Source organism: Hippocampus bargibanti, linkage group LG03, assembly GCF_051943395.1.
Source record: "Hippocampus bargibanti isolate YZ-2025 linkage group LG03, ASM5194339v1, whole genome shotgun sequence".
NCBI lineage: Eukaryota > Metazoa > Chordata > Actinopteri > Syngnathiformes > Syngnathidae > Hippocampus > Hippocampus bargibanti.
Window position 1 is genome coordinate 21,550,453 of NC_142736.1, and position 138,756 is coordinate 21,689,208.

Genomic DNA, 138,756 nt, shown 5'->3' on the forward strand with positions numbered 1-138,756 from the left:
GCAGTTTCATTCGTTCAGTGACCACGCTATAACTCAAGGCACTCTTGAGTTCAAATCACATTTCCCCATTGGAATGAATCGAAATGGCATTCATTTCTTCCAAAACACAAACATACACAGACACGCAGCATGTGATGGATTTTCATCATTTTTTCAGAATTTTAAAAATGAATACGAGTCAGGGCAGCATGGTGAGCGACTACTTAGGACGTACGCCTTACCTGGGAGAGGTGTAGGGTTCAATTCCAGCTCCAGGTGGGCCGTCTGGTGAGGAGTTTGCGTGTTCTCCCCATGCCTGACTGGGTTTTCTCTGGATACTCCGATTTCTTCGCACATTCCAAACGGAAGCATGGCAAGTTGAGGGAACACTGTGAATTGTCCCTTGATATGAGAGTGAGCGTAAATGGTTGTTTGTCTCTGCTTGCACTGTGATTGGCTGACAAACAGTTCCGGGTGTACCCCATCTACTGCCCAAAGACAGTTGGTATGGGCTGCAGCACACCCGTGACCTTTGTGAAGATAAGCACATTAGAAAATGGATGATTGGATGGATAAATACTAGTCAGTCTTTCCAATTGATAAATAATAATTATACATTACAATACATCTGTGCTGTATGTCATGCATATTAGCATGACAATAAAGCTGACTTTGACTTTGATTTAATTTTTAAGCGCCTTTCAAGACTCTCAAGGACACTTTACAGTCACTGGATATTTTTGTGTGTGGGTGAGCAGCAGCAGCCATGTACACAGGTATTGTTATCTCAATCATTCGTTACAAATACCTTTGTTTAAATGGGTTATAATACTCTGGCACTGACACTGTTTACTAGCCCATTGGTGCTGTTTTACAGTCTTTCTTAACACTGAGATAAACAGACCCAAGCAAAGCAATTGTGATACGGTATTTTGAATATAAAAGGTGAGCAAAAAACAATCATTTGTCAGTTGAGGAAAATGTTTGTTCCTCTTTTTATTGTTGAATAATGTGAGCTTTTATTTCAGGAGGGATTCATGTCTGCTTTGTCGTGAGAACACAGTTGTCCTTGAATGACCCAGGCCAATGAAACCAGGAAACAGTGCCGATAGGGTGGGTGAGTGACAGATGAGCTCACGGGGACTGCATTGAATGTGGCTTTCACAAAGAACTCAACAGTACTTTAAAGCATTTTATCGTGCCATTTATTCTGTTGTCATCCCTCAAATACGCATCAAATTGTTTCCAATAACAAGGTTAGAAAACAAAAAAACTTGGGGATTTATCCATTTAAACCCCACATTGGGTTCGTCTGTGTAAGCTCTCAGTCGTACAGGAGTGGTCCATCGATGAGAAGGTTTCTTCAGCCGTCATCTGTACAAATTTGAAGGTTTCGGACGTTTCGCCTCCTATCCAAGAGGCTTCGTCAGCGAACTAAAGTCTGACTGGTCGTATCGGCCCTATTTATATATCCCTAATGTCCAGCCATGGCGGCGCCGGACACTGCTATGATAGGTCCCACATTGGGTTATTTTGCACAGAGATCCCTCTTTTAACACTATTTTGGAGAGTTATTCATTTGATATATTTTTTTTTCATTAAACGATAAAGCCAAAAGGTTTATCTATTACCTTTTAGAGCCATATTTTGTGATTTATTTTACCCAGCAGTGTTTGTTATTAGCTAAGCGATTCAGTCGCCATCTATTTTACATTAAATGTACTTAAACTTCAGTTATGCAACTTGCGGCCATCTTCACTTCTACAGCCCACCAAAAGCAAACCTACAATCTAATTTGCCGAGTCAAGGAAAGCAACCAAGCATCTTCTGGACCTGTATGCAGTTTTTAAGTCTCACTTGTGTGACAATATTAAACTCTTATAAATATTTCCAAGGCTTGTATTATGGTGACAGTTTGAGCCGGTAATGAGTCATTCGTTTTTGGCATTATTATCTCTTTTGGGAAATTTGCTTTGGCATGAAAACAACTTGGATGTCAACCAATATTGTTCTGAACTTTGGAAGTTTTGCTGTGGAGTAAATGCCAAGAGAGAATCTTTGCCGAGAGAGCCTAGAGATAAGACATGTTTGGAAGCAATCCATCTTGCTTATTATCGGGTTGCAAAAAAATGGGTGTTTTCAGATATTAAGCAGGAATCAAATGTGTCTAACTACATACAAGATATAAAAGAACATGTGGTGACCTTTCAAGCAAACATGATAATTGTCCCTCTGGACCTTACCAGATGTTTTATTGCGTGGCTCCCATTATGCTTAGAAGAAAGGAGTAAACTTGAACCTCTTTGGCACATATCAGAGCTTCACACACGCAAAGCACACAGTGGCTTGTAGCCAGAAATAACATTTAAAAATGACTGTAATGTGTATAGGGACAAATGAAAAGTAGTTTTAAGAAGGATTTACATGATTTGCTTAATGTTTGCATTAAGAAAATAAAACTTAATTTGTTATGTTGACAGCTTCTATGAGCTTGATTGTGCAAGAGCACACCAGAAATTTGAGCAAATCTGATTTGGGGCCCACTGATCATCTGGATCCTTTCTCTGGAGCATTTAGTTTTTGTCATTTTGTATTCATGAATAAAGCAGCTCAACGCCCACCTGTAAAAATAAAAAAGGAAACTATGTATTACATTTAGTCCAGACACAAATAGTATCCAAATATGCTTATTAAACTCACAACTGGTACCTTGACCTAGAAGTTAAACTTTCTCCATGACTACCCTCATAACTTAATCAAGCACACAGTGTGTGTTATGCCTATAATGGTGTGGCGTCCCGGGAGACTTCTTTGTAGTTTTCTGTTTCTCTCCCATGCATGGCTGCGGAGGAGGATTCAACAAACCAGCAAGGGTTCCGTTGATGCAACACATATTCCCTGTCTTGCAGTCACATTGAGGGCTAATTTAAAGCAAAAGTAATTCCCCCCCTCCCAATAAAAATTCCATCAACCTATTTGTCAAGACATGCTCACTTTTGAATTGTAATTTATTTTAAAGAAATGTTTGAAATAGCTATGCCTTGAACAGGATTAATAATTCCAGACTGCCACCTGTTGGACAAACTCAAATCAATCAGCCACAAACAAAAGTTTTAGCATACTGTACTGCGCCTCCTCTGTACTGCGGCTTGGGGACCTCTACTGTACTGTAATATCTATCTGGCTGTGTGAACTTTACAAAGAGTAAACAACCCATCGACATCAATATGCGCTTTCACTCAGTAACAATTAAAGCACCCCGCTATTAGTTACAGTAAGTATATGCCTGACAAGATCAGCATATGGGAGGGACACTTGTTGGACACCTCTGTTATAGCTGCATTGCAGTGCTACCTCAGCAGTTAGAACTACATCAGATTTTACAAAACTTTAAATGGTTCTCATTCAAATGTGTTGTTTCAAACCCAAGTGTTGCCACATGCCGCTTACAGACAAAATGTAAATAAATGTCAATGTAAAGTCTGTAATTATTCAGTTCATGTTCTATCACAACAGTATTGAAAATATTTAGGGGGGGAAATTGGATATATGTGTGAAATTAATGGAATCCATTATGTTTTCACCATATATTACTGTGGCCGAAGCCTACTTGAAGAACCTGAATGCAAAAGCATAGACGAAGAAGAGGGTTTGGAAGACAAGCAGACAAACATGATGCAGACAGCGTCCTGCGACTGACTGGCAACAAATATAGGGTGTAGTTGGGCTTCCGCCCAAAGTAGGCTGGGATAGGCTACAGACCTCCAGCATTGGCAATGTCACAAATGTCATTTAAACATTCGTTCAGATGGTCTCTTCTTATTTTCCCTTTGGTTTTTCCCTTGAGGGTCGCCCCAGTGAATCAGCGTCCTCCATCTAACCCTGTCTTCCTCTTCTCACATGAATCCTCTTGTCTCTAGTTTTGATTTATAAACTAACAAATAGAATATTGAAAAAAAAAATGAAAACACCTGTGCCTTTTATAACACTTGTCTTGTTCATGTAATAAAGATTACTGTTAATCCAAAAACAATGGATGGACGGATGGATGGATGCACCAACTACAAGGTACAGTGAGACTTCAGCTTACGAACACCTTACCTTATGAACTTTTCGGTTTACGAACGTCAAATTTATGAAAATTAAACCTTGAAATACGCACTACTTTTCGCGATACACACCCACCACGGCTGGCGGAGTGATCTTCGGATCTTCGGCGGAAGCACACGACCGAACAATGCTCCAGCCGGCGCACCTTTCCACATCCCCTCTATCTGAATTCACACGTCGATTGCCTCCGATGAGCTTTTTGCAGATAATTTTACATTTAGGAAATGAATGCAAGATGGTCACCGTCGAGGAGAAGAAGAAGATCATTGAGAAACACGAACAAGGTGTGCGTTTGTGGCGTCACATGTGCACACCGCGGCTGTCATGTGAATCTCATACTGACACATCTCTCACGCTGTGTGTCACTTCTCTGAGAGTAACTTTCTCCGACCATTCTACAAATAAAGAGCCTGGTATCGTTCACCATTGATCCATCCTTCGCCTAAAAGCTTTACACAAAGGCGTTATTTAGTCGATGCTTTCACGTGACTAGTGACACTGAAATTGTCACATGCGAGTTGACAGCTGGGGCGAGGCCGCCGCTCGCGACCTCCGCCAGCCGAAGAAGACACTTCAATTTCATTTCAACGAGTCGCTGTCACTTCACCAGTGACATGATTACGACGCTTGTGCTGGCAAGTCCAACAGTTTGCTTTGCCGGAGGTGATTGTTACCCGCGATCGCGTAAGTTTGGTGCTTTCCGGGATCGCGAATGTGCGTGGTATGCGTGTTGATCCCCCTCATCACCGATACTGGGACATTTCAACGAGTCGCTGTCACTTCACCAGTGACATGATTACGACGCTTGTGCTGGCAAGTCCAACAGTTTGCTTTGCCGGAGGTGATTGTTACCCGCGATCGCGTAAGTTTGGTGCTTTCCGGGATCGCGAATGTGCGTGGTATGCGTGTTGATCCCCCTCATCACCGATACTGGGACATTTCAACGCGTCGCTGTCACCTCACTAGTGACATGATTACGACGCCTCGCGCCTCGCTGTCTTGTGCTGGCAAGTTCAAGAGTTTGCTGGCAAGTTCAAGAGTTTGCTTAATTAGCGCCCTTGCGTCAGTGATTGTTAGCAGCGATGGAGTAAGTTTGGTGCTTTCCGGGATCGCAAATGTGCTGAACGGATCGCCCCGCCCACCTTCATTTGTCGTGTTTTATTCCGTGTCCGTGGAATCATCGGACTCGCGCCTTTTGTTGTAATAAAATCTCTGCCAGCACCTACGGGACTCGAAGTAGATGCAGATGACATCAAGGAACTTGTTGCTGACCATAATGAGGTTCTCAACACAGAGGATTTGATTTGCCTTCAAGAGGACAAGCAGAAGAAGGCCACCCAGGAGTTGATGTGCAGGCTTTTATTGAACAGTTCCATCCAGAAAAGGCTATGAGAATCATCAACATGATGAATGATAACGTGATGCCTCAGTTTCGTAAGACCTTACACGTCAGAAAGCAACAGGTGTCAATTAAGAGCCATCAACGACCATTACAAATGTAAATAAAGTGACTTTATTATACCGTGCAGTGTATTTCTTTCATTACAATACAGTAGCACATTTATTATACATAGAATAAGGTATGTTGTGTGTAGTTTTAAGGCTTTTTTAGTTGAAAATTATATTTTATGGAGACCTGGGAACGGATTATTCTCATTTTAATGGTTTCCTATGGGAATTTTTTGGGGAGGTACACACTTTTCGCCTTACACACTCAGTTCGTAAGCCAAGGTCTCACTGTACTTAATTCCCGTTGCTGCACAAGAGTAGGACAATGTTGGCATCGGGTGTATGCCAACATTGTCCTCCTCCCAACATGTATTTGTGCTACAACTAGGTACAGTAGTTGTAGGACAAATACATGTTGCAGTGAGGCATATTTACAATGTACTCGTGGGCATTTTGGACTCCTCGTAGGTTACAAGAGGCTACTAGTGAGTGTATGACACATTCATAACACTGTAGTAACTACAGTACGGTATTAGGAACTACAGTGTAGTTGGATTTTGTTTTTATAGAGTAGGCCACAATTAAGGTTCAAATACGTACTAATAGACCGAAGGTGGTACTATTATTGGGGGGAAACGTTACTCCATTATATCATGCCAAATTTGTCTAAATAGGGGGGGGGGGACAAAAAGCGTCGGGGTACAATAAAATGACAGTCATGAAAAGCTCATACGGATTTCCATTTGTGGTTTGCGCAGTGCTTTTTCTGCGTTCAGGGGGCGCTAGTACATCTGGTGTTACTGACTTAGTTGAAGTGGAAATCGCCATGATTGGTCCAGATCCGCAACGAGTGTTTCCGTCGCGCTCGACTCAGACTGTGGACCATTTCCATCGCTGGTGTTGTGTGGGCTAAGCGCAGTATTTACAACCATACGTCCACATCCCACCACCACTGCGACTTGGTGATTAAGACAAACTAGTATAGAGGTAAGCAAAAACCTCACAGAAAACGTCCTCCACGCGACCCAGTTTATCCCAACCTCAACATTTCAGACAATGACAACAAGCTAATGCTAGCAAACGATTCTTGTCCCGCGACAAGCGGCAGGAGACGAACCAAGCAACGCGAGATGGATTATTGATTTAATGCAACCAAGTCGCTTAAGTGTCACGAATAACTGTTTCAAATTTGGCTGGCCAAAAGCGACAATGCAAAAACAAAACACGAACGAGCTAGTAAGTTAGCATTACTTGCTGCTGTGCAACTGGATGCTAATACTGTACTTTATAAACATGTTCGCCTGACGACGTTTTTTTTATTTTTGTTGTATTTTAAATGATCTTTTGACAAAATGTGCATTCAATCATCTGTATTTTAAATTAAGTAAACCCCACGCCGCGTGTTGTCTTGAAATACAAAATATGTGTTTACATTATCAAGGTATGTCGTGTGATTTCTATGTCGCAATGTCACACGTTTAATATCAATACAGACTTGCAAGCAACTGCTGGTCATTTGGCTTAATTTTTGGAACAATTTGCTTGGGGTGTGAATAGAAACGAGATGAGCATTTGCACAGTTTTTCGTCAATACGTCCGCCATCTTGGATGGAAGCTTGGTGAGAGTATCATAAGAATACACAACGGTATAATGTCACTGTTATTGTTTTCTCAACTGTTCTACCGACGTGGATTGTCATAGCATGATTTGCAGTAAACCTGCTCATAAATCTATCAGCTGTGACAGACTAGGGAGTTATTTTGGATATCATTAAATTAGGAAGGGCACCATCGTGGTCAAATGATTAGCTGGCCTCACTGTGCGGATTTGCAAGGTTTGATTCTAGCTCTGACCTTCCTGTGTGGAGTTCTCATGTTCTCCCATTTTTTTCTGGGTACTCCCGTTTGCGCCAACATTCCAAAAACATGCATTGTAGGTCAATGGAGCATTCTAAATCACCCCCGTGTGATTGTGATTGTGAATGGTTGTTCTTCTTTGTGTGCCCAGCAATTTGTTGTAACCAGTTCAGAGTGTACCCTACCTACTACCCAGAAGCCGAAGACAGCTGGGATGGAGTCCAGCACACCTGTGACCCTTTCGTGTATAATTGCGTGAGAAAATAATAATAATAGTAGTACATTTCATTTATAAGCACCTTTCAAAACTCTCAAGGACTCTTTACAGTCACAGGATATTTTTTTCTGCTGGTGAGCAGCGGCAGCCACATGCGCCAGCGTTCACTCAACCCGGAAGTAACAAAGTGAAAAAAAAACAAAAATAATAATAAATAATATGACAACACAAAGACGCAGAGAGTCATTCATTCTTCAGCACTTTCTGTACCCTCTTTGTGACATGAAGCAGTTCTAGATGAAAAAGGAGAGGTTGGTTTGAGTCTCGCGAGTCCAAACTCGGACTCTCCCCATCCGCTTTTCGGCTGAGGATCCAGAGGTGTTGCCGGGCCACCTTTTACATATAACATCCTCAGGGATAAACGGGAATTTTAACTACAACTTTAGAAGTTGGCGCCTCACTGACTTTGCTAGTTCAAACTAGCTTTTGATGTTTTTAAAACCCATTGTGTTCGTACTACTGAGCAACAATTTACTATGAACAATGGAACCCTTCTATTTTCATTAATTCATTATCCAAATTGCTTTTTCTTCACTTGGGTCGCGGGGTGTGCTGGAGTCTATCCCAGCAGTCCTCTGACCCCACTTTTAACCCCAGCAGGGGTCACCCTGAACCGGTTGCCAGCATGGCATACAGAAATAAACAACCATCCACGTTCACACTCACACATCAAGACAATTTGGTGTGTTCAATCAGCTTGCCTTGCATGTTTTTGGAATGTAGGAGGAAACCCATGCAGGCCCTGAGAGAACATGCAAACTCCACACAGGCAAAGGAAGTAAATCCGGTACCTCTGCACTGTAAAGTCAACATGCTAACCATTCAACTACCGGGCTTCCCTTCTAATTGTAAATGTTAATTCATCAATATAATGAATATGACACAAATCCCTCCAAAGTGATTATAAAAACTTTTGATTGATTGATAGTATGTATTTATATTGATATATATAAAGTCTCGTTATATCGATATCGGATATATCGATAGTCCCGGTTATATCGATACTATTTCTATGCACGCACGGAGAAAATTACATGCAAACAGGGTCGGATATATCGATAGTCCCGGTTATATCGATATTTTTCGGACTCCCGAGAATATCGATATAACGAGACTTTACTGTATATATATATATATATATATACAGTAAAGTATATATGTAACGAGACTTTACTGTATATATATATATATATATATATACAGTAAAGTCTCGTTATATCGATATTCTCGGGAGTCCGAAAAATATCGATATAACCGGGACTATCGATATATCCGACCCTGTGCGCATGTAATTTTTTCCTTGCGGTCATAGAAATAGTATCGTAATGAGCAGTACTATCGATATAACCGATATCGATATAACGAGACTTTACTGTATTTATATATATTTTTCTATTTTAGATCCAAAATGTCTGAACTTTTTATGGAATGTGAGGAAGAGGAGCTCGAGCCATGGCAGAAAGGAGCACCACACATATTAATTGAGGACGATGACGACGAGCCCATATTTGTTGGAGTAGTATGTATGTACACTTTTAATGAAAATTACTGTTTCGGTATATTTTCATTACAATGACACCATATGTGTAGCAAGCCGACACTTGGCTGTTTATTGGCCGTGAAGAGATTTGCCGTGTTATCTCAATTTATTTGTTCCAAAGTATTATTTTGGATGTTGAACCTAATATCAGGTATCCATTTGTGATGTCTTTTTTTTCTAGCAAAAAATGAAAAAGAGGTGCCGCCTGTCTCTCCCCCTCTCACAAAGACCAACGTGGAGAAGCAAGTGGCTACTGCTCCTGCGCTGACATTAGCCTCCTCTTCTACAATGTTACCTTTGAAAATAGCTGGAAATGCCATCAGCACCTCTTCATCCGGTTTCACAACACTGGCTCCACAGCCTGTTATTGTCAATGATCAGGTATTGTAATTTAAACCATTATATTTTTTTCCCTTCTATGTGATTTGAGTAAGTAATATTCTATATGTCGATGTGTTTTTACCCAAGGGCTTAATCTTAACCCAACAGCTAACCAGCAACAACAACCTAATCGCCACTCTTGGGAATCAATATCCTCCTGGGACCAAATTTACCCTTGTATCAGGTGATGTTCAGTCGCTGATGCCATTGGAAGCAGGCTCCGCTAGCTGTCATGTGTCATCTATCGTGTTTCTCATGTTTCCACTTAACTACAGGTAGATTTTTGACTGACAAAAATTCGCTTCATGCCTTGAGTGACTAGATCATGTCCATTGTGGGACTATTAAAGGCTTTCTTATTTTTATTATTCTTATCTGTCGACATGGGGCTCTCTTGCTCCGCTATGATGCACATGTGCAACAACTACAGTCTTCGAACCCAGGGGTCGGGAACCTTTTTGACTAAGAGAGCCATCAAAGTAAAATATTTAGAAATGTCGTTCAGTGAGAGTGACGTGCGCGCGCGCACACACACACGCGCATGCAAACACGCACGCACACAAACATGCAAACAGGCATGGACGCAGCCACTTTTCAACAAAATGTCAGAATGTATTATTTAAAGGACAGCCGACGTCTCCGGACAAGTTGTGTCCATCATTTGTCAAATGGCTTCTACTGAGCATATTTTAATAAGATTCCACCGCATATAACTATATTTTACGTTTTAAGACTCGCGCTGAATGTTCAGAAAGTCTTGTTTTTGAGTTGGCGACGAGTCCGTACGTGACGTCACGAAAGGAACGCCCCTGACCGAAAAAAAGACGCATTGTAGTGGTCCTTCCATCACGTCAATGTATTTTTCTGTACTTGTTTGGTCTGGGGACCTCGTGTTGCACCCAAAAGCCGCCAGAAGAGGGTGTCCAACCTCCATATAAGGAATTTATCAGCCTGTGGAAACGGAGGTGGCCACAGGAGGTCGCCATTTTGTGCCTCTTTTTCGTTGAGACATCTCCCCTCAATGTTGCCGCATAATGGCACAGAATACATTCTTTAATCGATTGCAAACATGTATGCTTCAGGATGTGTAACAAGAAAGCATATTCTCCAAATCTGAAGCCATTGTTTTGATTCTGCAGCAATGCAACATGTTTTGGCGTGACGTCACGAACTGGGGGCGGGACTTTCTGAAAATGCCCAATTCGCAGCTCATTTTTTTGCAGATTTTGGACACTTTAAGTCATTTTTATTGGTGTTTTGCATTTGAATAAAAATATCGTACTGCGTGTTTTGGGTATTTTAGATGCTATAAAACGTTTTTCTGATGTCAGTTAAGAAACAAAAAAGTGACGTCGGTTGTCCTTTAAAATAACTTTGTGCTAGTACTCACCGTTAACATGAATGGTATTCCGTTCCTCGTGATTGGTAAATATCCAGCCAAACGATCGGGTCCATAGGCGAAGTTACTGCAAGCTAGCCTGCACACGGCTCATAAGCTTCCACACTTGCTATCTGCAATATACTTCTCGCAGAATTATATTGATGCTAACGTTAACATGGGGCTTGTTAAAATCTCACTGACATTCGACTGTTTCATTGCAAATTAGAATCAGAACATTTTCTCTCCTCAAAGGCGAATGCTCTGGTGCATTCAAGCTGAAGTGTACTCGTCGGCCTCTTTTAAAAGGGCGTTTACCTGTTTCAACATGACGGCCAGTATCATCCAATCAAAATTGCGCTCTCCGCCAACCTAGGTCAGTGTCATCCAATCAAATTTGCGCTTTCTGCCAACTGCAGCCCCAACAGGAAATGAACGTCGAAAAAACGAGATATATGGCTCGCGAGCCATAGGTTCCTGATCCCTGTTCTAACCTATATACTGTACTAAGAGACAGGTCTCTGCATTCATTCCATTGTTTACCGGGCATTTAAAATCCAAATATAGCTGGCGGTTTTATTTATTTCTGGTTTTGAGTGCGCTTTTAAGACTATGGATGTTGTGTATTGCAGCCGGTCAGCCGCAACAGGTCATCCAGCGGCTCACACCAGTAACAACTGCTGTGCCCGGTGTTGTCCACCGTCCTCATGTGCAGCAGATCCGAAACAATGTTGTGACGTTGGCTAATGTGCAGAACCCTACTGTATATACAGCCAAACCCCATCTGCTCCAAGTCGGCCAGACCACTTCTCTGCAGACCATTGCCTTGCCTGGTCAGGCTAACCGTTTAAACAGAGGTGTGCCCTTGAAGTTGTCATGCTAATTTGAGAGCACGTTACTCAATATGCTTATTTCGTGTAATTTTGTATGCCCCACAGAGACGGTGAAGCGGGTGTTGCCAGCTCAGCAAATAGACATTGCTCCAAAAAGATTCATTGGTGATGTCGTTACGGTTTTACTGTTTACAACTTTTATTGACAGATACAATTAACTGAAGTGCATTTTTCCCCAGCAATTTGTTTTCAAGGCCTTTTACAGAATACATTTGAATTTAGAGTCATGCACCAGTCGTGTAGTACAATATTGTGCTGTTACTTGCCAGGAAGCACTAAAATCTAAATGCGATGCAGCATCAGAACAAGTAGAAGAGACAGAGGTCTCCAATTATTGTAAGCTTTGTAAAAGTAATTGTTTCCACAGAGCAAATGGAATGTATGCCTCACAGTATTGTTGAATACTGTTTACAATCTGTTGCTCCATGTGTCCCAAAGTAGTACATCTATGAAGGTTTGCCGGTGCTTGTTTCTGTTAACCAGTCATTTTCTTTTCACATGATGTTTGCTTTAAACTAGTGAACTGCCGCCACCTCACTCATACTCAATTCGGATTCAATTAAATAGTACAAATGCTCTTGTTATTAAATCTTTTCCATACAATACATTAAATGAAACTAGAAATTCAATTTAAACACAAAAAATACTTGGTGTCTCTTTTTGTACCGTTAGGCCAAGGAAATGTGACTGAACTAGTGGAAAATGGTGACACTAAGAAAATTTGCCCAAAGTGTCAAGAAGAATTCCTTCAGCGGGAGGCGTTGGATTATCATATGACTGTATGTTTGTTCAGCAATGTTTTCATTTAAATATTTTATTGATTCTTTCTGGATTATAATGTATCAATCTGTTTCAGATCTGTCAGGGTAAAGTGGAAGGCAACGCTCTGCTTGCCAATAACATTGTCACGTCCAAACGCATCATGCTGGTGTCAGAATTCTACTATGGCAGATTTGAGGGTAATCCTCTCAAGGCACCTCTGCAGAGTAGCAGCGTCACTTTCAAGTGTCAAAGCTGCTGCAAAGTTCTCAAATGCAACATCAAGTATGTTCAACGCAAAATCTTTGCATAAGAAAAATTTTATTCAAGTGACACCGATAAACAGAGCTGCCGAGATGCGCTATGGCTAGGTGACGTTACATACTAACCACGTTACAATGTAACTGTATTTGAAGCTAACCGCTACAGAAACAGAAGTCTAATTACCAGATTATGATGCAGGGATGCATCTGGGCCGCGCCCTTGCGTCATTTACGCATTTTGACAGCAACTGCCGCAACTTTGTAATTCCACTGTGCCAGGACCAGGGCACATCTATTACGATTGCCGCATATTGCTACATGATCCACGCCACATATGACATATTTCTGTTAAAATCGCGAAAGAAAAAAATTACCAGTAGTTTAACAGCAATTGAAAACTGTTTGTTTTTACTTTCGTCGTGATCCGCCGGAAACTGCCGAAAGAGATAATCGAGTATTCATTTAGCCATGGTGCATTGCAGTATTTACATCGAACGGCATCGACATAGTTGGTTGCAATATGGAGTGAGAGAACAGGAGTAAAACTGTAAAATACATTAAAAACAATCAGCAAACAAACATATTTTCGTTTTTTTTAAGAAACAACAGAGGGTAGTGACAATTCGTTTAAGCAAACTGACGTTAATGATTCAAATTTAGTGGCTAATGGCAGAGCTGGTGCAACATGTTGGTAATCTTAAAAGCAAATACATTTGTTAAAGTAGACACTAGTAAGAAATATTGTGCTAAGTCTGTTCTCTGTCTTTTCTGTAACACCGTAGAATATCAAAATAGCACGGGATTGATGTTGTAGTAATTAAAGAAAATAGAGTTTTTTTAGGTATGAATAAATTATTTGACTTGAATTAAAATTGTTTATATATTAGAAAAAATATTTTAGCCAAATAATGTTTTTTAAATCAATTTAGAAATATGCTCTAAAGAATTTATTTTAGTTTATTTCAATCAGTTTTGTATATTTCGGCAATCTAGTTAAGTCGGGCCCATCAATTTGAGAATTTGGCCCCTGTTCAGACACAATAGGGCCAACTGGCCCCCTTTTTAATTTTCCCAGATGCATCCCTGATGATGTCCATTGTAAGAATATCGTTGCCAAGAAAGACATACTGAACATCTCAGATGAATGATTCAGCAGACTATTTACCCTTGTGGGCCAAAAGCTGAAAAATTAGAACTCGTTTAGTTGGTGTATGTGCTATTCCTTTGATTAACTGCTGTAGAAATGCTTAAAAAGAGCATCTGTAAGCGGATTTTAATGGGGACACACATCTGTACCTCAATTGGCCTCGCTGTGGTGGTCAAAGGTCAACACACGAGAGTTTCTATTAAGGGAGCTGAGGTAGCAGAAAAGCACAGACTGATGAATGTGTCTCGGTTCATTGGGCATCCCCGGTACGTTGCCGTGGATGTGTTTCTTGCCAGTGCATCATTAGACAAAACAAAACCCATTGTCATTAAATACCAGCATATAAGGTAAGGTGAACGCAGAGGACTTAATTTATTCTTTGTGCAGCTTTGGGACCCGCTCCTTGCTAACTGCATAGAGGTACCATCGGTCATCCTGCCCCCTGAAAAAGTTGCAGCTTTTCAAATAGGGAAAATAAAGGGATCAAAGTGATTGAGAGCTGAAGGAATTTTGGGACTTGACCATCAATCCAAGCCCCATTCTGTGAACATTGCTTAAAGCTGGAAGCACAGGAAAATAGATTTGATTATCTCACAACTTCTTGGAGGGTCAAACAATTCCATCATTCTTGAGCGATAATGTGACTAGTGTGTCTACTTACGTTCCAGGTTCATGAACCACATGAAGCACCACCTAGAGCTGGAGAAGCAGAACAATGAGTCTTGGGAAAGCCACATAACTTGCCAGCATTGCTACCGCCAGTACAAAACTCCATTCGATCTGCAGTGCCACATCGAAAGCGCGCACAGCCCGATTGAATCTTCCAGTATGTCACATGAAGACCTTCTCAGTTCACATTCCTGTCCCGTGCATCGTCCTAAGTGTCTGTTTATTCTTTGTGATTCCTTCTATTTAGCGAATTGCAAGATATGTGAGCTTGCGTTTGAGTCTGAGCAAGTGCTTCTGGAGCATATGAAAGACAACCACAAACCCGGGGAGATGCCCTACGTCTGTCAGGTCCGTTGCCTTGAAATGTTTTCAACCATATGCAAATCATGAAAGAGATCATTCATGGCTGTCTCCTGCGCACAGGTGTGTAATTACAGATCTTCCTTTTTCTCGGATGTGGAGACACATTTCCGAAGCGTCCATGTAAATACAAAAAACCTGCTGTGCCCTTTTTGCCTCAAAATTCTGAGAAATAGTCAGAGTTACATGCGTCATTTCATGAAACATCAGGTAAGATTCTGCCTTCCAATGATCCTCTCAAATAAAGCAACAAGATATTTTAGAATGTGATGGAGTACAAGATTTCAGGGTAGCATTTCTTAAACTTTATTATCTGAAAGCACATATTATCTATCAATATACAGTGATTCCTCTGCTTACGAACGCTTTAGCTCACGAACTTTTCACCTTACGAACGTTAAAATCACAATAATATAATCTTGGCATACAAACTATTTTTCGGGAAACACGGAGCGCCACAATGAGTGACGCGTCGTTCGCGAACGAGCCGGTTCTTGGAGCTCCTAACTAGGAGCTGAAAATGGCAGCCGACTTTTTTTCCCATCTATTCCCCACCCCCAATATTCGGTTAAAGCTGCATGTGATTGGTCAACATCCGTGGTAGAGAAGGGAGGAGACACAGGCAGCAGGACATGCAGCAGTGAGCGGGGGGAGTTGTCACAGAAACACAAACACACGACAGGGAGACGACAGAGCTTGAAACAAAAACAAAAGTGGGGAAAAAAAACAAAAGTGAAAAGGTGAGAACATGGATAGAAAACACAGTGAAGTTTGGACTCGTTTAAACTTTATTGATAGTTCAAAGGCAGAGTGTAGACTGCAAGGCTAAAATATCCCATCAATCAGGCTCCACAAATAATCTGCACAAGCCATCTGTAGAATTTGAAGAGAACATACAAGCAAGGGAACCAGCTATTAATGAAGTTTCCAGTGTGTCTGCCTGCATCTGTTGCTGTTGCAATATCACAACTTCTAAGATGCCCCCAGAGCTCATTGAGACACTTTATGCAAAAAGCTATCCATGTCATCAAGCCATCAACGACCATCACAAAGGTAAATAAAATGACTTTATTATACTGTACAGTTTATTTCTTTAATTACAGTACGTCTGTGTAAGCTCTCAGTCGTACAGGAGTGGTCCATCGATGAGAAGGTTTCTTCAGCCGTCAGCGCTGACGAAGCCTCTTGGATAGGAGGCGAAATGTCCGACACCTTCAAAAAAGTACAGATGACGTCTGAAGAGACCTTCTCATCGATTTAATTACAGTACCATGGCACATTTTTAATACATAAAATAAGGTATATCGTGTGTAGTTTTAAGGCTTATTTAGTTGAAAATTATGTTTTATGGGTACCTGGGAACAGATTATTCTCGTTTTAATTGTTTCCTATGGGGAATTATTGTTTGGAATACACACTTTTCGCCTTACACACAATTTCTGGGATACAATGAAGTTTGTAAGCCAAGGTATCACTGTAGTTCTGCTTGACTAATGCTGTGGTCACACCTAACACGAGCTGAGGGGTCACTTTACAACATTTAGCCTTCAAAACATTGATTCCACTAACTGCGCAACCACCTCTTAACTTTGCACTATTACCAACTCAAGTTTTCCCACAAACTGCACATTCCCAAACGTCTGACAGTTCGACAGTAGGGAGGGCTCTAATACAGTGAAATCATTAACTACAGTATTTCAAAGAATAAAGTTGACCACACATTATTCAATGTTTTAAATAATGTGCAATTTATTTTGTGTTTCAGAAAAAAGGTATCCATCGCTGTGGAAAATGTCGACTGAATTTCCTCACCCAGAAAGACAGAATGGAACACAGGGCTCAAGTCCACAAGACTTTTAGAAAGCCTTCAATACTGGAGGGCCTACCGGCGGGGACAAAGGTTTGGTTCATCTCATCGCCATCATCCCTATTCTGGTGAATAATAATATTAATAATAATAATATTTCGTAACAATAATGTTCTCTTTTGCTTCCGCAGGTGACTATTCGAGCTTCCCTCAATGCCAAGACGGTTGCCATGTCGAGTTCAGTGGCTCGATCTGCTGTCATCTTAACTCCTGAAACGCTCGGCAATAGTGCAAAAATCAACCCCGGCGGTTTGATCAAATCCAAACGTTCTCCCTCCGAAGTAGTCAAACCCAGGATAATTCTGAAGCATAAAGGGAATTCTGATACCAATTACAACCTGTCACTCAAAAGCATGAGGTTTGTTACCCAAAATATTTGCTTTGCCAAAATTCCATCTGCAAACATTTCTCCCACATGCGATTTTTTTTTCAGGATTCACTGTTATGGAGTTTCCGAATATTCATGCGAGACCAATAGAAGCTTAATAGATGTTATTGGAGCACTGAGATCTGCAAAGTAGCTCATTATGGGTGTAATAGTTTTTTTTTTTCCAGACACCCCTTATTCTGGTTAAAAAGATGAGTTAAGTTTGTAAACGAATGAGTGTGATAAGGAGTAATTGACCTCAGTCATCAACAATGGCTGCTCGATTCAATTGTACAACGCAGGTCCTTGTAGATGGCCGAGTCGATATTTCTTTGACTGTGTGCTCGTTTCCAAAATTCAGTTTGAATGGAGGTTGCTTCACCTGCATTGAGTGCAACACCAAAATCGATGACTTCTCTTCCCACTTCCTGCTATCTTCTGTTTGTGGCGCCTGCAATTATCGGACAAGTTGCAAAGTTGCCATTGGAAATCACATGATAAGGTATTTTTTTTCAAACCAGAGTTTAAGATGCTGGTTTCAATGTATATCTTAGTAAGAGGTGAGGGTGGTATTTTATTTGATGGTTATAGTTTTTTTTTTTGTCCTTTGAACAGATTTCACAGCACAGTCAACAAGAGCAGGTTTTCCAAACTGGATCAGAGGAAACACTTGTCTGCAATGAAGTAGGATTTCAAATTTCAAAAAAAAAATCGCCGTAGCTTGCTCTTATTTACTCAGTCACTACAGTGGATCTTTATAATTAACTACATTTTCAACCAAATATTAGCAGCAAAGTCACTGTTCTGTTTTGTTCCTCTTGATTCAACTACTGATGACTAAAGAATGTCACAGAAAGAATAAAATAATCGAGAAATATCAGTCAAAATCCTCAAAAATGGTTTGCAATATGGGGGAACTCTGCCATGAAAACTGCTGTCGGTGTATGAATTTAGTTTCACATGGGATAAATAGATGTTTTCTTCTAGAGCAACACTGGTGTGCCTCAACTGTGACCTGGTGGATGCGTTAGGCGGTGACGTGATGAGTAAACATTTAAATGACAGTCCAAATCACTTCTGCAAAGTCATTGACGATAAAGGTATGAGTTTGTAAGCTTCTGACATCATGTTATGTGTTGTTCCGCTGCTCTTTAAAGGCATCTTCTGTTTTAAATCCAACAGGTGTCAAAGCCGAAACCGGAGTGTGAGTACAAAACGCGACTTACACATTAAAATACGGCATTGCTGCCACAAACAAAAACATGACAGATATAGGAATTAGCCTCTTCAACCATTTCATGACGACATGTAGATAATTGTGTTAAATTATCTTGTATTCTGAATCAAGCCAGGACTATGGTGCGGCTGTCCGAATGAAAAGGAAGGGAACACCCGCCAAGATGAAGGAGGCTCAAGAATCGGGAGATAATGCCTTGCCGAGACATGACAAATTGATCATCTTCAATCAAACTGCACAGCAAAACAACACAGAAACATCTGTTGACTCCTCAACGGTATGCTTGATGTAATGCATTCACTATGGGCACGTGTTGAGATACATACAGTATATAAACTTGTGTGGTCTGAGGAGCAAATGTCATGACTTCTGTAATCTATTCTCATCCAACAACATTCTGAGCCATATCAGATTCTCACTGAGATGTATCTTTTAATGACGTAGAGGGTGCACTCAATTTGTTCAGAAGCTATGGACAAAATGATGCGGTATGTTCTCGACATTGTCAAAATACCTGTAATGCCGCATGTCTTGCGTCGATCATTTTCTCGTCAGTTCCTGAGCGTACTTGAAGCCGTTTAATGACAGACTAGTTGGAGTTTACTATAAACTAAACGCACAACAAAAACGATTACACACATTGTATTTTTCAATATGAGTCATACATGGTGCAAGCAGCCCAGATACATTTTTGGAACAGTGTCTGACAAATTGAAAAAAACTTTACATTTTTCAATTTTGGTCCTGTTATTCCTTCTGTTTTGATGAAGCTCAAAATAAAAACTCGGATCCTTATATATATTACCCACTAACCAGCATACCCTGAGGGGGTTTAATATATATTTATATGTATTTTTTGTAAATTCTATTAAGAATTACAAATTTGTTGTTAGTTTATTCTTTCCCAAAGTAGTAATATTATTTGCATTCACATACCTTATTTATTTTCCTTGATTTAAATTTAAATACTTGTGGTCACAAATCATACCTCCAAGTCGCATTCTTATTATATGCAGGATACTGCAGATGACTGACAATATACCTGAAGGTATCGTTGTTACCCTAAATATGGTCATATCGCCCTGATTTACCTTCAGCCACCCTCACCTTCAGTATTCGATGCCTTGAAAAAGGGTTTTATTGTCATTGACACTAAACTCAGAATGTTTTTTTTTTTTTTTTGTTTTTTAGTCACTCACAGTATTGAAGTCATCACCAACGGAAACCACCACCGAACCACTGCAAATGGAACACTTAGCTCATGCGAAGGTTGAACAACTTCAAACATTTCCCGTGTTGCCCGCAGCTCACGAAGATTCTGTCGATGAAAGCGCGACGGAAATTGTATCCTCAACTGTTGAAGATTATCCAAGCAAAAACGCGATGCAGTCTGGCACCTCCTCCTGCGCGTTGGATGGGGTCAAAGATGTTGAGCCAATTGGAGACTTGAACATCACGGTCAACTGTCAACCCAATCAAATCTCTGATTGAGCAGTAAATGGCGGGACTAACAGAACCAATAACAAACCTTTTTATACCATATTTATTCGAGTATAAAGCGCACAATTTTCTACCTAAAAAAAAGAACTCAAAGTTTGGGTGCGTGTTATAAACGAGGCCTGGGGAAAAAATTCTCATATACAGTGCCTTGCAAAAGTATATGGCCGCCTTGAACGTTGCAACCTTTCGCCACATTTCAGGCTTCAAACATAAAGATATGACATTTAATTTTGTTGTCAAGACTCAACAACAAGTGGGACACAATCGTGAAGTGAAATAAAATTTATTGTATAATTTAAACTTTTTTAACAAATAAAAAACAGAAAAATGGGGCATGCAATATTATTTGGCCCCTTTACTTTCAGTGCACCCCAGACGTTCAGTGAGGATCTCTGAATGAGCCAATGTTGTCCTAACTGACTGATGATGGATAAATAGAATCCACCTGTGTTTAATCAAGTCTCCGTATAAATGCACCTGCTCTGTGATAGTCTCAGGTTTCTGTTTGAAGTGCAGAGAGCATCATGAAAACCAAGGAACACAGCAGGCAGGTCCGCGATACTGGAAAGAGCTGAAGACTCCTGTCCACAAACACTCCCCATCCAACCTCACTGAGCTCGAGCTGTTTTGCAAGGAAGAATGGTTAAGAATGTCAGTCTCTCTGTGTGCAAAACTAATAGAAACATACCCCACGCGACTTGCCGCTGTAATTGGAGCAAAAGGTGGCGCTACAAAGTATTAACGCATGGGGGCCGAATAACATTGCGTGGCCAGGTTTTCTATTATTTATTTGTTAAAAAAACTTCAAATTATCCAATACATTTTGTTCCACTTCACGATTGTCCCACTTGTTCATTCTTGACAAAAAAAAATACAATTTCGTATCTTTGTGTTTCAAGCCTGAAATGTGGCGCAAGGTTGCAATGTTCAAGGGGGCCGAATACTTTTGCAAGGTATGGTATATTTAATGCTTTATCCCTGCCAGGAGGGGGTAGCATTTCCATGGCTATTCTCCATAGTCGTGCTTTGTTCCACCTTCAGCTGTTGTTAAGTGCCCTTCAGTTTCGATTCTTGGAAAGACCCGGATCACGCGCATTCCTTTTTTTATTGTTAATTACAATTTCTTCAGCTGCACTTCATTTCCTTTCCTCGCCTCGCCCACACTGAAACGTGAGTTAAGCATTGCTGTTTTGCACAATTACCAATATCCAGAGTTTCAATTCAGTGTTCTTCATATTTTAATTGATATATACTGTTACCCGTTAACTGGCAACTCAGGGTATCAAGAGAAAACGTTCTGCATATGACGCTTCATTCAAGCTCAAAGTTATTGATCATGCTGAAACTCATGGAAATCGAGCAGCTGGTCAAGAATTCACTGTACCAGAGTCGAATGTGAGAGAATGGAGAAGACAGAAAGTCATCCTGAAAGATATGAATAAAACCAAAAAAGCACGACGAGGAAGACACGCCATGTACCCAGACATGGAGAAGGAACTTTATGAATGGATCATTGACCAAAGAAATAGTGGGTACATCGTCACATCACTCCACATTAGACTTCAAGCTCAAAAGTTTTGCAAAGATTCAACCTTCAAAGCCTCTAAAGGATGGACACAAAAGTTTATGAAGAGGCATGGACTTGCAATATGCCATATATCACAGAGGCTGCCTAATGATTGAGAGAAGAGCACTTCATTCCATACCTTTTTTATCAACAAACCTCCCCCCGGCAACAGGACAATTGACAGCAAAGGGAAGCACACAGACCAGATTAAAACGTCAGGCCATGACAAAACTCATTTTACGGTTGTGTTATCCTGTATGGCAGACACTTTTAAACTTAAACCACTGGTGATTTTTAAAAGAAAGACTATTCCAAAAGGAGTTAAATTCCCACCAGGTGATCCATTGTCATGGATGGATGAGAAGGGCATCATTTTATGGTTGAATAGTTTGGAATACTAGACCAGGCGCACTACTGAAAAAAATCCATGTTTGTATGGGACCAGTTCCGCTCACACCTGACAGACACTGAAGGACAGACTCAAAAGCCTAAAAACATTTCAAGCTGTGATTCCAGGTGGACTAACCTCTATTCCTCAGCCACTGGATGTTGTTTTGAACAAACCCTTCAAAGACAGAGGGATGAAATCCGACGACAAAGAATTGACTGCAAAGGGAAACCTCAAGAAACCTGACCTATCTCTTGTGACATCGTGGATTAAAACATCATGGGAAGACATGCCAAAAGAAATGGTCATCAAGAGTTTTTTGAAGACGGGCATCAGCAATAAAATGGACGGCACAGAAGACTACCTGCTGTGGAATTCATACTCAGAAGAAAGCCAAGACGTTTCCATTGTCAATAAATGATTAACATGGATGCATGTGTTGTCACTTACAAAGTGAAACAAAATGTTATACCAATTTTTAATTGAAAATTAGGGGTGCGCGTTATACTCAAATAAATACGGTACTTCTAAAACCATTCAAGTGTTCCCCATAGAAAAATGGAAGAATTTGGAATTCATCCGACCACGAATCAGTCAAGACATCCCACCAAAGGCACATTGTATATAATGGATGCTGTTAACCTTATATCGGTACGTTGAGAAAACATTGGGGTCCCGCTGGTGAGCAATGCGATGCATTTGAACCTTCATCATCCATCTGACACACATTTTTTTGGGTCAGAACTGTTTTATTAAATATGTTAACATGTCTTTCACGCAGTTCTTTCGGTGTCATGTATCGAAATGAGTTGTTGGTTTTATTTGATGGTATTTGGCCTTAAATGCCTTGATAGAAGTGTCTTTAAATGGAGCACGATATTCAATATTGCACGGGAGGCAGGATCATTCATTAGTCTCCTGAAGCTCGCAACATTGGCACAATGGTTTTAGGCTTTTTCCCTGAACCAGAGCTGATGTAGAAAATGTCCATGGGGTGTGGTTCTTTTCCACATTCCGATCCTGACTTCAAAACAAATTTAAAGTTGAAATATTGATCTAAAATAGTTCACTTAAAATATGTATTTTAAGCTTAAGGAACAATCATGATGAACAAATATCTCAGAAAATGGGCTTACAATTTATAGTATTGTTTTCTTCCTTTGTTTTATGTCATTTGGAGCAGTCTGAAAGTGATCATGGCGGTTATTTCTACTTCTGGTATCTGTCGTACTGTACATTCATTTCTAGGTTACAGTATTTGTTTAAAAAATAAATATGGCGTTAATAGCCTGTTGGCAATCTTCACTGGACTTCTGGAATGTAATTGAAGTCATACATAATCCTTTGTAATGTTTTGGGTTGGAGAGTGGATATTGTCTCGACGCCATCAATCTTTTCTAAATTTGGGCCACTTTACTTTTAATGTGGCCCATAACCCATAATTCATCAATGTTTTAGAGGAAAAAAATCCATTTGCCCAGCCTTTTTTAAATAATAATAATATAATACATTTCATTTATAAGCGTCATTCAAAACTCTCAAGGACACTTTATAGTCACAGGATTTTTTTTTCTGCAGGTGAGCAGCGGCAGCCACACGCGCCAGTATTCACTCAACCCGGAAGTAACAAAGTTAAAAATAACAAATAATATGAGCATTGTCATCAAATGGTGAGTATAGTTTTGCTTTTTGTATTGTTGCTGTGCCGATGACCATTTTGTGTTTGGAGCCTTTTACTGAGCGAGTTGCTTGTTCTGTAGCCACAAGGGGACATAAGCCAGTGTCTTCTTGTGCCGGTCCCTAGCCCAGATAAATACAGAGGGTTGTGTCAGGAAGGGCATCCGACGTAAAAGCTTGGCCAAAACAAACATGTGAATCAAACCTCTGAAGATGAAGGACACTGATTCGCTGTGGCGACCCCTTGAAGGGAAAAGCCGAAAGGAAAAGAAGATGCCTACACAAAGACACAGAGAGTCATTCATTCAGCACTTTCTGTAACCTCTTTGTTACATAGAGTTCTAGATGAAAGAGGAGTGGTTGGTTTGAGTCTCGGGAGTCCAAACTTGGACTCTCCCCCGATCCGCTATTCGGCTGAGGATCCAGAGGTGTTGCCGGGCCACTTTTTACATGTAACATCCTCAGGGATAAACGGGAATTTTGGGTGTTCCTGGGACCTCCTGTTGGTGACGCAGGCAGATTTTCGTCAGAAATCAAAAATGGCTCGCACTGAACACTAGGAAAGAAAATCGCGAGCTCTAGAGCTCGCAATTTTATGCTAACGCTTCTTTTTGCTTGGAACTGGGCAGTTATGGAGAGAAATATATATTCTACCACTTCGATGTGTTATAAAAATACAATTACTCACTCTCTTTATAAACTGTAGTGTTAGCAAAAAGAGGGTAAACTTCAATCATTTTCCCCGTTTCTCGTCGTATTGGGAAATTTCAAGAACTAGCATGGAGGAAAACGTGTAATACGTCATGATCACCTGCATAGCTTGGAAAATCCCACGAAAAACGATTACGTACTTCACAAAAATGCAATGGTACGCGACTGCGAGTACTGAGTGCGCTCGGTTCACTGGACAGAAACAATCGCGGTGGAATATAGGTCACTGTGGCGTACCGACGTGATGTTCGCCCTCCTAGTAGCACTCTATCGCGTTCAGATAACCACTCAAATAAGGACTTTGAACTGGATACCGAATGTTCCATTTAACCAACAAAGAGCTTCGAGTGAAATTATGAATCATGGATTTAGCTTCATAAATGTCAATCTGGTACAACCTTTTGAAGTGGAATACAATAGTTCCCGGTCGTGACCTATCAGCGACCGGACCCGTCCTATTGGCTGAGGACTGGATGTGGTTCCCAGGGAGACGAATCCACAAACATCTGCCGAAACGTTGCCGAAACGCTTCAAACGACTTGAAAGCTTTGCCGTGACACTGTACTGGGAAAAGAAAGGCTACATAATATTAATCACTCTTGAAGCTCTTTTTCCTCATTAATTTTTTGTGTGTTTTTGTGCGTTCATTTTACAACTTGAAGCCAAGGCGTCACGTGCCAAGTCGGTTGAATTTAACACGACGTAAAAGACGACAAAGATGGTAAACCTTGCGTGGCAACTTATAATTGCCAATTGTGTTTTGTGTTTTGTGTGTGCACGTGTGCCTGCGCGCGTGCATTTTGTGAAACAAGCGTAGTATTCTATATTCAGTTCATAGTACATGTACTACCACGAGTACTGTATGCTAGCTCCAAAACTACCATTCTGGACAACTTTACTATACGGTCGTTACAATTTCAATAAATGTCCAAATGCAACCAACCAACAGTGCAAGTCCAGTCCAATATACGAGTACGCATTTTACTTCACTTTTTGAGGGGTACCTATTCACTGGTTGGCAACTATGTGCTTGATGTCCGTACTGTTGGCATTACAACATTCAACGACTTCACATTTTTGCCTCAGTTGCTTCATGCACTTTTTTGCACAAGAAAAGTATTATCCTTTGACTGTAAAATGTCCTTGAGAGTTTTGAAAGGCGCTTATAAATACAATGCAAATACAAGTAGCATTGTCCTAGTTTGTTGAAGTAGCTCTGCTGGTGTACAGGACTGCCTTTCTACCACGGGAAACAAGTTACAGGTAGTAAGACACTCATTATATTAGTGTGGCAAAATTTGCACAGAATGGTATAGTATTTTTTTCAATACTCCTAGTAACAACGTGGACATAGTTGCAAGTGGGCGTCACTTATAGTTCCCTGCATAAGACTCATCGCATCAACATGCCCAGTTGTAGTTTTGCCTCACTTGTAGGATGTAGTTGTGCCTCACTTGTAGGATGTAGTTGTGCCTCACTTGTAGGATGTAGTTGTGCCTCACTTGTAGGATGTAGTTGTGCCTCACTTGTAGGATGTAGTTGTGCCTCACTTGTAGGATGTAGTTGTGCTACTTGTATGCCAAAGCAGCCCTCATGCAAAAAAATGGAAAAACATTGCCAATCAGATAATAGTATGACAGATTGTCTTATATTTAACATTTTCCACTTCTAGAATCAAAATAATATAATACTAGTGCCACATTTGACCTTCAGTGTGTATTTAACCTACCTATCGTCAACCATTGTGCATGTCTCAAGGCACATTGTAGCCTCCTGGACCCAACTCGTAAAAGCCAGTATACGGTAGTAAAGTAAAAGGCCCACTACTTATGTTCCTTGATAAGTAACAGAGCACCTTTAGTGTGCTGATTGTTTTGCTTTATTTTTACTTGTGAGGACAATCAGCCATCAAACACCATAAAATGTGTCAACTAAATGCTCAAAACAACTTTCCAAAAGCATGTGCGTTGTCTTTCCTGCTGTGTCAAGAGCCGTAACCTGACTCGCAGTCAGGAGTACCGTCTGGTGGAGCAGCGTCGCGCCCATGAGGAGCACAAGCAGCTGGAGGCCGTGCGAGTGGACCGAGACCGGAAAATGGTGGCCGTCATGAAGGATGAGGACAATGTGGACAGAAAAAGGTTCTTAAGACAGGTGCAGGAGGAACAGAAAGAAAGAGAGATCGAGAGCGGCATGATAAAGGTGTGTTTACTTGCCACTACATCGCTCTTTTCAGCTGTCCTGTCCGGAAAGTGATTTTTTGTTTCCACATCCATTATTTTATTTGTTTTTACAATGGTCCCTCCATTACTTTGAAAGGGCTTTAGTTTTGTCAGTGATAATCCGGTGAAATTGTGATTTTCATTTAGTTAACTAGCCATACGTACACGCCAAAATATATATATTTCCCATGTACCGTCCATTGCCGTCATTGCTTCAGAGTGCCTCATGAATGACTTTGTGTGCACACATCATCCAGAGAAAGGTGAAAAAGCCAAGACCAGGAAAACCGCTTTCTTACAAAGAGTCTGTTGACATTTCCACAGAGAGATGGAAAAATAACAACTATTTTGACATGACAACACGCGTGTGGACATTGACCTTGCGCTTTTGAGGTCTTTGTTGTCATTTGTGAATATCCTCACCTCACTGTGAGGTGAACTGACAGCCTGTGTGCTAGCGTGGCAAGACCAGAGTGCCTCGTTTCATCACAGAAAAGCCATACAATGACCTGGCATGATATATTCTAGCCATTTTTATGCCTCACATGTGCTATGTGTACGCCAGATGAAATATGGATCCATTTTTTTCGGCATCTAATAATACACATTTGATTGACAGTTGATGGTTAAGCCAGTTGTGGTTTCAGCACGTTCGCCAAATGAAAGTGGAGAGAGGATTGATTCATCCGAATTTTGAAGTGGCGCTTTTTATAGCTGCGGATTTTATTATTATTATATATGTGATTGCTTGTCACTGCCACTCCTTAACCAACCTGCAGGCCCACACTGAGAAAATGTTGAGGGAGAAGAAGTTTGTCCAGGAAGAGAAGCTGGCTAAAGAGCTGTCCCGCATCAATCATGACAAGCAACGAGAAGGCAAGATTAGACAGTATATTAGAGAGAACAGGTACTGCACACGCTCATTGTACAATTTAAGTACTCACAAAACACAGCCATAAGCAGCAGTCATCTTTGGATCTAAAAGAATCTTTAATACAAATGCAGGTTTCTTTTTATGTTCTGTCTTTCTACAACGTATCTATGCATTCAATTGATTTCATAGTTTCTTGAGAGCACGGATAGGCCACTTCAATGCCAGCGAGTGCATCAATTTGCCTACTAAGCTTCAAAAATTTCCTGTTGGCCATGATAGCGGTACTTTGAGAGATCATTCTTTTTTAGGGGTGGTGCTTTGTGTGAAAATGTTAAAATAATCACAACTGGGTCAAACCTTGCTGGGAAGTCTGTGGTTGCTTCAAATGTTGTTGAAGTTGGCTGACAAAGTGCACTTTGGAACACAACGATCTTTATGTTTTTGTTTGCGTTTCTATTCCATTGAAAATATTTTTTAAGACGCTTACTCGGCTGTTTTATCTTTTTAAATCATTCACTGCCATTCCCGAATTTATCTGGGGATTGAAAATATGACATGGAGCGCCATTCCTGGATTTGTTCGGGTTTTGGTTTTTCTTGCGGTGGTGCCGATAAAGCGCTTGTCAGGCAATGTTTTTTCCCTTCCACATGGGCGAGTATTTGTCTTTTGTACAGCCGCCCCCGACTTGCACCTCGCATTACCCCAAACCCATATGCTTTAGGAATTAAGTATTTTTTCTGATGAAAGAATAGAGTATAAGGTTTCCTACGCTGCATTGAATGTTTATGTCATCCTAAAACCTAATATTCTGTGGGTCCTGCAATTTGAGAGAAAATGACAAAAACCCTGGCACTGGAGTGGACACATTTTTGCACGTCTGGCAGTGAATGGGTTAATCTTTTTTTATGTTTACTCAGCACTTTTTTATGAGATTATGAAAGTCACACGGCCATCGAATCAGAACAGAATATGAAGAGCCCATTCTAATTGGAGCAGAAAAAAATGATCACTTCTAAGATCAAACCCCAGTTTGGGAATTTTTCCGTTTAACTCCTTGTTATATTGAAACATTCACAAGGTTCCAGACACTCACGTTGAAATTAATCTTGAAATTTCACTAAAAAGTTGAATATCCATCTCTTTTTGAGACTAGTGTGTTTTTCTTCCTCTCTGCCTTGGTGTCTTTGTCGCTCATTTTGTAATGTTGTTTCTGCAAACAACTTCTCTCAGCGTTGAGCTTCGAGAATTAGAGTCCAAGTTGAAATTGGCCTACGTGAGCAAGGAGCAAGTGGCGCAGATGGCAGAGCATGAAGCTATCAAGTGTGAGACAATGGTGATCTCCTTCTAAGCGTTTTTACCTTTGAATGAATGGTATTCTCACCCCAAAAAAGACAAAAACAAAAAGCGAAAATGGGTTGTGGTGATCCCCTGTACTCTCCCTATCTCCTCTTTGGCGTCAGCGTGAAGAGGCGGAGCTATACAACAAGATGAAGAGCAATTTTGACCAGGCCACCATCGAAGAGGAGAAGATGGAGCAAAAGAAACAAGAGGAGCAACTCCAATACCAGCAAGATCTCAACATGCAGCTCGTCGAGCGAGAACAAAAGAGACAAGTGGCCTACGACGACTTTCTCAAGGAGAAGCTCATGGTGGATGACATCGTGCGCAAGATTTACGAAGAGGATCAAATGTGAGTCTTCATGGTCACGTTTACACTTCCATCAGAAATGGATTTCCTCTTAGCTGTTTTTCAAAGTCATCTCAATCAAAAAGAAAATGATGATCAAGGTTATTCCTTGGTGGTACTTATCGTCCCGTTTGATCGAACGGAATTCATGTTTATTACATTGTAGTGTCAAACAGCTCCAACAAGTTATTCCTCTATTGAAGGGAGCGACAGAAGAAACTGGAGAGGGTGCGCGCCACCAAGAAGCACATCAAGGACTTTCAGACGCAGCAGGCCGAGTGGCGGCGTTTGGAGAACGAGAGGATGGAGGAGGAGAACAGACGCATCAGGGAGTTCGCCAGTATGCAGCAGAAATCGCAGCAGGACAGGAAGGCCAAGATCAAAGCACGAGAAGACGCAATACAGAACCTCAGAGACACGGTTGATAGGACTTCCAAGATCCTTTTTTTGGGGGGCGGTGGGTGACGTGTCAAGGTGACACTTGGTAAACTGTTCCTGCTTTTTAATCCAGCTCGCGCAGAAAATGGCCAAGGAGAGGCAACGGCGTGACGAGATGGAGAGAATTCGCCAGGAGCTTTGTCTCGAGGAACAAGAAGAAGCATATAGGAAGAAAGATATTGTAAGAATATGTTCTTTGGTCTTGTCCAACAGACACGGTTTTATTCGCCGCAGTTTTGAATATTTTATTAGATTGGATTAGATTAGGTTAGATTACATTACAGCAGGGGTGTCAAAGTCATTTTTTGCCGCGGGCCACATTGTAGTTATGGTTTCCTCTCGAGGGCCGTTATGAATTTGGGGAACCCATTAGAATGTTTAAATCCACACAGCAAATTAATGAATAACTCGTTTTCAAATCTGAAGTCAAGAATAATGACTTTTATTGTGGTTGACATCCAAAAATATGAAATTTTGGCTCAGATTTTAGCAATCGTGGAATTTAACAAGTTTGATTTGCTTTCGCGGGCCAAAAATAATGATGTGGCGGGCCGGATTTGGCCCGCGGACCTTGACTTGACACCTGTGCATTACAGTATATTAGATTAGATTAGATTAGATTAGCCTTTATTAGTCTCATGGTAGAGAAATTTAAATTTCAAAGTGGAAAGGAAACAAGAAGTAGAAAAACAAAATACAGGAGCTGCTGTAAAGGCAGCCACTCTTGCGGCGCCATGTTGAAGTCAAAACGACAAAATAACAAATTTGACACAATACAAAAGTCACAGAGAGTCATTCAATTTTAAGCACTTTCTGCACCCTCTTTATTGCATGAAGCAGTTTTTGATGAAAGATGAGAAGACCAAAGCGTCTTTTTCACCAGTGGATCGGGACGTCAGGGTGAAATATGCGCGTCTGCAACAAGCTAAATGTTGAAAGAAAACACGAAGCTGTCGTATCGATTAACGAAAAGAGATTGTCTCACATGTCCTGTCGAACGTAAATCCGCTTCAATTCCAAACCGCGACAGTCCCACATATGCATCGCCGCTCTGCGCTGACGCTCTTTTTTTCATCATTGCGGGCTCCTCAAGCCATGCGTCCATCCAGCTGCAGACTGTCCAACCGCACCGACAATGATATGCAATGATATGTTCCATAACCGCGAGAGGGCACAGAGTTTTAGCATAAGACCTAATGTCAAAATGTGTCCGCGCCGTCCAGGAAGACATGGAGAGGAACATCAGACAGAGGCTGACATTGCAGCGGACCTGTCAGGAGCAGATGGCCATGAAGGAGATGCGTCGGCAGGCGGAGAGAGACGAAGAGGAGGCCTTCCGGAAAATGACCATGGACAAATTTGCTGAGGACGACCGCATCGAGCAGATGAACGCCCAAAGGCGGCGCATAAAGATGATGGAGCACAAACGTGAGGTGGAGAAGCTGATCGACGACAGACGACGGCAGCACCAAGCTGACATGGTACCCCACAGTCCTTCTTGTCACTAATGAGCATCACCGCCATCAAAGACCTTTTGGCCATTGATTCAATATTCTTGGAATGAATCTTAACCCTTTCAGGGTTACGCCAAAATTGTCCAACTCGTATGCAGACTAGCGGCACTGCCAAATGGCCTAGATAGCGGATTTTGGTCATCATTTAGATATTGTAAATACATACTTCCAAACCATCCATGGGCTCCCTTTCATAAACGGTACTAAAATGGAGTTCAACCTGCCACAGATACACTTCAATTGAGTGTGTGCATGTGATTTTTAACTTAAGACAATATTTGCCCAAAAATTGCCATCAAACTTGAACTGATTCATTACAACTCGGGCTCATGTGGTACAAAACTATTTCTGGTGATATCTTCTATTTTTATTTTAACTCATTCACTGCCAGACGTGTAAAATGTGTTCACTCCAGTGCCTGGGTTTTTGTCGTTTTCACTCAAATTCCAGGACCCACAGAATAATTGAGTTTTAGGATGACATAAACATTCAATGCAGCGTTAGAAACCTTCGATTCTCCTCTTTCATCAGAAAAAAAGCGTTAATTCCTAAATTATATGGGTCTGGACTAATATGATCTTGAAATGAGGGTGGTTGCCCAAAATACAATGCAATACATACAGTACATATTGGTTTATATAGCGCTTTAACAACAGCTGAAGCTGGAACGAAGTGGAAAAAACATGGAAAAAGTGAAATGCTACCCCCTTGTGGAAAAGAAAACACATAGCCAGGGGCCATGGCCAGCGCTTTATCGGCACCCAAGCATGAAAAAAAAACCCTTCACAAATTCGGGAATGGCGCTCCACGTTATATTTTCAATTCCCGAATACATTCGGTAATGGCAGTGAATTAGTGAAGCTGGTTGCTATATTTTTTTAAATATGTTTATCTTTATTATAATTATATCTAATTTATTATAATCTGGTTTTGGAGGTGTTTGATACACATTTGGCTGCCGTGTGCATGTCTGATGTTGCTCACAATAGTTCAAGTAATGCTCAAGGAGTTGTGTGTAATTTTGCTCAGTTGCAATGGAAAAATTCAGGGGAACATCATTAACTTCAGCGTCAATGTCAATGAAAAAATATTTTTTTTCTCTGACTTTGTCCCTTTGCTTTTTTTCTCCCTTGTAGGATATGAAGGCAAGAGAAGAGGCAATGGAGGAAGAGCGACAAGCGGTGTGCAGACAGATTATCGAAGAGGAGAGACTCCAGCTTCTCCAACGACATGCAACAAAACTTCTCGGACACTTGCCAAAGGTAACTCACTCGCATGATTTACACTGCACTGACTCCCAACTACTGTGTCACTACATAAATTATACCATTTTAATTACCATAATGTCTGCTTTACAAGGCCCGCCTAAAAAGATTCAATTTCCTCAAAAGCTGACAGTGCGCCGTATAATCCGATGTGCCTTAAAGGACAACTGACACCGCCCGACAAGTTACGTCCATAATTTGTAAAATCACTTCAAATGACTTCTACTGACCGCAATTTACAAAGATTCCACCGCAAGTAGCTATATTTTACTTTTTAAAAGTCACGCTGAATATTCATGAAGTCTTGTTTTCGAGTTAATGTCGATGCCTGAAGTGACGTCACATTCGGTACGCCCCTGACCGAGAAAGTGACACAGAGTGCATTTTGGGTACTTTTTTTCTTCTGAAAACACCATATTGATCGCGAAATTAGAAGGAAAACTAAATCAATCACGTGATAGTGAATCGTTGTGTGGCATCCAATTGCGGTAACACGCATAAAGAAGGTGTAAATTGACACAAATTCCCAGCGGACAAACAAGCCATTTCCAAGGGACCAGAGCAGTCGAGCACCAGCGGAGGCGAGCGAGGAAGCTAACCAGAGTTAGCGATTCGGCGCTAGGATAGCAGAAGTTTAATGCATGTTTACTCATTTAGTCACACTGCATGCTAACTGTGTGCTCACCTGGTGAAAGAGAGCAATCGCCATATTAGTGGAGCAAACCGATCGGACAAACATCCACTTTCCACCGTGTCATTTGTTACTCTGTAGCGCTGTCGAGCTCTCTCTCGTCTCAACATCTCTGATGTTCGTGTGCTCCTCAAATTGTGCTGCTGTCTCGAATCCTTCTCCTTTTGTGTGTGTGCGTAAAACCCACCCCTCTGTCTTCTACCACGGATTTTAACCAATCACGGGCGGTTTTCACCAAAGGTCGGCTCTTATAAGTGGCTCCATATACTGGACGAAACGCCGCTTGTGCGCCATCTTGTGCATTTTCTCAGCTGCTACATCGGAGTCCAGATCTCCTTCACCGGTTTCATCGCTTGCAGACGGCTGGAATTGATACGGAAGGACTTCTTTAATCGATCGCAAACATCTATGCTTTCCTCTTGAGAACTATTTGAATCATATTCATAACTGGATGAGTAACAAGAAAGCATCTTCTCCAAATCTGAACACTCTGTAGCCATTGTTTTGATTCTGGAGCAGGGCAGTTTAAAACGTTTTTCTGATGTCAGTTAGGAAACAAAAAAATGGTGTCGGTTGTCCTTTAAACAGTGTATGGATCAATATTCTGATTTCTTTGATGCAATATTTTAAATGATCTGCAAAGTACTTTGTTGCAGCTGCAGCGGTTGTGCGAGCTCAATGTCAATAAAGCTGTATTGTATTCTCATTAGCGTAACTATATGGAGTGGATACATAACGCAACCGCAGCCACAATTGTAGCACCTATACTATCCACCTTATAATTTGAAGATTTGTACTTGAAAACAGTTCTAAAATAAGCAATACATTGTAGTAAAGAAAATACGGTACTGAATTTATTTCAAATTGCCATTCTATAGCCACTTGTGATGATGGAATGTTGATATAGAGAGTTTAAAAAATATTTGGGCATTGCTTTATGTCTGAATTAGTTAGCTTTTCCATTTTAAAAGATACAGTCCTAATCGTTAGTTTGAACAAAGTTATATTGAAGTTGCCCTTGGCATTTGCCATTACTGCCCCATGCACAAGATAGCTCTGTTTCCTATTATTTTGTACACATATCTCATGTTGGGAAGCAAGTTCTGTACACGATGTCATTTGTTCTCATTGTAGGGTTTACTCCGTGAAGATGACCTGAAGCACTTTGATGAAGACTTCAGGAAAAATTTCCAGACACGTCCAACAGAGAACTCTGAAAACCACGGTGGAGATGATTGATTCATTTTCTAGTCTTTTTGGAATCCGTCCCATTTTTAAGGAGGAAGTCAACCCCAAAAGCATTATTTTCAATCATGAGTTCCATGCAGCCCAACTGGTCTAAGCACGGCATAGTGTTTGTGGAATATGCGTTAAGCATAATCCACCTGCTTTTCTCTCAGGGGACATCCCATGTCAACTGAAAATGATATGACAGCCACGATTGCTGGTTAGCGGAGCCCTGGGAAATTTTAGTGTTAATTTCCCCCCTTGAAATGATTAAAAATGGATGGGTTTTGCTGTTTAACTCAGATATCACAAATGCAAAATTAATCAGAATGCCATGTTAAGAGTCGTGATAGGACATTGTAATGAAATTGTTTGGGTTGACTTCCCTTTTCCTTGAAGGACCACTGCAAACAATCCTTTGACTGAATGTGATCATTATTTCAGGGCCTGTCTCCAGTAAACGGTCACACACTCTCGCGCAAATTACAATTCACATTTAACCCAGGAGGTGCTGTTGACAAGGTCAAAATATAACAGACATTGACTGGCATGGTGTTGAATTCGTAGTAAGGTTTATGGCGGTTTATTTTTTTAAATATCATTTTTGTGTTGGATGTTCAGCAGATTGAGTGAGAGTAGAATAATGTTGTGCTTTGTTCGTATATATTTCCATGATGAGTATTTTTCTAGCTGCCAAGCAACAGTTGTACTGTCAGTAAAATGATAAAATTTGTGTCCTATTTTGGCTTGATCATATACGAAGGTTGTGAAGGTTGGCACGCTTCAATGCTGGTGAGCCCTCTGGCAGCTTTCTCGTCCTTTCTGCTCACAGAGGTGATAATTTACTGCCTCAAAAAGATGCATACCCATGAAAATTTCAATTGTGGCTTTGATTAAAAAGCTATTCATTTCAAATTACAGCAACATATTGTTCAGTTTATGGAAGACAATTCACCAGAGTTTCAGCTATTTCTGTCAATTTTTAGTCAATTTATGGCTTTCCCAAGATGCGTTCCAAATGTTAACCATTTCGTTGCAAGCAAACCTGTACTCGTCTGACAAAGTCTTTCGGGAGAAAACATTGCTGCAGGGGGACTCAGTAGCACGCATATTTTTGGGTCACCCTCCCGAAAGAGGAGTGTGTAAAAGTGTAGTACAGGTAGGTTTGCTTGCAACTAAATGGTAGACATTTGGAACACATCTTGGGAAAGCCATGAATTGACTAATAACTGAAAGAAGTAGCTGAAACTCTGGTGAATGGTCTTCCATAAACTGAATCATGTGTGGTTGTAATTTGAAATAGTTTTTTAATCAAAGACACAATTGAAATTTTCATGGGTACACATCTTTTTGGCTCATCCTGTATTTAGAAATGACATGGCTCATAGCAGAATGCAACTGATGTTCACTATTTGGTCAAAATATACAGATTCAAGTTAGTTGTATACAGCTACAGAAAAACAGACAAGCATAACTTGCTATGAAGTTCTTTTTTAATTAGGTATCCTTCAATGTGTTGAGAAAGGACATCAAATACATTGACACAATCCAGCCAGGCTGTTCTCCGCCAGTTTCTTATTCACAGTATTTATGTTTTGCCCCAGTCGAGGGCCTTCATGAACTCGTCCTCCGTGAAAGACAGCAGCTTAGCAGCTTCAAGATGCATCTGCACAGAAAGACATTTGAACATGACCACAAACGGATTGTTTGCCAGTAAATGACGAGAAGGGCACCTTTTGTCTTTTGAGAACGTCGATCAGCTTGAGCTGCTTCTTTAACCCGACGATGAGCTCCCCTTTCTGCTTTCTTAGCAGTTTGTTTTCTGACAGTAGATTTTCCCGAGTCTGCTGTTCCTCATTAGACTTGTCCTTGTTTGATGGAAAACACACAAATGACTACTAGCAAGAGCACAAAAAAGGCTCAAGTATTTTCATTCACTTGCCTTGCTCATCTGTTTGGTTTTGCCGAGTTCTGTCTTTAAGCGTTCCACGTCATCCAGAGCTCTGGTCAGACGAAGCTCCACGGTGTTGTGCGCGACTGCTCCTTGCTTGCTGGATTTGTTCAGTCTCTCCATTTCCTGCAGGAGCAGTCGCGCATTATCATACCCAAGGCGGTCTATCAAGGGTAGGCCAACTTGTGAGGCATGTGCCTCAACTAGAGATTTTTTTTAATTTGTTGTTGACTAATAAAAACGGAATAAGAACTTTTTTTTGTGCGGGTGAGCAGCGGCAGGCATTTGCGCCAGCGTTCACTCTACCCGGAAGTAACACAGCAGCAAAGTTATGAAAGGTAGAGGAAAGGAAGGAAAGAAGTAGAAAAACAATTCAGGAGCTGCTGGAAAGGCTCGCGACGCCATCTTGAAGTTAAAAAGAAAACTAAACAAAAAAAACTAAAAAACAATGGAAGTAATAGTTTTTTAAAACTTCATCAATAGGATAGGAGGAAAAAAAACTTTTGCACTGTTATTTGACAATTTTCACAAGTAGAATATACTACATGATATTCCACTTTTCATTGGATTGAAAACATGTTTTTACATTTGGTGATTAAAAAACTAAAGTTACCATTCAGTTTTTGAAAATGTTGGATAATTTCATTCAATAAAATAAAGATAAAATAATCATAATACAACAATACCGATATTTAATTGAAAACACCCCATAGACCAGATCATTAATTTTCAAATCAAAGCAAGATGAAATGTGAAATACATATATTTATACATTTTGAACGTTACAAGCTATAACACTGATGCTAGCCATTTTTTTACTCACTAATGTCACAAAGCTCAATGTAAATATGTTTTGAATCTTCCCACTTCAATACATTTTACTACTTAGCACAATATTTTACACCATGCACCACCATCCTAATACACAGAAAAGTTAAATACAACAGAATTGTGATTGGGTAATCTTTCTTTCGCAGTTTATCATATGCTGGATTTGTTTTCGCATGTTTCACAAACACAAGAAAGTGGCCCTCTTCCATTTTGTCGTATGCGGAAAAGGTCAGATCTCCCTCGCTTACCTTTTGCAAAGCAGACACCTGCAGCTGAAGGCTGTCGCATTTAACTGTGGCTTCGCTTTCGGAAGCTCTGAGCTTGTCCATCTTTGTCTGCTGGATGTTGATGGTCCTCTGGAGTTTGATCCGATCCTCCTCCAGCTGCTTGACTTTGGTGTTCAGCTTGATATTTTCATCATCCTGACACAGCCGGAATGAAAATGAGGATCTCTGTCTCACCCTACTTGTGAAAGCTGGTCAATACATTTCCTTGTAACACCAGCGTCCCAGGTACGCTGCGTACCTTCTTTTTTCTTTGGCTCAGGAGCTGATCAATTTCCTCTTGCATCATCTTGATGTTCGCCATCAGGGCATGGATTTGTGCGCATGAAACGCCTGAAAACAAACAAATTAGTCAAATATTGACAGATTCACTTTCGAGTTTCGACCCTCAGGATCATTTCTTCAAGCCACTTTTTTGACAGGTCGGGAAAAATATGAAACGTAAATGTATCCTGCTACCGATGTAGACTGTGGTAAAATATTATTTCCTCAGTGTTATTCAAAGAGCACATATAATAAAATCCTCTTTTGGAGATTTTGTGTCAGATGGATGTCAAAAGCCACGAACCCGTCCCTTCATTGTCTCCGTCGCTGAATACGTTGTCATAAGGGACCGAACGGTTCATCCTATCCTCCACGTTTTGTATTGTCTTGGCTACGAAGGACTCGGCCGAATCTCCTGCCGCTCCTAAAGCATCCCCGCAAATACTAAAAGTCAAAACAAAACCAACATTACACAGCGAATGTGGCTGGCTAATGCATCATGACTGCTTTTCTGGTCATTTGCGTCCAATTTGAACTCACGCTGGGTTCGAATGGGTCTCTTCTGACTTTTGAGACTTTTTGTGCTCCACCTAAGAACAGATTGTGAAATGTGTTCTTGTTATGCAGTATATTTATTTTAGAAGAACTGTTAGAGATACATCCCCGAACTAAATAGTATTCAGTTTTAGTGCATATGAGCTGATCATGAGATCCAGTTTATGGTCCATATACTAGTACTGTCTTTGTCCTCTGTGTAGTTGCATGACTGTCATCATCTAGTACTTGTCTTCATTCTTCTACTCGTGCGCCAAATTCTCTACATTGCTCTTGACTTGGAGAGCAGTTTTAAGGCATTGTGAGAAAAACATCTACTTGTTGCGACTTGAGGTGTCACTAGTGATGCACAGTCAAGTACAAGTATAGTTGAAGGACAACCGACACCATTTTTTTGTTTCCTAACTGATATCAGAAAAACGTTTTATAGCGTGTAAAATACCCAAAACATGCAGGCTGATATTTTTAGTCAAGTGCAAAACACCAATAAAAATGAGTTGTTTCCCAAAACTACTTCAAAATGACCCCGGAAATTGTGAGTTTCAGAATCAGAAGGTCCCGCCCTCTTGTTCGTGACGTCACGCCAGGACGTCTTCGCCTTGCTCTAGAATAAAAACAATGGCTTCAGATTCGGTGAAGATGCTTTCTTGTTACTCATCCAGTTATATGATTCAAATAGTTCTGAAGAGGAAAGCATAAATGTTTGCAATCGATTAAAGAAGTACTTGCGTATCCATTCGAGCCATCAGGACTCCAATGTAGCGTCCCAGAAAATGGATGAAAAGGTTTCTTCAGCAGTAATCTGTACTTCTTTGAAGGTGTCTAACGTTTCGCTTCTTATCCAAGAAACTTTGTCTTGGGCCTAACTACCAGTAAGACTTTAGTTTGCTGACGAAGTTTCTAGGATAAGAAGCGAAACGTCCGACACCTTCAAAGAAGTACAGATGACGGCTGAAGAAACCTTTTCATCGATGGACCACTCCTGTACGACTGAGAGCTTACACAGACGTCCTAGAAAGTACAGAAGATGGCGCCCAAGTTCCATTGGAAATGGGCTGATTTGACTGCTGGGAATTTGTGTCAACTAGAATCAAATAGTAGTCTTGGTGTAACACACATCGATTCACCATCGCGTTATTTATGTGTTTTCCTTCTAATTTCGCCATCAACACGGATCAACACCAAGTTTTCAGACCACACAAAGTACCCAAAATGCTTTGTGTGTCGCTTTCTCGGTCAGGGGCGTTCCTTCCGTGACATGACGTCAGGAATCGTCACCAACTCAAAAACAAGGCTTCCTGAATATTCAGCGAGAGTCTTAAAACGTAAAATATAGCTATATGCAGTGGAATCTTTGTAAAACACGCTCGGTAGAAGTCATTCGAAGCGATTTTACAAATTATGGACACCGCTTGTCCAGAGGTGTCGGTTGTCCTTTCGTTGTGTACGAACGGGCCAAAAGTGGCACTACAGAGTGATTATATTTCTAACAAGACTGCTATTTCACTCATGCAGTCTAGTAGTCCACAAGCTGAATGGAAAAGAAGAGTCTAGTAGTCCTACTTCTTCTTTTCCTTTCGGCTTTTCCTTTCAAGGGGTCGCCACAGCGAATCAGTGTCCTCCATCTTCAGAGATTTGATTTGCACGTTTGTCCTACTAGTGAGCTGAATTGTCTTACGAATAAGGACAAAGTGTATATGACAGCATGGACCTAAGCCCTTCCATGGACCCAGTAAACTGATGACAACCACTGTCCCTGAAAGTGTTAAACTGGATATGAAGAATACTGAATAAATGGTCCAGCAGCTTTTTCAAGTGGTACCGTGCGAGGCTTCGGCACAGGTCTTTCTTCATCCTTGCCGTCACTGGAAGAGAATGGAAAATTTTATTAGCATAAGAGACATGAATAAAAAACGGTCAAAATGTCATTTTCTATTGCTGACTTCGGTAGAGCAAGTTGGTTGCAGGTCAATTGTAGGCCATGTCAAAATAAACAATCACTCTCCCTCACTTTGGTCAATTTAGTTTTAAATGAATATACAATGAGCACATTTTTGCACGCTTTGGAAGATCCATGCAAGGAACATATTGCTAAGTGGATGTGTAAATAAGACCCAGCCCCTTTTGGTCGATTGGGTAATGATCACCATGGTGCTTTTTCATCCTCCAAATCTTTCAGCGGGAGCGCACTTGAAGGCTTCGACAGAAAATCATCCCGGTCTTTCTAAAAATACGTAAAGAAAAAACATCACATTAAAAACAACAGCAGTCACATTAAGGTGCGGTTGTATGAAAACGCACCTTTAGCTGATCTGCTTGCATTACCAGATTTGCCGCTTTGGCCTCCAGCTTTGCATTTAGCAGCCTGAAGAAAATAAGTGCCAAATGTTTACAGTATTGAATACCTCAAATAACATTTTCTTTCTAAGAAACGAGTTTTACGTCTTTGTCAATTATTAAAATTGAGGGCTAATGTTGCTACGAATTAAAAGTGTCTTTTGGGTCAATGTTTGGGCACAAAATACACCGAAAAATGCCAGTCATATTAAAGATGCATCAATTAGCTTACAATGGATCAATTATTGAATTGATTATTTTTTATATTCAATTCATCATTCTTAAATTTACAATTGCCCAAAAACTGAGCATTTCAACTCGCAACATATCATATTCAGATTTCTATAATTCTTCATGAAAACTGACTGACTTTCGAGTTGAATAAAAATTAATATTTGCTAACAGATTTTATTTTTAACACAACTGTATTTGTAATGTACTTTCAAACAAATATCAAAAGGTTTGCCCATTTTCCGACATGTTACGGACCTGGAATGTAACTGAATATTTATATTTGTCATCTGCGAAATTATAGACAAATGAATCGATGGTTAATTGCAACCCGAATTCAAAACACAAAGTAGAAGGCTCCAACTTGTATTTCTCCTCCTTGGCCAAAAGGTCACTCGCGGGCATCTTTGGACTTCAAAATTCTCCAAGCTGAAAAAAATGCGAATAGCTCAATATGACTCAAATACAAAGGGAAGGGTTATTTTCTATTCATTTTGTACAAATAAACGTTCTAAATTGTGTCCAGATACGTGTTGGCTGAGCTTGAGTAGAGTACAGAAACCCATGTAAAGATGCTAAGATAGCATGTTTGCTTCTTTTTTTTTCGCATAACAAAAATATTGGTTAGCGCCACAAGTAAATAGTCTTTATTAAAAAATAGTCCATCGATAGATTAGTTGTTTTATTGAATGTCTTACCAGGAGGACGACGACGAAATTGTTTGAAAAACAACGCACGCGTATCCTGGTTGCCTAGCAACAGTCGTAAACGACGGTATCAGAAATGGAACAAATTAGATCAGTCTGTATTCAAGTGGCTTTCGAAACTACAAAAATAAACAATACTTCTTCTTTTCCTTTCGGCTTTCCCCTTCCAGGGGTCGCCACAGCGAATTAGTGTCCTCCATCTTCAGAGGTTTGATTCGCATGATAAACAGATACATGTTATTAAATAGAGAAAAGAAAATACGTTTTGTGCGTCATTTTACTGCTCTTATCGCGTCGCTGTAATGCGTCCTAAGTGAAACAAAAAAAAAGCTGAACCACAGCATAAATGGTGGTATACAGTAATAATAATAATACATTTCAAAACTCTCAAGGACACTTTACTGTATTATGTTCGACTGAATCCATCAATATATATTAATTGTAATTGTATTTTCGGTCCCATTGGATTAATCTAGCACTAAAGTCACATTTCACCCATCAGCATTTAACCGAGTCACGTATTTATGCGATTCAATCGTAACCCAACATGCAGGGTCACACCCATAATCCAGCCCAGCCGGTCTACAGTAACCACTGACTGAGTCACTCCAATGTTAGGAATGCAATTAATCCCATTTTGATTACTTTGAACCCTCAATTTTTAAAGGTGTTGTAGGGACACATTTTGCTCTTAAAAGGAATACAGTCCTGCATTTAGACACCCAATTGCAATCAAGTTGGGAATTTGTGTTAAACATAAATAAAAACAGAATACAATGATACTGATATTTAATTGAACACACCCCAAAGACAAGATAATTAATTTCGGAACAAATTAATATAAGACTTTTTTGATTATAACGCCTTCCAGCAAAGAGAGCAGGATTCACTTATATGTGAGCAACTGTGTGAGAAACTAGTCGAACAGTTTGAGGGCAATGTTCCTCAATGTACAACTGCAAGAAGTTTTGGGAGTTCATCATCTACGTTGATCTCTTTTAACATCAAAACATTTAGAGAATCTGGAGAATCCACTGCATCTAATAGGGAAGGCTTCACACTTCAGAAAACTAATATCAGTCAATACAATTTGATGCCAAATCCATGAATTCAATTTCAAACTGTGATGCGAAACAAAAGGTATTTATCGACAACATTCCAAACCACCACTGGCTTCTTTGGGTCCGAGCACATCCAAGACGGACTGGTGTGGTCTGAGGGGTCCACACTGGATATTGTAGGAAATTGTGGATGTCGAGTCCTTGATGGAAAAGAGGAAAATAACTATCAGGAGTGGTATGTACTCATGGTACATAAAGCTTTTGGAGAATCCTCACAAAAAAAATATTTTTCATGGATGTCCCCGCTCAAACCACACACACAAAAACCTGGATTCACACAATGTAAATAGCACAAGCACCTTATGTCGAGTCATTACAGTTACATACGTACTGTATACCAAATATGCTTTTTATGTTGTATTTTTATATTTTGCACTATGTACAGTTCTTTTTATGAAACTTTTTTGTGCAGTTGTACATTTCAGTCTCCTAACATTTTCTTTTGTGCTCAGAATACTTTGTTTTATCTTTTGAACCCCCCACCCCTTTCAATTTCGTTGCAAATTAGATTGCAAATTTCCCCATTGGGGGACTATTAAAGGGTGCAGAAAGTGCTTAAAGTCGAAAACGTTCTGTGTCTTATGTGTTGTGTCACATTATTTGTTCTTGTTTTTTGTGTGTTTTTGATTCAAGATGGTGCCGCAAAAGCGGCTGCCTTTACCGCAACTCCTGTATTTTGTTTTTGCTGCTGTGAACTGTAAATTTCTCCACTGTGAGACAATTAAAGGACAACCGACGTCTCCGCACATGTTGCGTCCATAATGTGTAAAATGGCCTCAAATGACTTCTACTGAGCGTATTTTACAAAGATTCCACCGCATATAGCTATATTTTACGTTTTAAGACTTGCGCTGAATATTCAGGAAGTTTTGTTTTTGAGTTGGTGACGAGTCCGTACGTGACGTGACGAAAACATTTTTCTGATGTCAGTTAAGAAACAAAAAAGTGACGTCGGTTGTCCTTTAAAGGCTCATCAAATCTAATTTAACTTAATCTTAAGGCTTTCTGATTCTGATTCAGCATGTGTTAGAATCATGTGGTTTTCTTTGTAAAGATTTAAATAACAAATATGTAAATAAATGACAAAAACATATGTCTTGCATTTTTACTACATTACATTGGAATTCAAAATGAAACGTGTACATGAACGTAATTAGGAAAAAAAACGTTTGTTTGTTATTGCTTCAACTGACTAATTTATATACAGTACAGTATACCATACATGTTAAGTCTCACGATTTGGTCGGGAGACTCCTCCCGACTCCGACTATATCCGAAGGGAAAAGCCGAAAGGAAAAGAAGAAGACTCATGATTTTGGCCACAATACTCACAATACTCACAATACTCACTTTATAAAGCAACTATAATAATAATAATAATAATAATACATTTTATTTCAAGCGCCTTTCAAAACACCCAAGGACACTTTACAATAAAAACAATAGAACACAGCACATAACAATAAAACCATAAGTAAAATGATAAATAATAAAATAGCAGAGAGAATTAGACATTGAAAGCAATTTTAAACAAATGAGTTTTGAGATGAGCCTTGAAAATAGGGAGGGAGTCAATATTACGGATGTTGGGTGGGAGTGAATTCCAGAGTTTGGGAGCAGAGCGGCTGAAAGCTCTGCATCCCATCGTGGTGAGACGGGCAGAGGGCACATAGAGGTGAAGGGAGGATGAGGATCTGAGGGACCGAGAGGGAACAGAGATTTGAAGCAGGTCAGAAAGATAGGGAGGAGCAAGGTTATGGATGGCTTTGAAAGTAAACAGAAGTATTTTGAATTCGATACGATGTTTAACCGGTAGCCAGTGGAGTTGCTGGAGTACAGGGGTGATGTGGTGAAAGGAGGGGGTTCTAGTGATGATCCGGGCTGAAGAATTTTGGACGAGTTGGAGTTTATGGAGAAATTTCTGATTGACACCGAAGAGAAGTGCGTTGCAATAATCGATGCGGGAGGTGACAAGACTGTGGATGAGGATAGCAGAGGGGTGAGCGAGGGACGGAGACGGTTAATATTACGGAGGTGGAAATAAGCAGACCGAGTAATGTTATTAATATGGGAGTGAAATGATAGTGAGCTATCGAGGATGACACCCAGACTCTTGACCTGAGGGGAGGGGGACACGGTAGAACTGTCAATGGTGAGGGAGAAACTGTTAGTTTTGTGGAGGGTGGATTTGGTACCGACAAGAAGAAGTTCAGTTTTTTCACTGTTGAGCTTGAGAAAGTTATGGGAAAGCCAGGATTTAATTTCTGAGAGGCAACATGAGAGGGATGAAGGTGGAAGAGAGGCGTCGGGTTTGCTGGAGAGGTAGAGTTGGGTGTCATCCGCGAAGCAGTGAAAGTGAATGCCAAACTTACGGAAAATATTGCCAAGAGGAAGTAGGTAGATAATAAAGAGAAGTGGCCCCAGGACAGACCCTTGAGGCACACCAGAGGACACCGGAAAGGACCGTGAGGTGAACGAGTTGATTTGGATGAATTGTGCGCGATCAGAGAGATAGCAATGAAACCAGCGGAGTGGGGTGTGGGTGATGCCTAGGGTGGAAAGTCTGTCGAGAAGGATAGGGTGGGAAATGGTGTCAAAAGCTGAGGTCAGGTCGAGAAGGATGAGGATGGAGAGTGAACCGGCATCGGCTGCCATAAAAAGATCATTCGTGATTTTTATGAGAGCCGATTCAGTACTGTGGCGGGGGCGGAAACCAGACTGGAATTGTTCGTAGAGGTTATTGTGAGTGAGGTGTGAGTGAGTATTGACACAATACAGACAGTTCATTTGTAAGGTGAAACAAAAGAACATGTAAAAAATAAAATACAGTGAGACCTCAACTTACGAACTTAATTGCTTCCCAGACAGAGTGTGTAAGGCGAAAAGTGTGTATCTCAAAAAAAATTCCCATAGGAAACCATTAAAATGGGAATAATCCGTTCCCGGGTTTCCATAAAATATACTTTTCACCTAAATAAGCCTTAAAACTACACAGAACATACCTTATTCTATGTATAATAAATGTGCTATTGTATTGTAATGAAAGAAATACACTGCATTGTATCATAAAGTCACTTTATTTAGATTTGTGATGGTCATTTATGGCTTGATGGAATGGCGTTGGAGGTCGAAGGTCAAAGGGAATTGCTGTTTGGAAAGAGAGGCGCATTACATGAGGACTGTAATTAAAGAAATAAACTGCTGTAAAATAAAGTTTTATTTATCTTTTTGATGGTCGTTGATGGGTTATGGAAGGAGAGTCACCTTCCATAAGGACTGTTGGTCACTTAACCTCTGGTGCTGTTCGGTCGTGTGCTTCCGCCGAAGATCACTCCGCCAGCCGTGGTGGGTGTGTATTATGAAAATAGTACTTATTATAAGGTTTAATTTTCATAAATTTAACGTTTGTAAGACGAAAAGTTTGTAAGATAAGGTGTTTGTAAGTTGAGGTCTCACTGTACATTTTATACTTATTGAATGTATCAATAAACAACGAACGCCTTTATGTGTCTTATTTACTTCTATTTACACTTCTGTAACGCTCATTTTATTTTAATACGCATCAGAATCACGAGTAAGAAAATCTCCCGATTTATGATTTCTGAATTTTAACATGTGTGATATACTGTACGTTTCTTTTGAAAATGTTTCATACTGCATGTCGGAATGAACAGGCCGCTTGTGTGCTTTTTAAAAAAAAAATGGATGTGCCTTTTGAGCACAAGTGTGCTCACCCCCTGCTCACTGTGCTGCATAATACTGTTAAGTGGCATTATTACGTTGCGCTTACGTACGTCTTGTTTTGATTGCTGTGGGCGTCACTGCGCATGCGCGGGTCTGACAGCTACTACGCGGCGCACATGCACATGCAGTCTTGGAGAACTCCCGTAAGGTGAGAAGCACCGCAGGGACGAGCTTGTTGTTCCTCACACGTCCGCCCACTCCTTGGGACATTTACGCAGTGTGTCCACGGAGCGGGGATTGAGTGTTTTTGACGTTTCTTTCCCATGAGGACTGCAAAGTGCGGCGGGCTGGAGGGGCGAGATGTCGGATGAGTGCTGCTGGCCGACGACAACAACAACAACACGGCGTGCTGTTGGATGATGATGTGCATCTAGCTCGGCAACGACCTCCCCTTGTTTAAAGCTGACCAGCCCGCCCGGGCGAGTCGGACCATCCAGGGGCTACTCGTCTGGTGCACCGCGATTCAGAACGGTACTTCTGCGATGGCTGAGGAGGACACCCAGCAGCAGCACGCGGACCGAGGGGCGGGTAGTTTCCAGCCCGGTCTGCTCTCAGGGCTGCAAAGCGCCGAGGCCGGGGCTCTGCAGCTCCGGATCAAGAACTCCATCTGGTGAGAGGCGCCCATGCTTGAATGTTTGTATTTCACAATTTTGATTTGATATGAGAGAATCTCACGGTCCACTACCAAACAAAATGATCTCAAAAGTGGACTTTCAGGGGACTTCTGCCATTTGGTAGAATAGCATGTGTTTGTTCTGCCTACCAATGCACGTGGCTTGCATAGATAAAAAAAATACAATCGATATATATATATATATATATATATATATATATATATATATATATATATATATATATATATATATATATATATATTTACAATTATGTGAAAATTGATCGTGATACACCTGATGATTCTTCAAAGTAGCGTTTGGGAAACACTGCTGTCCAAATGGCATGCAGGTCCATTTATATTGGGTCTCTGATTAACAAACTAAAATTAGCAACATGGCAAGATTTACCCCTATTGCATAACGTGGTTGAACTAGCTATTTGAACACAATATATCAAGAATTTTAAAAACCTGGATGACGGGTTTGCGAAAAAGTATTTTTTTTCTTCGTGTATGTGTGTAAAAAGACTGTGGTGTTTTTCCCGATAAACCTATACCGATAAAAATCTGATTCAAAACACTTATCTGTTGTTCTATCCTTTCAAAGGGTCTGCTTCTCGGAACCCCCTGACCAATTTCTGCAAAAATAAATAAATAAATAAATAAATAAATAAAAAATGCGCATACGATGTGAAATTATTTGGGGTTCTCCAAATCAACCAGTCAAAAAAAAAAATACATTGACCAAGTCCCACAAATGGAACATTATTCATGAGAAAGGAACACTTAATATCAGAAAAATAATGAGCATATATTGCAATTGTCTGGCAAACAGTTCAGGGTGTCCTTTGCCTTCTGTCCAAAGACTGGGATAGGCTCCCTCATGCCCGTGACCCTTGTGAGGATAAGCCGATTAGAAAATGGTGAGCTAATATAAATTAGTAGTTTACTTTTGCGACCATTTTGGGGCATACACAGTACACAAACCTTTTAGGGGAGGAGTTAATTACCCAGACATGTGTTTATTTATTTATGTATTTATTTATTGATTTATTTGTCTGAAGACGAGGAAAGTTACTTGCCACTGAGCAGGTGATGCTAGCGAAGACAGTGAGGGTTATCGTTCCCCTGTATCAAGACTGTGAATTCATGCATCTGTTTAATCTCTCCCACGTACCAATTTGTCTGTAATCTGTCGGTTGAAAGAAACAGATCGGAGGTCTCATCTAGAGTGCCTGCTAAAAGTCTCCTGAAAGCAAGCTAACAAGAAATCCCCGACTTCCTGGTAACAACAAATTAAAGTGAACCGTTCTCGGCGCAGTTTAAATCCACCGCACTGACCCTTGTCGAGTCGCTGTCCTTAAATGTGACCCGCTTGTACCTTCTGTCTCACTGTAAACAACAAGATGACCTGTCTGCAGATTAGGAATTAAACCTGGACAAGTCTGCCCACCGCTACTGTTGCAATCCCACTATGAATCAGCAAAGAGAGCGCAGCAGCCGTTTATTGTTAGCTAGCTATTTGGTAAATAGACCATGTCCATTTTCATAATCTGTGTTAGTTCCAGTGGATTATTTATTTATAACATGGAAGAAAAATGGTGAGGCAGCATTAAAAAACATTTACATCACTTCCTGAATATGTTTTAGGCACTGTTTAACTTGCCCCTAACGGAAACTCCTTCCGTTCGGTCTTTGTTCAAGGAGAAAAAAATCAAGTAGGCTCTATTGCGGTGGTTCTTAATCTTGTTGGAGGGACCGAACTCCACCAGTTTCATATGATCATTCACCGAACCCTTCTTCCAATGACTGTGCCTACTAACTGCAGTCTAGACTGAGGGGTGGACCTCTGTGGCGGAGGATCCACCGAACCCCTGACACCGACTCACCGAACCCTGGTTAAGAACCACTGCTCTATTGTAATCTAAAGAATTGCATTTGTTGAGAAATGAACACATTTCATATTTGAAACTATTCTCCCTTGACTTTGGGATTGTAACAGGTGAAGTGAGAATATGAACCGCCTTGTCGTTTTACATGTGACCGCTTGTGTGGTGGGCTACATGACCTGAGAGATGCTGAAGGGAGGGTCACCCCATGCCAGACATTCCTCCGCTTTATAAATAAATCTACCAGTGCTCGTGTTACTTAGCAGCCGAAGAGCAAATTAATTTTTCTATTATCTTTTCATTTCAGCAAAACGGTGCAATCAAAAGTGGACAACATCCTGGTGAGTATTTTTATTGGTTTCGAACATACTTTTTTGGTTTTCATTCTGTTAACTCAATCACTGGCGGACATGTGCCAACGTGTTTTTGTAATTGTCACTTGAATTCCAGGCCCCACAGAATATTGAGTTTTAGGACTACATCAACATTTAATACAGTGTTAGAAACTTTCATCAGAAAAAAAGAGTTAATTCCTAAATTATATGGGTCTGGAGTTATATGACTTTGAAAGGGCGGCTGTCCAAAATACAATGCAATACATACATATTGGTTTATATAGCGCTTTAACAACAGCTGAAGCTGGAACAAAGCGCTAACAGGGAAAAAAGGGAAATGATGCCCCTTGTGGAAAAGAAAAAACATTGCCAGAGGGCATGGCCACCACTTTATCGGCTACCAAGCATGAAAAAAACAAAACCTGAAAAAATTCAGAAATGGTGCTCTATGATTTATCTTCAATTCCCGAATACATTTGTGAATGGTGGTGAATGAGTTGAAGGATAACCGACAAGTTGTGTCCATAATTTGTAAAACGGCTTCAAATGACTTCTACTGAGTGTATTTTAATAAGATTCCACCACATATAGCTATATTTTACCTTTTAAGACTCGCGCTGAATATTCAGGAAGTCTTGTTTTTGAGTTGGTGACGAGTCTGTACGTGACGTCACGAAAGGAACGCACCAGACCGAAAAAAAGACGCATTGTAGCGGTCCTTCCATCACGTCAATGTATTTTGCTGTACTTGTTTGGTCTGGGGACCTCGTGTTGCGCCCAAAGCCGCCAGAAGAGGGCGTCCAAGCTCCATTTAAGGAATTTATCAGCCTGTGGAAACGGAGGTCGCCATTTTGTGCCTCTTTTTCGTTGAGACATCTCCCCTCAATGTTGCCTCATAATGGCACGGAATAAATTCTTTAATCGATTACAAACATGTCTGCTTTCCTCTTTAGAACTATTTGAATCATATTCATAACTGGATGTGTAACAAGAAAGCATATTCTCTGAATCCGAAGCCATTGTTTTGATTTTGCAGCAATGCAAGACGTCTTGGTGTGACGTCACGAACTGGGGGCGGGACTTTCTGAAAATGCCCAATTCGCAGCTCATTTTTTTGCAGATTTTGGACACTTGAAGTCATTTTTATTTGTGTTTTGCATTTGAATAAAAATATCATACTGCGTGTTTTTGGTATTTTTGATGCTATAAATTTTTTTTTCTGATGTCAGTTAAGAAACAAAAAAGTGACGTCGGTGGTCCTTTAAAATACAACTGTAAGTGATTGCCCACATGACTGCAATAAAAATAAGGGGATGCAATATGTGACCAAACTACCAGTAACCAAGGTTGATCTATTTTTAGTTTGGACTTTGGAGATTAGCTCCTTTAAAAGTAAAAAGGCATCAAGCGCTTTGTTACTGAATTAGTTATGTTTGGAAGTTTGGACAAGACCGCCGAGGAAAAGGTTTCTTTGGCCGTCATCTGTACATGTTTGAAGGCGACGGACGTTTCGCTCCTCATCCATTAGGGATATAGCAATGTCATCATTGTCATCAAATGGGGAGTATAGTTTAGCTTTGTTTGAATGCTGCTGTGCCGATGACCATTTTGTGTTTGGGAGTCTTTTACTGAGTATCTGTGACAGGTTGTAAATTATCGTATTTCCTATTTTGGTTACATTCGCGTAGTTCTATTGGTTTACAAATGATATATATCGAAAATGTTTATTTAAACATGGAACGCCTGCTTCGGTTCGTGTTTCGTGTCGGACCGATTTAGATCGTTGGACCGGAAATTGTTGTGCGCGTACGTTTGCATTAGATCGGGGCATTCGAAGTAAACCACTGTTGAGTCAAGACGTTTCACATTGCTTGTCTTGTGGTTTTTTTCTGGATCCCACAACACCGTATCTCCCTTACTATAGTGGAGAGCGCAACATTTTGGAGGCACCGCTGGGATATTTGCGTTCGAGTGTTGTCTACTCGCCGTGGGTAGAAGCTCGCGCCGAATATCCCCAATCAACCCAGTCGGAGTGGCGTCGCCGTTTACTGGTTTGTTTCTACATGTGCTCTAGTTGCATCTCTGTGCGTACAGCCACCACTAGAGGGCACTGGAAGACTTTGAAGTGAATCCGGCCAGCTGAACTGCGTCTACCCTCTCGAAAATGGCGTTGGAGGAATTACAGTTGGACATCAAAGGCAAGTTATTTGGACTGAATTTTCGACAGTTGTCAGAGTTATGTGCTGAAATCCAAATATCTGGACTGGAAAGAGAGCAACTTACAGGAAAGACTCGAGGCCAACTAATTAATATTGTGTCAACCTACATTGAAAGAGCTGAATTAGAGCTAGAAGATGGAGGAATGTCAGATTTGCTACGTGTAAAGGACTTGATTGAAAGTATAAAAGATTTTGAACTAGGAATAGCCAACCCAAGTGAAAAAGGTCGGGATGCAGTGCGAAAGAGAAGCATAGTGCCCCCAGACACTGCCCCCTGGCGCAAAGATTTCAAAATATCTGGACAAATAGGGGAACTCGGACAAAAAGATAAACTCACATTTCCTAATTTGGTCAGACAGATAGAAAGTGGGCTCAGTAAAGGCTACCAGGGGGATGAGATCATCGATGCAGTGGTTCGTGCCATAACACCAGGTCTGCAGTTGAGAAGCTACCTCGAAGGGAAAGAAAATCTTACCCTAACTTCTTTACGAAGGATTCTCCGATCTCACTATCAAGAGAGAGGAGCCACTGAGTTGTACAAGCAGCTCTCATCGGAAGTGCAGACTAATAAAGAGTCCCCACAGAAATTTCTACTGCGTGCAATGGATCTTCGTCAAAGGATTCTTTTTGCATCTCAAGAAGCTGAATCAGGGGTGAAGTATGATCCCACGTTGGTCCAGAGTTTATTCCTGCACACAGTTCTGACGGGGTTACAGAGTGACAATGTAAAGAGTGACATGCAACCTTTCCTCCTGCTAACCACCACATCAGATGAAGTACTGTTAGAAAAATTAAACATGGCATGTGCAAATGAAAAAGAGCGACAGGAAAAAAAGAAAAATGCTGCTGCACGGGTGACAACGCTGAACACTGTCCAGTTAGATGACACACCAGTCCCGATTGGGAAGAAGACAGTCTTAAAGCAGAATACTGTTACTGTGCCGAATGAACTCCTTTCAGAGATCAAAGAGATGAGGTCAGAGATGATGCTGTTAAAAGAGCTGCGTGCAGAAGTGTCCCAGATCAAAGAGACTATTCAGAAACCAACAGCCACCACCAGCGGAGGACCTGAACGCCTGCCTGACCACTACCCTGAACAGGTCGCCTTCATTCCACCTTCACAATATCAGGTAGATCCACCAGCCAGGCACTACTACACCCAGCACTCCCCATCAGCTCTTCAGCAGTACCACCCAGCACCAGGCCCCAGGCCGATGAGGGGGGCAGCACAGTTCCAGCAGCGGTTCGCCCCTCAGCAGTACTACATGCCCCGTCGCCCTCAGCCCAGGTGTTATTCTTGTATTCAGACAGGTGAAGAATATTGTCAGCACTGTTTTAAATGTGGAAGTAGTGAACATTTCAGAGCAGGCTGCAAAGCACAGAACTCAGCTAGGAACCACGCTTTAAACTAGAAAGGGTTACCCCAGTGGGACATGGTGTGACCACAGAGACAGATAGGTCCCAGTATTACAGTGGTGCTATGAAAATGGAATGTAAGCCCCACACATGTGGCCCCGTTCAGAAGAGACATAAGCAGTCATTTGTCGAGCGTACAGATAAGAAACAGTGTGGCAAATTACCTTCGGTCAGGGAGTTAGTGGGAAAGAAATGTCTTATTCGGTGCTTTTTGGGTAACAAAAGGGTTGAAGCACTCTGGGACTCGGGGTCCCAGGTGTGTGCTGTAGATGAGTTATGGAAACAAACAAACTTACCTGACGTGTCGTTGAAAAATGTAAATGAACTTATTGACCCTGATAACACTCTCAATATTGTGGCAGCTAATGGAACGGATATGCCTTATGTAGGATGGCTTGAGATACCATTTAAACTTGGTGCTAATGATCCAGGGCTACTTGTACCAGTATTAGTACTAAAAGGTGACCAGCAACAGTGTCCTATCATAGGGTTTAATGTCATTGAGCGTCTTGTGTTAGATAGCCTCTCTAATGAGTCACAAACAGGGGATACAGAAAAGCTCTTGAAATCGGTTAGACTAGCTTTTCCCCACCTTAAGCGCAATAAAGCTGCCACTTTCATAAAAGCAGTTAGTCTGGGACAAGCACATGAGTACCGTGTAAAAACAACAAATGAGAGATTCACTATAGCCAGGCATAGCTCACTTATTATTCCATGCAAAGTACAGGCTAAGCCCTTTAAGGAAGATGTTACATTGGTTTTTGAGCCAAGTGAAAACCCACAGTGGCCAGATGGCCTCGAGCTTTGTGACTCGTTGGTCTCAGTAAAGGCAGGTTCCATCCCTAGGATAGTTGTTAGTGTCCAGAACCCTACTAATCATGATATTAGGTTTCCAGTAAAGGCTATTATTGGTACAGTGCAGTCAGTAGGGTCTGTCTACCCAGCTAACATATTTAAAAGGGACCTTCCTTCAGCGGTTGTCAATGAGGTCCATGTCCAGAATACCACCATCGCTCTCAGTGAGCAGTGGGACCCCCCAATTGACCTTTCTCATTTGGACGAAGATAAAAGAAAGACCGTTCAGCAGATGTTGAGAGAGGAATCGGCATCATTTTCAAAATCGGACGACGACATAGGGTGTGTGGAAAACCTACAAATGGACATTTTGTTGAAAGACACTGAGCCCGTTTCAAAGACATATATGTCTGTCCCAAAGCCAATGTACAGAGAGGTGAAAGATTATTTACAGGACTTGATAGCGCAGGGGTGGGTGGAAAAATCCACTTCCTCCTACTCATCCCCTGTCGTCTGTGTCAGGAAAAAAGATGGTACACTGCGCTTATGTATTGATTACAGAGAGCTGAACCGGAAAACACACCCTGACCGGCACCCCATCCCACGGGTACAGGACGTGGTGGATAGCCTTGGGGGTAACACCATCTTCTCGCTGCTGGACCAAGGCAAAGCATACCACCAGGGGTTCATGTCCAAAGGGAGCCGACACCTGACTGCCTTCGTGACCCCTTGGGGCCTTTATGAATGGATTCGAATTCCGTTTGGACTCATGAATGCACCAGCAGCGTTCCAGCGGTGTATGGAACAATGTCTGGAGGGGTTACGGGACGAAATATGTGTCCCCTATCTTGATGACATTCTTGTTTTCAGCGGGACATTTGACAACCACGTTGAGGACGTCAGACGAGTGTTGCGACGTCTCAGGGAAAATGGAATAAAACTCAAAGCCCGAAAGTGTGACCTCTTCAAGCCGGAAGTGAGGTACCTCGGCAGGATTGTCTCTGCTGAGGGGAGCCGAATGGACCCGGCAGATACAGCAGCAGTGCGTGCCCTGAAAAACAAGCAGCCAGGCACTGTCGGTGAGCTTCGAGCCATTTTGGGACTATTAAGCTATTATAGGCAATACATCAAAGATTTCTCTTGTATCGCTAGTCCCTTGTATGCTTTGCTTAAAGCCCCTCTGAATGTTGAGACTCAGCAGCATCAAAGACAAAAATGGAAAGTGAGACATAACAGTGTGTCTTCCAACACACGTATTGAGTGGAGTGATGAGCATCAGTCAGTGTTAGAGCAGCTAATAGACTGTTTAGTTCAACCACCAGTTTTAGGTTTTCCTGACTTCGCGCATCCTTTCATTTTGCATACAGATGCCTCTAACCGGGGTTTAGGTGCTGTGTTGTACCAAAGACAAAATGGCAAACTTCGCGTGATAGCCTATGGCTCTCGGACATTAACTGCAGCTGAGAAGAATTATAACTTACACTCGGGCAAGTTGGAATTTTTGGCGCTTAAGTGGGCGATCACAGACAAGTTTCGTGATTATTTGTACTATGCACCATTCTTCACTGTGTATAGTGACAATAATCCACTCACTTATGTACTGTCGACTGCTAAGTTAAATGCAACTGGGTGCAGGTGGGTCGCAGAACTTTCTGATTTTAATTTTACTGTTAAATATCGTCCCGGTAAGGAAAATGTTGATGCAGACAGTTTATCTAGGATGCCCCTTGATATGGTAACATATATGGAAGGATGTACAAAAGAAATGTCATATGATGCTGTGAGTGCTGCCGTACAAGCGGTTGACCAACAGAACGAGTCTAGTGCAGCTTGGTCTATGGGAATCTCAGCTACGTGTGCCGAGGTGTCACTAAACACACCGATAGCCCCATTGACTGTTGGACAGATCAAGCTAGATCAAGAGACTGACCCCATTATAGGACATATTATTAGATACAAACTGGCGGAGACGAAACCGCTAGGTACTGAACTAAGAAAGCATTGTCCTCAAGTTGTTTGTCTTGTGAGGGAATGGGACAAGCTACACTTTAATGACAGAGGTGTTTTGTACAGAAAAACGGCAAACAGAACCCAACTACTGCTTCCTGAAAAACACAAGGTGACAGTGTTAAAAGAGCTGCATGATGAAATGGGCCACCATGGTGTAGAAAGGACTCTTTCCCTTGTAAGGGATCGTTTTTACTGGCCCTTTATGCAAAAAGAAATAGAGGACTATGTACTGAGAGAGTGTGTGTGCCTAAAACACAAAAAGCCCAACCGTGAGACCAGAGCCCCTCTCACTAATATTGTGACTACTCAGCCTTTTGAACTTGTCTCCGTTGACTTTTTGCATCTTGACAAATGTAAGGGTGGTTATGAATACGTGCTTGTGCTAGTAGACCATTTTACACGTTTCGCTCAAGTTTATGCTACAACGTCCAAATCTGGCAAAACAGCGGCAAACAAAATATTTAATGACTATGCTTTAAAGTTTGGGTTCCCCCTTCGAATTCACCATGATCAGGGTGGTGAATTTGAAAATCAACTTTTTGCTCAACTGAAGGAATATTGTGGGGTTGCGGGTTCAAGGACAACCCCCTACCATCCACAGGGAAATGGACAGGTTGAACGATTTAATCGAACACTGATCCAGATGTTAAAGACACTGACAGAGAAACAAAAGAGTAACTGGAAAGACTCACTAAACAAACTCGTTTATGCTTACAACTGTACCAAAAGTGAGGTGACAGGGTTCTCACCTTTTTACTTACTTTATGGACGTTCACCACGTTTGCCAGTTGATATGTTGTTTAGTTTGAATCCAGACTCTAACCAGGGTGAAACCAACCAGAAGGACTATGTGAAGAAGTGGAAACAGGGCATGGAGGAAGCGTATGCGATCACGCAAGAAAATAACAACAAAGCTGCTGCCAGGAGTAAGAGACTATATGACAGTAAACTAAAGTATTCTACCCTGTTGCCCGGTGATCGTGTTCTGGTTCGAAACTTAACCCCACGTGGAGGTTCAGGCAAACTGAGAAACCACTGGGAGGATGTTGTTCATACAGTGGTTCGTCAAGTCAGCCAAGACATTCCAGTTTATGAGCTGAAACCTGAGAGGGGGAAGGGCAGATCTAGGATACTCCACCGCAATCTCTTGCTGCCATGTGATCATTTGCCATTAGAGACTTCACTACAGTCCCAGTCCAAGGAAAAGTCCACTCGGCAACGACCGAACAAGATGCCGGAAATGGATCCGGAAGAGGATGATGAGGAGGATGAGTATTATCCAGTGTTGCATCGCCAGAGCACCCGACCAGACTCACCAGAACCGCGGGACGTGAGCTTCGTGGAGACAACCCACCATGATGACAATCAACTGGGGAATGAACTGCCGGGGACAGAGCCGGGAGCTGCGGAAGTTGACCAACCTCAGGAGGGCAACATTGGTCCGGAAAATGATGCACCTGTGACGGTGTGTCCCCCTTTTCCCCAGCCAACCCCCAGTAATCCTGATATTGGGGGAAATCAACGGCCACGACGAGAACACAGGAGACCCAAGGTATTCACGTATGATCGCCTTGGTTCGCCATCTTGCTACAATGTAGGGACAGTACCATATCATGGTGAACAGACAATGCCTTGGATGTATGGCGCACACCCCTATCATGCCACGAAACACTACAGAAATGGTTAATCGACACTTCGGTTTAATAGAACAGTGAGATGGAAACAAGAAGACCCCGATGAGCCCTGTATAAGTAAAACGGAATGTATGAAAAGAGTTCCAGTCTGTGAATTGTTGATTGTTATAATGTAAACAGAATGTATGAAAAGAGTTCCAGTCTGTAAACTGTTCATTATTATAGTTCATATTTGGATGCAGTTCATAATACCGTGCGTCATTGTTTTGGGCACGTCGTCCAGCGTATTTATGTATTTACTAGTACATATGTTGGGGACAACATCTATTTTGAGGGGGAGTATGTGACAGGTTGTAAATTATCGTATTTCCTATTTTGGTTACATTCGCGTAGTTCTATTGGTTTACAAATGATATATATCGAAAATGTTTATTTAAACATGGAACGCCTGCTTCGGTTCGTGTTTCGTGTCGGACCGATTTAGATCGTTGGACCGGAAATTGTTGTGCGCGTACGTTTGCATTAGATCGGGGCATTCGAAGTAAACCACTGTTGAGTCAAGACGTTTCACATTGCTTGTCTTGTGGTTTTTTTCTGGATCCCACAACACCGTATCTCCCTTACTATAGTGGAGAGCGCAACATATCTTCATCTTGATTAAGTTCATTGAGTTGCTTGTTCTGTAGCCACACAAGCCAGTGTCTTCTTGTGCCGGTCCCAAGCCAGGATAAATACAGAGGGTTGTGTCAGGAAGGGCATCCGATGTAAAAGCTTGGCCATAACAAACATGTGAATCAAATCTCCAGCACAACTTTGGGTTGATGTCAAAGCTCTTCGGATGAGGAGCGAAATGTTCGACACCTTCAAAGAAGTACAGATGACGGCTGAAAAACCTTTTCCTCGATGGACTACTCCTGTACAACTGAGAGCCTACGCCGACTAAGACCATTTAAATGTTCATGACAATTCTCAAATTACACCATGGAGGGAACAGTTGGAGGAAGGGCCTTTTCTGATCCCATGTACAAAACAAGGTCCTTAAATACGTAGAGGATTTTCTTGATTTCAAATGGAGTTCATTTTCCACAGCTGCAACATAACCCAAATTTGTTGGGCCGGCTTTTTTGCCTCAACTTAGCCATTTAGCTTAGTGCTAACAAGCAATGCAAACTGCTATAGTCGGGTGCTAGGCAGGTTTCACTGTACTTCACTTAGTGTCAGTGTGCTGGCATAGTGTCCCAATACTTCCATACACATTAAGTATGTGTTCCAAGTCAAGGTGAACGAAATGCAAAGTGTTCAAGTTTGAATTCTGTTCATGAGCCTCTCATGTTTCCCGCAGCAAATATAACATTTAGTAGGCATGTCATCATTCTTGCTTGTCCCTTTATCCTTGAGCATCATTAGTACACAGCGCTGCACGAGGCGGCGACGTCAAGGGCAAGTGAGACATGGCTGAGCGCGATGAATGAATGACGTGATGAATGGATACCAGGCAAATGTGTTCAAAACATAAACACAAAGGCGGCTTTCATGCTTGATTTTGGATGTGACTGTGTTGCTCGGCAAAATAGTAGACTCCTTTCTAGAAGATGTGAGAAAATGTTGCCAGTTTGTATTACCAGAATTCTGATGGTGTCTGCAGGTTCCATAGATACAGACCAGTATTGTTATGATTGTGCCCTTCCCCAATATTTTTTTGTGTGAAAAACCTTCCCTTTTCAGAGTATTTTTTTATTTATGGTATGGTATAGTACAGGGGTGGGCAAACTTTTTGACTCGCGGGCCGCATTGGGTTCTAAAATTTGACAGAGGGGCCGGGCCAGGAGCATTTAGAGGGAGTGTTTGGGCCGGAAATACTCGGAACAAGTTATGTCCATAATTTATAAAATCACTTCAAATGATTTCGACTGAGCGTATTTTACAAAGATTCCACAGCATATAGCTATAGTTTACGTTTTAAGACTTGCGCTGAATATTCATGAAGTCTTGTTTTCGAGTTGATGACGATCCCCATGGGACATCACGTTTGGACCGCCCCTGACCGAGAAAGCGACACACAATGCATTTTGGGTACTTTGTTTGGTCTGAAAACTTCGTGTTGATCCGTGTTGATGGTGAAATTAGAAGGAAAACACATAAATAACGCCATGGTGAATCGTTGTGTGTTGCACCAAGACAACTATTTGATATTCGCTGACACAAATTCCCAGCGGACAAATCAGCCCATTTCCAACGGAGCTTGGGCGCAATCTTCTGCATTTTCTGGGTGCTACATTGCTGTCATTGACGGCTCGAATTGATATGGGAGGACTCCTTGAATCAATTGCAAACATTTATGCTTTCCTCTTCAGAACTATTTGAATCATATTCATAACTGGATGAGTAACAAGAAAACATCTTCTCCGAATCTGAATCCATTGTTTTGATTCTTGAGCAAGGCAAGACGTCTTGGCGTGACGTCACGAACAGGGGGGTGGGACCTTCTGAAATTGACCATTTCCGGATTCATTTTGAAGTCATTTTTATTGGTGTTTTTCATTTAACTAAAAATATCAGCCTGCCTGATTTGGGTATTTTAGATGCTATAAAACGATTTTCTGATGTCAGTGGGAAACGAAAATAAAAAATGGTGCCGGTTGTCCTTTAAATGTCGTATGTACAAACCTCATAGCACAGTAAGAACACTACAACCAATTTATTAACTGTCTTTCAAATGTGAAAAATATCCCTGATCAGTTAATAAATTTGTCTCAAGGAATATGGCGTTTACATACTATTTCGCAGGTACTTGGAGGAGGAAATGGAAATAGATTAAAATAACATATGCACTGTGATTTATCAAGATTGCGTCTGTTTTTAGTAAGTTTCCATCGTAGGGGCAAAGTTAAAGAAATCAACATTTATTGAAAAATGGAATCACTTAAAACATTCAAAACATATTATTACACAACGAAATATTCAAGCTCAATAATACCTACTTGTGTTAAATTCCACCAAATCATAGATGGTTTGTCCTGACCGCGCGCTCAACAAACTCCTCACTGAGGGCCTCGCCTTCACGCGCAAACAATACACGTGTACCGTCGCCGAGCACACAAACATCGACGACCTGCAGTTGAAATTTGCATACTCTGCACGGCAGCCAATGAGAAGCCTGCTTCTTTCTTCCGGACTTTCGCAAGCGTTATAAAGTCGTGCAATTGCATGTCATTTTCCAAAATAGATGCACAGAACCTAAGCCAGGAAAGAAAGATTCAAAAGAAGCTAACAACATATGTGACGCTACAAAACGTAAATTTACATTAAACCGTGACTGTAATGTGTACGTGAGATTTATGAAAGGGGCTTAGTGGCTCGTAGGAAGCAATGCAAACGTTGCATTGTGCACCACAATGACAATCGACTACTGCAGCAAAATCTACAGCCATGCACATGACCGTAAATTAAGCAAGGTAGCATTTGTAGTAGGTGGATTCTTGATTAAAAAAAAAACTTTTTTTTAATGTGATTAGTTGTCTCAGTGTGCTTCAAGTTGTAAAAAATGGGGCAGGCAACTTTTCAGTTATCTGCCCTGTTGTTCGCTAACTTTTTGTCATGAGTTTTAGACACTGTTTGTACTATAATTTGGGCAAATTCGGCGGGCCGGATTAAAAAGCCTAATGGGCCGTATGTGGCCTGCGGGCCGTAGTTTGCCCATGTCTGGTATAGTAGGTGCTGGCCATGAAAACGTTTTGTAAATCTTGCCCAGTTTGTTCATCAAAACGTTTAGTCTATAGCAGTACCGAGTCAATATTTTTTAAAATCAATAAAAACACTGACAAATTCAAATGGACTCGGTTCAGCTGTATTTTCATCATTCGTTCTTCCATGATTTCCTGTAAAACGCTCCTCTGACAACTCGAGGCTTCTCCAACCGCTCACACACACACCCACTTTCTCCCCACTTGTCAAAAAATAGTCGTAGTCCGATGAACTGGCAGAGTTATCAGAAGTATTTGTTGCGCTCTCCACTATAGTAAGGGAGATACGGTGTTGTGGGATCCAGAAAAACATATTCAAGCTTCTGACGGCAGGTCCATATTCACTATAATCCATTGAACTAAACATTTGGGGTGTAACATTTGAAAATGCTACAAAAAATAATCGAAATGTGGATGCAAACGACACCGTTAAGACGCCGGCTACCGGAGCAAGTCCCGTAACAATATCCTCGAAATCCCACAGTTCTACTCCATCGCGAGAATACTCATTTCACGCATAGAATGGCTCACAAAGGCTTAAAATCGATGAGTATAAACCTATGTAGCTGGTTGTTGAAGGTAAGGTTTTAGATGGGTATACTTGTCCAGGACTGAAAAAAGAACATTTTGTGAAAAAGTGTATACGTTACTCGTTTCTGTCGTGGAAGATGTCAAACAAAGCCTTGCAACAGCAGGCCCATAGGCCGAAATTAAGGTTACATTTTTGAGTGTTTGTTGTACTAATGTGTCATGAAGGCACATCCGTTATTGCAATACTGTTGCTCACCACAAGACGATTCGACGCTTAGTGGTTATTTCATCATCTTTCGATCCAATCAAACCATCCCCACAAATGCATTCTGTGTTTGGATCCGTTTAGCGAGAATTTCAGCTTTGGGATGCATTTCTTTTCAATAATGGAGAGGGGAAGCCTCAGCAACATAACTCATTCTTGGCAGAAATTAGTCAAGGTTATCTTGCCCAGTGACAGGATACAAAAATGAACACACGGGATGGAAAAGATCCATATTTTCCCCATGTCACTTATTTTATTGATATTTTGTCTGATATGAACATTTTGGTGCTTGTAGTCAATCTGTGAGCTGGAGTCTACCCCAGGTAACTGCAAAAGTTGGGATATGTGTAGGATTGGTCACTGGTGAATCACAGACAAACATGCATTTACACTCACATTGACTTGGCTTCACCATTTGAGTGTGAGGCATGCACTGGTAGAAGCTCATGTTATGTTGGGTTCATAGCCCGCCGCTATGAAAGGAAAGTCTGGAAATTGTGTCTGACGGCAAAGCCAATTCACTCAAGTACTATTGAGTTGTGCTTCCATGTCACAGCAAGAACATTTGGGGTTCAACTCTGGATTGGGTTGTGGTTATTCATTGATTGGTTTTTGTTGTATTTGTGCTGCATCGATACAGCCCAGAAAGTGTAATCCAGTTCACTCCCCGAGTTGAAAAACTTCTGAAAGATTCATATATGAGTTATCATAGATTTGAAACCTAGAAAAGCACGTTTCATCAGTTCATACTCAAAAGACAAGAATGGTGATTCTTAACCTTGTTCGAGGTACCAAACCCAACCAATTCATATGCACATTTACCGAAACCTTCATGATTGTAAAACAACACTTGGATTCTAGAAATCTTTCGCCGGTGTGAGACTATCCATCCATTTTCCGTATCCTCATTAGGGTTGCAGGGGGTGCTGGAGCCTATCCTAGCCGTCTTTGGGCACTAGGCGGGGGACACCCTGAATTGGTTGCCAGCCAATCACAGGGCACACAAAGACAAACAACCAGTCACTCTCACACTCACACCGAAGGACAATTTAGAGTGTTCAATCCGCCTGCAATGCATATTCTTGGCATGTGGGAGGAAACCGGAGGACCCGGAGAAAGCCCACACGGGCCCGGGTAGAACATGCAAACTCCACACAGGGAGGCCGGACCGGGACGCGAACCGGTGACCTCTGCACTGTGAAGCCAGCCTAAAGTTGTCATAAAACTGATTCGCATTACGTTCTGTGATGCATGCAAATCCTCATAAGACATATTGGTCGGAGCACTTTCTTTTTTCTTTGCTTGACATAGACAGCATGTATTCAAACAAGAAAAAAAATTACGCTGACTACTGAGCGAACTAAATTTCCCGCAGCGCTGATTGGACAAGCAATATCATGTGATCATCTGCAGCCAGTGATGGCCAAGCAGGGTGTGTCATAACTAATTGACGTGTTGATCCGGGGTGTCTTAACCCCCATGATAGGGGCTCCGTCAAACCGCCGAGAACGATTCACCAAAACCCTGAGGTTCAATCGAACCCAGGTGAAGAACTATTGATTAAAGGACTGATGCATGATGGGTAGACTGAATTTGAACTGTCACTTTGCTACTGAATGGGTGCTAAACAGTAGTACCAGAGACCGTTTTGTCCCGAGACCAATAAAATTGCACGATGTGTGGCATGACAAAACAGCTAACCTGTGACAGGTGTGTCCGCCTTTTAATCTGGTGACTTTTTAAATTTTACATCCTCTGCGAGACAAATTTGCCTTTTTGACAAGGAACTGAACTAAACACCACTGTGTAATTATGTCATTATGTGTACGTTACTGGGATGAATGAGCACTTCAAACAAACAAACAAACAAACGTTCCACTTTGGTAAGCTCGAATATACAGTAAATCTCTGCTCTGTCATTACGTTGCCAATTTACTGGCAAGCCAGTGTGATTGACAGATGAACAGCCCACAGTGTCATCTCTGATAAACATGGGTGGATTGATGCATGCAGCGAACCACACAAGCTTTGCTATGTCGGGAAGATGGTGTTTTCTGATAAAATAACATTTTCCTTTTCCCCTTTGCTACTTCTACAGCAAGATGTTGAAAAGTTTACAGACATTGAAAAACTCTACCTGTACCTGAAGTTGCCTTCGGGTCCCATCAGCAGCAGCAGCGGAGAGAAAAGGTAAACACTAATACAAGTGGCGGTTGGTGCGGAATATGTACTTTATTTTATTTATTTATTTTTAAATGAGTGATTGCATTCTCTCAGTGAACAGAGTGCTGTGTCATCAAGCCGCACGCAGCAGATGCATGCGTTCAACTGGATCCGCAATCATTTGGAGGAGTACCCAGAGACTTCGCTCCCCAAACAGGAAGTTTACGATGAATACAAGTATGTGCTTTCAAGCGTTTTCTTCGATGAGAATCAAGGCGTTATCGCTACCGGCAACAGCAGTTCTTTATAACTGCCAACATGAACATCAGTCTTCCAAATTGCTGCGCGGCTGAAGCAAGCGCCATTATAAATAGAGAGCGTAGCCCTGAGAATCGTAGAGCAGAATGTGCTGGTAATATTAGAATGGAAAGTCTGAGACAGCCATTCTCTGGCAGAGTTATGTAACTGTCTTTTGGAGTTAACTAAATTCAGACCCCCCCCCCCCTGACTGACCCCCTACCCCCTCCAGATCTATTGGCGCCTTTGAGGTGGACAGGTGAAAAGGCTCGAAGGGATCACTATGTGCGCCACTCCTAAACACAACCCGTTTTCATCCCTATTTCATTTTTATTAAATAATACTGTCACTCCTCTCTGTATGGCGGTTCCCCTTTCCACAGCTTCACTGCATCACAGGTTTTATTTATCTTTTTCATCTCAACTATATTGCCGATGATGCCTTCTCTCGTCAGATATTTCAATCATTATTTTTCAACAGTGACTGTTAACAACAAACTTGCATCAAGCTCAGCGAGTGCCAAGAAGATAATATCCAAACATTGGCATTCAATTTAGTTAATATTGGCGACTTTTTTTAACTCTCATTTTCTTTTCTATTTTTTCAGAAGCTTCTGTGACAATCTCAACTACCATCCACTCAGTGCTGCAGACTTTGGCAAAATGATGAAAAATGTCTTCCCCAACATGAAGGCACGTCGACTTGGCATGAGGGGGAAATCAAAATATCCTTCACTGGAATGGACTGTTGCAGACTGTCTCTACTCACTGGCCATCTGCTCTTACAGTTCATAAGCTCTCTAAATATAGATGTGAAATGAAATAAATTCCCCCCTCTCTCAAGCAGGGGCATAATTCACAAGTGGTGGAATGGGGGGTGGGTGGTGGTGGTGGTGGGGGTTGCTGTGATCTTGACCTTCAGGACGGATAATCCTTTTTGGGAGGCTTGGTTTCCTTCTTTTGACATCTATAGTGAAAACATTCACTCACCCGGGATACAAAAATATTACATTCAATGACATTGACTTTTTTTTAGACATGTATTAACACACACTTTATCTGTACTTATACATCATGTATTGACAGCCGTCGCAATATATAATAAAATCTATTGCAATTTTCACATATTTATCTTAACACTGGATTACATATTGCTATAGTGGACTGAGGAAGAGGCCCTTTGTTCACTTTCCATGTCTACCAAATCTGGATCTTCACAAAATCGGAGAAGGAGTGAGCCCCTTTTGTTTCTTTTTTATAATTCAGAAACAATCTTTGTTTTCTGAAACATTTTCTCATCTGTTTCAAATTGAGACATTGAGATTCTACCACATATTTGATTGTGTTTCAGCTTCAGTGTGATGGACTGGATTCAGCAGGCCACCTCGGCAGTATGAAGGAGGAGGTTCACTTTGCCGCGTGTGATTTGGTGTGTGAATGGGCTCAAAAGGTGTTGAAACGACCGTTTGAGGCAGTGGAAGAGTTGGCTCGCTTCCTGATGGACAGCCACTACATCAGCAACAAGTCCCTGGCAGCTCTCACCATTATGACGGACGCAGCAACAGGTGTGCAGCCTGTTGGCCCATCAAACGCACGTACAGCGACATGCGGTGGCGGTGACTTGGTATTACGCTAATTGAGTTGTAACTAGGAGCGCTCAGAACGTACTTATTCTACAACTACGGATATCCAAACATCACTTTATGAAATCACAATATGAACCTCACTATATGATGGTCATCACGATGTTGTGGGGAAATCGGCCTTTAAAAAGAATCTCACAATATTGCATAGACTCACAATATTGTGGAAAAAAAAAGTAATTAAAAAAAATGCTGACTATTGACTTTTTTTTACATAACAGCTATGACAAAAAATAGGATTAGCCAATTATTTTCTTGTAAAAATTTCATCTTGACTTCGCAGCGCATCGTATCATGTTCCACATGGTTCACAATGCTGTGTTCGACCAATAACACGGACTATCGAGGCATTTTATTAGAGATGCATACACACACTGTAAAAAGTTGATTTGTGGAGGAACGCAAATGTGTTATGTTCACCTTTGTCTGGCTGTTCGTGGCCAAATATATGCTTCATTCAAATTATAATTGACCAAGAAACTAACTAACTACCAGATGGTGTTGGAACAGCATAAAAGGAAAGGGAGTAATGCTTTTCGACTCGCAACATGACAGATGGCATTGAGGCAATTTTAATACCACAATGTTGCTATTATTGGATTGGATTGGATTGGATTAGCCTTTATCTGTCTCACATTGGAGAAATGTACATTTCACAGCAGCAACGTGATGAAAGTAAGAGGAAACAAATGGAGTAGAAAAACAAAATACAGGACCTGCTGTAAAGGCAGCCACTCTCGCGGCGCCATCTTGATGTCAAAACAACAACAAAAAACTGAACAACAAATAATGTGACACAACACAAAAGACACAGACAGGCATTTAATCTTAAGAACTTTCTGCAGCCTCTTTGTTGTATGAAGCAGTTCTAGATGAAAGAGAAGAGGATCAAAGCATCATTTTCACCAGTGGATCAGGGAAATCATTGTGAAATGTGCACGTATCTTACAAGATAAATGCTGAAATCAAACACAAAGCTGTAGCATCCATTGCCAAAAAGAGATTGTCTCACAACTTGTGTCCCACGTAAATCCGCTTCGGTCTCCTCAAGCCATGCATCCATCCAGCCGCAGACTGTCCAACAGCACCGACTTTTCCGCCGAACAAAGCGGGGCTGTGAAAATGCTACCCATGGCAGGCGCAAAAGCACAATCGCCTCATAACTGTCCAGAGATGACAGTCAAATGGCACTGACATTCCTCCCAATCAAAAACAGTGCTGGCATATTTGTGCTGCCGAAAAGCAGAGTTTCCTCCTTGATGAATGTCATTGCCAAAAATGCTGAAAAACAGAGAGACAGTATTCTCCCGCTATTATTGATTATACTTTTAAGTTTTTCTACTTCCATTCCTTTCATCACTTTGCTGCTGTGAAATGTAAATTTCTCCACTGTGAGACTAATAAAGGCATATCCAATCCAATCCAAGTCATGCTACTGTATTTATTCATTTATTTCAGATGTTAAGCCTCTGCAGGCGGCTTCAGGTTTTGTGCCCACCACCGACTCATACTGCTTCCAGCCTCAAACGACAACTCTGTCATCTCCAACTGTCGATACCAAGCAGCAGCTCTTGAGGAAGATCCAGAGGAAGCAACAAGAACAAAAGCTGCACTCACCTTTACCCGGGGAAGCTCTGATTAAGGCGATGGATGACAGCAGCGGGCAATGTCGTAGTCCAGTCTCTCCTTCGCCTCAGCCGTCCATCGGCATTGTGGTTGCTGCCGTTCCGAGACCCGTCACGGTGAGAAACAAAAGAGAGGCTTTATTATTCATTTTCTATTAAACCTACATACACATAAAGAAAGTACACAAGAAGAATACATATTTGAGAGAGGTGAACATATGAAACTGCAGTACTACTCACGTGAATCATGAATACCAAACGATTTTGATTGATTTCCTCAATATTGCAATTGTGATTTAATCTCCACTTTATTTTCCAATGTATTTTTTTGCAGCAAGTTTATCGACTTTGTTTGTCTGCAGGCGCAGCAAAGCGGTCAACTGATGTCTGCCGGTCCAGTGGGAACCGGTGAGGGCAAACTACTGCCTATAAACTTCCAAGTGGTGACTCAGCCACTGATACAAACCCCCAAGAGCTCCCCAAATATTCTGTCAAGTCCAATGGGGGAACGCACAGCTCGGCAGCGCTATCCTCAAATCCTTCCCAAGCCAGCGACCACTACTGCTATCGCTCTGTGCTCTCCGTCCTCCATGATCCTCACCAACAACCCCATCAAAACCGTGATGACCACGTGTCACGTCAGTCCCGTCAGTCTGGTCAAGATGACGGCCATCTCACCCGCAGCCCACGGCAGCAATGCCACGACTTCCTCAACAAACACCACATGGAGGCCAGCATCTGCAGGTATCAGCAGCTGCACCGTGTCAGACGACACCCTGAGATCCCATCAGAACACGAGGAGTAGCTCTGCCCTCCCCATTCTGGCCCCGATGACGAGGCTTCAGCAGGTTGACGCTCATGATATTGATGTCGAAATGGAGGTCGAGGGGATACACAAGAACAGAGAAAACCAAAATGTGAATAGTGTCATGATGACACAGAGGGCTGCTAGCGTCCCCATACCTCAATCTAAAAGCTTCCACATCTTGAAGGAAACCTCCTCTTCGACTGATGATGCAAATATCCTCTTGAGCAGCAACACCACAGCAGTCACTGAGGCGAACCTTAGCATTAACAACAACACAACGATTTCAAGCTCTCCGAATTCATCTCACTTCTGTCAGAATAGGAGCCCAACGCCAACCTGCAACGCCAACAGAGTTTCTTCATTTGGGGAAGGAATCTGCGCAAGCAAGAGCTTCCGGAAGCGCTCAGGCCTCAGCCCCGTCCCCTTTCCAATCAAGAGGGCTTTTCTGTCCCCTCATCCAGAAGAGGGCACTGCCGGCGTTGGATTCGGCAATCGAAGACCCGAGAGTGCGCCAGTCACCCGGGATCTGGAGATGAAAATGAACTGTCTCCTGCCTGGTCAAGTCCATCCACTTGGAAATGCCTCTTTGAGAACCACCGGCTTCTTTTCTGTTGCCAAAACGCAGAGCTCAATGCAGAGGAAAAACATTTGCAATCTTCTGGAAACGTGTACCAGTGTGAGTCACGCAATAATGCAGCAACCAGAGGAGCCCGTGATGTCTGACGTGCATTCCATACCCAATACTTCAAATTTGTCATCCGGTCAACAACATGTCCAGCCACAGACTTACGATCACATGAACCCCGTTTCTGGTCCTTTGGATTTTTTGGATCAAGCATCCACATCCAGGGAACTGCAGACTGATATAGGGTACTTCCCATTTGATGATGACGTCACTCAAGACAGCATTGTAGAAGAGCTGGTCCAGATGGAAGAGCAGATGAAACTGAAGAAGAGACAAGAGGTTGGACACGGCGTCACGCTGCAAGAGCAGCAGGCTGTGATGGCACCCAACATGATTCCCACCAATCAGACAGTGAACGCTTTTTACCATGCTGCCAACAGTAGCGGCGTCAGCAACCTAGTCCAAACACCAACGCCCACGCCAACGGCAGAAATGACAGGTGCTCAATGTTTGACCGGAGAGAGCCCCTGCTTTCGGATCACACCAGTCGACAGCGCCCTCGGAAGCAGTCGACACACTCCCGTCGGTACTCCGCTCTCCAACTGCAGCAGCACGGTGCCTCCCAGTCCCGTGGAGTGCAGGAACCCCTTTGCATTTACCCCCATCAACTCTAGCATGAGTAGTTTCCACGATAGCAGCATGGTCTCCAGCAGCCCCGTCAAGCCCATGCAGAGGCCAACAGCCACCCACCCGGATAAGACCAGGCTGGACTGGATGAATAATAGCTACCACAGCAACAGCGGAAGCTTAAATGAATCCAACGGCGCCGTGGGAATCTTGCCCGGCTATCAAGGCCTCATAGATGACCACTTTCAAAAGCCTCACGCCTTCGCCGTCCCTCACGCAAGGCACCACGATGTCCGTTTTGGCCGTTTGACTCCCATTTCCCCCGTGCAGCAGCAGGTCGCCGGCGTGGTGAGCACGACCAAGGAAGAGGGCTTCGCCGTGCCTGCTCCTCTGGATAACAAAGCCGGCAACCTTTCCGCGAGTGGATCTTTTCGATGTCGCAGTGTTAGCCCTGCCATACACCAGAGGAACTTGGTAGGGAACACAGCAACTAGTGGCCTTCACGGTATCCACCACACGCAGTGTGTCTCCCCGTTGAACTTTGCGGTAACGCCTGAGGTGTTAACCATCTTATCCAACAACCAGGGAAATCTTGCGGCTAGCAGCGTGGCACAAAGGAGTCGCTCTGTGCCCCTCAACCTCATGATGCAGACAGAGGTTCTGCCTTTGCCGGGTCAGCAATGCAGTGGCAAAAACATCACTGATGTTCTTCTGGCTAAGCTGGATGGAGACCACGATATTGCGCGAGGTTTGGGCATAAAAAATGTGCCTTCGAGCTACACGGCGCGTATGAATCTCACTCAGATCCTCCAGTCTCAGAACGACAACCCAGTCTATTCGGTCTCCACCGGCATGCTCATGTCACAAAGGCCAAATTACCTCAAGAATGAACAAATGCTTTTCCCTGCCAGTGATAGGCGAGCACAGTCGGCTTCTGAGGGGCAGCAGCAGCAGCAGCAGCAGGTCCAGTCCACACAGCAACCTTTAAGTTCACCGCAACAGCAGTTGGGTTTCAGTGGTCTCTTTAAAGACGTCCAACCAGACAACAGCCTTACTACCGGCAAAGCGCTAGTGCAACAGGTCTCGGAGTTAACGCCGGGCGGGGTCGATTTTCCATGTGAACTCAGAATGACCTCAGATCTGACCAGTAGCATCAATGACCTGAATACACTGGATGCAAACCTTCTCTTTGACCCCAGTCGTCACCAAGGGCAATATCAAAGTCCCGCTCCGGAAGAGTTACACGATCAGGCACTTTTTCAGCAAATCGCCAGCGACGCGACACATTCTGGTGGACTTGAGTGGCTTGAAAGCAAAGATCACACAACTGTCGGGCTGATGGGATGAATGCGGAACCTTTTAAAATCCCTCGTTGAAGCGAACAGGACGCTATCCCATTTGTGCAGTTGAATTCAGTGCCCACCTGAGCTGAGATAATGCTCCAGCCCTCTTATCAAAATGCTGGTCATTTCTTTTTAGGTCATATTGTTGCTGTAACAGCATTTGTGACACATGGAAAAGCTGGGAATGAAATTCTTACATTTTTCATGTTTTTCCATTTATTTTGTACAAAAAAACAATGTTTTGTATTTTCTGTACATAATGTAATAATTGCTAAATTTGTGGAATATATTCCACATTGATGACAAGAATTCTCTTGGAAAATCCCATGAAATGATGCTCGCCATTGGACTCGATTATAATGACATGCTATACGTGATGTGCAATGTGGATTTGCTATCCAACTCAAATGTAAGCTTTTAAACAAATAATATGATGCAACTTGAAGATATGCCACTTGGGCATGAGGAAATTGGAGCACTTTGTACAGAATATTCAGTACATTACATCTAATAAGAGTCATTACTTTGTGTGGATATAAGGTTTAAAACCATGTACACATTTTATAGTGGGGTTGGGTGTATCTGTTTCTCAGAAGCCATAAAAATTTTCTGGGAGAAAAAGGGACAACATTGTTTTTATCATTGTGTTTACCATAATTTGCATGTTAAAATTGGAATTCAGGCTAAACAAAATGCTCAATTACAGTCCATGAAAAACTTCGATTTTTATCCCCACACCTGAACTTACATGTAAAGGTTTATCAAAAATGGAATACATCCAAGCTAGCAGAAACAAAAACTGGATGTCGTGGTTAATTGTCCAAGACTTATGCAAATTTAAATCACGACACATAGGTTGATTGCCTGTGAACTCTCAAATATCCATGAACTCACTCCTGCAGGCCAAAGAGATGCTTATTCGGCCATTTTCAAATCAGCGTTCGATTGAAGCCATAACACACTTGCAAATACAAAGCAAAATTGTAGTTGCCTAAACCACTGTGTCAACATGTTCATGTCGTGTGTAACTTGCCATGTGAAAACTAAACTACTGTATATGCAATTAGATGATTGACGGATGAATATGATTGAGGCAGTCGTTTTGATTGTTATGCTGCACAGACAATCTGAAAAATTGTGCGCTTCTCCGATCAAAATACTTTCGCTGCGAGTCCTGAACTAAGAGTCCAAAGGCCATATGCCCATACCAAAGATCCCTTTTAAAGCATAACTTGCACTAACATCTTGTCATCACTGCTATCTTGAATGGTGGACGTAATTGCCACGTGTTTTCAAGGCTTTAAACAAGACTGTATGTAGAAGACTTTGTGGGCAACATGTTAGCTTTGTCAAAACAAGCGGTTAAAATTAGCATAGCTGATTTATTGATGATTTCCCCTAGTTCACTGTAGGCATGTTAGTCATTTTATTTCTTGTACAGTTAGGAGGCAAAACTGTATGTTGTTGTCAAAACCACGTAACCTTGCACATTTTATGTTATTTCGAAGGCAACGTGCATAATATTAGCACAGATAAAATTTCATTGTTTTTAGTTCAAATTTTAGTCCTGATACTTTGATGGAATAATGCTGTATAAGTTTATTGCAGTTCTTTAAACTTGTGTTCATGGTCGTTGTGAACCCTAAATATATACTGTTTTTTCCTGTTGATCTTTTGTGTGTCGATTGTTTAAGAATACTCTATTTGGTTTGCACTGATATTTATTTACCTTTTTAAAACTTTACTCCTCTTGTAAATGGTTCAGTTATGTTGCTGTGTAAGGTGAACAGCCATATATTTCATGTGCTTTTAAAGGGGAAGTGTTGTTTTTTATCTTTTTTAAAATATTTGCATAAATCATTTTCAAAACACCAAAATTGACATTGACTATGTTTGCACATCACAAAGATGGACTGAGATGAGTTTAATGATAAGCCCTGACCGCAACATATGTCAAACAGCATTTTCAGATTCAGAAAGCCTTTAATCGTCCCACAATGGGGAAATTTGCAGTCCACAGCAGCAATTTGAAAGGGGATTGGGGTAAAAGGACAAAAAAACAAGACATTCTAAGCATAATAAAAAATGTCAGAAGACAGGTGTATACTGTAACTGTACAGACATGTTTAATAAAAAAACTGTACATCTTGCAAGTATCAAAGAAAATGCATATTGATATATACATGTATGTAGCTGTATTGCATCAACAACCAGGACAGAACTGGCCCTCTTGACCAGTCGCTCCAATCTTTTCCTGTCCCGGGTGGTGATGTTGCCTGACCATCAGACAATTCCATAGTGCATGGCTGAATCAACCATAGAGTCATCGAAAGTCTTTAGGAGTGACCCCTGCTTTGTTCAGCGGAAAGGCCGGTGCTGTTGGACAGTCTGCGGCTGGATGGATGCATGGCTTGAGGAGCCTGCGATGAGAAGAAAGGAATGCCTGCGCAGAGCGCCGATGTAGAACTCTTGCGGTTCGGAACAGAAGCGGATTTACGTGGTACAGGCGATGTCCATTTTCGTCAATGGATGCTACAGCTTCGTGTTTGCTTTCAACATTTAGCTCGTAGCAGATGTGCACATTTCACCATGGCGTCCCTGATCCACTGGTGAAAAAGATGCTTTGATCCTCTCCTCTTTCATCTAAAACTGCTTCATACAACAAATAGGGTGCAGAAAGTGTTTAAGATTGAATGACAGTCTGTGTCTTTTGTGTTGTGTCCCATTATTTATTTAGTTTTTCGTTGTTGTTTTGACTTCAAGATGGTGCCCTGAGAGTGGCTGCTTTTACAATAGGTCCTGTATGTTGTTTTTCTACTTCTTCCTTTCCTTTTCTCGTCACTTTGTTGCTGTGAAATGTAAATGTCTCCACTGCGAGACTAATAAAGGGTAATCCAATCCAATAACTATCTTGCCGTTTTCTCCAATAATTTCACAGACATAAATTTAAATCATCACATTTGTTTTCCACTATTATGATTCACGTCTGCTGTAATATTAGAGATTTTGCACTTCTAAGGACGCAAGGAAACGATTACTGCTGAAACGTAGACTTTATTTTAAAAAAGTGATAATTTGATCGTGTGCATAAAGTGGGTTATTTAACTCGAGTAAAGTGGCTTTATATTTATATCTGGTTAAGGTTAAAGATGTTTCGGGTGTTTTTTCTCAAGTAAAAGGAGGAGAGGACGGAGGAGGAGGAGGCTGCGAGGCGGGAGGTCGGGAGGGATGGATCGAGGGAGTGACCGCCATCTCCCACTTCCTCGGGTAAACATACGGAGGAAATCATTTTAACAGTCGCTGTTGCAAACAGTGCGCGAGTGATAAAAAAAGTACTCTTTGCCTGCTCTCTTCTCCTGCGAGGCGAAAGTTTGGATTATAATGGCCGCACTTTCGCCAGAGATTCGAGGAATTTGGAGCGACGATGAGGTAAAATAATGTCTCTCAACAGATTTTGGCAGCAGTGAACGTCGACTTGCTTCACTTTACGTGACCACTCCTCCTTTTAGCTAGCTTGCTAACGAGGAACTGGTTAAAGTATCGACAATTAGCTAATTAGCAACACAACAGAAACGCGTGTTTGTTATTCACTTGTTCCAACTGACTGCTTCAAAAGTTAACGCCACAATTTTTTAAAAGAAATGTTTTTTTGTGTTACGGATTCAAGAGTTATTAATTTCGAGAAGGAGACTTCCTTTTTTGGGGCAACCCATCATATCTTTCATGTCAATCGTTGCGAAATATTGTACACGTATTCCGCATGTGACGGCAAAAGAAACTTTCACCAAAGACTACGTGAGGAAAGTCGTTGGTTGTTTTCAGAAAGCTCATGCTATACTCTCAATTCGCTGTTCGGTACTAGATTGGCATTTTTGTACAGTGAACTACCGTACAAGTATTGTTAAAAAGTAAGGACGGGTGCAGAAGGCAGTACACAAGCACACAGTAGAAAAGTACTCGAGGGACCACACAAGTAAAACGTTGTCACAAAGGAATACCTAGTATAAATACTTTAAAAATACTCATTGTATTGTAGTGTACTTTATCCTCCGCCTTGGCTTGGAATACCATTGAGAACACCTGTAGAATGACTATGGTGCACTGGTCACCTTTTAGTTTCGTTGTTATCCAATGCTTGTGGAACTGTTTGCCTGCTCTCATGCAGTGACACTTGCCTCGTAAATTACTGTGCTGCAAAAATAATATTAGTTGGCCCAACTCGTGGACAAATGTGAGTCGCAAAAACCTCCTCCTGCATCAAAATAACCACTATTTTTACCCCACTTGTATTTGTAATTATGTTACGTAGCCAAAGTCGTCCTACTTGTGTGCAGAAATGTCACATGGTCATGGAGGACAGTACTGGAGGAGGAAAAAACACGAGCAAGCGGAATTTCTCCACTGCGAGGCTATTAAAGGCTAATCCAATCCAACATAGTGTTTACTTAAAGGACAACCGACGTCACTTTTTTGTTTCCTAACTGACATCAGAAAAACGTTTTATAGCATCTAAAATACCCAAAACACGCAGTATGATATTTTTAGTCAAATGCAAAACACCAATAAAAATGACTTAAATTGTCTAAAAAGTACTTCAATTTGAAACCGGAAGTGCCCAGTTTCAGAAGGTCCCGCCCCCATGTTCGTGTTGTCACGGCAATATGTCTTGCCTTGCTCGAGAATCAAAACAATGGCTTCAGATTCGGAGAATATGCTTTCTTGTTACTCATCCAGTTATGAATATGATTCAAATAGTTCTGAAGAGGAAAGCATACATGATTGCAATTGATTAAAGAATTTATTCCGTGTCATTTTGAGGGGGGAAATGTAGCACCAAATGTGTGTCATCTGGGGTGGGGGGAAATGTAGCACAGAAAAGAGGCAGAAGAGGGCGACAAAGCGCCCTGGAAGGCTCAGTGGAAACGGGCTGATTAATTCCTTACAATTTTTTCCACATACAAGGATTCACCATCGCGTTATTTATGTGTTTTACTTCTAATTTCGCCATCAACACGAAGTTTTCAGACCAAACAAAGTTTTGCAAAATGCATTGAGGTGATGCAAGGTATGTCCTTTCTCGCTGATGGGCGTTCCTTCAGTGACGTAGGGTGAGGACTCGTCACCAACTCAAAAACAAGACTTCCGGAATGTTCAGCGCGAGTCTTAAAACGTACAATATAGCTAAATGCGGTGGAATCTTTGTAAAATATGGTCAGTAGAAGTCATTTGAAGCCATTTTACAAATTATGGACACAACTTGTCCGGAGACGTCGGTTGTACTTTAAGTGAATATGGGCATCATTTTATTGTCCCATCTCTACTGAGGACCGATGCTGAAACAGTTAGGAATATTTGGGGGAAGCGGGTGCTGCTTTTTTATTCCTTGTCTCATGGAGCCATCTCAAGATGATGATGTTAATGTCATTGCACATCTGTCCAAAACCTGCAATCATAACAATGTATGTGATGTATATGTTATTTAAAAAAATCCACATTATCTTTATATCAAAGTACTGTACATCCTGTCATCAAACGGGGATTTATAACACATATAACTTTTCAGAAACAGGTTTTTGAAGCATAATTGATTAAGCCAGTCTGAAAAACTATGGTCACACATTGTCCACTGATAAAAAAAAAATAAAAACATGTCATTTCATAAAACACACAACTTCTTCGTCACCCGAGCTTTGAAGCCAGTGGAGAGCCTCATTTAAGGGGCACGTAAACCGTGTCCATGTTTGGACTAACTGAATGGAGCGCTTGCAGCCTTTCTTCTGCGGGCGATGTGAGTGAATATGTGTCAATGTATGCATCAAACTATTGTAAAACTCAGTGTGCACTCTCGGTCTCACTACTAAAACTGTCATGCATGTGGCAATAGTCTGGAGACCTTTTTTTCGATAATAGAGTAGAAATGAAGGAATAAGTGAAGAAATGTAGTGTGTGCTTAGTGCACATGCATGCAGTTTAGAGGCAACTTTGCTTTTGATGATGTATAGGTTAGATATATGCAACCTAGCCGTTCAGACTGAGGTCATATGAAAATTATACAGATCAGATTTGAAGAAAGAAAAAAAAATGACCAGCTGTTCTGGAATCTTCTGAAATTATCTGTAGCCACAATTTGTACGTCGGGTCCTCATTTGAAATGCAGGACAAAATGAACTCTCCACAGTGCACTCTATAGTTGCAGGGGGTTGTTAATCAAGTACAGCACTTACCCAATGTATGTCGAAAAAATTGCCCAAATCTTGAATGAATACAATGACATTGTATTTCAAATGTAATGAACATTCGTCAATGGTTGCGACAGCTTCGTGTTTTCTTTCAAAACTTAGCTTGTAGCAAACCTGCACATTCCACCATGACGTCTCTGATCCACTGGTGAAAGGAGGCTATGATCCTCTCCTTTTTCATCTCGAACTGCTTCATACAACATAAAGGGTGCAGAAAGTCTTTAAGATTGAATGACTGTGTCTTTGTGTTGTCATATTATTATTTTGTTGTTGTTTTGACTTCAAAATGGTGCCGCGAGAGTGGCTGCCTTTACAGCAGCTCCTGTATTTTGTTTTTGCTGCTGTGAATTGTAAATTTCCCCACTGTGAGACAAATAAAGGATCATCTAATCTAATTCTACAGTACTATACAGTGTCAAATCTTGCCCGCTCTGTATCCATTGTAAGCTGGTCATCCTGGAACTGAGGCTTTTTCCCCAGATGTTGTTTTTTTCCTTGCCCTCTTTGGGGTTAAGGTCATGGGATTTAGTGAATAATATTTCTAAATACGTTCACTCTTTATTGTTGATTTTAGGGTGAATCCAGAGTGCTTAAGGTTGAGGTTATTGCTGGAATCGGCCTGGCTAAAAAAGATATCCTAGGGGCAAGGTAAGTCAAATATTTTTCTTTGCCGCTATGACTCTACTCAATGTCATATTATGATCTTCATTTGTATTCAGTGTCACAAAAATATCAGAATTAAGTTTATTGTTCCCTTTGGGAAAAAATGTCATCATTGAAGCAGCTTTAACCGCTGCCATTCCACATCATAATTTCATATGATTTGAATGTATTATTTCATACATCAGAGTTTGTCTATCACATTACAGTGTTAGGTAATGACAATACATTTAGGACTATCTGCGAAGCCTCTATTAATTCTCCGTAACCTCATTCAGGCCGACAAATATTCTGTATTCCAAAAAGTATATTCAAATTTGCAATATCATCACGCAATGTATTTTTATTTTTTTAAGATATGTTTATTTTTCTTGAAGCTCTCTGACCTTTGAAATGCTCCTGGTTTCTCTGGGAGCAATGAAGGTTAATATTTAACGTTTATATTATTTACCAGCCACGTTTAGTTCTGTGAAAAGAACTTGTTTTCTCAAAATTACATGGAGTATTTGAATTTGTGTAGTGTTTTGATCAAAAGGATTGCTAGTATTAGTAGCATAATTTTCACGAGAATTGTCAACATGAATCGGTAACATTATACACCACCAGCCTGATAAAACATTCCAAATGCATTGGTCTAAGTCTAAGAGGAATGGGCTGTATGAGACTGAATGCGTTTTTAATGTGCGTTACATTGACCCATCTCATTCTTAAATAATCATTACTGTCCATTTTGTGTGTAGTAAGAAGTAGCTGAAACATGAACCATGACATTAATGTTACTGTGGTCCCATTCCTTTTGTGGACAACCACTAACATAATTCATACTGTATTTTGACACAACTTTCCTCTGTTTAATTTACAGTGACCCATACACTAGACTGTCTCTCTATGACCCTTGCAGCGGGGAAATAGCAACGCACCAAACCAAAACAATTAAAAAGGTGACATGGAACACACATATTTTACAGTTCTAATAACTGTGTTAATGGATGTACTGTACTCATGTATTTGTTTTTCATCTCCTTCTCCTTCCAAGTCACTGGATCCAAAATGGAATGAGGAATTCTATTTTAGAGTAAGTATATATTGAATTACAACATACTATCCATCCACTGATTTTCTAAGCTCTGACTGCCACACCATGGCAGTCAGAGTGAACAGGTTGATGGATGATGTAATTCATATTTCTTTCACTTGTCAACTTGCTGCACCCTAGCTATATTTTTTTGCAGCGACACTGTATTGCAGATTTTGTTAATTACATGTTACTCAATGCATTGTAGCATTTTACAGTGATTAGTTCCAACATTGAATGTTAACAAAGACCAATAAGTGTGAGCCTGGTGGAAAGACTACCGGTCCATAAAAGACAGAATATCATTTCACATTTACTTGAAGAAGCTAAAGTGGCAAGTGTCTATTGCAAAGAGAAATTGCTTTAAATTTCACAACTTTACATATATGGTCATGTAAACATAATCAGTTAATGATAGTTGTACTTTGTTTTTGCATTTGTTCAGTATAATACATTACAAACCACCACAAGGCGATGTAAGTATCCTCCCCCTATGTTAAATAGGTGTACCCTTGGCGCCCAAAATGGTCTCAGTCCAGAACTTTGACTATTTATAACAATTTTTATAGGGTTTGCATTTTTTCTATATTAAGTATAACTTGTATTATTTTGCAAGTGAGCGTGCCACCATGCTCTGATCTTTTCTAAAATGTTTCCATATACTTTAAGTAGTGCTGCTAGTTTGCTGCACAAATCCACCACCTGTTTATTTCAGTGAGTGAGTCAGTGTTTTTAATGCAGAAAATGTGCCATCAATCGACTTTATGGTCTAACCATCATTGCAGAGTTGTAAAGTCAAAGCGCCATCTCATCAGTTCAACCCCTTCAGCACTTTGGGTCAATCAAGTATTCGTACTCACATTCACATCGATGCCTAATTTAGTGTCTTTAATAAACCGAACATTCCTGTTCCAAGAATGTGCGACATTGCTGGAGAGCGTGTAACCTCAACTCATGATGGTGTACTAATACTAACCACTACTCCGCCCTGCTCTCATGAACATACCATGAATCTGGAATACTTCAGTTTAAATGTTTAGCTTTGCTGAATATGCAGCGTCGTTGGCCACAGCTAGTCATTCATTAAGTGTTTCTGGTGTCATTTATATTTTAGGTCCATCCCAGGAAGCACCGCCTCCTGCTGGAGGTGTTTGATGAAAACCGCCTGGTAAGTGATAGGAACATATCGAAAATGGCTGACTGGAATGTTCCATAAGGTTGTAGTCTAATTGCTGCTCTGTACATGTGTGAGTCATAGTGATTAATTTATTTTGTTTGTGCTGAGAACATTTAATCCATTGACTTTTTTTAATGTCTGGGAACTTTACACCTCCGCTTGAAATAGTCTTCCTATTACAAAGGCCTTTTGAGTTCATAATGTTGTAATTGTAGAGAACTTAGAGAGCCACTCTTGGGTAATGAGATTATGGCAGTTTTCCTGTGGTTTTAGAAGTAGGCTTTGTGAGGATTACAAAGGAACATTGTACATTGAAATTCAAACCATTAAACAATATTAGTATTTCATTTTGTCATATTCTATGGTTGCAGGTAATGACGTTTTGTTTTGGCAAATGAGGCAAGGTGAAGTTAGCTTTGACTGTCTGCTAAATATGAAGCGGCCCTTATTTTGCCATGATGGACAGAATAGTGTTTGACAAACGCGGCTCTGTATTTTCTGAAGCTGTAAATACAAGTAAATCTCTTCTTGAAGAAAACAAACTTCCCAGATCACACATTGCTTTAAGGGGTAAAAAAAATCAAAACGGCTCTCACCTCCCATGGGCTGTTGTGTCCAGATCATATGAATGTTCATTGATATGTGAGGTATTGCATGTGACTCGTGCATCATAAAACACTTTCCAAACGACCATATGAAGAGATTGGCAAAGGAATATATTTTGACAAAAATGTATATTTTCAAAAGTGTATTCTTTTCACTGTGGATGTGAGACTCTCTAAACAGCTAGGAACGTCACGCTGCCTAGACGAGTTGCCATAGTGGAAGTCTGCATGTTAGTAGCTCAAATTCCCAGAGCACACATCACGTCATTTCACTATAGAATAAAAACAAGATGTTACTAATTAAAAGGTGCCTCTGCTGCACTCCAGTTTTCCATCTCCAACAATTACTTTTACAAATTATAATTGAAATGATGAATCAACTCATTGATTATGACACCTAGTCCTCGAATTTTGTTTGCAAAAATAGACAAAAACAACCATCTTATAAATGCAGTGTGTTATGCCCATATGCAAGCTCTTTCGATGAGAAGGTTTCTTCAGCCCTCATCTGTACTTTTTTGAAGGTGTCGGACGTTTCGCCTCCTATCCAAGAGGCTTCGTCAGCAAACTAAAGTCTGACTGGTCGTATCGGCCCTATTTATATATCCCTAATGTCCAGACATGGCGGCGCCGGACACAGCTATGATAGGTCCCTACTCTCAGGTTGGGGGAGCAGAGGACCACTCCCTGTGGACCCACTGATTGTTCCTACATTCCTGACTAACGACTGGCCTATTTGCCCCAATCCCACCGGTATCACCTCATCAGCATTACGAATGTTGCCTAACCTGTGTTGCTTAAGCAGGCTATTGTATGAACGATCCAAATTGAACCTCACCCCACCAGACCGGTTTAATGAAGGATTCAGTTGTTTTATGAGAATCGCTTCTTTTACCCCCCTTTCAAACCATCTATGTTCTTTCGCTAAGATTTTAACCTCATTGTCGTCAAATGAGTGGTTGCTAGCTTTTAGGTGCAAATGTACTGCCGATTGAGGCCCACTAATATTATCCCTGCGATGTTGATAAAGTCTTTTTTTGAGAATTTGTTGAGTCTCCCCAATGTACTGCTCTTTACAATTTTCATTCTTGCAATGTATTGACTAAACTACATTACTTTGTTTTTCATTTGGTAGCCTATCTTTTGGATGCACTAATTTTGGCCTTAACGTGTTTATCGTTTTGAAATAAGTAGGAATTTTGTGTTGGGGTGGTCCTCTGCTCCCCCCAACCTGAGAGGAGGGACCTATCATAGCTGTGTCCGGCGCCGCCATGTCTGGACATTAGGGATATATAAATAGGGCCGATACGACCAGTCAGACTTTAGTTCGCTGACGAAGCCTCTTGGATAGGAGGCAAAACGTCCGACACCTTCCAAAAAGTACAGATGACGGCTGAAGAAATCTTCTCATCGATGGACCACTCCTGTACGACTGAGAGCTTACACAGACGCATATGCAAGCTCGTAAACCATGAACAAAACAAGGCTCTTGATTAGAATGTGCTGTATTTTTCCTACCTCAAATTGTGTCAGATGGCAGTAATGTCCTTCCCAAGGCTTGTCCACTTTTAGTGTATGAAATTATGATAAATAAAAATCTTCCTTGATGTAATATCTGTATCTCATGTGATTCTGGGCTACATCCAAGACTCCAAGAAGCTGTTTGTTTCTGCTACCTTCAGTTCTGTCTGCATTGTTTTGCATTTTCTGTCCAATGTCCAAGTCACAAAAATCTTGTCTATTTACAATAGTGCTTTTCATCTCACTATCTTTGGGGTACCAGCTGCGATGGCGTGGGACAGTTCTCTTTGGTCGTGCTGGTTAGAGCTTGAGACAACCCAGCTTGAGACAATAACGCAAACAGGAAGAATAGTTATGTCCGGTTAAAACTTCGTTTGTCTCTCCTGGTTCGCGCATTGTCTGGAGTTCACTTGATAAAAATATCAGCAAGTACAATAGATGGTGGACAAACATCTACTTTATTCTAATGAGGCAGAGAAAGCACTTCTCGTCTCAGTGGGACGAAGACATGAGCACAAGAGCACAAAGAATAAAGAAAGCAAGAGAGCAAAAGAGCACGAGCTCCCGCTCCTACAAGTTTTTAAACTTACAGAGTGGCGATCTGTTGTCCAATCACTTGCGAACAAGTCGACCTTTCCCGTCCAATCGGTTACGAGCAATTCAGTGTTGGGCGGGTCTTAGATTGAAGTTGGAGCCGCTGCTTTTTTCCTCCAACTGCTATTGAACTAATAAGACTGATAGTTTTATTTAACTAAATTAGACTGAAATTAAACGTGCACAATTCATAATATATACTAAGCTAAACATGAAAAAACATATGTTTACTAATATAAACATGAAATAACGTAATATGTTTACTAATGTGCATAAACACTCTATCATTCCCTCCTGTTGTACATTTAAACATCAGTTCATACATTTCCAAAAGATTTCATGCATGCACGTCATACTAATTGCACAGGGAACCATTCTAATCTCATCTATCCAACGTCTAATATTATTTAACTTACCATGGAGAAGGCGAAAAACCTCTATCACAATTTTGCTGCTGTGATATATAACCTCTCCATTTTTGAGGGTTTTTAATGAGGAAAACTCCTTCTCGGCTCTCCGTTTTCTTTTTTTGCTTTTGTTCTTTGGAGCAACCACTCTCTGGCCATGGTGTACTATCCCTAGCTACAACACTGGGTCCCCTTCACGCATTTGTTGATACAAAACCTTTGCGTAATTCACCTGAGAATTAGTTATCATATTCATTAGCATTGTTCTTAAGCATGGAATAATACAACCAATGACTAAGAAAATAAGTACAATCACAATTGCGAATGGGATAAACAGTCTGAGCAAAGTCTTATACCAAGAGCCCCCAAAGAGCCCGTCAAAGATCCACGGTTGATCAGGCCGGTGATCCCTGGCCATGGCATCTCTGAGATCCCTGACAACAGACAGAGCATCAGTCATGTTTATGGAATTCGCTTCTTCGGGTATGTACGTACAACAAGTATCACCCACCATAGCACAGACGCCCCCTTGTGGCGCGGTCAAAAGGTCCAAAACCATTCTATTTTGCAGCACCATTTGTCTAATTGCTGCAATTTCAGTGTTTTGCATTTCATCTACTTCCAAACTGGCGTTTACAAACACTTGAAACCTGTAGTCAATTGTTTCAATTCGTAGCATGTTTTTAGCTACTCCAATTTGTGGAAAAAGAGCTAACATTACCTTACTTCCCGTGCTATGGTGTTTGAATTGTTCTGGAACATCAGTTCCCCAGATCGAATCGTGGGGCTTAAACGACACTCTTCTTTTCACATGATGGTGTGCTGGACGACTGGTAATGATGAAAGTATTGTCAGTCACAGTAACAGGTGCGCACATACCGTAGGCTTTCGGAGGAATAAAAGAATATACTTTCCAACCACATAACCACCAAAGATGTGAAGATACAGGTAAAATGGTGACATTGGTGTTTAACGGTAGCACGTATAAACATCTATTCTCATCTATAAAACCTAGATTTTGACCTGTACCGTACATTGCAACGCATACTGGTAATCGCAATCCGCTCTCGGTCATAACCTGATTTTCAGTTTCCAAAATGGTATCCAAACTTGGAACAATCTCTCCTCTCGAAGCATTGCGAAGAACTGGAAAATGTTGATCAGGTTTATGCGAAGATATTAACATATACGCAGCTCGAGCCATTTTATCTCCAAATACCTTTGAATGCACTCTTTGTTGCGTTACAGAATGTGGCATAAAAGAACAAACAAAGCAATTACTTTTCCTATTTTGTTTAGCAATTAATGTAGCATAACGATACCACGTGTTTGATAACAACGGATTCCAGTCATGTTTTTCTCCTGCAAATGGTTGATATAATGCGTCCATGACATCTGAATTTTGGGCTTTTTTGTCAGGTGTTTCCATCCAGGCTGTCGGTTTGATATGCGGTTTGCGCTGGAAAGGCGATGTCACGACTGGTGTTGTCAAAGATGACAACATGCATATAGTTACAGGAAAACCAGTGTGATGTTCACGAAAATCAGGACAGAGTCTCAAGTCCATGCATCCCGCAACCTTGTGGGTTACGATAACGAGTTGGATATCTGTCATTGTGCCAGTTCCAGTTCCTAACCAGTTCCCTTGAGTTACCTTTCTGACAATTCGTTTTGCTTCTTGGGCACAGCTATTTTGAACCCATTTTGTTTTGGGCTCAGAATGGACCACAACTGAGTCCCAACCAGTGGTCCAAGTCTTCCCTGACTTGATACGAGCGTACCAAGGACCATGAGGGTAATCACTTCCCGTTTGTCGTGCTTCGTTCCTGAGGATGTTAAGAGGAAATGAGATGATTCCTGCATCTTGTAGTGGCAAGCAGGCTACAGGATGTGCCATGCTAGGGCACTTTTCTGTCATCGTTGGTTGCAATGGTGGAGTCTGGCAGGCTGATGGAATGGGAGGCTTTACGTGCGTCATCTGGATTGCCTCCACTAATTCATACAGCAAGATGATGTGGACCAAACCCATGGCTATTGAGTGGTTTGGCTCCGTCTCTCTTCCACCTGCTCCGGATCTGGTTGGTGAACGATTTTGCAGTGGCTTTGATGCACCCAGGTGGACCTCTCGGCGATTTTGATGGCAGTTGGCGTTGTTATCAGCACGGTGAATGGCCCCTCCGACTTTGGTGCAGACCTTGATCAGCGCCTTCGGGGAGCCCAGCAGCCTCTCTGTTCCTGCAAAGGGAACACAGGACTGCGGCAGTACACGTGCTGTGGACCTCTTTGTTGTTGTACAACATTTCACACAACCATTTTGCCAACAAAGCGCCTGGATCTGAATTATTCTTTTAGAATAAAATGCAACTGGTCTCAGCTTTTGTCCATGCTTTTGTAACAGGACTGAAGTCATGTATTTGTCTTTGCAGTCAACTGTTTGAACAAAAGGTTTGTCATAGTCAGGTAAAGCTAAGACGCTAGTGTTTGCTATCAAATTTTTTAATTCTGTAAATGCTTTACTGCCCTCTTCGGTCCACTGAATAGAGTCTTTCAGTGCCATTTCGTCTTGGTATATAAGTGTCAATAATGGTTGGGTAACTTGTGCATAATGCGGAATCCAAGTTCTGCAATAATTGCACAGTCCCAAAAACGTCATCATCTGTTTTTTCGTCTTAGGTCGAGGAACCTGCAAAATTGTCTGTTTTCTCTTAGTTGTCAACTCTCTTCCCTTTCTTGACAAAAGATGTCCTAAGAAAACTACTTCTTGTTGACAGAACTGCAATTTATCCAAAGAAGCTTTGTTACCTGTATTCGCTAAATATTGGAACAAAGCTATTGATACAGTCTTGTTCTCATCTTCAGTCGGTGAAGCAATTAAGATGTCGTCAACATACAAAAGAATCTGAGAAGATTCAGGATGTTTAAAATCAGCAATGCACGAAGACATTTCCTGTGAAAAAATTGTAGGACTATCTGTAAACCCTTGTGGTAATCTTGTATATGTATATTTTTTCCCATTAAATGTAAATCCGAACCAATGACGTGAATTTTTGTGTAATGGAATGGAGAAAAAGGCATTGCTCAAATCAATCACTGTAAACCATTTTTTGTCAGGTTTTAAACTGTTCAATAATGTGTGCGGGTCTGGCACACACGGAGCACGTGATTGTATGGATTTATTTACCTGTCGTAAATCATGCACCATTCTCCAAACTCCAGATTCCACTTTTTTAACAGGAAATATCGGTGTATTACATTCACAAGTTGGGTCTTCAATCAAAATACCAGCTTTCACCATATCCCGTATTACAGGGGTGATGCCAATAATAGCGTCCTGTTTTAATGGATATTGTTTAAGTCTTGGTCGATAAGTCGTTTTAGGCAATACTTCAACTGGTTTCGCTGTTTTAAGTAAGCCCACATCAGTTTTTCCCGATGACCAAAGGGTGGCAGGGACGTCTGGAAAGTCCTCCGCCCCTAAAGTGGCCATCAGTCATAATTCTAGTGAATCGACCTTTACTGGGTCCCCCATAGCGTCAACTACGAAGGACTCCAGAAAATTCACTTTTTTGGGTTTATACCCTTCTTCTGTTGGTATTAACGCTATTTGCAATTTTTGTAACAGGTCTCTCCCCAACAAATTTATAGGACACTCTCCACTCAAGACCATAGTGACCTTGTATGGACTTAGTCCCTCATCTAAAATTTTTATTGGTTTAGAAATCGGTAACAATGTCACTTTCCCATCTGCAGATACCACAGAAATTTGTTGTCGACTCGGAGTGACACCTGGAATGGTGTCTCTTAACACTGATCTGCATGCACCACTATCGCAAAGAAATTTGACATCCTTTTTCCCGATTTTTAGCCAATAATAAGGTTTTTCGTTTTCCGGTAAAGTTAAGGCAAACACATTAGTCAAATCCAAGATTTCAACTGGTTTTATTGATTCCCATTCCTCACTGTTGTGACTGTCGTCATCAGTGTTGAAATGGGGTTCCTCGCGTCAATCTGAATGTTTTGTTTTATGTCCTTCACCATATCGCGTATTATATGGTGGAGGTCTGTAAGATTTCCCATGTTTCCTTTTCGGTATAGGTTTCTTTTTGCAGTGGCGAGCCATATGCCCTACACTGCCACAACTGTAGCATCGATCATTGTGCGGCATCCGTCTCTTCATCCGATCCTGATATAACACGTTCTCCATTATGTTACCCATGGTAGATGCCATCACATGTTCCATCGGCGAATCTGCACCATTTCCCCACTTTTTTCTCACCACTTCTTGGGCGTGTATTGCCCATTCCATGAGATCAACCAACCTTCCAGTCCGGTGTTGGACATAATGTTTGCGAATGAAATCTCCAATTTCCGGCGTCAAATTCTGCAAAAATGTTTGCTTGAATTGGTTGACATATATAGAATTCTCATCAGCAGATTCAGGAATACAGCAGTGGTTTCGAAAAACATTTTCCAAGCGTCCCCGAAAAATGTTAATATCTTCCCCACGTAACTGTCTACAATTCTGAATCAAGCCAAAGTTTGGTGTTTTCTTCCATAATGTTCGGATGTTTTCACAAACCAATCTTCGTTGGGTTGACGCTTCCTCGTACGTCATATTTGTTCCCATCGATGTTTTCCCAGTAAAGTCACCTTTCACCCGATTCCAATGGTGTCCCAAGCATCTCCTGAAAACCTTAAGTGTTTCTTGTCCATTCAACTGATAAGAAGCACATAATTCCTCAAAATTCTCAGTCCAACTTTCTGCATTTTCAACAACATTACCTAGTCCTTTACACGCCTCTGCAACATCACTGTCGCCCCATGGCCGATAAACCAAGATAGTTTGATCATGTATGCTTGAAGAATTAGGATTTGCTACCTGAATCAGTGGCAAAACGTCACAGTCGCTTCCATTATTCATTTCAATTCCATTCAACTCTTCAAACGGATACAATTGTCCAGAACAATTTGCTTTGCTCCTCGTACGCGAAGAGACACAATCAGCGGCAATCTGATTTGCCATCTCAGGTTGTAATCCTCGTATTCCTCCAGTAGGGGTCATAAACGCTCCATTCTGCTGGTCTGCCCAACAGACATTTGGAGTCATCACCTGGGGGGCCCACCCAGGGGGGCCCACCCGCCCCACAGGGGTTGAACAAATGGCGTCCTCCCCCTTCTTCAGCTCCGCGGAGGATGGGTAGAAGGAGTGGTAGGAGGGGGGTTGTCGTGGCGCCTGCTCGGGGCAGCCCCCCGCCTCTCCCCCTCGCCTCCCGTGGGGGAGCCCTGGGGTTTGAAACAATGGCTGCTCTCCATTTTCCACCAACTTTTCATTGGGACGTGCAACAGACGAAGCCACAGTTTCATCGTCAGAGCTCACTTTGGAAGACATTGCAACTATCGCTTTCTCCTCTTTTTTCATCCGTTTGGCTTCCATTTCTCTCTCTCTGATTTTTGCTTGCGCAATCCAAGCTTCGCAGGCAATTATCTCGGCACGTATCTTTCCAAGAGATTTTTTCATCGCGGATGCTTCCTGAAGTTTCAATCGAAACAAAACTTCCTTCAAAGGCTGTAGCTGTAAAGAACCAGAGAACGTACTACAGTCCATCCACTTCTTGCAATAAAGTTCGCTACCTGGGAACTTTTTGGACATAAACTCTACGTCCCTATGAATTGGGGTCTTTTTAGAAAAAATAGCACCCATTTTCACGATTGCAACAACAAATTCCTTCTTCAGCTATCACAAGAAAGGAAGCACACCTCGCGATGTTGATTCAAAACCCAAGAACAAAGGGCGTGATTCGCGCCAATCCTCAGCCAGGATGCGCGTTCACGCACACACACAAGGAATGCTCTTACGCACACACACACACACCAACACACACACCAACGGCTCAAATGACTTCGCCCCCACCCTTTCTTCTCTCCGAGACAAAGAACTTTCTCTGAGCCACGATGCTAGCATAGACAAACCAAGTTAAGAATGTATTTTTGATCTTATTTCTTTCCTCTCGACTCAGTACAATAGCAGCTGCCCTAAAACACTTCCGCTCTTCAGAATAAAAGCGGTCCACCACACAAACTGAATCCCAGCTATCACCACCTTGTGAACAATATTCTTTCGCTGGAAAACTTCCGATTCACATTTCGGCGTGTGGATATTGCGTGCACCTTAATATGCACTCCTCCACCGGCACACGTATTCTCATTTGGCCACCTTGCCTAACGAAAATCGCTTCACACCGGTCCGTACGTGAGTCAAGTGGAAAAGAGACTCTCTGGCCAGGAGGTCTCACAATGCATTCAAACAATGGCTGCTAGCTAGCGCGCTACTTACTTAGTGAACTTTTGAATGCTGCCGTGTAGTCCTTCAGCCAGAACGCGAGGAGCCCAACTGCCACCAGAAAGTTGTGATTCCTTCTGTCTCTCGCGTGGAGGATTTTCCGCGAACAGGCTTTAGTGAAGAACGAAAAAAAAAAACTTTGTTTCTTCCGTAGGTCGTACCAATCAAAGCGCAGATTTGACGCGCATCTCAATGCGGGTCTCCCGTCGAAAAATCATAAAACGGGTCAATCGCCAGGAGCTTCTTTAGCTCCCGTCTCGCTTTGACTGGTCACCCAGGTTGTGGTCCTCGAGCAAAGATTGATTTGACTTAGCACGGGTTTCTTGGCACCAATTAATGTCCGATTAAAACTTCGTTTGTCTCTCCTGGTTCGCGCATTGTCTGGAGTTCACTTGATAAAAATATCAGCAAGTACAATAGATGGTGGACAAACATCTACTTTATTCTAATGAGGCAGAGAAAGCACTTCTCGTCTCAGTGGGACGAAGACATGAGCACAAGAGCACAAAGAATAAAGAAAGCAAGAGAGCAAAAGAGCACGAGCTCCCGCTCCTACAAGTTTTTAAACTTACAGAGTGGCGATCTGTTGTCCAATCACTTGCGAACAAGTCGACCTTTCCCGTCCAATCGGTTACGAGCAATTCAGTGTTGGGCGGGTCTTAGATTGAAGTTGGAGCCGCTGCTTTTTTCCTCCAACTGCTATTGAACTAATAAGACTGATAGTTTTATTTAACTAAATTAGACTGAAATTAAACGTGCACAATTCATAATATATACTAAGCTAAACATGAAAAAACATATGTTTACTAATATAAACATGAAATAACGTAATATGTTTACTAATGTGCATAAACACTCTATCAAGTTATTACAGTAAAGTCTCGTTATATCGATATCGGTTATATCGATAGTACCGCTTATTACGATACTATTTTCAGTTCCCTTGCACATTTCTAGTCTTTTTATGTATAATTAGTACCGTTTAGTACGATACCCGGTTATTATGATAATCCGGTTATTACGGTGCTCCTTTTCATCCCCCGCCGGCCATTTTTGTTGTTTATATCGATATATCCGTCGCGCCATTGGTCAACTTGGTCACGTGTCTTGTTACGTGAGCCGCCATCGGTCGCGCCATTGGTCGCGCCATTGGTCGACTTGGTCACATGAGCCGCCATCGGTCGCGCTATTGGTCGACTTGGCCGTGTGACTTTGTCACGTGACACGCCATCAGTCGCGCCATTGGTCGACTTGGTCAGGTGACTTGGTTACGTGCCCAGCACCCGTGTAGCAGAGCCGTTTTCATTTTCAGACGCTAGCTCGTTTGTAGCAGACGAGATTGAAGTGTTTGTGTTAAAAGGTAAAAATGGAAAGCAGAAGAAGATTGATGACTTTTTTGTATACATAATACAGTAAGATGTAAGCGTTGCAGTTTCCCTGTTGTGTTATGTACATGCCCACTGTACTGTATATGAATGCAATCGTTTTTTGCAACAATGTTTCTTGTTTTGTCTGCTGAAGCGCGATGATTTTGAAAATTATTAACATTCCATACTGTGTATTAAAGGACAGCCGATGTCACTTTTTATTCAAATGCAAATAAAAATGACTTCACGCCAAGACGTCTTGCATTGCTTGTGAATCCAAACAATGGCTTCAGATTCGGATAATATGCTTTCTTGTTACATATCCAGTTATGAATATGTTTCAAATACACTGTAGTTCTGAAGATTAAAGCATACATGTTTACAATTATTAAAGAATTATATGTGCCATTTTGAGGCAACATTGGGGGAACATCTCTGACCCAAAAAAAAGGGAGCTAATGGCCAGCTCTGTTTCTTATATGGCGCTTGGCTGACCTCTTTTGGCGGCTTTTGTTTAATGCAGTTCGGCGCAGGATCGGATACATCGATAGTCCCGGTTATATCGATATTTTTTTCGGACTCCCTTGAATATCGATATAACGAGACTTTACTGTATTATAAAAATAAGAAATAATAGCTTCAGCTTCACCTTTTGTCTACTCCTTCCATGACACCACATCTTGAATGACAGGGACGACGAGCGTATGACAATCAAACTTCAACTTGCTATTCATGCTTCCTGAGATCTCTTGATGGTTTTATAAACAAATAATGGCTGATCTGTTTGACTTTTTCTCCTTTAAAATAGGGCCATGTCACCATTATAAGGTGTCAAAATGACTGTACATTGTAATAGTACCTCAGAGGCAGAGCGGGTCTTTGTACTACCACAGATGACTGGACAGAAATACACATGCGTCATCCATAATTTATTTCATGCACCATCAATTAATAGCCAGTCACAAGGTTTGAAGCATGGTCATTTAAATAGCACAACCTGGTTCACAATAGCCCACCATTAATAAACAGCAACAGCAGTGAAAGGAAATCAGACCAGTCCAGACAGTTACATGAGGTGTCGTATAACAGCAGTCACACCACAGTCAAATCAGGTCGCCCTTGCTCTTATCTTCTATTTTCTGTTGTGGGGCAGATAATGTTACAGATTTACAATGTAATTTCAGCTGCTGGCAAAGTCATACAAGTAAAGAATCATTCAATGATGTTAGTTATGTGATTTTGTTTACCACTCCTGTTTTCAAGGGAGTCATTTAGATTAATTCCCCTTGATTTCCTGAAATTCAATAGCAGTGGGTCAAAATATTTGAGGGGGCACTAAGCTGTTGAAAGATTAGAAGCCTTTCCGCAGCAGGAAGTAGAGTCCTTAGAGTGAAAGGACAGAGGCAGAGGTAACAGTGTGCCAGTGCTTCGGTTCAGAGATGCAACACAGTAGGATACAGTGGTTTTTTTCTGGATTTGGCTGTTCACTTGACTGAGGCAATTGGACGAGACAGAATCTTTGCGATACTGAACAGACTGGGACCCAAGTTCAACGTAACTAGCTGAAAGGTTAAGGTTATTAATCACATTAGCGGCAGTGTTTTCCTTTTTAAACTGAGAAGAATTTGGGAATTGCTCATCTCAAAAGGTTGCGTGTTTGGGTCACGTCTCCAAACAGAACGACTGACCTCCTCTAGCTAAAAGTTGCGACCTGCCTGGAGTGAAATGTAGGATGTCACCAGAGCTATTTTGGCTATGTACACCCACTAATGATTGTGATCGCAAAGCAAGGGGAGCAGTTCCTTTGCGTTGCTTGTCTTTCCCAACCGCCAATTTTTATCATGCAGCACACCTCAGCGCTGCAGGGTTTAGAGAGTTAAATGAATGGCACAGCAGCTCCGTCTGGATTTCGCGTCAAAGAGAAGCCACACCGACCCGCTGTCAGAGTGTCTCAGGAGCCATGGTGAGGAGAGTGGAGTCATTTTGTCAGCTGATAGCCTCGCAGAGAGTCTGGCGCACAGTTCTCTACACTTCAAGGTGACTTCGCTGTCACCTGATCATGGAAATTTACAACGTTTTTCTTCAGTGTTGATACCTAAGGTTAATTCCAAAGTATGTAGTCAAAAAAGCATTGTGCAGATCTCGCTACAGCCCTGCGCCACGCTCAACGGAGACCTGGACAGCAGCGTAGGGGATGGAGATCCTGGGACTATTGAAAAAGGAGCGGTAACAGGCTCGCATGGGGGTTCGTGTGGTAGCAGTATGGCCAGCGATGCCGGATACTGGAGTAGTAACAGTATCTTTGAGTCAGACACTCCGGAAAAACACAAGACTACACGAGAGAAGAGTATTTTCTGCTGCAACTCCAAAGTTCCCCTGAGACGTTGTTCCTCCTTGGTTATTTTCCCCAAGAGCCCCTGCAGCACGCCACCTGCTTCTCCGATAAACCCAGTTGCTCTTCCTGCTCTTCTTGGAACAAGAGCCCCTCTCCAGACATCTGCCACTGATTATTCACGGGATGAAGAGGGAGTGACTTGGACAAAAGAGTTTTCCACATCTACAAGTGGCTTACAGTGTCTCAAGGGAAACCCTTCACCTGAGTGTCGGGACAGCAAACATATGGTACACTTGAATATTCCCTTCCAAGACAAACCTAAATGCAAAGTGGTGGCCTGGACTGATACGATGGAGCAGTCATCATCTCATGATAACTCTCATCATTGCTCAAAGAGCGTTCTTCTACACTTGGGCCATCAGAGACCAGTTCCGGCTGGAAAAGAAGCAATGTTATTAGGCGAAGTCAATGTGGAATGTCCCTACTCAGTTGCAGAGCCTGAGACTAAGAAAAAACTGTACCGTAGTACCTCCGCTTGTTTATTCTCCTCTGCGAAACCGTCAGAAGAAAAATTCTGTGGCTTTGTAGAAGGGCAAGAAAACTTTGAGAAAAAACATTGCCACCGTGCTATACAACGCAGCTTTTCCTTGGAAGTGCCCTATCCAAAAACTGGGATTTCATGTCATGTTTCAAACACAAAACTTGGAAATACGTGCTCTCCGCACGTACATATCCATCTGTCTCCATACGGTCCAGCTAAGTTACCGAGCTTGCCTAATGATGTAGACGCAAGCTGCGAAGGGAACACTGCCGCAAAAACCTTAAGTCAAAGTGCTGAGGTGAGTGTCTTTGTTTGCAAGATGATACGTCTTTACTACTTCAAAGGCAAGTGGGTTTTATCTCCTTTTCCCCCCCTCAAGGCGAACAAAGGCATTCATCATGAACATATAATGTTGTTCAACTGGTCAAAGTGACATTTTTTTTTAATATGTGATGTGTGCTGAGTCATGTGACGCAAACATGTGTAAGCAAAACACTGTGCTCATCTCAAACTTAATTTTGTTTGTTCGTTGTTCTAGGCTGTTCATTTCAGTATTTGCCAGACCCATTATTGATAAATTCAGAATAAGTTAATAATCTGCATTGAATATTACGTGGTAATTTTGTTCCATATTTTTCCCCCAGTGTTTTTATACTGACGATCAGCTCAATATCATGCAGGAAAAGGTCCATTCAGTAACTAAGATTGTTGTTGTTAAATCATGAAGTTAAATGACCCCAATATGGACAATCGATAAGCGATTTTAATTTATTTTACTGTCAATCTGTTTACTTGGATTAGATGGTTAGTTAGTTAGTTAGTTAGTTAGTTAGTTAGGTATTAGGAAAGCCCAGTAATATTGAAACCCAAATGGCCTAAATTTAGGACCTTTTAGATTCGCAAACACGTAACCCGTTTTATATTGCTTACTTACAATGTCCCATTATTCTCTTTGCACTATGAGTAATCTCTCTAAGTATTTACCCAAGCTAATATTAGTGGTGAGAAAAGCACTGCACCGTGCTGATATAAATAAAGTGCTTCTGAAATATTGCCTGTGACTCCAGATAGTCTGGTGCTCTGTAGCACGGCTCAGTGCCGTGGATTCAAATTTAACAGTGTGATACAAGAGCAGTGCACAGCTACACTAACCATGTCTGGTAATGGAGTGGGATGGTATTGGTGGGTGTCAATGTTTGCAGGGTGGGAGCGTGAGTCTTTCTCAGTAAAGGCATGGTGTGCTCTCTCCTCTGTGGGTGCCCCTGGCATACTGCGTTTATCAAGTGTGTTACCCCCCTAGACCCTCCACCCCCTTACTCAATCCTGCATTTAACATCTTGTCAAGTAGGAGTCTACAGTGTTTAAAATGCATTTGTTGGAAAGATCTTACTATAATTCCCATTTTTTAGCTACAGTACAATACAATACAATACAATACAATACAATACAATACATATTGATGTATATAGTGTTTTACAAACAGCTGAAGCTGTAACAAAACGCTTAACATGGACAACTATTATATACAGGAAATAAAGCAGTCACAAAGATAGTAAAAAGCACCAGGGAGTAAAACAAAGATCAAGTCTGAATCCTGCTGAGTCAAATGCCCAAGAGTACGAGTGAGTTTTGAGGCGGTTTTAAAGATGCGCAGCGAGGTGCGCTTGCCGAATGTTCAGTTGTTGCTATTGCTTGCGTCCTGAGGATTGTGTGTCGTTATTTCAACCTGAATTTTTTTTTTTCAATCTCTCCACTATCACTGAGTGCCAGGGTTTTTCTTTTCAAAAAGACAATTAATTTTATCCCAATGGAGAATGGACAACACAAGGTTTTAATCAAATAATGAACTCTAAAATTGATGTCTCGTGGCTATTACAACTCAAGGTGCACTTTTAACAGGTCTTTTCTCCCCCATCTTATCTCAAGGCGCCACCAAGGACCAATGAAGACTAATTAAGAAATGTAATTTTTCCAAATATTTTTTTCTGGATTTATTAATGAATAAAGCAGAACTCTGTCATCATTTGAGACTACATTAAGACAGGACATATTAAACCTCACCCATATGCAAAAATGCTACTTCATGTGTTTATTTTACAATAAGTTTAGTGGGGTATAAAAGCTGAGTAAAAATATCTTTGAGGTTTGGGTCAACTGTTATCAGATCTTGGATGATGGCATGAGTTAATGAACAACTGACCACAAGTTCCAGAAGCCATCTTAAATTGCATATCAATATACTATGTGAGTCAGAATGGCATTGCACATATGCACATCAGAGAGTTATTAGATGTAGTATAAATGTCCAGCGGTCTCACCAAAAACATGAACATTCGCTTCATACGACTTGACCTAAATGCCATTATGGAGGCGCTTGACAGGCTAAGTGGTGTAGAGCACCCGCCACCCTTTCTGTGGGGGGGTATGGTTGTTTACATTTCTTAGTTCAAGTTGGAACTCCCTCAAATTCCTTCAAGTGTGTTAGTGTTGTTATGAGAATTAATCTCAACAGGATCAGAGCCCAGCTATTTTCCAAGCCCCGCCTTGCGATAATATCGTCTAAATATGTAAAGCAAGGGTAACTTGTTTTATCCTAATTATTTAGAAGGCCACACCAATACAGGATTGTATTGGATTTTCTGCTGTCGTTTTGGCCTCGATGACAGATTTAACAAATAGTCAGTGAAATTGTTGAATATATTTTGAAATCACCCGATCAGGCCGGCTTCATTTTTGACACTTTGTACAATTGCCGTTTCAATCACACTAGCTAGCCTGCTAGTCAGAAGTTGGGCTTCACTTTCACGAGCTCTGCGGTCCACCTGTCAAGTAGTTGAACATTGCCAAGTGGAGATGAATATCACTTACGGTGCTTTGCTTCACAGATCCCTCACTGTGTTGACTCTTGACCACAAACCTAAAAAAGGGGGCCGACTTTAGTCAGCAATTTTCTGGCAGGCTTTTTGAAAGTGTCATTTTGTCATTGACCCAAGTTAATTGTTGATGGATCATACAGATGAGGAAATATCCGACAAAGTTTTTAAAACCATCTGGGATTGTCATCGATCACTATTGGCCCATGAATCACTGCACAGACATTTTATTGGAAGGATCATTTTCCCCAATTAGGCTCAAGTTCATTTGTATTGGGATTGACTTGGGATCTTTTCTGTCTGACCTGTACTCAAAGGGTATTTCAAGTTTTAACGTGATCAAATTCTGATGAAGATGCATGGATTGATTCGTGATGAGAGCAAAATACAATCAAGATTGGTTATTGGATAGCACAATTGGGGCATATGGAGCCTTTATGACTTTTCCGTGTTTAGAAAAATAAATATTTTACCGTGTACACTTTTTATGATTGTGGAAAAGTCAAGTCCACTGGCATTGAGATTTATGAAACCTATAAAAAATACACACATTAAAACCAGCATTAACCCTAATTTGGTTTACAATGGACTACAGTTAAAACCGCCACATTTTCGCAGTTAACTGAAGTCTAGATTATTCAAATTCAAAAGAGGGTTGAAGATCACAGAATGTCGTATTTTCCGGTGTATAAGGCAAACCCAAAACCTTGATTTTCTTCAAAAGATGGCCCTGCGCCTTATACGCATGTGCGTCTTATATGCAAAGTCGTATTGAGCCACAACAGGTCTCACAACAATGTCAGCGGCCACCGACCCCCCCCCCCCCAGTATTGCGTACCCCCAGCCTCCACTGTAGCTCCTATAATGTGGTGTGCCTTATATTTGTAAACTTTTATATATTTATGTATTATATTTGGAAAACCTTTTTCATTCATAGAAGGTGTGCCTTATATATGGAAAAAGTTAAAAAATACACTATTCTTTGGAGGTGCGCCTTATACTCCAATTTGCCTTGGAAAATATGGTAAATGTGCACAGGATCCATTATAGTGAAAATATAGTAGAAATGCTGTTTGACAGTGATGATGCATGAAATGAAAGCATGTGTTCTGTTGAACGTGATGTTCTGGCACATGACTTTGTGTTTCATTGATCATCACATAAAAATCCTGCCCCCTTGCCTGTCTCTTTATTGTATTCATGCATTTGGTTATTTTCCAATACTAGCCTGTTGACAGTGGAAATATGTACATGTAAAATTAGGCTGTCCAGTTCCCAGGGAGAAACTGGGTCTTGAGCCGAAAACCCTGACATGGCACGTACGTTGATGGCTGTTTTTTTTTGACTTTCCAAGCTGTGCTTTTGGTGAAGGATTCCCTGATCTATATTTGTTCATATCAAAACTGACTACTGCCCTCAGACACGTTGATCTGTTGGTAAGCATCTGTTGTCCCAATTGACTAAATTGGGACAACAAATGTTGTTAGGCCTCAGCATTTTACATTTTAAATGTATGATACAGCTGCTGTAATTATTTGTAATAATTAATTAAGCACAGTCCTGTCACAGTTCCATCATGATTAAAAAAAACAACTTCCCTTCAAAGTCAAAGTCAGCTTTATTGTCAAATATGCTAATATGTATGACATACAGCACAGATGAAATTACTGTCCTCTCGGACCCAGCATGTATAGAATGATTAAAAAAATATTAATAACCTTTAAATAGTACCACCAATATTTTTTAGGGGGAAGCTAAAAATAAACAGCTTGGCTCATCCGGCTGCTAACTGCAACCATCCCCTATGTCTAGTTTGTTGAATTAACCAATGACATTTTAGATCATGTCTAATGAAATTCAGCACACACATGCTGACATTAAAACATATCTCCTACTCTCAATACTTTTGAGCTGTTCTAATAGATTGTTCTTGATTTTTTTTTCATTCAGAATATTGTGGTAATCTTGATGGCTACTGTAAACTACTCACAATTCCTCACACCTTAACGTTTTCTACGTGTTTGTCTCCAAGAGAACACCATATGTACAGGTGACGCATTGTGTTGGCAGGATCATGCTTTGGGATTTTGTTTTTCTTTTTTAGCTGGACCTTGAGGCCTCGGTCATTGTGAAAGAACAATGTGAAATAATTGTGTTTGTACAAAACATTCAGGCTACTGATTGGAAGCAAAAATAAGAATCAAAGGCCAAGCTGGCAGAAGCAAAATGTTTTTTTGAGGGGAAGGGGCTATCACAGGAACGTAAATGGTGGCTTGTATGTGGTGACTGTTATTTATACTTGTTGTAGAGGTGATAGATCATATTAATGGTAGCAAACAATTTTAAATGATTTATTCATCTCGGTCTTCTATATCGCAAAGCCCTGTTATTTTAAAAAGTACTGTGTGGACATTTATGTCCGCTGTACTTTTTCTTTTCTTTTTTTAAGCAAATTCATTCTGTCATATCATCATGTGCACTTGTTTGTGTGTCTTTCTCTCTTATCAGACACGTGATGACTTTCTGGGACAGGTGGATATTCCTCTCAGTCAGATACCAGTAAGTTATCAGCCAAGAGCAGTTCTTTGTTCATTGTGCAGTATGAATATGGCCAATTCATGCAAGCTGGTTTAAAACACAAGCACATACCTTCACTTTGCCCAACTTGTCTTACCATCACATAAATATGAACGCCCTTAGCGTTGGGTCTGTTCCGCATCATTGTCACCCGTTATGGAAACACGGTTCGAGATGTTTATGTCACATTACTCCATTTGTTTTATGGTCAACAAAATGTTCACAGATGAACCCTTACATGTTCATGTGACATTCATGTAAAATTGTACATAAAACTAATTGCTCAAAAATGCATGCCTCGGTCTGAATATAGAAAAGCATTTTACTTTTTTGTTGTATTATTCACAGACAAATAATTCACCTATCGCAAGGCCATACACATTCAAGGATTTTCTGCTTCACCCCAGAAGGTAGGTGTCATATCTATTTATGTTTTTAATATTTTGTTTCAATGAAAAAATGGCACCTTCAAAAATATGTATATAAAACAAAAAATGTTTTTGCACAGTCACAAGTCCAGGGTTAAAGGCCATCTACGACTCAAAATGACCTACATCCCAAGAAACCCCAGTTCGAGCGAGGAATCAACAGATCCAAGTGACAACACAGATGTAAGTGTGGTTTAGAAACAACTACTGTTTACCAGGCGTGTTACGACACAATCTGGTGCGACTCTGAATGCCCGTCACATTACATTTTGATTGCCTGTATAACGTCAAAATGTGTAAAACAGATTGATTAAAATTACTCTCATATGCCACAGAGCTGCAAAATGGTATTTGGAACATTTAGCTTAGGGTTCAAACGTGTTAGTTCCTCTACAGTATGGGGAAAAAATACTCATTATTACAATTTGTCCACAAAAAAAAAACAACAGCATGAATAAATTTACTTTTTTGTTTAGTCTCCATGGGACTTCTTAGAATCTCAAGATATGTCAGGCCCCATGCAGAGTGAGCAAACACCTGTTCTACCGCCTGGCTGGGAGGAGCGTCAGGACAATCTGGGAAGAACCTTCTATGTCCACCACGAGAGCAGAACCACACAGTGGAGGCCACCAACGTTACAGTTAAGACACGTCGATGACCTAATATTTCTGGTACGAGACGTACACTATGCTGTGGTCGTAATGCTCAGTGTATTTGTGTCTCACCTAAACAGTGACAGTAATGCAGACACAAGGCGACAAAACAGTTCCAGGCAGAGGGCAGAGAATTATATAACACGTCGGCAGATCTCAGACCCTGATGAGACCACAGCACAAGATGAGGTATTTTCTTGTTTTAATATGAAATGACTTGTGATCATGACTCATAATTACAACAATACTGCAAACATATTTTTGGCTTTATCACTTCACCTGTACATGTTTTATGTAATAATGAGCTGTTAATGTGGAGTGCGCTTCTTAAGCAATTACTGTATCTACAGTAGATGCTATTTTACACATGTTATATATGTCAATAACTTAACCTAAAGATTTTCTCTTTGTTGCAACCGTCCTAATGTCTAGGCATGGGAGGTTCTTCGAGAAGATGAAGTCCAACTTAACCAGGACAGCCCGCTCACATTGCCCCCGTCTGAGATTCCCCCAGCGATAGAAATGTTGACTGACGAGTTAAGAAACCTTTATAGTCCAGGGGCCACAGCTCGTGAGCACCAGGTGGTGAGTCTTTACTTTGTCACATTCCACGAAGACAGGATTTGCCAGCCGTTTTGAAACTGAGAGCTCCTCCTTGGGAACGAATGAATGCAAATGGTTCTGGATTCTGTTTTGCCAAACACTTCTGAAATAACATATTTTCTGAAATTGCCTTTAAGAATACAATGTTATTGTTGGAAATTAATAAGAAAACATGCTTATTTCTCATAATAGTTCAAAAATAAGATCAATAATTATCAATGCACAATATTTTGTTTTGAAATCTATACATCTCTTTCAGTGTTTACATCTTCAAATGATCACTTCCACAACATGCCAGAAAATCACAATGCCCAATACTTGGTCGCCTATTTTTTTAGAGTTGGCCCACAAGCTACTCATGTGGCCAGAGGACATAACATTGTTGAACCCATCGCTAAGATAACAAAACTTAGTCAAACCATAACTGGATTCATTTGTAATAAATGTCTCAGTATCGACACTAATAGCCAAGTCTTGTCAGTGATGCTTCCCTTCTCTGTGCTTGCAGGATCATGCATGCAATTCAAACCATTCCATTCGCACAAGAAGTTTTCACGCATCAGCGTCAGAGGAGCATCCTGTTAATTCAGCGGTATTTCCTTCCTTTATGAAATCACTCATTTCCTCAGATTTACCAACCCGTCAAAGCAGTTTAGGCCACTTTGAGCTCAGGGTTGGACTCAGCCTGTGAAGTACATTCAAGGAATTATTTCAAAATACATGATACATTTGTAGAAATTGAATGAAATCTTGTGAAGACTGAGGACTGTGTTGTACTGAATTGATTGATAGGATAGAACATTCAACAGTTTTTTTCTTCGTTATTTTCATTTTCCTGATTCTTTGGCTGTGGCTAAAAGAGGTTGGGGTCTGACATGAGTGTCCATCCCTCGACAACCCTCACTATATAAACCTGACCACCTTTGTTTGAGCAGTGGTTATCTGGTGCAATTGAGAGATGCATCTAACTAGGTAGTTATGCAGCACCCCTTTCATTGTTATGAACACTTTATGCTGGTGTAGCTACTGTTTTAAAGCAGCTCTTTTTGTCACCATTTGAAAAAAAATAATAATAATAATAATAATACCTTTCATTTATAAGCGCCTTTCAAAACTCTCAAGGACACTTTACATTGACATGATATTTTTTTCTGCGGGTGAGCAGCGGCAGCCACACGCGCCAGCGTTCACTCAACCCGGATGTAACATAACATTTAAAAAAAACAAATTAACAATAATATAACAACACAAAGACACAGATAGGCCTATAATGACCCGTATATAATGTATGTATTGAATTCCAGTCACCAGATGCTTGAAGTTGATATACAGTATTTTTGCAGCTTAAACATGTTTAATGGGTACCTATAAACAAAGCAACATTGTTTGGTTCTTTTTTTCACAGGGTTGTTCAACACTCTTTGTGGGTTGTCAAACTCAAAAGACATTTATTTCTGCTCCGTTGGGACTGTAAGCATTTCTATAGGTGATCACTGATCAAGAATTATTTATTTTTGTTTTATTCAATAGCAGCATCAGACATCTACGGGACTGCCTCCTGGTTGGGAGGAAAAGAGGGACACTAAAGGAAGACGCTATTATATCAATCACAATACACGGACCACCTCATGGATACGACCCAATTTGCAGGTACAGGCGCATTTTTATTTTGATGAAAGACCATGCCATTTTCTTTGTTTCATAATCGGGATCAAGTAAGTTAAGGTAAGTGCTGAAATGTGTGCAAAGACAGATAGCAATTTTAGTCCTGAATTGTAGAGTTATAGTGTGAAAATATTTTTCGATTTCTTGGTAGTCTGGATTATTTAGGCAATGCTTAAAATGGTGATCCAGTTACACACTTGGGCCCATGGCATATAGTGTGAAGTTGGCCATCTAAGCAGTGCTTAATGACCGTGGAGAGCTTCACTGAGAATTGACATCACTCGTATCTATGAACCACTAGCGGTCTCAGGAACCACCTCTCTCCACGCACGATGTGGAGAGCCATGCAGCACACACTTAAAAAGGAAAGTTAAAGGACAACCGACATCACTTTTTTGTTTCCTAACGGACATCAGAATTTTATAGCCTCTAAAATACCCAAAACACGCAGTATGATATTTTTAGTCAAATGCAAAACACCAATAAAAATGACTTCAAGTGTCCAAAATCTGAAAAAAATGAACCCGGAAGTGGCCAGTTTCAGAAGGCCCCCTTGTTCGTGGTGTCACCCCAAGACGTCTTGCCTTGCTGGAGAATAAAAACAATGGCTTCAGATTCAGAGAATATGCTTTCTTGTTACTCATCCAGTTATGAATATGATTGAAATAGTTCTGAAGAGGAAAGCATACATGTTTGCAATCGATTAAAGAATTTATTCCGTGCCATTTTGAGGTATCTGGGGGCGGGAAATGTAGCACCAAAAAGCGGCAGAAAATGGCGACAAAGCTCCGTGCAAGGAATTAATCAGCCCGTTTCCACAGGCTGGTTAATTCCTTACACTGAGGTTTGTCACCCTCTTCTGCCTCTTTTTGATGCTACACGAAGTTTTCAGACCAAACAGTACAGCAAAATGCATTGACGTGATGGAAGGACTGCTATAATGTGTCCTTTTTTCGGTTAGGGGCGTTCCTTCAGTGACGTAACGTGAGGACTCGACACCAACTCAAAAACAAGACATCCGGAATATTCAGCGCCAGTCTCAAAACGTAAAATATAGCTATATGCGGTGGAATTTTTGTAAAATACGCTCAGTAGAAGTCATTTGAAGCCATTTTACAAATTATGGACACAACTTTTCCGGAGACGTCGGTTGTCCTTTAAGTGTTTTCGCCAGCTCACAGTCAAACATAGCAAACGAGCCAACGAGCTAGACAGTCCAATTTGTCAACACCTACCTCTGTTGGGTGTGGGTGGTGCCCGCATAACAGACACGCTGAAGGTAACCGTCACTGTTTATTACATTTGCCAGCATGTGAGCTAATGAGCTGCAGATAATTAAGCACAGACTGTCGAAAGGAATGTATTTGATAGACAGGTGATTGACAAGCAGGGTTTTTTTTTCAAGGACTTAAAGGGCACATCTATAACATTTTATAGTTGGAAGGATGGTTCTATTTTTCAGACTTTGGATCGTTGTTTTGTATAATTATCTCTATTTTTTTTGCTATTTTGGCAGGCTAGTGAACAATACTGTTTTATTAACCTTAAATATCTAACATATCATTTGTCACTCTACAGGAAAAAATGCACTCTTGCTATGATATCTGTTCAAATGTTCTTTTTTTTCCCCGACAGAGAACACATTCAACACCAACAGTTGCACACAGTAGTGCGAGCACACCATCCATACCGCCTTCATCCCATGAGGCATCTTCCCAGAACACTCCCAGCGCAGAATCAGTAACTACATCTGGCTCTATGCCCGTTGGTTGGGAGGTCCGCAGCGCTCCCAATGGAAGACCCTTTTTCATTGACCACAATACAAAGACGACGACCTGGGTGAGAACTGAAGGTGTTAAGTCCTTTGTAAAAATTGTTGGCCACTGATATATTTGTTGATTAGGAAATACTGTCTTGTGAAATTATCCCTCTCCAAATTGCATTCATAGTGACCCAACTACTTTGGCTCACTATGTATTTCTGATTTGAGTGAAATAAATGTGTTTGTTTCTCAACAGAAAGATCCCAGGCTTACGACTCCCGTTCATGTGCGGAGGAGAGCCTCACTTAATCCTTCTGATCTTGGACCATTACCGGTAAGTCCGTCTAGAAGGTCTTTTTTTTATGTTTGTCTAAGGTTTTGTTGACATTTCTATTCTCCCCAGCCTGGTTGGGAGGAGAGGGTCCACACAGATGGGAGGATATTCTACATTGATCACAGTGAGTGTCTTGCCTGATCTCATATACAGCTTTTTATTGAACTCAACTGCCATTCCCCAATTTATTTGGGAATTGAAAATATGACGTAGAGCGCCATTCTGGAATTTGTTCGGGTTTTGATTTTTCTTGCTGGGGTGCCGATAAAGCGGTGTTCAGACCTCTGGCAGGGTATTTTCCCCCTTCCACAAGGGGTCAGCATTTCCCTTTTTTCCATGTTATCGCTTTGTTCCAGCGTCAACTCTTGTAAAAGCGCTATATAAACCAGTATGTATGTATTGCATTGTATTTTGGACAGCCACCCTCATTTTAAGATCATATACCTCCAGACCCAAATAATGTAGGAATTATCTTTTTTTCTGGCCAAGGAAGAGAGTCTAAGGTTTCTTACGCTGCATTGAATGTTTATATCGTCCTAAAACTCAATATTCTGTAGGTCCTGCAATTTGTGTGACAATGACAGAACCCCTGGCACTGAAGCGGACATTATTTTTGCATGTCTGGCTGTGAATGAGTTAAGAGTGAGAAAGAGAGAGATAGCAATCGAGAGAGATAGAAATCGAGAGAGAATATTTTTGAGAGAACTAATCGTCTTCTGTCTGTATTTCACAGACACTAAAATCACACAGTGGGATGATCCTAGATTACAAACAACTGCAATAACTGGACCAGTAAGTATTAGTTGTGTATCACATGTAATTCTCACCTGTGTGCATCATTAAAAATGGAGTGACGAATTGATTGATTGCCTATATGCTTTGCTGACAGGCAGTGCCTTATTCCAGAGATTATAAACAGAAGTATGACTACTTCCGCAAGAAGCTGGAGAAACCAGTGAGTGTTGTCAACCTTTGCTGAGCAAGCTGTTAATGTGTTTTCTGTGTTAACACATATTCTCTTGCAGGTCAACATACCAAATAAATTTGCAATGAAGGTGAGACGAAATGCAGTGCTGGAGGACTCGTACCGGCAAATCCTCCTAATTAAGCGGCCAGACTTGTTGAAAGCACGACTGTGGGTGGAGTTTGAGGGTGAAAAGGGTTTGGACTATGGCGGTTTGGCTCGGGAGTGGTTCTTCCTCATGTCCAAAGAGATGTTCAACCCCTACTATGGACTCTTTGAATATTCTGCCACGTGAGTCCAGAAACCGTGTTGAAGGGGAACAATTGTCCCTAAATAAATGACAAAAACATGACAAAGGAATGAGGCATATCATACAACAGAATGTTAATGCTTGTAGTAACATTCCTTCTGGTGTGGTTGATCTTTCAGTGACAACTATACACTGCAGATTAATCCCAACTCAGGTCTTTGTAATGAGGATCATCTGACTTATTTCAAGTGCATTGGCCGTGTGGCAGGCATGGCAGTCTGGCATGGAAAACTGCTTGATGGTGAGTGTTCGTTCGCTTTCTATCTGCACTAAAGTGGGTGGGCACGTTCAATTCTCAGGGGAAATTTCAGGATGAAACAAACCTTGATGCGTAGGGGCTCCAAACTTTGACTCATTAAGTCTTTGGAGATTGATAGCAATTTTTACTCTTTCTTAATTCATGACTTAATAATGCATCATAATGCTTTTTGTTCTTCATAGGTACTATACCTGGAAATAGTGTGCTGCTCTCTTGGCCAGAATTCCAAAACAGATTATCTCAATGGAACTATTCTTGGTTAAAGTTTGAAAATTAAAAATAAATAAATGCATACATACATAAATACGTAATTGGCTTTTTACCACAAAAACTTGGTTTAAACTGTTAATTTTTGCAAGAAAAAAAGCTTTGCAAAAATACAAAATAATTTGAGTTAATCTGTAAAGGTTTTACTGCATTTTACTCAATGCTGAAATTTGTGCCCTGTATCCTTAAATTTGTGTGTGTAAATTGACGCTTGTGACCTTGTGTTGTCCTTATACATCAAGCTTTTTTCATCCGACCTTTTTACAAGATGATGCTGCAGAAAGCCATCACCCTGCAGGACATGGAGTCTGTCGTAAGTCTCCAAATTCAAGAAGTATCTCGTGTACATTCGGTTGAATTCTTTACAAATGAACTCATAACTTTTTTTGCTGTCTCATCAGGACAGTGAATATTTTAATTCACTCAAGTGGATTTTAGAGAATGATCCAACTGACCTGGATTTGATGTTCACCATTGATGAGGAACTTTTTGGACAGGTCGGTTCTGTTTCCTGTTTGCTTTTGTTTACTATTACTTTTTTCTCAGAGACAGTTTGTGATATAAAATTAGTTCAATGAATTGAAACATTTGTGATAAATTTGTAAAGAACACAGAAATCATGAAGGGGTGCTTATGCTATTTCACAGCACTGTATATTGTGTTGATACCCTTTCTGTGTAACTCATATCCCAATTGCCCTCACCAGACTCACCAGCATGAGCTCAAACCCAACGGTGCAGAGATTGTCGTCACCAATGAAAACAAGAAGGAATACATTCAGTAAGTAACTGGGGAAGAAAAAAAAAACATCTCTAAACATTTTCTTACTGTTCATTTTAAATTTTACTTACCATGCATTTTTACATCAACAGTCTTGTGATGCAGTGGCGCTTTGTAAACCGTATCCAGAAGCAGATGACTGCCTTTAAGGATGTAATGACACATTTCATTGACCCCCTAAAAATGTTTAGGTTTTTAAAAGTCTCTGTTGCAATCTTGGTGCGTTTATATTTTCAGGGATTCTTTGAGTTAATCCCTCAAGATCTGATCAAGATCTTTGATGAGAATGAGCTTGAGGTGAGTTTGCTGTCCATTTGTGATTGTGTAATTTATTTCACAAGTGTGACTAATTAATCTCATGTTTGCTTTCTTGTCCCCAAGTTGCTCATGTGTGGTCTGGGAGATGTGGATGTGAACGACTGGAGACAGAACACCAAGTACAAGAGTGGCTACAATGCCGATCACGTCGTTATCCACTGGTTCTGGAAAGTAAGTGATGTTCCTAGCTTGAAGCCACAAGACCATGACTCTCAGTTTATTGTGTGCTTCCTTTTAAGAAGAGCTGACTATTTTGTACAAATGTAAAGCACTCACAGCAGTTAAAATATAAAACCCAATTGTATTAATAAGTAGTAATGTTTTGGAAGGTTTAATACAATGAGTGGGCCATAAAACTATTCACAGTCATCTTTCTTGTCTTATATTTTCTAGCGTCTGAACAAATTAGAAATATACAATTATGATACCATTTGTGTAGCTGTGCTACAAATACGAGAAATGTGTTGCTCTAACTTTGTGCATTTGTAAAAGTGGGAATTCTCGGATTCTTAAAAACTGATTTCAAAGGGACTTTATATTTAAGTATGAATGTTTTATGTTGTTCTTTTTCAGGAGATGTTCATTGTTGTCTTTCTGTCATTTTTGTAGGCAGTGCTGCTGATGGATGCCGAAAAACGAATTCGTCTTTTGCAGTTTGTGACGGGAACCTCCAGAGTGCCAATGAACGGTTTTGGTGAACTTTACGGTAAGATAAATAATGCACAGCAGTTTTAGTCTACAATTTGGCCATTTGTTTCAGAATGACTCTTTGCACGTGTTGGCTTAACCTGATATTTTATTCTTGTTTGGCTGCTATTTAATGAATTTTCCAGGATCTAACGGGCCGCAACGGTTCACCATTGAGCAGTGGGGAGCACGCGACAAACTGCCCCGAGCACACACATGGTGAGCAATCTTTGAATACTATAACAAGTACGCTTCTCATCAGATCGCACCGTATCCAATTCTGACCTGATAGAATCACTGTGAATGTGTGCAAATGAGCAATTAGCTTGCACTCCTCTCTTCTTGCTGCGAGGAGACATCACAACATTGTGGAAACTTTACAAGACAATGTCCTGGTGTTTTTAAGGCTTTTTTCCTAGCACATTCCAAAGATTTTCAATATTTAATGCTTATCCCGTATGCACTTTGCACCACTCTTTCATCAGTTAACACACAAACACATTTATTTTACCAATCATTAGGACTTGACAGCAATACATGAAAAATATGATAGATCAAAAGAAAAATCATTCGTCAATGCTAAGTGACTCCTGTCTATCAAATTAGAGGCACTTGATCATTTTGGGATCCCTGGGGATTTTGTTCATACATTCAAAGGAAGAGCATCAGTTTAAATTTCCAAACACACCCTTTAACTTCACAAACGCAAACACCACTTGTGCTCATCATCCTCAACTCTTTTTCAAAACCATGAGTGATACAATAATAATTTGGAACAGTTGAAATGTCCGGCGATTTTTTTTTTTTTTAACAAAACGAGCCAAGGCAAATGTCTCTCACCTAACGTTCTTTACTTGTTATTATCTAAAAAGAAATACTGATGAGTACACTAGTTTGCTTAAAGTTGGACTATGCTTCTGGTTTATATTAATCTTTCAGCAGTTACCAAGGGGTGGTATAACGATTCATGTTGAATTGTCTTTCCTATCATCAAGCTTTAACCGTCTGGACCTTCCACCCTATGAGTCCTTTGAGGAACTGAGGGAGAAACTTCACATCGCCATCGAGAACGCACAAGGCTTTGAAATTGATTAGTCACTTGAATGACACCAAATGGGAAGCCACGTGTTGCTGGATGTCGTGATCACGGCCCGCAGTTGTGAGACGCACGTAGGACCGACAACTCTAGAAACGACGTCTGGAGTAACAGGTGTCATATCTCTACAAGTGTTCTGAAGTTTACAAATCAGCCTTTTCACCCGAGTGAAATGACAAACACTAACCATGAGACCAGAGCCATATTGAGGCTTTTTGGGGCCTCTCTGGGATTGCCGCCTTCAGTCCGATCATCCGTATTATAATTTTGAAACCATTTAAATCGATTTTTTAATTTCATGTAATGCAGATTTCAATCCAATTATATATTTTTTTAATGGCCATTTGTGGGCCGGGCAACGTGGGACCCTGTGCAGACCTTTGCATTATTCCGACCTTGCATGAGACATGAATATAATCCGACAATATGTTTTTGTTTTCACGTCACTTTTTTTGAAAGGAGTCGTTCTACTTTAGTTAAGTGAGGTCATGTACAAAGTAGAGATAATTGTGTAAATAATACAACTCTTCAGGTGTGGAATCACTGCATGCCTCTATTTGTAATTTAAAACCAAAAAAGACATGACAATTAAAGGACAACCGACGTCTTCGGACAAGTTGTGTCCATAGTTTGTAAAATCGCTTCAAATGACTTCTACTAAGCGTATTTTACAAAGATTCCACGGCATATAGCTATATTTTACGTTTTAAGATTCGCGCTGAATATTCCGGAAGTCTTGTTTTTGAGTTGGTGACGAATCCTCACGTCACGTCACTGAAGGAACGCCCCTGACCAAGAAAGGACATACCTTGCATCACCTCAATGCATTTTGCGGTACTTTGTTTTGTCTGAAAACTTCGTGTTGATCCGTGTTGATGGCGAAATTAGAAGGAAAACATAAATAACGCAATGGTGAATCGTTGTATGTTACACCGAGACAACTCTTTGATATTCGCTGACAAAAATTCCAAGCTGAAAAATAAACCCATTTCCAACAGAGCTCTGGCTCCAACTTCTGCATTTTCTGTGACGCTACACATCACTCTTGATCCCTCAAAATGACCCGGAAGACCTTCTTTAATCGATTGAAAACATTCATTCTTTCCTCTTCAGAACTCTTTGAATCATATTCATAACTGGATGTGTAACAAGAAAGCATATTCTCCGGATCTGAAGCCATTGTTTTGATTCTCGAGCAAGGCAAGACGTCTTGGTGTAACGTCACGAAATGGGGGCGGGACTTTCTGAAAATGCCCAATTCACAGCTCAATTTTTTGCAGCTTTTGGACAGTTTAAGTCATTTTTATTGGTGTTTTGCATTTGACTAAAAATATCAGCCTGCGTGTTTTGGGTATTTTAGATGCTATAAAACGTTTTTCTGATGTCAGTTAGGAAACAAAAAAAGTGATGTCGGTTGTCCTTTAAGTTGACGACAGTGATGCCTTGAGATAAAATTTGAAATCGTTCATTTCAAATCATGTTTCCACATTGAAATGAATGGCCAGCATATTTTCCCCGAACCAAAATAACCCCAAAAACATTTTGGAATATGTTTTAATGAGAGGAAAATGCCATTGTGAAATATTGATCATCATCAAAAATACGAACTAATGCAGTAAAAAATTACATTGCTCCTTTGATGCTCTGCATGCTTTGGCCACCTGGGGGCAGTAATAACACAGCCATTCATATAAACATTAATCTTTTTCTTTTTGCATCCGGCGTAAAAGCTTGACCAAAACAAACATGTGAATTAAACCTCTGATAATGGGGGACACTAATTCGCTGTGGCAACCCCTTGAAGGGAAAAGCCGAAAGGAAAAGAATAATATTTTTCTTTTTGTCTTTTTCACAAGAGATACCAAATATAGTCCAGTGAGTATTGTTATATCTATTTACATGTGTTGTTCCAGCATTAATGCTTAAATGTTCATTCTTTGTAGCTTTCTTACACCACCCATTACATACGGTGAAGCGATTCGTCAGCCCATGTGAGGCATTCCATGTGTTAGCATTAAGCCAGCGGACCTATAGGCTAAATTGTGTGGTCGTTTTCAATCCGCAATTGTTTTCTTTAGTTTGAAAACAAACTTCAACTGGAAATGTCTACAAACAGCTTAATGACGCTTTTTTGTAAACAATTGTTAATTTCTCTGCCAAAGTGCAAAAAAACAAAAAACATCCAAACGACAGCTCACATTTTAAAAAATCAGTCTTGTCACTCATATCTCAAGCCATCACTGTATTCCTTAATTAAAATTGACTCCGGCATTGAAGTCTTTTTCCTTGAAAAAAAAATCAAAAAAGTGTCTCACACATTAAAAAAACAGATTATTTTAATTAACATGTATACATGCTTTTACATTATTCATTCCAGTATATTAGACACATCGAGGTGGGAAATGTATGTGCCTTAAATGCAAAAAAAAAAATTGGGTTATGTGCAAGTATGCCAACTACATACAGTGGGACCTTGGTTTACGAACCACTTGGCTTACGAACTTTTCGGTTTACGAACGTTACATTTATGAAAAGTTTACCTTGGCATACGAACTATTTTTCAGGATACACACGGAGCTGCCACAATGAGTGATGTGTTGTTTGTGAACGAGCCCATTCTCCAAACAAGGAAATGGCAGCGGACTTTTTTTGTCCTCTATTCCCCGCCCACAGTCTTCGGTTAAAGCCACGTGATTGGTCAAGAACCCAGCAGTGGGGGGGGGGGGGTGTTAAACATTAAAGAGACATTAAATTCGTAAGCCAAGGTCCCACTGTGTATGTATAGTTGAAAATGTACCAATGCCAGGACCAGTTCAATGCTCGACTAATCCTCGTCCACATGCGTGTCTGTGTACCGATGCAAGGTGGTTTGAATATGTTACAATCCTATGCATCATATGCCTCTGTTATTACATGCCAAACTGTTGCCTCCTACAAAATGATGAAGCATTTACTATAGCTGCACAAGTCACTCAGGATGAAAAAAAACAGTCATTGGTGCACAGCTACAAAACTACTTTTTCTTAAAATCTTGCTTTCTGCTCATTGTCATATCTCATACAATTCCGTCTACCGTACAGGAGTAAGATGTTTGATCCTTTTCTTTTTCATTGGGCGGTAGCATGCAAAAACATGTGACTGAATCATTTATCGGGACTTAAATTTCAGCGGTCAACTTAAAGCAACGTTTATGTGCATTGACGAACACTGTACTGAACATGTCATATTGTTTATTCAAGATGGTCTTGTCATGTCGTGGTAGTCGTCGTAAGTTTTTAATCAATATTTTATTGTTCTCGTCCCGGACAACTAGGCTATATGACGCTTTTATAAAGTTATGCACTTTGTTCGTATCAACGAGTCTTACTTCTGAACTTCCACCTGCGCATTTCTTAAAAATGATCCTCTGCTTTGAGTGCACCTGTTGAAATGTTTACATGTGAACATTGCTGAAGTTATGCACATTCTCTTTCTGTCTCGTATTCAAAAGGATAAATATCACTTCTTTTTGTCATAGATCACCGTGATGTTCTCATTCTGAAAAGCAAGTACTGTTCAATGTGCATTTTATCTGTGAGATAACACATGGAATAACCTGTAAGTGCATTATAGCAAACATTCATGCTACATAATGTATATTAAAACACTTTAAAGCATGGAATGAAATGTAGTTTTGAAAATTTTAAATTGCGGTTAGCATAAATCTAGATATATTTGACTAATAAATAAATGTAAATACAACTCTGCCTCAAATTGGTGTTTTTATGTATTTTTTTCAAAAAAATATAATTTTCTCAGTTCCAGCCAAGATAGAATGAATCAACTTTATGTTAAAATTAACTCATTCACTGACATTCACAAATTTATTCAGGAATTCAAAATATGACGTAGAGCTCCATTCCTGAATTCGTTCGGTTTTTGTTTTTTTCTTTTGTTGGTGCCGATAAAGCACTGGCCAGACCTCTACCAATGGTTTTCCCTTCTACAACCATGTTAGCGCTTTGTTTCAGATTCAGCTGTTGTTGAAGCACTATATAAACCATCCATCCATTTTCCGTACCGCTTATTCCCCATTAGGGTCGCGGGGGGTGCTGGAGCCTCAGCTCAGTCTCAGCTGTCTTCGGGCACAAGGCGGGGGACACCCTGAACTGGTTGCCAGCCAATCGCAGGGCACACAAAGACGTACAACAGTCACTCTCACACTCACACCTAGAGACAATTTGGAGTGATCAATCTGCCTGCCATGCCAGTTTTTGAAGTGTGGGAGGAAACCGGAGGACCCGGAGAAAACCCACGCGGGCCCGGGGTAACTCCGGGCCAATGTTCCCTCTAAGCTGCGCTTGCGCAATCGCAACCGCTTGCACATACGTCCAAGAACGTCCTATATATATATATATATATATATATATATATATATATATATATATATATATATATATATATATATATATATATATATACCGAGAAAGCGACACACAATGCATTTTGGGTACTTTGTTTGGTCTTAAAACATCGTGTTGATCCGTGTTGATGGCGAAATTAGAAGGAAAAACCCATAAATAACACGATGGTGAATCGTGTGTCGCACCGACACTACCAATTGCGGTAACACCATAAAAGTGGACACAAATTCCCAGCAGACAAATCAGCCCATTTCCAACGGAGCTTGTGTGCCATCTTGTGAATTTTCTGGGAGCTACATTGGAGTCCAGACGGCTCGAATTGATACGGAAGGACTTCTTTAATCGATTGCAAACATTTATGCTTTCCTCTTCAGAACTGTTAAAATCATATTCATAACTGGATGAGTAACAAGAAAGCATCTTCTCCGAATCTGAACTCTCTGAAGCCATTGTTTTGTGTCTGTAGTATGCTGGCTTGACGTCACGAACAAGGGGGCGGGACCTTCTGAAACTCACCATTTCCGATGTCATTTTGAAGCAGTTTTGGGGCACTAAGTAATTTTTATTGGTGTTTTGCATTTGCCTAAAAATATCAGTCTGCATGTTTTGGGTATTTTAGATGCTATAAAATGGTTTTCTGATCAGTTAGTGTGACGATCGCTCGAGTGCTAAGAGGCAGACCTCGAGCGACGGACTTTTGGTGTTAGGGAAGGACCCGAAATACACGGCGTGACAGGCTTGGATGGATAAAGAGTCTTTACTGGAAACAGAATCAAATAATAACAAACCGGGATGAGTGAAGGAAGATAACTGAATGATAGCAGACCTGGCAACACGGACGTGGAAATGGCAATGACCAAAAATACTCCGACGGAGACGGTAGTGAGCACGAGACAGATATAGTCAGAAGGCACCATCAGTGAAATGACAATCAGCTGTGGGAACCCAGGTGTACGATGATTGGAGGGGCCGTCTCCCAGGATTGGCGGAGGAGGTGACAGGAGGGGCGGGGCGCGCCCCGGATGGCAACGAGATGTGACAGTGCCCCCCCCTCAAGGGACGCCTCTCGGCGGCCCCCCAGGCTTGGATGGGTGAGCCGCATGGAACGCCCGGGTGAGGGATGGGTCGAGGATCCAGGCCCGTGGGACCCATTGACGTTCCTCAGGTCCATAGCCCTCCCAGTCGACCAGGTACTGCACTCCTCTGCCCCTGCGCCTGGAGTCCAGTATCTCCCGCACGGTGTAGACTGGTCCGTCGTCCAATATCCGGGGGGGAGGTGGGGGGGCGGGCGTGGGGGCTAAGGGGCTGGTCTCCACTGGCTTGAGGAGGGAAACATGAAACACGGGGTGGATTCGCATGGTGGGTGGTAGCCGGAGCCTCACCGAGACCGGGCTGAGGATGGCCTCGATGGGGAAGGGACCCGTGAAGCGTGGGCCCAGCTTGGCCGAGGACCCTGCCAGCCGAAGGTCCTTCGTAGATAGCCAGACCTCCTGCCCGACCTGGTAGCTGGGTGCTTGCCGTCGATGGCGGTCTGCCACCCGCCGGTTCCGGGATGCGGTGCGTGACAGGGCGTCCCTGGTCTCCTTCCAGACTCTGTGGGCCCGTCTGAGGTGATGATCGATAGACGGGACCTCCACCTGGCCTTCCTGTGTGGGAAATAAGGGCGGCTGATAGCCACAGGCGGACATGAATGGGGACCGACCTGTGGCTGCGGAGACCAGGGAGTTGTGGGCGTACTCCACCCAGGGTAGGTGCAGGGCCCACGACGCCGGGTTGTGGAGGCACACGCACCGGAGGGCCGCCTCCAGGTCCTGGTTCTTCCTCTCCGTCTGTCCGTTGGTCTGGGGGTGGTACCCAGACGACAGGCTCGCCGATGCCCCTAGGGACCGACAGAAACGCTTCCATACCTTGGACACGAACTGCGGTCCCCGATCCGACACGATGTTCGTCGGAATCCCGTGGAGACGGACGACATGGTTAACCAGGAGTTGAGCCGTCTCGGTGGCGGACGGCAACCTGGTTAACGGAACGAAGTGGGCCGACTTGGAGAATCGGTCCACTACGGTGAGGACGACCGTCTTGCCACGGGAGGGGGGGAGGCCTGTCACGAAGTCGACGGAGATGTGGGACCAGGGTCTGGACGGAACCGGTAGGGGCTGGAGGAGTCCGGCCGGGGGCTGGTGGGAGGCCTTTCCACGGGCGCAGGTCGGGCAGGCCTTCACGAAGAGGGTGATGTCCCTCCTAAACCCCGGCCACCAGAACCGTTGGGCGATGAGTTGGATCGTCCTGTTGACCCCCGGGTGGCAAGCTATCTTAGATGTGTGCCCCCAGATGAGCACCTCAGTGCGTAGGGGGGGGGGGACGAACAGGCGATCCTTGGGACAGCCCCTGGGGATGGTGGTGGTTCCCTGGACTTGTTGGACTTTTCTCTCAACCTCCCACCTCAGGGCGCCCAGGATGCGCTGGGCCGGCAGGATGTTGGCGGTGGTCTCCTCCCTTTCTGCCGGCTCATGGATACGGGATAGGGCGTCGGGCTTGGTGTTCTGTGACCCTGGGCAGTAGGTGAGAGAAAAGTCAAAACGGGTGAGGAAGAGTGACTATCGGGCCTGCCGTGAGTTAAGTCTCTTGGCCGACCGGATGGCCGCCAGGTTCTTGTGATCCGTGTAGACGGTGAAGGGGTGTTTAGCTCCCTCAAGCCAGTGTCTCCATTCCTGCAGGGCCAGGACGACCGCCAGCAGTTCCCGATTGCCGACGTCGTAATTGGCTTCGGCGGGGCTGAGCCGGCGGGAGAAGAAGGCGCAGGGGCGTAGCTTCTGGTCGGTGGGAGAGCGCTGGGAAAGGACGGCCCCTACTCCGGACTCGGATGCGTCAACCTCGACCGTGAACGGGAGATCCGGGTCGGGATGACGCAGAACGGGGGGGTTGGTGAAGGCACGACGGAGGCGGTTGAAAGCCCCCTCAGCATCGGGAGTCCACCTGAAAGGGAGCTTGGTGGACGTGAGGTTAGTGAGGGGGAGTGCCTTCTGACTATACCCGCGAATGAAGCGGCGGTAGAAGTTGGCAAACCCCAAAAACCGCTGAAGCTGCTTGCGCGTCTTTGGGATCGGCCATTCCACCACCGCCTTGGTTTTGGCGGGGTCGGCCCTGAGCTGCCCCTGCTCCACCACAAACCCCAGGAACGACAGAGAGCGGACATGGAAGTCACACTTCTCTGCCTTCACATAGAGCCGGTTTTGCAGGAGCCGCGCCAGGACCCGTCGGACGTGTTGCCGGTGTTCTTCTGCAGAGCGAGAAAAAATAAGAATGTCATCGAGGTAAACAAAAACAAAAACATTGAGGAAGTCCCTGAGCACATCATTAATTAAATTCTGGAATACGGCCGGCGCGTTCGTGAGCCCGAACGGCATCACCAGGTATTCAAAGTGCCCTAAAGGCGTCTTGAAGGCTGTTTTCCATTCATCCCCCTCACGGATTCGGACCAAATGGTAGGCGCTGCGAAGATCCAATTTAGAAAAAATGGTGGCGGACTGAAGGGGCGCAAAGGCCGAATCCATGAGGGGGAGAGGGTATTTGTTGCGGATGGTGATGTCGTTCAGGCCCCGGTAGTCAACGCATGGGCGCAGGGATCCGTCCTTCTTGTCGATAAAGAAAAACCCTGCGCCCAGCGGGGAACGCGACGGCCGAATGAGTCCTGCCGCTAGAGAGGAGTCTATGTAAGTGCTCAGGGCTTCCCGTTCCGGTTGTGAAATATGGTAAAGTCTGGAGTCCGGTAATGGAGCCCCTGGCTGCAAGTCTATAGCACAGTCATACGGTCGGTGGGGCGGCAGGGATTGGGCGTTGTCTTTGCTGAACACCTCCCGCAGGTCGTGGTAGCAATGTGGCACGCCTTTGAGGCAGATGGCCTCGGGCGGGCCACCGCGGGAGGGGTTGCGCCCTGCCGTAGCCGACCGCAGGCAGTTAGCGTAGCAGTAGGGGCTCCAGCCCTGAATGGTGGGGCCCTCCCAAGAAATGGATGGGTCATGGGCCTTGAGCCAGGGGAGACCCAAGACCAATGGCGCGTTCCGGGAGGGCATAACAAGAAATTGGCGGTGCTCCACATGGTTGCCTGCCACTCGGAGCTTAAGTGGGGCCGTGAGGTGGGTGACCCGGGCTAATAATCGGCCATCCAGGTCGACGATCTCCTTAGGGGGAAGGAGATCTAAAAGTCGGCAGCCCAGCAGGTCGGCCAGGTGGGGGTCGATAATGCACCCGTCGGCCCCCGAGTCCACTAGTGCCCGCACTCTTTGGGATCTGGAGGGGCCAAATAGTTCACTCTCCAGCTCCAACCGTGTGGCTCGTGTAGTGGATTTAGCCCCCAACGGATTCCGTTTCGGCGGGGACTTACATTGGCCGTGGGTCCTAGGCTGGGGGCCTCGGGTGCGACGAGCCCTCGGGTTGGCGCGGTCGTCTCCCCCCCCTATCACCATCGGTTCGAAGAGTCCCTCCTGGGGCTGCGCGCGGTCGCTGCCGGGTGTGGTCGACCGAGGTCGGCTTCGGGGTACCTCGGGCCGTCGGTCGCTCAGCTCCTTTCGCCGCTCTCGAAGACGCTGATCCAAGCCGATGACAATCCCGACGAGGTCGTCGAAGGTGGTGCCGGCGTCGCGGGTAGCCAACTCATCCTTTAGGTCGGAATTCAAGCCGCGACGAAACACCCCCCTCAACGCTCGGTCGCCGTAGCCGCTGCCAGCGGCCTGGATCCGGAAAGCGACGGAGTATTCTGCGGCCGAACGGGCCCCTTGGACGCAGTCGAGGATTCTCCCTTCCGCCTCGACCTCCGTCACTGGATGGTGAAACACCCGGCGAATCTCGGCTACGAAGTCCGGATACGAGGCGCACAGCTCCGGTCGGGACTCTCGTACCGCCAGCACCCATGATTCGGCTTCGCCCGCGAGCAGGCTGGTGATGAAGGCTACCTTAGCCTCATCGCTAACGTAGGCGTCAGGATGTTGTTCAAACACGAGCGCACACTGCATTAGGAATTGAGCGCAGCGCTCGGTTTCGCCTGCGTAGCGTGAGGGTTGGGGTAGCGGGGGCGTGCGTCTGCCCACGGGCGGGGGGGAAGGAACAGAGAGGGTGGCGATGCACTTTTCCATCTCCTTGAGGCGTTGAGCCAGCGAGGTAGTGGCGTGGCGCATTTCCTCAATCGCCTGGGCCAGCTGGCTCGAACGCTCAGCCTCTTGTACGAGGGCGGTAAAATACCTGTCAACGCCGGCGGGGTCCATGAGCCGTCGGAGTATTGTGTGACGATCGCTCGAGTGCTAAGAGGCAGACCTCGAGCGACGGACTTTTGGTGTTAGGGAAGGACCCGAAATACACGGCGTGACAGGCTTGGATGGATAAAGAGTCTTTACTGGAAACAGCATCAAATAATAACAAACCGGGATGAGTGAAGGAAGATAACTGAATGATAGCAGACCTGGCAACACGGACGTGGAAATGGCAATGACCAAAAATACTCCGACGGAGACGGTAGTGAGCACGAGACAGATATAGTCAGAAGGCACCATCAGTGAAATGACAATCAGCTGTGGGAACCCAGGTGTACGATGATTGGAGGGGCCGTCTCCCAGGATTGGCGGAGGAGGTGACAGGAGGGGCGGGGCGCGCCCCGGATGGCAACGAGATGTGACAGTTAGGAAACAAAAAAATGGTGTCGGTTGTCCTTTAATTTATAAAGCAGATCCTCTGTGGTGTAGACTCTTCCACGTCTTCATGGTGGGAACCTTTTTGTTTCCTTGAGCCATGATTTCTGCATCCACCCTACCATCCTCCCACCCCCCTAGATGTTCACTAAAACAACCCACTGTGGTTCAAGGGGGTCAGGGGACAGGTCACGCACTATTCAGGCCAGCCGTTCGGCCATCGCTGAGGTCAGCGGGGATGGGGAGGCGGCAGGCATGCTGTCAGGCGACTTGCAGACCTCCCCTCTCTCCTCTCCTTCCTTTGACTCACCAGCATTTATAACTTTTACTTCATTGATCTGGCTGTCATGGGCCGACCAGCTGTGCATTATTTAAGGACTGTGGGAAGGACTTTTTTGTGCAGTTTCGTTTTGATCTAACTGTACTTTTATTCCCCAACTTTTACTCATCGAGCAAGAAATCAAACGGTCTGTGTACTTGTGGAGAGTGTGAGTACTTTTGCCAGCGTTGGTGATTAACTCGACCATCTGAGGGAGTCTGGCTGGTCACTCATAACTCACTTTCCCACATATCAGTAAGAGTTGATCTTCCTACTGCAAGGCCTAAGCCACTTATGCATTTGTGTAATTCGAAGCTTATGCACCGTTATTGTCATGGTGTACTGCATGATTTGGCTCATCAATAATATTATGTTTAACAGAATTTGCCTCTCACATAGTATTGTTTGAACCAAGTGAATGGCACCTAAATTACATCAAATGTGTCGCTTATGTACAAGAAACTGATACAGTGAGACCTCAACTTACAAACACCTTAATTTACAAACTTTTCGTCTTACAAACGTAAATCTATGAAAATTAAACCTTATAATAAGGACTATTTTCATAATACACACCCACCACGGCTGGCGGAGTGATCTTCGGCGGAAGCACACGACCGAACAGCACCAACAGTCCTTATGGAAGGTGACTCTCCTTCCATAAGCCATCAACGACCATCAAAAAGGTAAATAAAACTTTATTTTCCAGCACAGTTTATTTCTTTAATTACAGTCCTCATGCAATTCCGTTTGACCTTTGACCTCCAACGACATTCCATCAAGCCATAAATGACCATCACAAATGTAAATAAAGTGACTTTATGATGCAATGCAGTGTTTTTCCTTCATTGAAATACATAGAATAAGGTATGTTGTGTGTATTTTTAAGGCTTATTTAGTTGAAAAGTATATTTTATGGAACCCCGGGAACGGATTATTCCCATTTTAATGGTTTCCTATGGGAATTTTTTTTAGATTAGTCTGGGAACCAATTAAGTTCGTAAGTTGAGGTGTCACTGTATTATAAATATTTATAGAAGCAGACCTTCATTTTTTGCCTTCTGTGTTATGGTTGTTTTTAAACGCAATAGTGACATATGGAGTTTTGGTGTGTGATAACTGAGAATGCGTATTTCACAGCTGGGTTGCTGAATAAAAAGGTCCACAAAAGGAAGGACAGTTCCATCCGTCGCGAGACTAAGTGATGGAAATAGGATCAATATCGACATTGACTCGGCAGCTGTCCTGCTATCAATGTACCATGTACCAGTAATTGAAGGGGCCCCCATTGAATGGACAAGCTCATTTCCATGTTTTTTTTCCAGTCAGTGGACAAACGTTGGCGTGCAGTTCATTGAGGGCTCTGGTCTTACCGTGTCAGCTCTGTTCATATTGATAAAGGAAGGTGAAAGGGTTGAATAAAAGTGTAGCAGTCAGCCCTTTGCAGTGCTGAAGTCTCTATTTCCAAACGTGTCAACAATCACAAGCCATGCAGTGAATGCACGCATTTACATCTATTGCATTAATTTAGCAATTTTATTTCCCTTTTTTTAATTGTTAGTTTATATTTATGTATTTTCTATGCTCATCTAAGGAGTTCCCGGAGGTCTGTATTTATTGTAGTCAATCTTTGATAAACATTAGAAATAAAAGTATTTTTCAACAATGTGTTTAAATTGTAATAATAATAATAATACATTACATTTTAAGCGCCTTTCAAAGCTCTCAAGGACACTTTACAGTCACAGACAAGCATAGGTACTATAATAAATAAAATACAATTACAAATAGAATGCAATAAATAAAATACAATTGTAAATAGAAACAGATGAGATGGGACTTGACGGTGGGAAGAGAATCAATGTTACGAATCTTGGGAGGAAGTGAGTTCCAAAGTTTGGGGGCAGAGCAGCTGGAGACTCAGACGGACGGGCAGGGTGGGGGGGCAGAGGATTTGAGGGAACGAGAGGGAATAGAAAATTGAAGGCGGTCAGATAGGTATGGGGGCAAGGTTATGGATAGCTTTAAAGGACAACCCACATCACTTTTGTGTTTCCTAACTGACATCAGAAAAATGTTTCATAGCATCTAAAATACCCAAAACACGCAGTATAATATTTTTATTCAAATGCAAAACACCAATAAAAATGACTTCGTGTCCAAAATCTGCAAAAAATTGAGCTGCGAATTGGGCATTTTCAGAAAGTCCCGCCCCCAGTTTGTGACGTCACGCCAAGACGTCTTGCATTGCTGGAGAATCCAAACAATGTCTTCAGATTCAGAAAATATGCTTTCTTGTTACACATCCAGTTATGAATATGATTCAAATAGTTCTGAAGAGGAAAGTATAAATGTTTGCAATCGATTAAATAATTTATTCCGTGCCATTTTGAGGCAACGTTGGGGGGAAATGGATCACCAAAAAAGAGGCAGAAAATGGCGTCCAAGCTCCTGTAAGAAATTAATCAGCCCGTTTCCACAGGCTGATAAATTCCTTCCATGGAGCTTGGTCGCCCTCTTCTGGCGGCTTTTTCGTGCAACACAAGGTTTTCAGACCAAACAAGTACAGCAAAATACATTGACGTGATGGAAGGACTGCTCCAATGTGTCTTTTTTTCGGTCAGGGGTGTTTCTTCAGTGACGTCACGTACGGAAAGTACCCAAAATGCATTGTGTGTCGCCTTCTCGGTCAAGGCTGTTCCTGACGTGACGTCAGGCATCATCACCAACTCAAAAACAAGACTTCCTGAATATTCAGCGTGAGTCTTAAAACGTAAAATATCGCTATATGAGGTGGAATCTTTGTAAAATATGTTCAGTAGAAGTCATTTGAAGCCATTTTACAAATTATGGACACAACTTGTCCGGAGACGTAGGTTGTCCTTTAAATGTATAAAGAAGAATTTTAAAGTTGACCCAATATTTGACCGGGAGCCAGTGGAGCTCTTGGAGAATGGGGGCAGGGGGGTGCGGTGATATGTTTTTGTGGTTTAGCATTTGTAAATTCATCTATTCTCAGATATTTCTTGATAATTTAATTGCCATTATTTGTGAAAACCCCAACAATGAGAATTTTCAATAATTTTTTCATTATTTTTTTCTCAGAGCAATTTTTTAATTATCAATCTCTTTTCAACATTTAAATTATTCATGAATTATGCAATTCGGGGTGGGCTCAGTCTGTATCCCGAAACTGCAGGACACTAGTTGGAAATTACATGCAAGGGCATTCAACTCAAGGTACTAAAGCATTGGTATCAAATACATTTTTTTTGCCGCGAGCCACATTGTTGTTACGGTTTACTCTCGGGGGTGTTATGAATTTGCAGAAGACATTAAAATGTTTAATCCCCTCCACATATTACATATACAGTGCACAACAAATTAATAAATAACTAGTTTTCAAATCTGAAGTCAAAAATAACGACCATTATTGTGATTAACATGACATTTTGAAATTTTGGTTCAGACTTTAGCAGGCATCATAATTATTTTGCATACAAAGTTAAAGTAAGTTTCAATTAATTTGTGGTAAAATCCAGGGTATAATGTGGCAAAACGTGATGATTTTTTTTGTATGCACTATCGAAGTACCAAGTGGTTTTGAAAGAATGGAAAAGGTCTGTGCCTTTCGGTGTTACATTACCTGAGATGTATATTCCCACTGCATTGACGTATGATTAGTTATTATTATAATACAATACTTAATAATACTATACTTAATACTATACTTATACTTAATATATAATAATAATAATATTACTTATAGTTATAATAATAATTATACTTATACTTATTACTATACTCAATACTTAATTATAATAAAACATTTCATTTATAAGCACCTTTCAAAACTCTCAAGACACTTTACAGTCACAGGCTATTTTGTCTGCGGGTGAGCAGCGGCAGCCACTCAACCCGGAAGTAAACGACATATCATACATGTTAAGTTTCAGAAATTATAAATTAGTTGAGGTAATTGGTTAAAGAGATGCCCATTTCACAGTAGATTCAGGGCATTGTTATCAAATGGTGAGTATAGTTTTGCTTTTTTTGAATGTTGCTGTGCCGATTACCATTTTGTGTTTGGGAGCCTTTTATAATAATAATAAATTTTATTCATAAGCGCCTTTCAAAACTCTCAAGGACACTTCACAGTCACAGGATATTTTTTCTGCGGGTGACTGAGCATCTTCATCCTTAAGTTCATAGAGTTGCTTGTTTTGTAGCCACAAGGGGACATAAGCCAGTGTCTTCTTCTACCGGTCCCAAGCCCGGATAAATACAGAGGGTGATCCACTGCTGAAATGGATGCTTTGATCCTCTCCTCTTCCATCTAGAACTGCTTCATGTCATCACAAAGAGGGCACAGCAAGTCCTGAAGAATGAATGACTCTCTGTGTCTTTGTGTTGTCATATTATTTGTTATTCTGTTTTTTTTGTTGTTGTTTTTTTTCCCAAGATGGTGGCGCGTGAACACGCAGCAGCTCCCTTCTCACGGCAAATTGGCGTTTTCATGTTTATTATGTTTGTTAAAGTCATTATAAGTGCCTTGCATGCTGGGTCCGAGAGGACAGTACAGTGAGACCTCAACTTACGAACTTAATTGGTTCCCAGACAGAGTGTGTAAGGCGAAAAGTGTGTATCTCAAAAAAGAATTCCCATAGGAAACCATTAAAATGGGAATAATCCGTTCCCGGGTTTCCATAAAATATACTTTTCAACTAAATAAGCCTTAAAACTACACACAACATACCTTATTCTATGTATAATAAATGTGCTATTGTATTCAAATGAAAGAAATACACTGCATTGTATCAGTCACTTTATTTACATTTGTGATGGTCATTTATGGCTTGATGGAATGGCGTTGGAGGTCGAAAGTCAAAGGGAATTGCTGTTTGGAAAGAGAGGCGCATTACATGACAAATGTAATTAAAGAAATAAACTGTGCTGTAAAATAAAGTTTTATTTACCTTTTTGATGGTCGTTGATGGCTTATGGAAGGAGAGTCACCTTCCATAAGGACTGTTGGTAACTTAACCTGTGGTGCTGTTCGGCCGTGTGCTTCCGCCGAAGATCACTCTGCCAGCCGTGGTGGGTGTGTATTATGAAAATAGTGCTTATTGTAAGGTTTAATTTTCATAAATTTGACGTTTGTAAGTTGAGGTGTTTGTAAGTTGAGGTCTCACTGTAATTTCATCTGTGCTGTATGTCATGCATATTAGGATATTTGACAATAAAGCTGACTTTGACTTTATGTCAGGAAGGGCGTCCGACGTAAAAGCTTAGCCAAAACAAACATGCAAATCAAAGCTCTGAAGCTGGAGGACATTGATTTGCTGTGGCGACCCCTTGTAGGGAAAAGCCAAAAGGAAAAGAAGAAGACTTTAGCAAGCATCATGGAATTTCACGTTTGATTAGTTTTCACGGGCCGAATAAAATGATGTGGCGGACCACATTCTCCCCCGGGCCTTGACTTTGACACGTGATCTAAAAGTTGCACGAGTGGACGAAAAGTGGCATTAGTAGTGAGAAGAAACGTACAATGTACAGCTATACCGCTAGATGCCGCCATACCCTAGAAACGTTCAGCGAGTGAGGACCGGTGATAGATGAAGATAATGTGTCCGGGGGGGAGGGTGTCATTTGAGTGGGCCACTCACCCCCCACTCTGCAGCCCGGGCGACCGGCTACTCAGTGAGTCAGTTGCCCTCCGGTTCATTCGGAACTACTCGCTATGACACGCTAGCTAGAATGCAAGGACAATTAACGTAAATGGCTCTTGTCAAAAGGAAAATATATCAGCGTTTGCTGCTCTTTGCCGCTTTTCTTCCAATCTCAGGTACGTTTAGGCCTTTTTTTTCTTTCAACTTTTTGTAGCTGTTTCGAAGTCGGTCAGCACACGAGCAGACGAAACAACAGTGTTGGTAGTTCGAGGGATGAGTGGCGTCGACCTGAGCATCCACCATGTGTTGAAATTAAGCGTGGCATTTGAATCCTTGAAGGGAAACTGGTTATTGATAGCTTAAATGTATACTTTTATGTGATTTTTAAATAGATAGAACCTGAAACGCCAGTGTCTGTCTTAAAAAAACATGTAATTGGGGAAAAAAACTGCAATTGCTCGAATCTCTCGTTGGAAAACCCAACGTCGTCTTACTTCAACAATAAAATGATAACAAACGTTGAAAATAATCTGAAATATGAAATTGTTCTGAATTTAAATGTCATTATGATGTGTTGCATGAAAGAAAGCGTTGTCCAGACACCTGGTTGATTGTGAATAACGATGAGCGGTCCTTTGCACTAAGCATGCGTTTGTGTTGTACACCTGCTCTAAACCCATTTAAAGTTATTAAAACACACTCATCTGTTGTAAAATGGAAGGTCATCATATAATATCACTTGGAGGGATTGAAGAGTATACTTTGTTAGGTATTTCTTGAAATAAGAAGCCAATTTTGCATGTTTCAAGCTTTCATTGTCACTCTCAGTTGAAGTTGACTGCAAAACAGACTCATAAAACTAAAAGGAAAAAAAAATCTTTAATCAAACTAGAGCTGTGATGATTAATCATCCGGTCAATTAAATTGACCAATATTAGTTCCGTTAACACACACATACAAAAACACACAAAAAATGTCATTAATTGTTTGATTAATCGGTTATTGGAATTTTAATCTACCAAATATTGGATGGGCATTGGCCATTGCATTGCTTCATTTTAAACACTAGACTATGATATGTTTTGTTTTATTGTAATGTGAACCGCCATAGATAGGCTAAATAAAAGTAACTTAGATGTTATAGTAATTATGAGTATTCACACAGCTGCTACTTTAACACAAAGAGCAGCAACACCTTCGAACAATAAAGCATTCAACAAAACTCACAATCATATATTCTCACCGGTCTGCAGGAACAACCACTGTTTCGAAGAAGGGGACCTCTCCTTCTTCATATTCTTCTTGCTCTTGGTCTTTACGGTGCATTTCTTCCAGTCAAGCTCATCACGACCCAGCATGTTGTGGCACAACGTGCTACGACATTCACGTTGTGTACCACTAAACTATAAAGTGTTTTTAATGACTGCTTTCCTCTCTTTTTCAGGTATTTTCTGCTTCAGCGAGTTATTTTTCACGAAGGAGCCCCATGATGTGACAGTCATGCGCAAAGATGCTGTCATTCTGGACTGTCAAGCGCACGGAGAAACGCCCATTGACATCCGATGGCTGAGAAATGGAGTAAAAGTGGTGGAGAACGAGCGGGTCTACCTGCTCTCTAACAGCTCACTTTACATTTCCGAAGTGGAGAGCAGACGAGGAGACAAATCAGATGAAGGCTTTTATCAGTGCCTTGCCCAAAACAAGTATGGAGCCATCCTCAGCCAGAAGGCTCGGCTGACAATCGCAAGTGAGTATGGATACGGTATTGGAATTGTGTTCCCAGCTCCATGTTCTGGCTGTTTGTGAGCCAATCTGCTTTCGTTGTTTCACCTCAGGTGTGTATAGATGGTGATTTATTTTAGGACTGAATGATTTGCAAAATGGGAAGCGTGGTGATGAATTGGTTAGCACGTCCGCCTCACTTTGCAGAGGTATAGGGTTCGATTCCATGCAGCTGCGTGGGTTTTGTCAGGGTACTCCCATCTCCTCCCACATTCCAAAAGCATGCATGACATGCTGATTGAACACTCGAAATTGTCTCTTGGTGTTATTGTGAGCACGAATGGTTGTTTGTCTATGTGTGCCCTGTAATTGGGTGGTAACCAGTATAGGGTGCTTGGGGGCTACTGCCCAAAGATAGCTGAGATAGGCTCCTGCACCCCCACACCCCTCGTGACAATAAGAAGCTTAGAAAATGAATTTCAAAGAATTCTAGTGCAATTTTTTTCTGTCTCAATATTGCAATTTAATATGCTCCCCTCAACAACCTCTTCGCACATATGTTTGAACCAATGGTAGCAGTAAATTAAGAAGTTATTTTTTTCAGCACGATGTTGCATTCAAGCTAGCTGTGAGAGAGGAAAGAAAGATACTGTTTGAAAGGGGATGTGTCCATTGGTGTGTTAATGAAAGAGCAGTGCGGTCCAGGATACCACCTCCCAAAGCTAAGGAACAGATGACCCCTCTTTACTGACCCGGGCTTTCATGTTATTGCACCCTGATCGTTGGAGGAATTGTTCTTTTGGAATGCATTCTCCCTCAAAGCTGTTCTTGTAATTTAAGGGGGGGGGGGGGAGAATGTCCAGGCAAAGTTGCGGGCAGGCGCTCTCTCTCTCTCTCTCTCTCTCTCTCTCTCTCTCTCTCTCTCTCTCTCTCTCTCTCTCTCTCTCTCTCTTTTCTCTCTCTCTTTCTTTTTCTCTTTTTCTTTTTCTCTCTTTCTATCTATTTTTCTCTCTCTCTCTTTCAGTCTCTCTTTCTCTTTCTCTTTCTCTCATTCTCTCTCTATTTCTACCCGCCTTCTCTCTTTCTCTCTCTATCTCTCTATTTCTCTCTCTGCCTCTTTTTCTCTCCCTCTATGTCTTTCTCTCGCTCTCTCTTTCTCTCTGCCTCTCTCTCTCTTCTCTCTTTCTACCCACCTCTCTCTCTTTCTCTTTCTCTTTCTCTTTCTCTTTCTCTCTCTCTTTCTCTTTCTCTTTCTCTCTCTCTTTCTCTTTCTCTTTCTCTTTCTCTCTCTATTTCTCTCTCTACCTCTCTTTCTCACTCTCTCCCACTCTTTCTCTCAATTTCTTTTCTTTCTCTTTCTCTCTCTGTTTCTCTCTGTCTCTCTCTTTTTCCTCTCTCTTTCTTTCTACTTCTCTCTCCTTCTCTTTTGTCTCTCCCCTCTCAATTTCTCTCTCTCTCTCTCTCTCTTTCTCTTCTCTCTTTTCTCTCTCCCCTCTCTCAATTTCTCTCTTACTCTCTCTCTATCTCATTCTCTCTCTCTCTCCCCCCTCCTCCATCTCTGATGCCAAAAATATGAAAGTCATACATGCTAGGTTGACCTGACGTGATTTTTACATACAATTTTACATACAATATGTGTGCCAATTTTCAGCTCAAGTAAGTGTCTCTTTTAGATGGATGTCGGGATATTGAAAAGAACGTTTTCCATATTTCCATGAATTTCTGCGTTGATAATTTTTCCGTCTCTGTGATAATGTGTTTCCAGAGTTCCTTTTGTCCATTTTCTTTTGCATTTGACCATTCGGGTCTCCGCTGAGCTGTTGGCTATACCACCTGACATTGGGGTAACTCAGACTGGTCACCAAGAAAATGCACTTTACTGCTGCAATTATTCTGTTTAGAAATGCACAGAAATGTTCTTCTTTTAATGAGATAAGAAAAACGGTTTTCTCCTTGGCACTAAAACTGAAACAAAACATATGAAATTACTAGTAAATGTAAAAGTGGTTTGTAAGCATGGCTAGTTTGTTTTAAAAGACACTTAGGCCTGCTTGAGGATCTATCTGGAAGCTCATAAAATTTGCACATACCTGAGAAATGCTAACTTGAAGGACATGGTGGTAACAGTGGGTGGGAGGGGTTGAGGTTGTTGTGCCACACAGACACACGCACACACATAAGGACACAAGTGGTGAGCGTTGGATGGCGTTTTCGCCGAGTTTCTTTTGATTCCCCTGCGTTTACATCTGTATGTATGTGCGTGTCCGTGTGTGTGAGGTGAGGCACGTCTTTGTGCTTGTTATTGACTTTATTGTATGTAAAGCCCTTTGAGCTGCGTTGTATGAAAAGTACGTATAAATATAGCTTGATTGATTGATTGAATGTGAATGAGTCTGGATGACCAAACTTTATTGCCGAAAAGCTCCTTCACCCTCACTGTTTTGCTCCATTATTCCAAATGTGTTCCCCAAAAGAAAAGCCTTTTTTAATTTATCTAGCTTAATATCGATGCGCAGAACCACAGGAGATGTTCAACACCAGCAAGGCTAATTAGATCGGTTAAGCGAAGGATTAGGCATTGATTCTAAGTTTACATGTTGTTTGTGCCGTGGGGATACTCGTTTACCAACGTGACGGTCACTCGAGCACAAAGGTGAGAAGGGATTTGGCCCCGGCGAAATGGAATGTGACACACGAGCCATGTCATGTGACTTTAGTCAATAGACTTCAGGTTAATGGGGGATTATAGCCCATCGCTTGGTTCGATGTCATGGCTTTGTCAGCTCGAGTTTACATCTTTCAGGCTATTTGTACAACTCTGGATTTGCGGTTGACACCTGGTTGCTAGAGAAACATACTGTAGATGCTTCAAGTCGCCAATGGCCAATCATACATTTTTAGGATATGATAAATAGTGCACTGTCACCGCATTCAAATTAAACAGTTCCAAAGCACAAATAGAAAGAGCCTTTTTTCACCATTGAACACAATGTATTTTATCTCAAACATATTTAATATTTGGTCCATGAGAAATGTTTACCAGGTTAGGATTTAATCAATAAATGTTGACATTCCATATATGCTTTTTTTTAGTAAGTCATAGTGTCCCATTACTGGTGAGTCTTTCAAAGAGAACCGCAAGTTACTCGTGTTGTCCTTAGGCCTAAATTGTAAACCAGTTTACTGTATTTTTGTTTTGAATGTCCTTTTCTTAACGTGCACATTAATTCATTGAGCAAAAAGAACAGCGTCTCTTGCTTCCTCCTCTGTCATGTGTAACTGCTCACCCCTCCGTACTCTGCCACCGAGAAGGAGAAATAAGTTAATTGGAGGCAATTAACTTCAAAGAGTCGACTTGTTTACTCAACTCAGCAAACAGCCAATCATATTGTGCCTTTCTTAGAAGTCAAAAAGCAAAACTAAACCTCATTACATGGAACAGATAGTATATAAACCTCAACCTTTTAAAACCATGGTAAAACATCAAACTGGTACTCAGCCCGTGTCTACCTTCAACTACAAAACAGTTACAAATCGTTGGAATGCCATTCGGGTTGAAATAAACTAATTTTAACCATGATAAAAAAATACAAACAAACAAATGAAGAAATAGTCGAACATTTTTAGGGACCAGCCTTCAACTCAAACAGGAACTAGCCTAATTTGAATCAAAATAGAAGAATACAACCGTAATTAATGCCATTACAAACGACTGTAGCCCCATTCACACTGGCTGTGGAAGCCAACGCCTTTTCATGTGTCTCCTCTGTACTCAATTTTCTGCCTTTAAAGATTGTATCACACCTTCAACATGGAAGGGACACTGCCAGTGGTTAAGTGTATTGCGTGATGCTCCGAGATGGGGGTTGAAGTTTAACACTTGACACTTAGTTCTTCCTCCCTGATGTACCTAAATCAATTGTCCGAGACGCTTGCATCTATATTGTGATCTAATTATCTAATTGCTGAATGGTGTGTTGGCTTTGTGAAAGAATTTACAACTTGCGAGGTATTCTGTTGTGGCTATCATACACTTCTATCTGTACGAGTAAGTCTCACTTATTGTGGGGCCTTCTGTTACAAGCCCACCTGTGTTGAGGAAAATATAAATTTTAAATAAATAAATAATAAAAATATATATTTGTGCCTACTCCCATATGCCCAATTTCAACATAAATTGTGTTTCAACAACTACTTTTACACAGTACAGTGATACCTCGGCTTCCGAACGCTTTAGCTCACAAATGTTTCACCTTACGAACATTAAATTCGCAAGAATATCATCTTGGCATACAAACTAGTTTTCGGCGGACGGACCAAACCACACAGCGCCACGATGGCTGGCGGACTAGTTTTCGATGGATGAACAACAAACCACACGATCGAACAGCGCCATGGTGGCTGGACTCGTTTTCCACATCCCCTTTGAGTGCAGACTTGATTTGCTATCAAGTGGAGTACTTTTGCTATTATGGGATGGAAAAAGACCCCACTACAGGCTAGTGTCAAGGCGAAGAGGACATAAAAGAAAATTACGGTCGAGCAGAAGAAGTAGATCATCGAAAAACACGAACGAAGGTTGCGTTTGTGTGACTTAGCCATCCCAGTACCAGTATGCTAAATCGACAATTGCTATGTGTGGCTAAGGGTGTTTCTGTGTTGTCTAAGCAACGGTCTCAGGCAATAGAAGAGGTTGAAAAACTTCTGTTGATTTGGATTAACGAAAAGCAGCCAGCAAGGGACCATGTGAGTGAGGGTATTATCGCTGAGAAAGCATGGCAACTTCACTGGGATATTATCCAGAGGCAACTACATCAACGACCATCACAAAGGTAAATAAAATGACTTATACAGTGCAGTTAATTCATTTAATCACAATACATACATAAAATAAGTTATATTTTGTGTAGTTTAATGGCTTATTTAACAGAAAATTGTGTTTTATGGGGACCTGGGAACGGATTATTCTAATTTTGAATGGTTTCTTGTGGGAAATAAATGTTTGGCAGACGAACTTTTCGCCTTACACACACTTTCTGGGAACCAATTAAGTTAAATGTAGGTATCACTGTACTATATTTTAGAGCAGCCGTCCCCAGACTTGAACAATGAAATAATATATGATATGACATGCATGAAAATTGTGGTATTTTCGAAACATAATGATGACATATGGAAGGTCCTATCTGTCCGGCAACACACTCTGGTCGCCAAAGGTAACGTTTAATCCTGCCTTCAAAATAAGATACAAACTGCATTGAAAAATACATATCACTTGACATTATGCGGAGTCGGTTGTATGGGTGGGAATGACCCATTGTGAGCCGTATTTTAAGTAGGAGTCCTTAGGATTATTATTAAATGAAGCTTTACTTTCCTAGGAAACTGGAGGCTCCTCTCAGGTTTCCAGGCTGGGCCTTTTCTCCTTCCCAAACATGTTTGTTTGCTGTTTTTGCTAGCTCCCGAGTTTCATTTTAGTGATAACGGATCATGTGACCGAGAAGCGCGCCTTGATTTGCGTAAAGAATGACATACTGTAAATGGAGATCACATAGAATCCAGTATTTTTTTCAAAATAAGACATTTTTCATCTTCTGAAATAAATGAAACCGATATCCGATATTCTTTCTGTGCATCCCGGTACCAAATAACCCACGAACCGGTACTGGTCCAGGCCCGGGGGTTGGGAACCACTGTTTTAGAGTACCATTTGAATTCCAATGTTGTCCCCGTGGGTACCATGAGTGTGCTACCCCAGCAATTCATAGCTAACCAATACCTTTGTCTTAATCCATTAGAAAATGTGGGATTACACGCTTGTTATGGTCAATGCGCTCATATATTTCAACCCCCATTGGGCACTAGTTCCATATCAGGGCTTGTAGCTTGTAAAAAAACTGTGTTTTTAGAGAAGCTAGTAATACTCCGTACACCAGTGGAATTCCAGAAAACAAGTTGTTCACACTGATGTCATTTTTATTGTGCCGTTATCTGTCTTATTTTCATGGAATAAACCTCAAATACCGTTATATGTAGTTGCTTAGATCTTTGACTGGTGCGTCATTATGAGGAACTCTAATAGGGATAAAGCAAACTTTGCAGCGGGCACGTTGTTACACAGATGAATGAAGTGGCCAGAAGCAAGACAACGGAAAGCACAGAATCTTGTTTTTCTTTCTCTGCTGGACGCAAAAGGTTACCATGGTTCCCCTCATTGGCAGGCTCAGAGGTCAAAGGTCTACCTAAATTGTTCAGTGGATGGAGGACAGAGAAAGAGAGCACTATTCTCTTATCTTCCTTCCACTAATACTTAAAGTTCCTCAGTTACACCGAGAGCGGCGACAAAGTTATTTTGAAATTTGAACTGTTTATAATTGTGAACTACCTCAACTGCATGAGAGGTGGCTCTTTGTGTGGTGCAGGTCAGTTGATTGCAACCACAATTATAGAAAAGTATACAACACAGTTAAAGGACAACCAACGTCACTTTTTTGTTTCTTAACTGACATCAGAAAAACGTTTTATAGCATCTAAAATACCCAAAACACACAGTATGATATTTTTATTCAAATGTAAAACACCAATAAAAATGACTTAAAGTGTCCAAAATCTGCAAAAAATTGAGCTGCGAATTGGGCATTTGCAGAAAGTCCCGCCCCCAGTTCGTGACATCACGCCAAGACGTCTTGCATTGTTGGAGAATCAAAACAATGGCTTCAGATTCGGAGAATATGCTTTCTTGTTACACACCCAGTTATGAATATGATTCAAATATTTCTGAAGACGAAAGCATACGTTTGCAATCGATTAAAGAATTTATTCCGTGTCATTTTGAGGCATCTGGACTGCAATGTAGCGTCCCAGAAAAGAGACGAAAAATGGCCACCTCCGTTTCCACAGGCTGATAAATTCCTTATATGGAGCTTGGACGCCCTCTTCTGGCGGCTTTTGGGTGCAACACTAGGTTTTCAGACCAAACAAGTACAGCAAAATACATTGACGTGATGGAAGCACTGCTACAAGGTGTCTTTTTTTCAGTCAGGGGCGTTCCTTTAGTGACGTCACGTATGGCTCGTCACCAACTCAAAAACAAGACTTCCTGAATATTCAGCGCGAGTCTTAAAACGTAAAATATAGCTATATGCGGTGGAATCGTATTAAAATACGCTCAGTAGAAGTCATTTGAAGCCATTTTACAAATTATGGACACAACTTGTCCGGAGACGTCGGTTGTCCTTTAAGACCGATAATGGCATCCCCCTCAATATTGCAATTGTGATTTAATACTGCAAATTTCCCCATTTGTGGGACTATTATAGGCTTTCTGATTCTAATTAATATATGAATCTTTTTCAAGGTCCTCTTCCCCTGTACACCCATGTATTTTAGAACAAACTTATCAATTTTTATTACTGTATAACTACCTGTAATGTATACAAAACTGTTTACTGTACAGTTCATTTATAATAAATGTTATACTTCCCTTTTCATGTCATCATTATCATTTTATATTTCATATTATCGATTTATATTTTATATTTTGATTTTATATCATGGGTTAAAGAAAACACGTATATGTAAAGAATACACCGTTCTCTTTGCTAACGGCCAGAAGAGGTCGCCCGACACACACGCTCGGACTCAGGCGGACAGCGAAGGAAACAAGCAGTGTACAGTACTACAGGAGATGTCGCCGAGATGGTATCTGCACTGTATAACTATTGTATTTAGTGTAGTCATGCAGTAGATTGCTTTGCAAGTGTGTGACATGCTGGCTGGCCAAAATTGTAGTACATGTTGCTGGCTGCTTGTGCTTTGCGGTGCCAGGCATAGAATATTTTTTTTAAAAAGGGTCTCGCAGTCATGGTCGTAAGTACGGGAGGTCTTAAGTCGCGCCGGTCGTAACTCGGATGTTCCCTGTATATCAACAGTAATCCGACCAAAATTAGGCTTTTTTGTTTTTTCAAAATTGTATTATACCGAATTGCAAAGTCGATTTGCATTTTATGAATTGTTGAGCCTTAGTGAATAACGCCCATCTAAATATGAGTGTGATATTTTAGATACAGTCCATGTTCAGCATTTTGTTAAACTGCGCATGTTTCTGTTATTCTCAAGATATCTCAAAGCAAACTAAAGGTGCCGTGAAACAATCCGTACCTATTTAAACGCTGACCTTTATTTTGGAGATTAGAGACAATGCAGTCACTGTGTGCGCTGAGTAGAAGGCTTGTGTTAAATGACTGAAAAACTTTGCAGTCGAGATAAGGGGCATGAGGAGGGGGATGAGCGCTCCCCCTAAGCACGGTGCTTTCAGGGGTCATGCCGCCCATGGGAATTGTTCTTTGTGCAGTTAGGCCAGTGGTCACTGGACTGTCCTGAAGGCTGGTTTGAACAGCCGCACATCCGCCAGCCTGCCAGTGATTGATTTGTTAGCGCCTTTTTTCCAGCTTTGCATTCTTCTCCTCTTGCTTATCAGGCAGGCTTTCTTTCTTCTTAACTATTGTGTTGTTGAGGTCTCTTTCCTTCAATTAATTACTGACACAACTCAACACAATTCCAATGACTATTGTCAGCTATGACCAGAGCGCTTTTCAAATTTTTCACTGTTTTTTTTTTCAGACGACACCCTGTTAGCATTTGACCTGTTGCATGAAGTGATCAATTTTTAAGTCTCTCTTAAATGATCAGACCCTCGGGGGTGCGTTGTGTTGGGATAAGAGCGCATCATTGGAAGCACCCATGTAATTAAGTCACCAGTTCGTTTCTGTCCATTGTCGTTTATTTCTATAAAACAATTAACTCATTCACTGCCATTCACAGATTTATTCGGGAATTGAAAATATGATGTAAAGCGCCATTCCCGAATTTGTTCGGGTTTTGTTTTGTCATGCTTGGGTACCTATAAAGGCCTGGCCGTAGCCTCTGGCAATCTTTTTTTTTTCTTTTCCACAAGACGAAGCATTTTCCTTTTGTCCAGGTACGTGCTTTGTTCCAGCTTCAGCTGTTGTTGAAGCACTATTGGATTGGATTGGATTTGCCTTTATTAGTCTCGCAGTGGAGAAATTTACATTTCAAAGCAGTGAAATTATGAAAGAAATGAAAGTAGAAAAGCAAAATACAGGAGCTGCTGGAAAGGCAGCCACTCTCGCGGCGCCGTCTTGAAGTCAAAAGAACCAAAAAAACTAAATAACAAATAACATGACAACACAAATACACAGAGAGACATCCATTCTTAAGCACTTTCTGTACCATCTTTGTTACATAAATCAGTTCCAGATGAGAGAGGACAGGGTCAAAGTGTCTCTTCGAGGACAGGATCAAAGTGTTTCTTCACCAGTGGATCAAAGAAATTTTGGTGGAATGTGCACGTCGACTACAAGCTAAATGTTGAAAGCAAACATGCATCTGTAGCATCCATTGACAAAAAGAGATTACCTTACATCTCCTGAAACTCATAAATCTGCTTCAATTCCAAACCGCAACAGTTCCATATATGAATCGGCGTTCTGCGCTGTCGCTCCATCCATCCAGCCGCAGACTGTCCAGCAGCACCGACCTTCCGCTGAACAAAGCAGGGCTGTGAAGATGCTGCCCATTACAGGCGCAAAAAAGCACAATGGCCCCTGTGGTGTCCAGCGATGACAGTCGAATGTCACAACATTCCTCCCGTTCAAAAACAGTACAGGTATATTCATGCTGCCGAAAAGGCGCAACCACTCAGCACAGTCTCCTCCTTGATGAATGCAGTGGCCAAAAATGCAGAAAAACAAACCCTATCCGTTCCACACGACGCACAACAACTAAAGTGACAAAAGAAAACACAAAAACAAGACAAAAACAACAACAAAAACAAGGCTCATGAGAGCACTTGCTGACGGCTGCCTACTCGGGCGCCATCTTGGACTCCTTTATATATATTTTCCTTAACCAATAAACCAATATATATATGTATTGCATTGTATTTTGGACAGGCACCCTCATTTCGAGTTCATATAACTCCAGACACATGTTATTTCGGAATTAACTTTTTTTCCGATGAAAGAAGAGAGTCGAAGGTTTCTAAGGCTGTATTGAATGTTTGTGCAGTCCTACAACTCAATAGTCTGTGTCCTGGAATTAAAGTGACAATGACAAAAACCGTGGCACTGGAGTGGACACATTATTGTACATGTGTGGTAGTGAATGAGTTAATATACTGTACTGAAATTAATAAAAAGTGGTTTTAAGGATCATTTAAGAACAATTCCATCATTTAAAAACCGCGTCTTTTCTGCATCTTAAATAGCTACGGAGTTTGAGTGCAGTGCTTTGCGGTAGAGACCAAAGACTGATCACAGTAACCAGAGCAGAGAGGCTGAACTAATTCCTGGTATTTGTAAGGGAACCTTTGTTTGGGCTTGACCTGTCCACTGACTCCCCCCCCTTTGCTTAGTTGTTGACATCTGTTACAAGGAACAGAACAACAAAGTCACATCAACCTTTTAAGCTTACGTAGAGCATTAAAAAAACAAAGTACAGTACAAGCCTCATTTGCCATTAACATTAATTAATTTTTCGTGTTTCAGAAATGCTGACTGCACAGCGCCGAGTTATGTCGCAGAAGAACTCGTAATAATGCATCACAGTGGCTGATTAGTGACTGTCTGAAAATGACGTCACTTGCAGAACACAAATAATTTTGGTTGTTTAGCGTGTTGCTATAGATCTAACAATGAAGCTGAGTGGGTTGTGTTAAAAAAATAACAAAAGTATGCTTGAAATAGTTTTAGTATGACTATAACTCAAAAGCTGCTTGGTCAAGTTTACTTCACCTTTAAGTCAGCGTAGTGATATGGCAAAACATCAGCAGCTAAACAGTCTACAAAACTCTAGAGAGCAACAGAGGGGTGGCCTGGCCATGCATAGCTCTGCCTGAGCTGGGTGCTCGGCGGGATTTGTGGAGGTCGGAAGTCAGAGGTCAGCCTGCAGCGTAGGGCAGATGGTCAGCTTCTTTTTGCTTTTGTGGAATGGGCTCAACTATCTATCTTTCAGATTGTTAAAAAAATCCAAATGGGCCTGTGAAAATTAAAAATAGACACCACTCTGTAAAATGTGTTATTATGTTACTGTCTATCAATTATCATGTGTTACCCTTAAGAAATTAATGTGCACATTTGATGCCTTTTGGTAAAACATCACCGTCTAAATTCTCATGATCAGCGGCCTATTCTCAGCTGTCAGAACAGCCATAAAATTATTGATTTTTCACCTTGACTTAGTAGATGATCAATATTCAATGATTACCCCGCTGTTTGTGAATCCAGAATGCTTTTCCCGAGAAGGATAAGTGCTGGTCATCGCTCATGCCCTCCAGCCATATCGTTCCAGCATTAAAAGAGGGAGTGCAGCAGTGTGGGTTTATGAGAACAAGGCTCAAAAAGCTTACACAGATGGTAAGGCTCAAAAATGCGACTATGATGCTTGTAAATGCTCCAGTCTTTTCAAAGTGTGCTCATTAAAATGTTATCTGATCACATAGCGCCGATGTGTGTTTTAATGCTCCAACTGGTTCATATAGCCAAGGCGCAGCCGTGGTAGCGATCCAAAAGTGAGTAGAGAGCCCTGGAGAAGAAGGAAGCTGGGATGCC

General features: G+C 41.6%; 6 protein-coding genes and 1 long non-coding RNA gene across 15 annotated transcripts in view; 5 read left to right on the plus strand and 2 right to left on the minus strand.

Annotated features, from left to right (window-relative positions):
- Nucleotides 1–6,389: 6,389 nt before the first annotated feature.
- Nucleotides 6,390–23,292, plus strand: znf280d (zinc finger protein 280D). Of its 3 annotated transcripts, none has more exons than XM_088992548.1 (20): nucleotides 6,390–6,525; nucleotides 9,074–9,195; nucleotides 9,394–9,593; nucleotides 9,681–9,777; nucleotides 11,603–11,827; nucleotides 11,909–11,968; nucleotides 12,536–12,642; nucleotides 12,720–12,907; nucleotides 14,701–14,858; nucleotides 14,949–15,049; nucleotides 15,125–15,271; nucleotides 16,827–16,961; nucleotides 17,060–17,286; nucleotides 17,657–17,797; nucleotides 17,911–17,979; nucleotides 18,283–18,395; nucleotides 18,478–18,499; nucleotides 18,644–18,809; nucleotides 19,724–19,876; nucleotides 21,311–23,292. In XM_088992548.1, the coding sequence occupies exons 2-20, from the start codon at nucleotides 9,081–9,083 to the stop codon at nucleotides 21,713–21,715; spliced, it is 2,829 nt and encodes a 942-aa protein (XP_088848674.1). In that variant the 5' UTR covers nucleotides 6,390–6,525; nucleotides 9,074–9,080; the 3' UTR covers nucleotides 21,716–23,292. The 3 variants fall into 3 exon arrangements, with proteins under 3 accessions (XP_088848674.1, XP_088848673.1, XP_088848675.1); XM_088992547.1 differs by lacking the exon at nucleotides 6,390–6,525 and adding an exon at nucleotides 7,581–7,650; XM_088992549.1 differs by lacking the exons at nucleotides 6,390–6,525; nucleotides 21,311–23,292 and adding an exon at nucleotides 7,582–7,650 and having other exon boundaries at nucleotides 19,724–21,166.
- Nucleotides 20,869–35,023, plus strand: mns1 (meiosis-specific nuclear structural 1). 5 transcript variants are annotated; one of them, XM_088992553.1, is made up of 11 exons: nucleotides 20,869–20,985; nucleotides 23,566–23,657; nucleotides 26,365–26,574; nucleotides 27,374–27,501; nucleotides 28,699–28,801; nucleotides 28,929–29,158; nucleotides 29,359–29,575; nucleotides 29,667–29,774; nucleotides 30,817–31,074; nucleotides 32,244–32,369; nucleotides 34,198–35,023. In XM_088992553.1, the coding sequence occupies exons 2-11, from the start codon at nucleotides 23,655–23,657 to the stop codon at nucleotides 34,300–34,302; spliced, it is 1,488 nt and encodes a 495-aa protein (XP_088848679.1). In that variant the 5' UTR covers nucleotides 20,869–20,985; nucleotides 23,566–23,654; the 3' UTR covers nucleotides 34,303–35,023. The 5 variants fall into 5 exon arrangements, with proteins under 5 accessions (XP_088848679.1, XP_088848676.1, XP_088848678.1 ...); XM_088992552.1 differs by lacking the exon at nucleotides 20,869–20,985 and adding an exon at nucleotides 25,038–25,096 and having other exon boundaries at nucleotides 23,604–23,657; XM_088992550.1 differs by lacking the exon at nucleotides 23,566–23,657 and having other exon boundaries at nucleotides 20,927–20,985.
- LOC148900662 (uncharacterized) lies at nucleotides 23,652–26,357 on the minus strand. Its single transcript, XR_016114482.1, has 3 exons — nucleotides 25,921–26,357; nucleotides 23,870–25,800; nucleotides 23,652–23,787 (listed from the first exon to the last, which is right to left on the minus strand). It is a non-coding gene; the product is annotated as an uncharacterized LOC148900662 (long non-coding RNA).
- Nucleotides 35,024–35,175: 152 nt separating the features above from the next.
- On the minus strand, nucleotides 35,176–43,572 carry tex9 (testis expressed 9). Its single transcript, XM_088992556.1, has 12 exons — nucleotides 41,442–43,572; nucleotides 41,108–41,172; nucleotides 40,477–40,540; nucleotides 40,323–40,399; nucleotides 39,998–40,040; nucleotides 38,161–38,210; nucleotides 37,925–38,064; nucleotides 37,598–37,689; nucleotides 37,321–37,494; nucleotides 36,233–36,367; nucleotides 36,024–36,158; nucleotides 35,176–35,956 (listed from the first exon to the last, which is right to left on the minus strand). Exons 2-12 carry the CDS (start codon nucleotides 41,146–41,148, stop codon nucleotides 35,879–35,881), a joined length of 1,029 nt encoding a protein of 342 aa, XP_088848682.1. The 5' UTR covers nucleotides 41,149–41,172; nucleotides 41,442–43,572; the 3' UTR covers nucleotides 35,176–35,878.
- Nucleotides 43,573–46,402: 2,830 nt separating this feature from the next.
- LOC148900664 (DNA-binding protein RFX7-like) lies at nucleotides 46,403–73,795 on the plus strand. The gene is made up of 10 exons (XM_088992557.1): nucleotides 46,403–46,463; nucleotides 46,584–46,925; nucleotides 49,125–49,158; nucleotides 63,864–63,955; nucleotides 64,043–64,165; nucleotides 64,833–64,949; nucleotides 65,373–65,457; nucleotides 65,576–65,789; nucleotides 67,326–67,609; nucleotides 67,855–73,795. The coding sequence occupies exons 2-10, from the start codon at nucleotides 46,798–46,800 to the stop codon at nucleotides 70,897–70,899; spliced, it is 4,122 nt and encodes a 1,373-aa protein (XP_088848683.1). The 5' UTR covers nucleotides 46,403–46,463; nucleotides 46,584–46,797; the 3' UTR covers nucleotides 70,900–73,795.
- Nucleotides 73,796–74,152: 357 nt separating this feature from the next.
- On the plus strand, nucleotides 74,153–111,642 carry nedd4a (NEDD4 E3 ubiquitin protein ligase a). 3 transcript variants are annotated; one of them, XM_088992560.1, is made up of 29 exons: nucleotides 74,153–74,324; nucleotides 77,709–77,782; nucleotides 78,657–78,735; nucleotides 78,831–78,869; nucleotides 79,984–80,037; nucleotides 99,138–99,188; nucleotides 99,555–99,616; nucleotides 99,715–99,817; nucleotides 100,111–100,274; nucleotides 100,368–100,476; nucleotides 100,720–100,872; nucleotides 101,399–101,482; nucleotides 102,421–102,540; nucleotides 104,191–104,394; nucleotides 104,574–104,651; nucleotides 104,721–104,775; nucleotides 105,385–105,443; nucleotides 105,541–105,606; nucleotides 105,677–105,906; nucleotides 106,045–106,166; nucleotides 106,694–106,764; nucleotides 106,853–106,948; nucleotides 107,158–107,231; nucleotides 107,324–107,384; nucleotides 107,469–107,528; nucleotides 107,613–107,720; nucleotides 108,159–108,255; nucleotides 108,383–108,455; nucleotides 109,232–111,642. In XM_088992560.1, exons 1-29 carry the CDS (start codon nucleotides 74,277–74,279, stop codon nucleotides 109,329–109,331), a joined length of 2,694 nt encoding a protein of 897 aa, XP_088848686.1. In that variant the 5' UTR covers nucleotides 74,153–74,276; the 3' UTR covers nucleotides 109,332–111,642. The 3 variants fall into 3 exon arrangements, with proteins under 3 accessions (XP_088848686.1, XP_088848685.1, XP_088848684.1); XM_088992558.1 differs by lacking the exons at nucleotides 74,153–74,324; nucleotides 77,709–77,782; nucleotides 78,657–78,735; nucleotides 78,831–78,869; nucleotides 79,984–80,037 and adding an exon at nucleotides 92,397–94,054; XM_088992559.1 differs by lacking the exons at nucleotides 74,153–74,324; nucleotides 77,709–77,782; nucleotides 78,657–78,735; ... (9 more) ...; nucleotides 108,383–108,455; nucleotides 109,232–111,642 and adding exons at nucleotides 92,337–94,054; nucleotides 106,367–106,685.
- Nucleotides 111,643–126,823: 15,181 nt separating this feature from the next.
- The window catches only part of prtga (protogenin homolog a (Gallus gallus)), a 42,192-nt gene continuing 30,259 nt past the window's right edge, over nucleotides 126,824–138,756 (plus strand). Inside the window, exon 1 of the mRNA XM_088993172.1 lies at nucleotides 126,824–127,151. Within this exon, the coding sequence (XP_088849298.1) occupies nucleotides 126,824–127,151 (328 nt within the window). The remainder of the gene's footprint in view (nucleotides 127,152–138,756) is intronic.

Excerpts from the sequence above, each read along its gene's own strand:
- mns1 (XM_088992550.1), top strand. The coding sequence starts at position 20,938 with ATGTGGCGCAAGGTTGCAATGTTCAAGGGGGCCGAATACTTTTGCAAG. Across the intron at positions 28,802-28,928 it reads CTATCAAGTGTGAGACAATG|CGTGAAGAGGCGGAGCTATA; the intron begins GTGATCTCCTTC and ends CTTTGGCGTCAG. Across the intron at positions 31,075-32,243 it reads GGCAGCACCAAGCTGACATG|GATATGAAGGCAAGAGAAGA; the intron begins GTACCCCACAGT and ends TCTCCCTTGTAG.
- nedd4a (XM_088992558.1), top strand. The coding sequence starts at position 92,765 with ATGGCACAGCAGCTCCGTCTGGATTTCGCGTCAAAGAGAAGCCACACC. Across the intron at positions 104,395-104,573 it reads ATACAAAGACGACGACCTGG|AAAGATCCCAGGCTTACGAC; the intron begins GTGAGAACTGAA and ends GTTTCTCAACAG. Across the intron at positions 106,167-106,693 it reads GCATGGAAAACTGCTTGATG|CTTTTTTCATCCGACCTTTT; the intron begins GTGAGTGTTCGT and ends TTATACATCAAG.
- tex9 (XM_088992556.1), bottom strand. The coding sequence starts at position 41,148 with ATGCCCGCGAGTGACCTTTTGGCCAAGGAGGAGAAATACAA. Across the intron at positions 37,690-37,924 it reads CGGAGACAATGAAGGGACGG|GCGTTTCATGCGCACAAATC; the intron begins GTTCGTGGCTTT and ends GTTTGTTTTCAG. Across the intron at positions 37,495-37,597 it reads TGAGCCAAAGAAAAAAGAAG|GATGATGAAAATATCAAGCT; the intron begins GTACGCAGCGTA and ends CGGCTGTGTCAG.
- LOC148900664 (XM_088992557.1), top strand. The coding sequence starts at position 46,798 with ATGGCTGAGGAGGACACCCAGCAGCAGCACGCGGACCGAGGGGCGGGT. Across the intron at positions 49,159-63,863 it reads CAAAAGTGGACAACATCCTG|CAAGATGTTGAAAAGTTTAC; the intron begins GTGAGTATTTTT and ends CTACTTCTACAG. Across the intron at positions 63,956-64,042 it reads AGCAGCAGCGGAGAGAAAAG|TGAACAGAGTGCTGTGTCAT; the intron begins GTAAACACTAAT and ends GCATTCTCTCAG.
- znf280d (XM_088992547.1), top strand. The coding sequence starts at position 7,610 with ATGGAGTCCAGCACACCTGTGACCCTTTCGTGTATAATTGC. Across the intron at positions 12,908-14,700 it reads GTTCTCAAATGCAACATCAA|GTTCATGAACCACATGAAGC; the intron begins GTATGTTCAACG and ends CTTACGTTCCAG. Across the intron at positions 17,287-17,656 it reads CTGTCACTCAAAAGCATGAG|TTTGAATGGAGGTTGCTTCA; the intron begins GTTTGTTACCCA and ends TCCAAAATTCAG.